The 127,984-nt window shown below is 37.9% G+C and overlaps 3 protein-coding genes across 3 annotated transcripts; 2 read left to right on the forward strand and 1 right to left on the reverse strand.

Moving 5' to 3' along the window:
- The first annotated feature begins 13,226 nt into the window (after positions 1-13,226).
- LOC140240227 (sulfotransferase 1C2-like) lies at positions 13,227-25,177 on the forward strand. The gene is made up of 8 exons (XM_072320019.1): positions 13,227-13,233; positions 14,558-14,719; positions 15,488-15,639; positions 16,574-16,693; positions 19,338-19,464; positions 20,884-20,978; positions 21,812-21,995; positions 25,065-25,177. The coding sequence occupies exons 1-8, from the start codon at positions 13,227-13,229 to the stop codon at positions 25,175-25,177; spliced, it is 960 nt and encodes a 319-aa protein (XP_072176120.1).
- A 2,806-nt stretch (positions 25,178-27,983) lies between these two features.
- On the reverse strand, positions 27,984-66,489 carry LOC140240124 (dolichyl-diphosphooligosaccharide--protein glycosyltransferase subunit STT3A-like). The gene is made up of 16 exons (XM_072319935.1): positions 66,361-66,489; positions 62,053-62,202; positions 61,207-61,389; positions 60,164-60,309; positions 58,749-58,946; positions 55,244-55,435; positions 53,515-53,671; positions 52,192-52,344; positions 44,896-44,978; positions 43,091-43,261; positions 41,419-41,607; positions 40,419-40,535; positions 39,501-39,603; positions 38,322-38,387; positions 36,649-36,771; positions 27,984-30,370 (listed from the first exon to the last, which is right to left on the reverse strand). The coding sequence occupies exons 2-16, from the start codon at positions 62,159-62,161 to the stop codon at positions 30,225-30,227; spliced, it is 2,136 nt and encodes a 711-aa protein (XP_072176036.1). The 5' UTR covers positions 62,162-62,202; positions 66,361-66,489; the 3' UTR covers positions 27,984-30,224.
- Positions 66,490-72,817: 6,328 nt separating this feature from the next.
- LOC140240228 (solute carrier family 12 member 8-like) lies at positions 72,818-121,511 on the forward strand. Its single transcript, XM_072320021.1, has 11 exons — positions 72,818-72,934; positions 74,165-74,423; positions 90,712-90,864; positions 102,054-102,245; positions 104,932-105,163; positions 105,753-106,042; positions 106,752-106,898; positions 107,660-108,137; positions 109,410-109,498; positions 110,199-110,374; positions 121,340-121,511. The coding sequence occupies exons 2-11, from the start codon at positions 74,178-74,180 to the stop codon at positions 121,509-121,511; spliced, it is 2,175 nt and encodes a 724-aa protein (XP_072176122.1). The 5' UTR covers positions 72,818-72,934; positions 74,165-74,177.
- Positions 121,512-127,984: the final 6,473 nt, after the last annotated feature.

Here is a 127,984-nt window from a genome sequence, read left to right on the forward strand (position 1 = left end):
TCGAAATCGCTTAGAACCATAAATTGTTTTGAACTTCTCACCATTTAGAAGGAAATACATAGGAATTTCTGGGTAATTTGGCTGCCATTTTGGCGGCCATCTTGAATATCTCAATATCATCAAGGATGCAAGAGTCGCATCAGCCAGATTCGGATTCAGCACCCTCGAAATAGCTTAGAGCCATAAATTGTTTTCAATTTCTCACCATTTAGAAGGAAATACATAGGAATTTCCGGTTTGGGTGGCCATTTTGGCCGCCATCTTGAATATCTCAAAATCCTCAAGGATGCAAGAGTTGCATCATCCAGATTTGGATTCAGCACCCTCGAAATAGGGTAAAACCATGAATTGTTTTCAATTTCTCACCATTTAGAAGGAAAAACATGGGTATATCCGGTTTGGGCGGCCATTTTTGCGGCCATCTTGAATATCTCAAAACCCTCAAGGATGCAAGAGTTGCATCATGCAGATTCGGACTCAGCACCCCCGAAATAGGGTAAAACCATCAAAAAACATTGGGTGGACGGTAAAACAAGGTTCAGCCTTTGGCACCCAGACTACTAGGGAATTTGTGTGTTTCGGATTATCGAACCTACCGGAAAAAACGAACCTTCATAATAACGAACCTTCGGAATAACGAACAGCACCCGGTGGTTTCATAGTTTGTCAACCATAAAAAAAAAAAACCACTATAACAAAGAAAGCAATAATGTTTAAGATTCTACACAATATACAATATAATACAATAAATTACAATACAAAAATTTACAATGCAAGTACATTATACCGAGTAAGGATGTATCATTGCGCTTCACAGAATTATCATTTCAGACGAATATTGGGGAGTTGAGGGAAAAAAAGGATAGATGAGGACAAAAAGAAATACAAAATATACATGAATAACCAATCAGTTATTGAAAAGGAACGTTTTCAAAAATGTGTGGGACACTGATAAAGATGGCGATTCCCTGACACTGTAAGGGAGCTGATTCCAGGGGCGTAGGGCAGTTGCTATCGAGATGGATTTGTCTCCTGTCCGTGTCCGGGAGAGAGTCCTGTAACATTGTATAAACTTTCTTCTCACTTCTACCAGATGACTTCACCTACATCAAGAGGGACATTGAGAGTAGATGTTTTGTCCAAGGAAATGATGACTTGCCAGGATGTCTTCAGTATTAACTTAGTTCTTTTTTTATTTTAACCAAACGCAGATTTGGTTTGATTTTGATTTAATTCAGATTTATTTCCACTTTGTGTTCACAGATGGAGGAAGAGAAAAACTGGTTGTTTCCATTTCTCCGTGTGATTGTTCATTTTACTCATTCACCGTCATAATGTATACAGTAAGTCAAGGAGGGATAATCTTTCACCTCAAGGTCAATGCCATATTTTTACTCGAATTCAAAGGCCTCCTCATCTGTGGACAGGTATACTTATTCACCATCACGTAAAGATACCATAATTATCTCCTCTACCTTTGATCTTTGTTCGTAAATCGTATCATTATTCCTGTGATGATGTTCGAGATGTTTTGATGGTGTTATTTGCTATGTTATTGTAGTCCCATTTTAAACACTTTATCGTTTTATCAAGTTCCTTGTAAAAGAGGTTGACATTGTTCCTTATACAAGTTTCATTTGCGTGTTTGTTTTTATTTGCCAAGCAATAAAGAACTTTGGTCTTGTTATGATTCCATCTGAAATTTGATGGCAAAGACCTTTGAGCCATAATCAGAATTTACAGGATTTAGGTCATTGTCACTCAAATCTTACTTAATGTTGTGTTCTCTGCTTTCTTTGCTATGTGCGTGAGGAAGAGCCGTGGCGGTAAGCCTAAACACTTCTCAGATTGGAACACTTAAGAAAAGTGTACTTTACACATCAAGATAAGAATTTATTCATGCCATGTTTGCCAAATTCGCTTGTGCATTCTGTGAGTGATCTTAGCTTTCATGTTTTTTTTTTTTATATATGCACATAAATCTGCTGTATGGCCTTCATTAAACTTTGATATCCCTTTCGGATTGTAAACAAGGTAAAATACTAATTAATTCCATTCCAATTTATTAGACACAAACAAACAATTGTTCGTTTGATAGGCAAATAGTTAGTTCAACTGTTTGCTGTTTGGGATGATGTTCATTATAATCAGACGGTTCGTTATTCTGTAAGTTCCTCATTCCCAACACAAAAATTCCCTTTACCTACAAGTTTGTTTGTCTGACTACGAAAAAACAAATAAATCGTTAATCCGGACATTATTGTGGAGTTATTTCACTGGTTCGCTAATCCAACTCAAATGAAATAAGTTTCGTTACTCCGAAGGTTCGTTAATAAAAAAAAAAAATGAAATAAGGTTCATTTCCCGAAGGTTCGTTAGTCCGAAAATGTAATGACAGTGAGTGCATTATACGTACCTCGAAATAGCTAACCTTATTTTTCATTTTCGGATTAACGAGCCTTCGGAATAACAAACTCTAACCATGCAGTGTTTATTGTGACTGTGTCACAGTGACTGTGTCACAATGTTGGACAATTTTCTTATGATCTTACGACTTTCCCCGAACTAGCCGCTACATTTTCTTAAAGGATTCTTTTTTTTTCTTTTTTTTTTTTTTTGGTTCCACAATATTCTTTCTGTACTCGCAACGTGATTCAAGCACTTTGGCTTGGAAAAATTATTTGTCATCCACAACAATTGTGACATCGTAAAACAACAACAACAACAACAACTGTAATGATTAAAAGTATACATGCTTATACATGTTTTCCAAGTATATCGAAAGCATATTCCCGCTCTTTTGCCTGACTGACATAGACGCCAGAGCTTATTACGGGAAAAAAACACAGAAGAGAGTATTTACTCATTTCAATGTCCAACACCCCAAGCAAAGAGCGCGGTTGCTGTATGATTTGATATTTACGCATCTTAGATTTTCATATTAAAGTGTAGATGTGCATTGTCCGGGGGGGGGGGGGGAGGGGGAGGGGTGAAAAATTAACACCAGGTGCATCGTCTGTTGGACAAAGAGCTGGCCTGAATGTTGAGAACTGCAGGCGCGTTGATCACCTAAGCCATTCCGTGGTTTACTATTCAATGCATGGTTTTTGTCCCCGAAGGTGGCTCGCAGCTGAATCCTCTGTTGCTCCGAGGTCCATCCAAAATCGTTCACACAATGACCAACAAAGGTTAGCTGTTTAGTTTGCTATACACAGGTTGGGAATCCCCCATTTGTCTGGACTGTACAGTGCCCCCTATCTGCAAACCAATCAGTTTTGGGTTTTTTTTAAGTTACTATTGCCAGTATCATCAACTACACCACCTACACCAACTATACCACCTGGTCAACAAACACCCTAAACAATGAGTTCACGGCCATAACTGAAGTAATATTCACCTCATCACACTGATACACAAAATAACACTCAACGTACAAACCAAGATTCATCCCAACACAATGCACACCGCACTGCACCGCACGCCCTTCGCACAATTACTTCCCACTCAGTGAGTGGCAAGATTTTCTTTATGTATCTCTTCGTTGTGCCCTTTGCACAATTACCCCCCACTCAGTGAGTGGCAAGATTTTCTTTATGTATCTCTTTACCTGGGGCCATCTTCCTCGTCAAGCTTAGCTTATGATGATGGTCCCCTGCATTTCATTTTTATTATTTCCTATTGCTTCCTTTCATATATGATATTCGTTCTTTAAAAAAAAAAAAAATGTATGTAAGATCCAAACGTTACGAATATTAGCTGTGTAAATGACTATGTAAGTATTTTGTTGATTTGTGGATTTGTATTGATTTTGAAATGCAGAAATAAAAACTGAACTGAACTGAACTGAACTGAACACTCAAAATACATTTCCAATACAACTATATACTACTAAAGAAAAAAAAAATCTTTGATGCATGGTAAAAAAAAAACAAACCCTCAAAAACACACACAAAAGAAACTGTTTTCTTGAATCTCAATTGTGGTTGATCGCAAACAGAGATCATATTTGTTGTTGATTTTTGTTTGGTAACCCTAACTTGTGCATCAAATACTGTTACACTTCCTTACGTATCGGGCTGTTCATGGTCATATGATGTAAACAGATTTGTGATAACTCCGCTCAAACTTAAGCTTACTAATTCAACGTTAAAAACTACTAAGTTTCTGAAGGACTATATATCGAAGTCAGATTTTCAAAAGATGTGGAGATCAAAAAAAAAACAACGAAAAAAATGTAAACGCTTCCAAATATGCATAAAAACATAGTATGTAACTGGCAGGGTATTATCATTTGCTTTTTATCGAATTACCATTGTTTTCCCCCATTTATACCGACATGTATTATACTTGCAATAGTAATCAGGTCAAACATCATGATAAGGAATGCATACAATCAAACCTAAGGAACCAGTAATCCAAACTAAGACATAACAAGGCCAAACTGATCGGGGAATGATCTGGGAAATGGAGCATTGTATACTTTAACTCATAAGCGTGTAAATAAACTTGTAAGTTAATGCATAAATGCATTCGAGAATTAAGATGGGACAATATTCCTCACCTTATAAACCTTTTTGGATTAGAGATTTCCTCTCGGCGTCTTGAATCCGAGAAAGGAAGTGTGCGAGATGTGAGAATTAGCTCGTCTTCTCAACCTGTAAGGTTCCGCGAAGACGAGAAAAAGAGATACAGGATCTTGTCTTTTTGACTTCGTTTGATTTGTTTGTTTTGTTTGATTTATTTTCTCCCAACACATTTTCATACATAAATCAAGATTCTTTTCAGTAATATAACATGAAATATCAGCATAAAGTTACAATTTACATGATTCAAAGAAGGAATATTAATGTGTTAATGAATTCCGTTTAACAAAATATGTATCGTATTACCAAATTTCTAAATAATTACATGAGAAATTATGCGGTAAAAGGACTGCCACTATGATAAAAGCAAAAGCTTGAACACGTGATAGCTCAGGTACCTATTTTCATAATACATATATTACATTTAGCTCAATGGGGAAATACTACTGAAAATAATACACTGTAAATGCATCATTACTATATTCTAGTGCGTAAATACAAATAGAAATAAACTGAATTATGATGATGATGATGATGATGATGACAAGAAAATGATGAGAAAAAATGTGACAATGAAGATGAAAGTGAACGTGGCTTTGGGGTTCTGAGAAGACGAAACGACGAGATTTCACAGTCATTTCTTGTTTTTCATCTTTTCTATTGAAAAGAAAAAGTGTAGGGCCTGATTTAGATAGTTTCATTTTTTTTTTTGATAATATCAAACTCCACCAAAATAAATAGATAACTAAAGAAATGAACAATGGGTATAGATTATTGCCCCACATTATAAAGATATTGAACGAGTTTTAATGTTTCGATCAAATTTTCGCCTAAACACTTATTGACCGTCTAAACAGAAGTCCCTAATAAGATATCATGTAACCGAACTTAACCACTTTGACTGTCACCTCTGTGATAACATGGAGACACTAAGCCCGAGCTATAGGATTGTCGAGATTGCTTGTTGGTTTTTTTTTTTTCGTCTTTTTTTTTTTGCGTTTTTGGTGGTACTCTATAATAATTGTTATCTATTTGTAAGTAGGCCTATCACTGACAACAGTATAATCGTATAGAGTGTAGAGTACTCAGTATAGAGTATAGAGTACTCAGTATATGGGACATGGAATGTAATGGGAACTGTAACCTGTCATGTATTCTTTTTTTTTTTTCAAAACTATAGTGCTTTGACAATGATTTAACCACATAATACGGAAATAAGACGTGGGCATGCTATTGACATGGTGGAGACACTATATCTAGCCGGTAACCACCTTTGTACCGATACTGTTGAATAGTAGATTCGCGCGCAGTGCAAGGTAAACAGGCAGCGCACTCCCCATTGGATGGTGCAAATTCGATATGCAAATCGGACGTCACCTGTGGGGCTCTCCTGACAGACTGTAGTCAATATAAACATGGTAGAAAAGATCAATAAGGTGCGAGAAATTGTGCAGTGGTTGGGTAAAACGATGGCAGTTGAGTTCGTTAATCACGCCCATAGGTCAAGTGGCAAAAAATATGATCTTCACCATCATTTCATGGCAAGTCTCCACCATAGGCTACTTAGTATGTTACAAGCATCTATGGTCATGGCCTTCAAATCTTACCGATTCCATTTCTGTACCTAAATTTCACCTCCTTTATGATGATGATGATGATGTAGATGATGATGATGATGATCCACAGCATTTGTATAGCGCCTTATCTGTTATATATACAAATGTATGTGTCCTCTCTCTCTCTCTCTCCATCTCTCCCTCTCTATCTCTCTCTCTCTCCCTCTCTCTCTCTCTCTCTGTCAGTATGTGTTGTGTTGTGTTGTGTTGTGTTGTGTTGTGTTGTGTTTGAGAGTAGGCCTATGTATATGTCCCCATCTATTTAGTTGTCAAGATTTCGTCATTTTCCATAATGGAGGGCACAGGACTGGTAATCCGTTCATTTCACATGCGTAAGAAAATACAAATAAGAATATCAAGGGGCATTACCTTCATAGGCATTACAGGGCTGGGGTTCCGCTTTTTATATGCATCATGCAGTATGAAAACAGGTATTATTACGCAGATCAGTTTTCCTGTTTATGGGCTCCTGAAATGGGGGATTCCCCCGCGAGTTACCTAGGAGAGTTCGCAGGTCGCGTCAGACATCAAAACAACTTTTCATTATACATTCTATCGTTATAGTTTCGTCATACTGTCTTCCCAGGGTTTGTCTCACCTCCCTGGTCTTTCGAATTCCCCCTTTTTTCCTCCACCGACGCACACGTACGCACACACTATCGATACACAAATAAATCCTTATTCTTAATCCGCCATGTTTGTCTTCCACCATCTTTTCTTCTCTCTCTCTCTCTCCTTCTCTCTTTCTGTCTTTGTCTCTTTCTGTCACGTTTTGAATGTCAATCACTTTGCCCCCTTTTGGCAACAGGTGATTTTTTTTTCCAAGTTTCATTTTGTGAGGACATGTTAAGACGGATTGAACACGAATCTCCGCGTTGGTTGCAATCGTATTAGAATACAATGCAAGTTGTTATAGCTTCACGCTTTCATGATCAATAGTGAGAAGAACCACTGTAAGGAAGGGAAATGTGTCCTTTTTGTCTTTTCTTCTTTCCATTCTCTGTTATGATTGGGATTTTTTTTTCCTCTCCCGTAGCAGCGATGGTCTTCTTTCCTGTTGTCTCGATGACCTTTATACTTGTTATCTTCTTTTATAAAGGGGGAATCTGATTGCTTTGAAGACTTGTCCTTACAGTGACCTTTGCATAAAGATAGCAACAATGCTGCTAACTCCACGATGAACGCGAGCTAATCATCAAAGATTGAAACTTCCAGCTAATCTGAAAGGTTAGGTGTTATGTGATTGTAACTTACTACTGGTTTACCTCCTTTGGATAACCGAAACTAACATCGCACAAAATACGAGAGGGTAAATTACATTCATATTAGACATGATTTTTTTTTAGATCAGCATAGTTATACAGTGCACTCCAATTGTAACGAATACGGTTATAACAGAATTCCGATACAACGAAGTAAAAATTCAGGCCGCAAAATTATCCACACTATGTCTTTTATTATTGTTTTTTTCAACGAAATTTCGATATAACAAAAGAAAACTGCCGGTCCCGAGGACTTCGTTATAACGGGCGTCCACTGTAGTCGGATATTGATCTTGTCACCATCGCCTCTTGACCTGTATATCACCGTATATCGTGTCAAGTTTGATAGAGAAGATTTCGAAGAAGTTACAATGATTGCACCATAGCCAGCTCAGTAACGAAACGAAAGAAGTTAGAACGATGTTACAAACAAGTTCCCCTACCAACAGATTTCACTGATTTCAAAATGAAAGTACATGACGTGCTCTCATCTAAACTTGTGGGATTCCCCAGTCACGCCAGTGCAGAAAAACATCTCTGCGAAGCTTTGTGCAATTTCTTCCAAGGAAACATTTCAAAGGATTGAATGTCTCCCTTGAGTGAAGCAGTTTACCGTCTCGGGTCATATAAAGTTCATACTGGTTTCGTTTCGTTTCGTTTATCTCATTTCCAACACTATGATCACGACACTATAGGCCTAATGAAAATAGACATAATAATAAATGATACAGCAATGCAATGAGAAATAGACACCGTGATATAGTGCAATTCAACACGCTTGTTTTCCCATTCATACTGTGTTACGTGTTTATGAGAATCTTAATCAAAGCTTTAGTTCGCAAGTCTAATATTCCATAACGAACAAGAACATTCACTTAACACGTACAACTTCATGCATGAAAATAAACACACTTTATGCTAATCTTCAACCTAAACACACGACGTCTCTTCATTTTCCGCCATGAATGCCCACAGAAAGTATAAAAAGTCGTGTTAGTATCTGGACTTGAAATCCGCCACTGGTGGACCAGTGGTGGTGCTGGTGGGTCGGTAATCGATCTACACAATTTTATCGTATGAGGAGGGATCATTTCTCTTCAAGCAAATAGTTCAGTTAGTTCAATTGAAGAACGAGGATGGGGTAATGTAATGATGGCTAATGATACCATGGTTTAAAGGAAACCGCCGGGATAAAACATAAAAAAACTTATAATTATCTTTTGCTGTTGTTTCTTTCTTTCTTTCTCTCTCTCTCTCTCTCTCTCTCTCTCTTGCATTTAAGGACTTTACGAAATACAAAAGTTCCGTGCACACATTTGTGCGTTTTAATGATACCTGTAAGTTCAATGCTAATCATATTTATTGCTTCTATAAACATGGGAGTCCACATATCATTACTGTAAAGGGGACTTTCGCTTCTGATATTAAACCTATATGTCTCATCTCCTGTAGAGCTTTCGCACCATGTAACGACAGAGGCAAATCGAGCCGGCGGGGAAGGTAAGTTTTCTCGAAAGCATTCTGATACTTCCCATTGCACGCATCACTAAACTGATGTGATAAAGTATTCTCCTTTTCTAAATTCCTTAAATTAGTCCTTGGTGACGATACAACAATATTTTCACATGATTATTTCTAGGAATCTTGTTTAATCGTTTTAAGTGATAATAATGTCAGTTATTCCTACTGTCGTGCACTTCATAATCATTGACTGTACAATACAACATCGACTCCTCCTGGTGTTTCTCAGCACAACAGAAGATACTAGAATACTGACGTATACCCAGTGTCTGACCAGCAGATGAATGTAACTTAACCCCAGAGATGATCAGCAAAGAAGTCAAGTAAATTATAATCTAGACGTCTTGGACAATATTACTACGATACCCCATCACTTCCCAGTGGCGGATCCAGAGGGGGGCGCAAGCGGCGCACGCCCCCTTTAATTTTTGTTAAAAACAAAGAAAATAAAAAGAAAAAATGAAATGAAACCCGGAAGTGGCACCAAAAAATATTAGTCACGCCCCCCTTTACAGAATTCCTGGATCCGCCCCTGCTTCCGGTAATGAACTTCTTTTCTTCAATACAGAACGAGGAAACTGATGTCGAACATGCACTACACTTCGTTATTCCGAATTCAAGGTTCTTTATACAAAATGTGTCAGATGAAAGTGATAATGAATTCTGAAACAGTTCCGGTTCGTTATGAAGTGCTCCTGGTGACAATCTTGTTCATGGATGATTGAAATCATAAAAAAAAAGAAGAATTAAAACGCATCAATGTAAAAAATATTACGTCCCTACCGTTTCACTCCTTAGCATGTCTACCCTCATCTACGTTATTGCATGTTTGCGATATAGGAGATAGCAGTGAAACGAAAAATACTGGTAGTATGGCATCTTGAGAAGACATACAGTTTACGACAGCGTTTATTAAAAAAAAAAAAACCGGTCTGTCTCTTGAACTTTATATCTACAGACATAAAATGTAATGTAGGACACACGGCCACGTATTTATGACCTTGGATCCTCTGTAGTTTCATTACCAACATCAGATTTTACCGGCAATTTTTAACATGTTAAATCAAATTACATGAAAGTCATAGCAAAACATAGACGCAAGGTGAAATCACATTTTCCTTGGTTTATTTCTTTTTGACCGAAGACGAACTTTCCTAACATTGTATTTCCGACTACGTATTATGACATCACTTAATAAAGTTTTAACATAACAGGAATGTTGATGTAGTCTACGGTCATGGTCAACACACAGTCAATGAAGTGCTTTTAACAAACAACACTGGAAGCCATTCTTATTAGAATTAAGCATCAAAAAGTTTGGCAATGCTCCCTGAATAAAACGTTCTTTAGTAAGATCCTAAGTCTCGATGTAGCAAGAGTCAACCAATGTTCGTATAAAGGACCGTGTTCAAAAACGCGCCATCAGAAATATCAACCATGTTGGATATTTGTCCCACACGAATGATTTATTTTTCAAAAATAAGATACTGAAAACATCAGATTTATTTAGTTACAATGTCGGCATATTTATGTATAAATTCTCTGCCAAGGAGTTACCGGATGTTTTCACTCGCATGTTCAGGAAAAACTATTTAATTCATAATTATCCTACCCGCCAAAGTGACGCATTTCACCTTCCACGTACTCGAACAATTTTCGCTAAAAAAACGATAATGTATACGGGCCCTAGATATTGGAATGACCTCTCCCCCGAAATAACAAGCTGCTTGTCTTTATATTCCTTTAAACGCAAATTAAAAGAGTCTTTATTGAGTGCATATCCTGCAGAAACGGAATAATTGTAATTTCTTATGTAATATTGTGGTATGTTATTGTCCGATCAAACATTCTTGTCAACACGCTGCAGATTCCATTTTAAGGTCTTGCTGTCAGGCTCTCCGAATTCATCATTATCAATTCCACATTCTACTTCGCTTCCCTCTCCTCCTCTTTCCCTCTTTCTCTCTCTAGCTTTCTGTACAGAGCTTGACGGCGGACACCAAATGGCTTGATAGCTGCACATCAAGTTCACTTCTTGTGTCTTACTCATGATAGCATTAATGCAACAACAGTTTATAGTGTACATTATGTATATACCTAAAATAGGCTTTATGATTATGCAAATCATGTTGTCCTCCTGAAACCAATGATATCTCGGTCACAGTAATAGTTCAAATTTTAGTTTTGTTTCTTTTTTTTTTTTCTTATTTGCCACTCTTACATCATCTGGTCTTATCTACTATCCGTTCTCCGTCTCTTTTTCACAAACACTGATTACTCGGGGCTTACAGCCAAACAAGCTTGCTTTCATGTAGGTCCCGCCATACTTTTCTTTGATCAACCCCATCTCGATTTCGAATTTGACCAGTTATTACATATAATTACTGTGTTATCACCATGTATATTGTTGTGTTTTGCACATTGTTTACAAGGTGAAAGAACTTGTTTGATTTCTGTTATAATGTCCACAAATGAGAAGTATGGAAATAAAATGAATTGAATTGAAATTGAAATATATATCATATCATGCTATATTATATGTATATATATATATATATATATATATATATATATATATATATATATATATATGAAGAGTTTGTTTGCAAAAACCGATAAGTCCATTTTTGAAGATTTTGAATTACGGTCTCTGTCATAAAGTACAAAATAATACCTTTTAAATGATATATTGGTCAGACATATAACGGTACATTTTTGAAGTTATGGTCAAAAGAAGCAAACATTTCTTATTATTCTCTTTATTTTTCTTGACCTTTAATCGCAAATATCTCCATTTGGCAAATATGGACTTATCGGTTTTTGCGAACAAACTCTTCATATAGTATCCTTTGTCGGGAGGCGTTGACGTCAGCACTATAGTAAACCTACATACAAATAATCAAACACATAATGTTAACACGTTCAAACCTAAAGAATTGAACACACAAACACCACACACACAAACACAAATATAGATACATCTTTCTCTCTTTCTCATTCTATCTCTATCTCTCTCTATATATGTAAGTAAAAATATATATATAGTTTATATACATATATACAAAGAGCTACATCGCAAAACGAGCAAACTCCATTCTTCTATATAGTTGAGATATTTGCAATTAAAACTGCCCCCTCCCAAAAAAAAAAATAAAAAAATAAGGGGAATTGTATAAAAATACGGGAAATTTTTAACCATAACTCTTTAGAATATTCCTTGCTACTAGTAAATTGCAAGTAAGCTCTGCAGGTATCACTGGAAAGGTTGTATTTTGCTGATGGTTTTGCACTCTACATATACATAAAAATCATATATGCAACATGATTCTATCGTTTTAGGTAAACTGACGAGTGGAAGAGTTACAAGTCTGCTGCTATATTATATTGCAATAAGAATTAACTCGCGTTTGCAAAAAAGCAGGATGGTACAGTATTGGTGGAGATGAGAATTGGGCTTTTAACTTTTGCGAGATACCAAGAAAACACTTATGATATAGTACAGAGCATACCATTCAAAGAGGAATACAAAGTTTATTTGATCAAAATCGGGTTTGGAATGACTGAAACGTCCAAAAACAAAGTAAAACAAAGCGATCGTAATAAAGTGTGGGTCCCACACTTTATTTGAATCGCTCTTCTTTGGATATCTCAGCCATTTCAAAACCAATCAAATAAACGTTGAATTCCTCAAAGAATTAAATGCTCTTTCATACTTCATAAGAGGTTTCTCATTATCTCATCAAAAAATGCTAGAAACCTGAAATTAGGTCTCAACCAAAACTGTACGATCCCTTTAAGGTATACCTTACAGCGGGAAGAGGTCTGAAATCCCCCCTCTCTCTCTCTCTCTCTCTCTCTCTCTCTCCATCTCTCTAACTTCTTCCTTTGCTGGTCGAGCGCATGTCTTGAAGTAAACTGTGCTGGTATGTTTACTGCTGTATACTAAAATCGTGAAGTTAAATGAGATCATTTCTTTGGTTTTAGTTTTCTTTTTTCTTTCTCTCGTTTATGTCCGTATCATTTTCCTCGTTGCGTTTGATTACCGCTCGATGAGTAGTGAGCACGTGTATATAAAAAGATCCACCATTTGTCACGACACATATTATACCTTCTGAAGACACACAGGCAGTTAGGGATAGCGAGATACGGATTTTTTTTACAAGCTGTGATACTAACTCCGTTTTCCTGTTTGTCAAATTGCGGTGACCTGTCTACAAGGAGCACACTGGTCAATTTCGCCCACTATGGAAGGTAAGTGTTGTATATAATTACTTAATAGATTAATAATTAGGCTCGAAAACAAAGAGATCTTGACAATGTATACTCTTATTGGACATTGCTTCAGCTTTCCTGTACAGGCTGTACTGCACTGGTCCATTATGATGGTGATAATAATAATACTAATACAATACATTTATCAGGAGTTTAATACAGATGTTCTAAACGTGTCATTAGATCTTGTTGTTTCCTTTTCAGTAATGCGTTTTTGTGAAATGTTATCATTTTTTTTTTCGGATGGTAATCTGTAATTGACACTCTCTTGTAATGACTAGAGCAATGGCTCGGTTGTAATTTCAACATAATTCTAGTCCTGGTCAACAATGCTTATTAGTGAAATATATATTTACTCATTCATTTTGACTGAACGAGCAATCTTCTTATTGTATCTGAATATAGAAACAGAAGTTATGTTAACAGAACTTAAAGTATTTTGTGAAGTACTAGATGATGTAGAGTAAGTGATAATATTGATCAAGTAGGACGTCGTTAAACTGAGATATCCAATGCATACAGCTGTATAATTATATATTAATACAATATATAGCCTATACAAGAAAGTAGAAATAGAAAATAGATCAACGGTGTAAAATATTTGGAAAAAGCACAGATAGTGGAATGATTTCTTAGTAGTATATAGTGAAAAGTGAAATATTCTGGTTAGGAGAATTAAAAAAAAATGAACGAATTATGAGATGGTAGAAAATTGGTGTCGCTTTTAGATGACATCATAATATCAAAAGTAGCTGCTGTAACTGCTTGATTCCCTCTGCTACTGATAGTAGTATTAATAATAATAATAATCAGAAATATATAAAAAAAGAAAGATAAAAAAAGAAGATTTGAAGCATAGGCACACATGCACACAATATGTCATACTCGCATAGAAATATATATATATATATATATATATATATATATATAATACATATAGGGCCTATATATTGTGTGCAGTGTGTTTGTTTGTTTGTTCGTGTTTTTATGTGTGAGTGTGTGCGTGTATTTCGGCTACCGATTTCTTTCATCTCGATATACATAATACATTTTTTTTCCACATATCAATTTGCTCTATACTATGCTTTCACATGTCTTGAGGGTGAGCGTGAGTGCCTGTTACACACAGTATGTACAGCATATGGAATATCAAATTATGGAATAAATTGTGAACAGATCTTCTCATATATTATATATACTATTACATATTATACTATTACTATTACTATTACTATTACTATTGCTATTACTATTACTATCAAACATATTATATACTATATTATGTCATAATCCAAACGGACAGGAGGTTCCCGTTTCGATCTTTTGCCCGACTTTGCCAAGGAGCACTGCTATGAGCACGACGGCGTCATCATAGGCAAGGCCGTTCCGAAGTGCTCTCTCGAGGAAATGAAAGACTTCGAAGTCAGGCCCGACGACGTCTTCATAATCGTCTATCCCAAGTCAGGTGATTGATCTTTATTAGTAAAGAGAAAGAAACAGAAAGAGAGAGAGAGAGAGGGGGGGGGGGGGGAGAGAGATTGACTTCCCGGGACAGCAGAGGCAGACTAACACACCGGGAGATTGGTCATTATAGCAAAGTTTTACAGAGACATACAACGAACCTTCGGAATAACGACCCATACCTACCAAGATGACCTAATTTCTAGAATAACGAACGTCGGAATAATGAATCTTATTTCATTTTCGAATTGACAGACCTTCTGAATAATAAATCCTTGTTTCATTTCCGAATCAGCGAACCTTGTTAGTAACGAACCTTATTTCATTTTTGGATGCACAAACCGTCGGAATAGCGAACCATGTTTCATTTTCGGAAGGACAAACCCTGTTTAATTTTTTTTTTTGACAAAGGAACCTTGGAAACAAACTTTTATTTCATTTTCGGATTAACGAACCTTCGGAATAACGCCATAAATGTTCGTATTAACCAACCCCTTTTTATCATTTTCGAATTAACAAACATCAATAATTATACATTGGGAATTTTTGTGTTTCAAAATAAACGAACCTTCTGAAAAACGAAAATAATGCACCCCGTACAAAATACGCCGATTTATAAAGTACTAATGTCCGCGCTGACCCTTATTTTTCATCAATAATTAATGAAATAAGTAGTGAAAGTTTGAAATTACATTGCTGACGTTGAATCGAATTTGTAAGATTTAATTTGAGTTCAGTTGATTTGACGTTGCTATGTTCGTTCCGCTCCCAGGAACCACGTGGATGCAGCAGATCGTGACGATGGTCCAAGCCGGTGGCGAAGTGGAGGCAGTGAGCAAGAAACACGTCCTAGCTCGGATGCCCTTTCTGGAGATGTCGAGTAAACTGGACTTCGACAAGATGACCAGAAAGAGTGACCAAGAAGTGAGGATTAGGCTCAGATTTCAGTTGAAATATCTGACAACCGCGTCAGTAATCTTATAAATTGCTATTGTCTTCCTGTTCTCTGACTCTGAATAATAATCATAATAATATATATTAATAATAGTAATAATGATAATAATAATAAGAAGAAGAAGAAGAGGAAGAAGAAGAGGAGGAAGAAGAAGAAGAAGAAGAAGGAGAAAAAAGAAAAAGAAAAAGAAGAATTAGAATAGTATTGACAATTATGATGATAATAATAATAATGATAATAATTCATTCTGCCTATAGCGCATGGCAGGATAAAGTCTCTATAGCTTTACAATGATAATACCAATAATCACAGCACAGTTAGAAATTACATGTACTTCAAAATTGATACAAAAAAACATTACATATAACTGCAAAAGTATACTCTTTTTTCAGATAGATGCGTTTTGAGTAAATTCCTTTCTTTGTTTCTGAGAGTGACATTTTTATGATGTACATGGGTGCTATATTTGCGATCGTGTTTCTTGTCATTATCTGGATTCTTAAGATATTCTCTGACCGTAATCATACACTTTCAAATCAAGATGAAACATAAATATTGGAGTTCGTAAGGTAATCTTATAGTTCGTTCAAGCAATCTTTTTTTTTTTTGTAGATCTTTAAGACAATTTTCCCAGTTGTACCATCTTTTCCACAAAGAGGAAACAAGAAGAAGAAAGCGTGTACATAAAACACCATGTAACTAAATTTTCATTTTTTTTTTTCAACGAGGTAGGGTAATACTAATTATATCATTCACATATCGGCGGATATACTAAATTCACCAAATTTTATAGGGCTCCCGTAAATGATACATTTCCCCATTTCCTTATGTACTCAAATGTCTCTGTAAAGTCAAGCTACTATGACGTCACTTCCGTGTCATTCTTTATCGGTCTTTAACAAGGAGACATGGAGACCACGTGCAATGTATGAAGTGGCAAACAAGATGGCGTCTCCCCGTGTCATGAAAACCCAGCTCCTTCCAAAGTTTCTTCCAAAGCAGCTTCAAGAAAAGAATGCAAAGGCAAAGGTGAACTGTCCACTATTTTTACCTTTCCTATCACTTGTCCATCTTTTCCTGTTTACTCTCTAAAAAAATCGAGTGAAAATATTCACTCTTGAAAGAGTGAATGCAAAAAAAGAGTGAATTTAGAGTGAAATTGGAGTGAATTTTGAGTGTAAATGTTCATTTTCACTCATTTTGGAGTGACCTCAGGGATCGCTCGAAGATTTTGGAGTGATCCCTGAGGTCACTCTAAAACGAGTGAAAATGAACATTTTCACTCAAAATTCACTCCAATTTCACTCTAAATTCACTCTTTTTTGTATTCACTCTTTCAAGAGTGAATATTTTCACTCGATTTTTTTTTAGAGAGTACCTTTGGGAGCAGTGATTTGAAAAATGTTCAAGATATCACCTTATGATGCATATGTCTAGGTCTGTTGTATCACAAAACATCCTACCATTTAAAATTTTTGATATAAAGCGTAAAATATAAGGAGATATCAGTATTTTTCTCAATAAATCATAACTGTAGGCGATGGTAGACGGTTTAGTCTGGAAGCATTTTTATTATGACTATTGTCCACATTTTGTGTAGTTAACAATACTTAATATCGATTATACAGATTCAAATCTCTACAGTGGTTGTTTCTATCCCTAACTCACAATTTAGAAGTACTTTAAAGCATTAATGCTGGGTTTTTGTTTCATCTGCAAATGGTAAATTATGTTTTTAACATAATTATAGATCGGCATTTTGGAATAGGTAAGCATAACAGTATTGATAATACAGAAAACTGATATAGAGGCCCTAATAGAAATTTATGGAGAGCCATAGTTCAACAACTCAAACGTACTGGCCGAAGCCCAAGAAGCATAATATTGTGCAGAAGAAGAGGTATACAATTCAACGTGATTGTCCCCCACAAAATTTACAATCGGACTTTCCGCAACAACAACTTTAAAAATGATTAATCAATTTAAATGCAATTTCAAGGTATGAAAATATAACTTATTACCCGCATCTTACAGAAAAGCCCATCTGATTCATGGGTAAGTGCATGTACAGCTATAACGATTTACAAAATATGCAACTTAGAACACCTTACACGACCTTGATTGTTTCTTTTATTGGATATGACGGGAAATGGCAGGGTTAATGTTAATAACATATCTTGTTCATCGGATCCTATTGGTGCGGGGACCTGTGTAACCATTGAATTCTTTGAAGAATTCGTAAATATAATACATGTATACGCCGATGTTACTGGTAGTCGCATTTGTAACTACGCTATGACCCTGGCCTAAGCGTGTCTGAATATCACAGGGCGGTACATGCTTTAAAGGATAAGTTCACCTTCATAGACTTATGAATTAAGAGAATGCAGCAATCTAGAACACATCAGTGAGAGTTTAAGGAAAATCGGACAATCCGTTCACAAGATGTAATTCTATTTTTGAAGTTTCTGCTCAGTCACTGCTAGATGACAAAACTACTACAGCTTGTCACGTCGCATGTGTACAACAATATACAGAATACAGGAAAATTCAAGATATTATTTTCACTTTTTTTCGCACAACTTTAATGTTCACTTGACTTGCCTCTTTCAGAAAGCAGGGGGAGTAATATTAGCCGTAACATACGTCAGTGACAAGTCAAGGAAATAAGCACTTTTTTCTTTCAGAAAGTGAAATTTTGTGAAATTCTCTTTATATTTTCATTATATCGTTCTACGCGCGTGACATCATGCACTATAGTAGTCTTCTCACCCAGCAGTGACTGCGCAGAGATACTTTACAATCCATAACTTTTGAACGGAATTTCCGATTTTCCCCAAACTTTCACCGATGTGTTCTATTAATGCTGCTGCATTCACTCACTCCACATGCATGAAGGTGGACTTGTCCTTTAAGTAATTCAATTTTCTAACTCCAACTTTGAAGCCACGTTTCATCTTCATGTTGTTAACCTCTGAAGTTTGAAATGCAGTTTTAGTCCTCTGATTTCATGCATATTCATCTTTGAGTTTACACATGTAAATGAGAATACGTTCTCACATTTCCCTTTTCCAAAAAAAAAATGAAATTAATAAATATTATTTTGGTGTTTTTTTTTTGTTTTTGTTTTTTTTGGAGGGGGTCTATCACAGAATTCAATTACACTTTCCTGCCATCTCGTGCCAAAACAAAATACCTAATCTATTGCAAGCGATTAGATACACACTGAAAATAACATAACGAAATGACGACCAAGCTTCAGATGTCATTAACAGAAAATGACAAGACATGAACTGTTGTAGAAAAAGAGAAATCATTTGCATAATCATGCTTTTCTTAATGCTTTGATAATTTTACATAATATAATCTTTTCCAGCCCCCTCCAATACTTAATTCAATTAAACTTTCATTTGTTTTAATCTAGCAAAACATGATGATAGATAATACAAAGTACGCATTTAACAAACCTTACAGTTTGTAAGAATTTATACAAGTCATGCAAGTATGATGCAAAGTATATACGAGCAAGTATGCACTGCAGTTACCCTAGTAGACACCGCTGTCAACAACAACCAATCAACCGAACAACCCAAAAAAAAAATGTAACTTTTGCTGTTTAACTGACATCCATGGCGTTATTAACTGGTCGACTTATATCCCTCGTCAGGTAATCTGCGTGGCTAGAAACCCAAAGGACGTGGCGGTTTCTTACTTCCACTTCTGCCATTACTCCCCGGGTTTGCCGCCATACCCAACATGGGACCAATTCTTCAAGGACTTCTGCGCTAACTTGCGTGAGTCACTAATTGGTTTGACCTTTTATTTCATTTCTTCGCATTGTTTTTTTTTTTCAGACTGGATGTTTATGAATATCACACTGTTACATATTTGGAAAAGATCAATTCCTAAATCAAACGCAATAGCCGCTCTCACTCACCAAACCCCTTTATACCAGCAAAATTAAACTAACTGCAAGGACAAAGCTGTAATAGATAGAAATTGATTATCATTGCAGTTAAGAAATGTAGGCACGCAAATTTCATTCTCAATAAAACGTTACTACGAATATTGCGATTTAACTATTTAAAATCCTCCACCAGTCTGACGGGTCACATTGAATTGTTGTTTAATCACGCAACGTTCATGGCTCCTTCTTAGCACTCATGTTTCATAAACTCTTGAATAGCTTCGAAGTCCAGGGATTTTGTGTTAATTTGATTGAAGGTTTTGCCCTTTAAGAGGAGAATAATGCAATATGTATACATCATGTCATTTTTGTAATAGTCAGGGAGTGTTGAAATGTTTGTCTGGTGAAATAAGAGAATTTTTTTTTTTCATTTGATAAGTTTTTTAAAGATATTTGATGATAAACATTAATTCATCTATTCATTCATTCTATTCCAATTCAGAGTATATTCCTTGATTACATTGTTGGATCGATTTTGTGTCATTATGTGTATTGAAGTGTTTTATAGCAATTGTATTCTTGTTGCAATGAAATAAACCTCATGAAAATGAAATGAAACTTGTATGTTTGACAGGAGTTCAACAACATTTTCAAAAATTCTGAAATTCTGAACACATGCTGAAAGGGTGAAAATGGCAGTGTAATCTTACTCAATCTTATTGTTGTTCTGAAGGTGGAAAGATGTAAAAAATATCAATCCATATATATATATATATATATATATATATATATACATCTGATCGACTATTAAGAAGGCTTTAGACACGGACAATTACTATAGTAAGTGAATATCAAGATGCATATGATTATGTTTAGTTAATCAAGTCACTCGTTCAACATGGATTCTTAATCTGCACCTGCCTCAAATGCCAAAGATTGTTGTTGTTTTCTTTTGCTTTCTTTGTTTTGATCAATATTCATCTTTTCAAAGTGTGATGATGTGCACTTTCTTCCTATGTTTTATACTCGGTCTGTTACTCTCTTTGTAAACTTCTTTCTTATACTTTTTGTTATATCACAAATATTCTTTAAAATCTTCAAAATACATTTCTTCGAAGATTTAAAAAGAAAAAAATCTTCAAACTTGAATTGTTATTCTTCTTTACTAAAACAGTTATCATCATTATTCACTGGTCCCGATTTCTCACTGATTTAGTATTTTTGTTCTGTCTCTTTTTACATAATGATTTCAAACTTGAACCAAAGCGTGATAAATTTGTCGTTATTCTCTGTATTTCTTCGATAGTTCCCAAGGGATCTTGGTTCGATCATGTTCTGTACTGGTGGAATCGGCGACGTCAGCCAAATGTTTTCTTCATTACATACGAAGAAATGAAAAGAGTGCGTATTCAATCCTTTATATCATTATTATAAATGTTAGTTTAACCTCAATCCGTTGTCAGTTCACACATACACACGGAAGAAAAAAAAAAGAAGTTATAACTTTCAAAACATCATGATGCCAAATGACTCAGTCAAAGTATCATTTTTATAGTCTAAGTCGTTCTGAGATAGATGTGTGCTGTGTTGCCTTGCTGTGCTATTCCATACGGTAATTACATATTATCTTCATGAAGGCTATGAATAGGAAAGTGTAAACGAGAAAGTGGTCAAAGTATCATCAATATCGGGCGTCAGAGACTTCCGTCAGAGTTCCTGACGTCATGCGTGGACAACAATATAAAGAAAATATAAAGGGAATTAAAAAAGAATAGTTATTATGAAAATGAAACATCCATATAAATTTGATACTGATAATATTAAGGGTAGTAATTATTTCCCCTGCTTTCTGAAAGCGGTTAGTCAAGTGCTCTTCATTATGTTAGAAAAGTGAAATCATGTTTAATTTTCTTTATATTCTCTTTATAATAATGCTTGTTGTCCACACATGTTGTCATAAACTCAAGTAGTCTCCTTATCCAGTGGTTCCAATACCAAAACTTTAGAAAATTCATACCTTTTGCATCGATTGTCTGATTTTCCTCAAGCTTTCACTGATGTGTTCTACTAATGTTGCTGCTATCAATCAATCCACATTTCTCTTTGGGTTTAGGTTTCCTCTAAAGGGAGAAAAGAAAAATAGGGAGAGAGAGAGAGAGAGAGAGAGAGACAGAAAAAACAACTACTTCCTCTCGTTTCATTCGCATGCCATCACTTTCTTTTGGACCATGCAGGATCTACGAGGTGCTGTTGTCAGAATCAGCGATTTTCTGGGCAAGAATCTTTCTGATGACGTCATAGACAAAATCACCAAACACTGCACTTTTGACGCCATGAAAAAGGACCCGAAGGCAAATCCAGACTCCGTCCCAGTCTTCGCCAAGGCCGTCTCGAAGAAGAAGTCCTTTATGAGGAAGGGTGGGTACTTGGAGGAGGTGCACGTCACGAGACCGACACCCACGAGTCATACAACCCACGAGTCATAGAGTTCGTGAGTCATACAGCCCATGAGTTATACAGCTCACGAGTCATACAGCCCATGAGTTCGACACTAAGCACCAAGACCCGTGAAACCGACATATCAAGCCCCGTGTTGTGTCTGTCGAACTCGTGGGCTGTTTTTACCTAGTGTCAAACTCATGGCCTTTATAATATGCCTATCATATAGTGTCGAACTCAAGAGCTGCATGACTCGTGAGCTGTATGACTCATGGACCTCTTTTCAATTTCGAACTCGTGGGCTGTAGGATTCGTGAGTGTCGGTCTCGTAACGTGCACCCCTTGAAGTATGCTTGTTAATGTAATATTATTGTCCAATGCTTATACATAATGTAGATAGGCCTATAATGAACTTTCCTTATAACAAACTCTTTGCGGAACTGCACTTTAACTGTTCTTTATCAATAGGCAATATCGGTTACAGCTCGTTATTCCGAAGGTTCGTTATTCCGAAGGCTCTTTATTCCTAAGATTCGTTATTCCGAAGGTTCATTGTTCCGAATTTCATTTTCGGATTAACCGATCTTCGGAATAACGAACCTTCGGAATAACACCACAAATTTTCGGATTAACGAACCCCTTTTCATTTTCGGATTAACGAACCTCGTTAATAGGTATAGGGAATTTGCGTGTTTCGGATTAACGACCCTTCGGAACAACGAACCTTCGGAATAGCGAACCTTCGGAATAACGAACAGCACCGGCAATATCAGCGCTGAAAATAATTAATACATCTCACAGATACTGTGGTGAACACTTTCAGTATCAACCTTTTGACAAGGCCCTCTCGCTATATGATGGCTATAATGAGTGAGTGAAGTTTTAGCCCATCGAGTGCTGTCACGCTCGGCTGGGCTCGCTTCGCTCGCCATCATACAGCGAGAAGGCCGTGGCAAAAGGCTATTTCAGTATAGGAGCTTTATATTTGTTTAACATATATTTTTATATTTTATTTATTTTTTTTCTAATGAACACATACTATAATCACCGTTCCTGGCAACGATAGTCCATGCGGTAGGAAGGTACTGTGTAGGACTGGTCTTAATGAAGTGATCCTGAGGCAGAAAGATGCACCCAGTCGCAACTGGCTTGTCTTGTTGGCCAGTGTGTGTCATGGATACGTTGGACCCAATCGATTATTGAGAAGCTGTAAAAATAAACACACGTGTATGTCATTACCCCCCCCCCCCGCAAAAAAAATAAAAAAAATACATAAATAAAAAAAAAACATTTAATAGATAAATAGATAAATAAAAGAATAAAAACTTTGTAAATATCTCGTACAGAACTTCGATGTGTTATGTAAATACTATAAACGCCATTGTTTTAATTTCTTTTTACAATTTATAGTCATACTGTTATTTTTCATATCAATGTGTTTTCTGTTCGCGAAAGCTGAAACCGGTAACCAAAAAAGTTGATGGATGACTGAAAAATCCAATTCTTAATACACAAATAGTAGACGGTAATAAATATTTGGCTAATATCGGGAAGCTTTAATCAAAACGCGGCAAATCTCAGCAAAAATATGGTCTTTTTTTCATGTTTTTCTTAATTCTGTTTATGTATATTCTTTCGTTCGTTTTTATCACGTAAATAGGGTTGTAGATAACGCAAGTCATATTCAATTCAAACCAAATAGGCCACTATCAAACATCCAGAAAATTGTAATGGGGATTTTTTTTTTTTTGCTCTATTTAAAAGAAATAAAAAGCAAACAAACAAAATACTCGGAAATCGTTTTCTTTATGAAAAGAAAAAAGATAAAGTCTTGTAGTCCTTTTTTCAGTAGCAAATCACTCATACAACGGTTGTACACTGTCATACATGAAAGCTTCATATGCAGCGAGTGTATTGTGACTTTGTCTAAGTGTCTAATGCTCAGGCGCCTTCTATAAGTCAAGAAGGCGTGATGGCGACTTCTGAAAATTCGAGTGTATTCTGGCGGGACTCGCAACTCAGAATACTTAATTGCTTATAATAGTATACCGACTGCATGTACATTTACCACCAAAATAACGAAACACTCAGTCTTATCTGCCGGTAGTCGGTAGTCTCTTCCATTAAGTGCTACCTCTGCTTTTCCAGAAGGTCCTATATACTATTATCAGTATAGCATTATAGGCAGGTGCTCGTTCACATACCTACGTCATGGGGTACACAAATACTTGTAGTAATCTCTTTAGAAATACAAGTGGGATTCCCAAGATTTCTAATTCTTTAAAAAGTTCCAGACTTATCCACCGAACCATGAAGCACGCACTACATGTATTGACAATGTTGGAATGTTGGGGTGAAATGTGTTAATGAATTATAATGGAATGTACTGGAACATAATTTAATGTGTGCGTTTTTGTAAATGGCGAAATAATCTTTCGATTTTCTATAGGATTAATTCGTAAATTATGTTCTGCGTGCATGTCCAGTGTTGAAAAATTCATGTTCGACAAGACGAGAAACAACATGACCATTATTAAAGGTCCTGTTTACTTTTGGGAGCCGTGTTTAAAAAAAAAAAAAACTCAAGATATCACTTTTGATGCATATGTGTAAGTCAGTTGTATCACAAAACATCCTGTAAGTACCACATAAAATGTTTGCAATAAAGCCTAAAATATAAGGCCATATCACGATTTTTCTCATTAACCATTTTTACTGTAGACGGTTTAGTCTGGAAACATTTTTATTATAACTATGGTTCACATTTTGTGTATTTAACAATATCTAACATCAATTATACAGATTCAAATTTTTACAGTTGCTGTTTTTATCCCTAACTCACATTTAAGAACTATTTTGAAGCACTAATGCTGGGTTTTTGTTTCATCTGCAAATGGTAAATTATGCCTTGAACCGATGACAAGGCATTTCAGAATTTATAGTGATTGTTATTGTCAGACATCACTTTTGACTTTGATTGATTTTCTAATGTACTTCTCTTCTCAACCATTATCGTTCATGTTTTCTGCTTCCATTATCATTTCGAAGGTGAAATCGGCGACTGGAAGAACCACTTCACCGTGGCACAGAATGAGGAATTTGACGAACTGTGTCGGACTAAATTGTCTGCTACCGGACTCAAATTCATCTATGAACTTTAGATGCGGGCTGGGACTAGCACTCGAGATCTAATGCAACATGTCTCAGTTTTATGAGTGGATAGTTAACGGTGTAATTAGTAATCATAAATATCCTATTCAGGTATACTGAATATATATACTGTGTAAGTATACTTCCGACAGAGCGATTTGTTTTGTACCTCTGAAATACGTTTCTTCGCTTGTATAATTTTTTATTTCTTTATAATTTTCATTTGTTGGAGACATGTAAAAGACATACAGTGTACATAATGTCAAAACATCGTACTATCTATCAACGCAAGAAACGCTTGAATGTATCTTGCCGCATATCAACGTTTACCTGTACATTAATGTCTATTTTATATACCTGTACACTGTTACTGTATTGACGCTCTCTCAATGAGGGGTAAATGTAAAATGGTTAGTTTATCATCTGTTTAATTTCTCGCTCTGGCTAGTAGTGGGATTAGTCATGCCAGAATGCACGTGTTTACGGACAAATTCACATGATGGAAGTTCCCTCATTCATTCGATTCGTCAACCAGGAGCTCACTCATCCCGGATAGTTTCAGAAATATGATAGACTCAATTTCAGGTTAATCTGATTTATGGCTCTCTGCCTGGTTGCATGACTATTACCGTGATCTATATGCCGTGGAGCATACCTTTCTCGCAAAGAGGAGGAAATTCAAAAGAATGAATAATTAATCCTTTACAAATCTGAATTCACGTAGCTAGGCCTTCGAAAAAGCGCTAAAGATGGTATCTTTCAACTTTGTATGCACGCCATACTCTCTACATCTCAGAGAGATAACAGACTCAATTTCAGCTTAATTAAGCTGATGATTTGGGCATATACTTAGTTGCACGAATATTGTTGTCATCCAACACGTTCAACAGGCCGTGAAACATACTTTTCTCATAAAGAGGACATTCACAGATGAAATATTAACCCTTTACAAATTTGAATCCACGCTGGAATGCCTTCGAGGAAAAAAGAAAGAACCTGCTGAGGATGGTACCTTTCAACTCTGTTAGCACGCTAGTCTCAGAATCACAATTCCAGGATGAGCTGATATATCTTCTTTTTTTTCAGTGCCTCGTTGCATGGGTATTATTGTGATCCAACAGGCCGTGGAGAATACGAGGAAGATCTTCCCTCGAAAAAGCGCCAAGGATGATACCTCTCAAGTCTATTAGCACGCTCTAATATTGTGTATGTACACTGAAATTTAACTTTACGCTCATCAACACAAGCTTAATTAGTTGCGTCTGCTCGCCTTCTCAATACAACACTGTACAAAGTTTGAGTTTTTACGAATGTGAAGTTTACGTACGCAATGAACTTTGTTATCTTTGACAAACGGTTAAATATCTTATGTGACTGCTCTTTCGCATTCACGTGAAACTAATTGGAGATGTTTGTGGCAACCTCTGTTCTGTGAAAGACCCTTTTCTGAACTTCCACACAATGTTAGTTTTTTTTTTCTCTCTCTCTCTCTCCTCTCACTTTCTTCATTTTTCACATCTTGAACAACTTCAGCTGCAATGACAACCAGGCTCCTCTTCTACTTACTCTCTTCTCTGTCTTTGAAATCTCAACGGTTCTCAAGGCTAACTTGTTTTGCTCAAATGTATATCCTTCTTACGTTTTCACATGACTGGACTTTGTACTGTTTGCACGCACCCAATCAGAACATTATTCAACCATGAAATTAAATGCACCCGTCAATTGTGATTGACACAAAATGCATCATACCACAACATCCTTTCATTGAACAATCATCAAACGTTCTTCACCGTCTATGAAACACTTTAGAAAAACATGGTTTCTATTAATTGATATACAAAATGATTGAACATGACCCAAGTGGAATCAAAACAGACCTGAGAAAATCTCTAAAACTTGCATGAATCTCAACGTGGAGGTACCGGTGTGGGTGAGATTGAATGTGTGTAAGTGTTTGTGTGTGCATTTTAAAATATGTAAATCTAATACATTCATTTTGATATAATACAGTAGAAACTCAGTATAACAAAATCCTTGGGGCCAAGACAAGTTATTCTTTATATCAGATATTTTGTGAGAAGTATACATACACAAACTAGATATTTTTTATTTGATGTTCTTTATATCATTAGTCACATAAGTAACAAAGGAAATAACTTCGATTGGGACCGAAGAAATTAGTTTTTTACATCAGGTATTTTGGTACGTCAGATCTATTATATCGAGTTTCCACTGTGTATACATATATATACATATATATATATATATATATATATATAGAGAGAGAGAGAGAGAGAGAGAGAGAGAGAGAGGGGGGGGGGGATCCAGCGTTTGAGAGACACATGACCTTAAAGAGAAAGTTGGTGTCTCCTGAATGTTTTAATCTGTATTACATCCCATTCTTAAATTGCATATCTTACTGCTGACATTGCTTATCTACACAATGTCTCCCTATAGCTGGATCCAAAGTTATAAGCGATATATTGATATATTATGCATACATCTATGGTTATGTGGTATATGTTGTTTATATGTATTCACCTAAAATAAAAATAAAATTCATGCAAATCATCATTCAAATAAAATCCACACTAAAATACAATGTATAACAAAATGAAATGACTTCAGAAATGAAGAGAAATGGGGGGGGGGGGGTCGGGTAGCTTACAGCATGAACATAACATCAATCTATACATGTATTTGAGGTGTTTGTTAGGGCCAACCTTTACAGATCAGAGTGCATGGAATGCACAGAAGTGAACTAAAACAAAAACAAATGAAGCAAAATCAGTTTTGCGGGTAAACAATTGGGGGAAGTTTACTTGCTAAATATGTACAGAAGTTTGCGGGGGGAAAAGGTATTGTCTCAGTTTCAATGAAGCAAGAACCTCCTCAACATCATATAGAGACTATTTGGCAGCCTTGGCAATCAAACTGTATAACATAAATGGTATGAAAAAGAACAAACATCTTCACAAATGGAAAATTTTTCAACACGACAAAAAGGACACGGGTTGTTTTGTTTATTGTCAAGAGTTCACTTTATTGACAATCTATACTTGACCTGTTTGGGTTTACAAAAAAAAAAAAAAAATGAAAATTGCCCCTCAGTCCAATTAATAAACAGTAGACATGTAATGATGCTTAACAAATAACATATTTCCATCAAGATATCATCCCAAATCAAGTTTTCCTAATGATTGCATTTGTACATATGTTTGTCCCTATTAATTCCCCACTGTTTTGTTGTTCTTCTTCTTTTTCTTGTTACTCCACATCTGTAGAGAGAGTACTACTCAACAGAGATCACTCTTGTATCTTTCTCTTTCTTCCAGATGTGTCATGTTACAAAAGCAGTACATTAAGATCCAATTTCCAGGCATACATGTAAAAACACTTGTGGGAGAATTTTCCTCTTAGAACTCTAGAATGATGGGACTGCAATAAAATCTCACTAATGGTTTCATAATTTGTTCATTTCAATAAAGTAATGGTCTCATTGTGGGGCGATTGTGGGTCAAATATTGTATCAACAAACTTTCATACCAGCAGATTCCATCACTTAACTCTTATTCTTCTCTGCAGTGAGTTAAAATCCTTTTTAAGGCACAAGAGTTCAAGCTTTACAACAGACATTCAAAGCTATATTTTAGTAGCAGGGTACCTAACATTTGCTGACCTTTTAGCTACCAATCCATTTCTTGACATAGTAACACATGAGTGCATATTATACACAATATCTTACAGTGATGATATAAGAGAAGCCTGTGTATCTTTTTTTTTTTTTCCTCGCAAGGTTTTCATGATAAAGATTGAGACTAAAAAGTACACGACTAGCATTATTCATGAAAGTGATTTTCAAGTACATCTGCAAACACCAACTGCAATTAGTTGGGGAAGTTTCACGATATTATAATTTACTATCCATCCTGCTTGCCATACAAACTTTGAATGAATGCAAATGTTATTCAATGGTATCTACAGCTTCTGTTTAACAGGAGCCTTCTACAGAGTCAAAGCAAATTTTACAAAAGAAATTCATGACATCAGAGGTAAAAAATCACACATGATATACATTGTACAAAGAAGAACCTTCATCCAATGCCACAAGGCATGACTGACATTTTGATAGCAAACTATATAGTATGACTCATTGGAGGATTTTCAGCTGCAGTAACAACTGTTATCCTTATGGAATCACCCTGACACAATGACATGTTCAAAAGTGCAGCAAGTTTATAGCATTGTCTGCTGAAAACTGATGTACATTGTATATCGATACAAAGATGTCCAAAAGACTATTTTAAGAAATCAATGTGATATGCCCTGCCAATCTTCACACACCTGACATTTGACAGAGCAGGATTTACAGAGTAGCGATACTTGGCAAACACTTTGGCGCTCTGCATCATTTCCCACCTTACATTCAGAGACAGCTACAGCTCCATACACATTTTTTATCAGGCAGACTGGGGTAGGATATCTGTAGTTTGAACTTGCTCGACCTTCTTGCTCAAACAGGTGCAAAGTCAATAGGATACTAGCCCCTTTTTCTCAGCTACGATTGTGATCGCTGTCATATCATCATTATTATGCAGGTGCTGCTGAGAAATATTAAAATCTTAGAAGTATGAGTCATATCACAGCTGAATGTGAATGAAGGTTACGCTAAATGTTATAGTGAACTGCAATACTGGTCATGAGATCACAATCAATCAATCATTTTCCAGGGGATAATAATGTGTTGAACAATCTTCAAATTAATAACAGCTCTGTACAGTTACAATCTTTATGTGTAGTTCCAAAATCATGACTAAAGAAATACCGTTGCTTATGAACCAGTTCGCTTATTTAGGAGCAGTTTTGTTTCATACACAGGCCTTTTGGATGGAAAAAAGAAAAGAAAAAAAGGAAAACAGAAAATAGTACAGATCTGCAGATTTAGAACTGAAAAGAAATGGATGAAGAAAGAACCCACCACTACCAATATGAGAAGAACTGGAATGCTCTAAAATTCTGCATTACTCTTGAAAACTACTAAAAGAATTTATGCTAAGACTACAGGCCCCTGTTGTCTAAATCTTTCACCTTGTAGATTCGAACAAGCCAGTGCTCTGTGGTATAGGCTTCTTCCAAGACGTCCAGCTCAAAATCTTTGTTGCCAATTTCAGCATCTCTCACACGGTCGTAGCCAGTAGGTTTGCCTGGAAAAAAAGAAAAAAAAATTAACATTACTTCAGTTACATCCTTATTGTTATCTTCTTTCATACTTGGTAACCACATGAATACAGACTGTGGTTAGGAAAAAAAAAAAAAAAAAAAAGAGCCCCAGGAACCTAAAGATAATAAAACTTTAGTTATCCCACTCTAATGCCCTTAACAATAGTAGAAAAGTTCCATTGGAAAAATGATTAAAGTAGAGGTGGGCTATAGAGGGTGACATTTTCAGAACATGCTCATCACACCTTAGTTTGATGACTTTGTGCCTACTGACACCATTTTTGAAAAAAAGAACGAAAAAAATGCGAAATCCAGGGTGCCCCGGCCAAAATCGTTAAAAATCCAAGATGGCCGCCGTTTCGGCTTAAAAAAGACATTTTTTGCTATAACTGGGCTATTTTTTGGTCAATTGTGATGGTTTTGGTATCTAAACCCATGTTTTAGGGGTCAAGGAAGTGGATTATGATAATAATTTTAGTATAAAACCAGATATTCCACATGATACTAACCTTTTTCCCATATTTAAGGTTAGATTTTCCTTGTCCTTTACCCCTACCCCAACCGCCATTTTTGCACTTTTTTCTGTATTTTTTTAAAGTCATGTTATCTACCATACTCTTAATAGCAAGTTCTAGCTATCGATCTCGTATTTTCTACCAACGATACAACAAGAAATATACAAATAACTTACGTTTTAGTAGTTATCCCACTCTAATGCCCTTAACAATAGTAGAAAAGTTCCATTGGAAAAATGATTAAAGTCCATTCTTGACAATTTGAGATATTTGCGATTAAAGCTCGGACTGATAAACAAGGAAAACAATAAGAAAATATGACACTTTCTTGTAATCATAACTTGAAGAATTTTCATTGGTATGTCACAAGTACAGATTCACTGGAAGGGTTTAACACATTGAGGACGAGTCCCGAGTATACTCAGCCAGGTGTCTATGGGAAGTGCGTGTTGTAGCAAATCAGCCTGTCCTGAACAGGTTAAGTTTGCTCTATTTGATTATGGCCCCACCTATAAATGTCTAAAAATGGCACTTAAAACCCATTTTGCAATCAAATTCTTAATTTCTTCAGCTACATAGTGTGCTACACGTACAAATTGTACATCGCTGGGAGGCATTACATACGCAAACAGTCATTCTACTGATGAGGGTACTTACACATTGTGGACAAAGTTATATGAGTATCACAATGCTACAGCTGAACAGAAAGAAGACCGACGTCAAACCAAGTTCATGTATGCTGGTCACGAGGAAGCCTGTCTATAAATAAGGTCCCCATGGGAATCATGACTACAGTAGGCTTTTTAAACACTCTGCAATCAGTTCTCATGCGTCTTGATGCCTCTGGCAATTTTAATACAATCTGATCATGCACACTGAAGACGATGATGTGGTTTCTTTTCTTTTCTATCAAATCCCGTTAGAGGGGCTAATAGAGCTACTTTATTACAGCTGCCATCTTAATAGGTATCTGCATACAATGCCCAAATATGAAACCACCTCCCCCCCCCCCCCCCCTCCAATATCCTTAGGAAATATGGCAATTATCAGATCTGTCCCTAACAAACCCTTTGGTAAGGACAGGAGGCTGCTCCTGTGTCAGAGTTCTACCAAGCTGGAGAGACATTATTTCTTCAGCTGAGATTAAGGGATAAATTTGCCACTACAACCAGTGTTCGAGGCACCTAAAATCTCCTTCTCATTCTCAGCCAACGATTTGATAATTTATCAGACTCTTGGACACAGTCCCATACACACGTGACAACACATGTGTACAGTCAGACCAAAGTCGTAGAGCCCTGCATTGATGTAGCGAGATGAAAAAAGGCAAAGGTCCAGTGGAGAGGACATAGCCAGAGTGTTACTCGCAAGAAATGGGCTACTCAGTAACAACTTGATTTCTCAAAACACGTTTCTCTCCATATGATTTCTGTACATCAAGGTGATAACACACAAAATTATCAGGCTCGAGTGCACTACTGACATGCAAAGTCTACAAATTTTATGTCAATGATGTACAATTCAAGGTCATTGATAGAAGAGATAAAGCTTATAGCACTGTTAATAGATATCAGGCAACTGTCATGTCACACTGATCAACACTGGCTCGTGTCAAAACAATAAAAGGTGTACCGTACCTTGTACCAAATCAAATGTATCATCTAGTGTACATGAACTTTTCACAGATTTGGCTAACACGCAAGGACTCCTATCAACAAAAGCAGTGTGACAAAAGAAAAAAAAGTACTCAAATATGCACAGGGCATGCTTCATTTATCTTAATTCCTGTACTCCCAGAATAGACTGCACCTATCACAATCATACTGAAGGCAAAACACACTATACAGGAGATGGAACCTGGGGGGAACCTATTGTATGGGGGGACAATAATCACACTTCAATGCACTTTTCAAAGTGGAAGAATAGACAACCCTCGACTTTTATGATGAAACTTAAAAACATGCTGAAAATAAGCATGGTATAAGCACTGAAAATGTTTGAAAGCAATTCATCCCTCATGAGTATTATAAAAACTACATACAAAACACGCAGTCTGTCTCGGCGGCATCATAAATGAAAGCCACACAGTGTATGTGGTTAGCACCATGGTATTGTGGAGAAGACCAAAGGTTTGAAACAAGTAAACAGAATGCCTGGGGTTCAAATCCAGCCCAGACTGCTCCTCCGTGAACACAATGTGTTACTCCTAAAAATGGCTCTCATGACCTACAGGTGTGATGTTATAAAATGGATACTGGGTATACATGGCAATACTGGGGTGATAACGGCAGGGCACTCGGAGAGAACAGTGTTAAAGAGATAGTATAGTAGGCTACTGGTTGAGGTGAGGATTCAGCTTTTAACTTTTGTGAGATACTTAGAAACTACTCTATAAAATGTTAAAGGGCATATAATTTGCAGAGGAATTCAAAGTTTATTTGATGCAGATCAGTTTATCAAATAGCCGATATCCAAAAACAAAGTAACCCTAATAAAAGGTGGGTCCCACCTTTAATGAGGGTCGCTTTGCTTCAGATATCTCAGCCATTTTAAAATCAATATTCATCAACTTTGAATTCCTCTTAGAATGATATCCTCTTTCATATTTCAGAAAGTGGTTTCTCTTTATCCCACAAAAAAAAAGAGAGAGAAAAAAGTTGGAAACCTGAAGACCCATCTCAACTTAAACTACACCAACCCTTTAATACAGGAGAGGCTATCCTGTGCAAATATGCTTGTAACTTCATGTCAACAAACCCTGAACAGCAAACAATTGCTAGAGGATTCTCTTGCTTAAAACCACTCGCCCACCTGCCCATATAACTTGAACAGTCACTGCTAGGCACAGACGACTGGGCACTTTTCAATTATAACATAAGCTAAATAAGACTCTTGCAGAGAACCCATTTGTATGATTTTGATAAAACATTTTATTTTTCCATAATGCTCTGCTGAGTCTCATGAAGTCATGGGTCTGAATGTCTCCAAAGCTTCTATTGGGTTGTAATGACAGGTGATTCTTTCCCCAGCAATCTCTTTGACAATACTCCCTCAATAAATGTCACAACAGGTCGAGGGTATTCCAAATCCTTACCAACTAAGACCTTTCTGACTCATCTTCTTGTTGTTGTTGTCCCCCCCCCCCCCCTTCTTCCTTTGCTTTGGTGTGTGTGTGTGTGTGTGTGTGTCTTGCACTTTAATACCCAAGGTGGAAAACGAGGACATGCACACAAACTTTACATTTAAACCAAGGACAGTCAGTGAACAGAGGACGTCCTTGTTTCGCAGACCATTCCAGACGGTCTGCTTTTGCATTTAGGGGTAGGCCCTACATGTTTGTAGGTCGTCAATCAACATTACTGTAAAAAGTCCTCGGTTGTATAGTAATATATGAATGAGTCCTCAGTTGACCAGATTCCTACTAACACACAGGTCCTCAGCTATGTGGTAAAATTTTTGTGGGTAAAACATGTCGGCAATTTCCACCACAGACAGGTAAATGTGTGTGTGTGTGTGTGTGTGTGTGTGTGTGTTGGGGGGAGGTATCACAGACATCTTGATATCAAGGGGATATTACTCTAGCATCTGAGGGTGTCTTGGAGAGTCAAACTTTACTCTAGGAAGAAATATATTGCACGCAGGTGTCGTGATCAAGCTATGGACAATCATTTTGGACACAGGAGGTCCTTGTAACACAAAATAATTGCATCTTGGTTTCTAGAGATTTTGTTGATGTTGTTGTTGTTCTTAACTCATTGAGGACGATTCCCAAGTATACTTAGGCAGGGGTCTATGGGAAATTCGTGTTGTAGCAAAATCAGCACGTCCTCAACAGGTAAATTGCTTTTCCATATCAATTTGTGAAATGTTTCATAGTTATCAGTGCTTTTTAAAATTATTATTCCTGTTCAGATTAAATTTGAAGCAGGATGCAAGATAGTCCAAAGGTTCTACAGAACAAAAATACAATCTTTTTGTCAAAATGATGCACAGGCAAATAATGGCACAGGTTAATTGCCCCAAATGTCTTAAAGTCTCAAATCTGAAGATAGCATGCATCAATTTGTTACTAAATCAAAAAAGGTAAAATGTAGTACTCATCCATTATAAACTGTGTATCAGTCTGTACAGTGCGGTCACAGACTAGACGCTTCTTTGAAAGAGTCATTGTGACTGTAATAATGTAGGTAGCTTTAAATCAGACTTTGAACACTGTTTACACTTTTCAATTCACAATTTATAACTTTTGGAAGAGCAATTTAAAGTATCTATCAATTTACACAAGACTGAATATGTCCATTCTTATCAGTCACAGCACTCATCAAGCGTTCTATATCATGTTTATGACTTGACTGCTGAGTTTAACGACCCCAATAGATACTTTATATGCAGCATTGTCCGTAGGATACAATACCACGAATGCCAAATTAGTGATATAATGACACAAAAATAGAGCTGCCCTCTATTATCAACTTCTATTCTACCTCCATCCCCACAGGGAGCCGAAGACTTTGATATCAGTACTGTCTGTCTATCCATTCATCTATCCATCCATATCATGTCTAAACTACAGCAAAAATCAAAGGTATTGTTTACCACTGGGAGGAGTGATTTCAAAACTGAAGTTCACATTTGATGCATACTTACTATGTGTCGGTCAGTTGTATCACAAAACATCCTACCATATAAAGATTTTGCAATAAAGCCTAAAATTTGAGATATCACTTTTTTCTCGATAAACCATAACTGTAGATGGTTTATCATAGAAACAATTCTATTATAACTATTGTTCACATTTTGTATAACAATACTTAACATTGATTATACTGATTAACATTTTTACATTGGTTGTTTATATCCCCAACTCACATTTTGAAACTATTTTATTCACTAAAGCTGAGTTTTTGTTTCATCCTCAAATGCTTAATAATGCCTCTGATAAGAAAATCTTCCTGGCACAGTTTAAAGTCCAACAGGAATGTAAATTTGATGGGAGGAATAACAACAAATGGGGGAAAATGTTCCACCATGCAACGTGGCTTGAAGGTCACAATCTTCAATGCCAAAGGTTAAGAGGAGTTAACATCAACATGTAACAGGGGTGTGAGAGTACTTGCAGGAAAAAAGAAAAAAAATCTGAAAAAAAAATGAAACATCTGAAAAAAAAAGTCTATTGTGCATCAAACTGAATATTTCAATCCAGTGGAATCACTAAAAAGTTTACATAATAGGTTTGGGGCAGACTAAAAAAAAAGAAATCTGAAATCAGATTAAACTCTGAACTCTCTCATTCCTGATGTAATGATGGTCCATACTCTGAGGGGATATACATGTTGGAGAGGGTAGAGGCATCCCAGTCTACTATTGGACAATTGGCTAGACTCTAAAATTTTGTTTCTTTTCTGATCAAATAACTAATCAAATCAGATCACAACTGTTCATAAGAAGTTGATAATGAGGAACATCATCATGGACACTTGGCTCTTCACAAGAAACTACCTTGAAATAACGACAGCACCACACACTCATACCTGTGATGGCAGAGTAAGTATTTCACATTCTTCAGAAACTTGTGCGAAATTTCATTTCATCCACCAAATCCATAGTTTTTAACATGGTTATTACTGAATATCAATCCTTCTACACTAAAACCTAACCAGTCCCTTTGTGAATGAAGTTCTGCCGGGCTGAGATGTAGTTATGGCCACTATCAAGACAGTGGGAAGGGAAAGAGACTAAAGACTGACCTGCTTCGGTGTAGACCCTGCCAAAGCGGTAGTAGCACATCTTGTACATGAGGCAGTTGAGTAGGGTAGGAGAGCCATCCCTGTCAATGCGGAACTCTCCGTGTGGCGTATAGTAATCCCACTCTGTAACAAAGTAACAAGGAAGTCCAAATAATAAGGGTGTACTTCAGTTTTATTTCATATACAGTCAAACTTGTCTATAGTGGTTACCCAAGGGAGACGGGGAAAAAAATGGCCGTTATAGACTAGTGGCCACTCCAGATAGGGTCGTTAACATGGCTTTTCTCTTTGGGGGAATTGTGTTTAGTGGTCACATACGGCAGGTGGTCGCTACAGACAGGTTTGACAGTATCTTCTCTGGGTGACAAGACCTCGTACAGCAAAAATCTTGAATTTCTCAGCAAGGCATTCTGATTTTTGCAACTTTTTTGCAAAATGACATTAATATTCACATCAATAACTTAGAATCACTGTTTTGGATTACATAAATAACTGTCATGTTTTCAAACTAAAATCAGTATTTTTTATATTCAAAATTGAGTTAGGTGAATGATTTATGTGCCAACTGAGATATGACGTCTTAACCCTAAAAAGACTGGGCTATTTTGGTAGCTCGAAAGACTGGGGGGGGGGGCCTAAAGGGCCCCCCCTTAAGATCTCGGTCGTGGATCGCGCGATCGCCGCGGAAATTTGCACAATGGTAGTGTGCGATGTAATCTACAAGATCGTATATTTAAATTTTCCAAAATAGTCTTCTTTTATTTTATTTTGATTAATTATGCTAATTAATGCGAGAAATCAGACTTTTTTTATCTAAATCAGTAAATAAAGTTCCAAAAGTGCTCATTTTTGGTCTAGATAATCTTTGTAGCATTCTTAGCAAATGTACTTGAAAAAAAAATTCGGTATCAAAATTAATTCCTAATTTATTTTATTGTTTTATGAATTTCTTATGTATTTCTTTGTTTTTTCGACCTTTTGTTTTTGTTGTTTTTTTCCGCAAAATTTGTGGCAGACCCTTTTTGAAGCATGATACTACTAAAACAAATTGATTTTAGCCATTGAGAGTAAAAATAAGCATATTTATATGAACCATATGATAAAACTCAATTTGTATTGACTTTGTACACAAAATCGCATTTTTGAGCCATTTTCGGTCTCACGTGCATGTACAAAATGTTATGTAACTTCAGAACCGTACCCCCGGGCGTCACAAATTTGGTGTCAAAATGTGCGGGAAACTCGAAAGAAAAAAGTCACAGAGCATCGCGGCGAGAGCATTGCGTGTTGCTGAGTAATCGCGCGAAATGTCGAGGGGGGGCCTTTTAGGCCCCCCCCCCCCAGTCTTTTTAGGGTTAACATCCAGGGATCATTTAATTTATGTCAAAGAGATTTATTACAATCATAACTCTGCTAGCCTTTAACTTCAGGTACACTTTCCTGGAAGTGAAAAGGGACCTTCCAGACATACACACAGATTAAATGTTTGCAGAATTAAACCAAATTTACATCCTAATCTGAAGGACAAATTGTCAAAAGCAAATCCATGTGAGTCAATTTAATATGCCAAAGGGGGATAATGCAACATTTTGTTTACACTTTGCCAGCATAACAACTTCTGATATCACATTGTATGCAAACAGAAATGAGTAGGTAGGACAAAGTTCATTTACCTTTAATGTGTTTTCCAGTATCTGTACTACCGCCAATCCTAACCATCCACAGGAATTTGTTGATATCTGAAAAACGAGACAACGATCCCACAAGAGTAAGAGAGAACAATGTCAAATATTGTCAACAGTCTGTTCCAATAGCTACCAGGAACAGGGCTGCAATAATACAATATCAAAACCACGTAGGTTGAAAACAGCGACAACAACAACAACAACAACAAAACAATTTATAGGGAGACAGATGTGTGTTATGTGCATTTCATAGGTGAAAACAATCCCCTTATCATGGAGGCTTTCACATCTTTCTTTTTTTTTAACCTGAAGACATATATATAAGTCTTTAGAGAACACCCCACATAATTAAGTAAATTTAGCATGTCTGTGTTTACATAATACATCTACTAAATATCCCAATCAAATGTACAACACACTTTTTCAAATTTTTAGCTGTTAACATTTTACAACCATCGATTAGCCAAATTACGCAGATACACTGTGTAGCTGAAATAAACCAACAACAAATAATGATTCCTCATTCAAGTACTGTAAAAGTGGATATTTTTGCCCGACTAATTTTTCGCGCTCGGCCCAGTAAGAAGAGGTTCGCTTTCTTTCAATTCCGCAGAATCAAGACAGTAAGTACTGGAACAAATGGCATGCAAAAATATTCATGTGCTTTTATTTTCGCGCCAGTTTCTGGTTACACGAAATGCGCGAAAAATTTCCACTTTTACAGTATATCAGAGTTGAATCCAAGGGGACCATAGAAAATCCTAATACTTAAGTGACGCTGACTGTACATATGAAGAGTTTGTTTGCAAAAACCGATAAGTCCATATTTGCCAAATGGAGATATTTGCGATTAAGTGTCAAGAAAAATAAAGAAAATAATAAGAAATGTTTTCCTTCTTTTGACAATAACTTAAAGAATATACCTTTATATGTAGTGACCACTATATCATTTCAAAGGTATTATTTTGTACTTTATGACAGAGATCGTACTTCAAAATCTTCAAAAATGGACTTATCGGTTTTTGCAAACAAACCCTTCATATAGACCTCCGACATGATTTTATCAGTCCAGGATAGAATTTTTCTTCAACTTCACCAATATTTTTGACTTGTGCAAGGTTGACTTAGGCGGGGGGTGACCATACATTCATGCATCCCATTACTTACCGTCCGACGAGTAGCCAATGAGTCCTCCAAAAATGACCAGAACGTAGTCTACGTCCAGCTCTCTCATGATCTCGTATGCCTTGTCTTCAGGGGATGCCATTGCCTGTGGAGAGAGCAGTGTCATTGGTTGTTACACAGGAAACATACACCTACTGGGAAACTTGGTTGTAACTCTTGATAAAACGTGGGAAATAAAATTCCCTCCAAGATTGAGAATGTCAGGTCATACTCGTGCCATTCCTTACATACTTGATTTTAAAGTATAAACTTTGAAGTATAAAATGTATAAACTCTATGGACAATTACAGAGTTTGGCAGGAAAATGATTCAAACGATTTATTCTTTGGTGCTTAAATAAAATTTGATCGAAAACAAACTACTGACTACAGGCATTCATACAGCAGAAAGAAGCCTTGGGCCTGTTAAATCAGTCTTTTTACCTGAAAAAAAAAAAAACTCTGGAAAGAACTGAGAACTCAGATCAGCATGATTTTTATTCATGACTGGCTGTAACATTGAAACAAGCTCTGTTGAAAATAATCCAAGTTTTCTCAGGTTTTTATGCAACAGGCCCCTGGAAGATCAGATGAAGAAAGAAATTTGTAAAAAGGCAGCAAGAGAGAGAGAAAGGGAGAGAGAAAAAGAGAAAACAAGAGATAAAAAAAAGCAAGAGAGAGAAAGAGAGCAAAGTGAGGAAGAAAACAAAGATGAAAATAAACCAAAAGATACACAACACAAAGACCCTCTGTTTCTTACCTTTCTATGTAAGGTATACACTTATCTCTTTATAGTATTACATGTTGATACACCCAAAGAACTACACTACAAAAGCTGTATTGTAACACTAGAGCATAATGCAAATATTTACAATGTAGTATTCATCAGCTATAGAAATGATGTGGTTGTTTGAGTTCTCACCTGCCCAACACGAGAAATATGTGTATTATTCCATGTGTTGTTGTCCACTAATATCGTCCGATTCGCCATGGCTGTTATCTGATAACCGTAATCCCACCACGACATCACCTTTGCATCCTGTCAAATTTGATGGAGAAGAAATCAACTACAAAAATGTAAAACTTAGGATATAAAGTAACAAGGACAACTATTCTTGATAGGTGACACACATACACACACATATTTTCCAGAATTCATGACATATTAACAGTAAATCAGGTCAAAAGGAGGTTGAAAACACACAAAAGCTCATGTTTGTTTGTTTTTTAAACACACAAAAGTCAATGTTTTTAACGACAATTCATGTCTATGATACTTCACTTGTACCATGGTATCTTAATTTTCATTGAAATACGTACACTATCTATCAATCTCTGGTATCGATGTCAACAAGCATGACTGGTCTCTAAGGAAAACACAAACATTAATGGAATATTCCACATAGCACATGAAATTCATGACATCTCTTGTGACATCATGCCAAATAAAAGTTAGTGTTTTGGCAATCAAGTCTAAACAAACAAACAAGACAAAATGGAAAGCTTTTTTTCAACTCCCATGCCTGTCAACAAATGACTATTTTTTCAGGCTTTTTATTCTATCGACATTCACTTAATTTTGGGGGGAGTGGGACAACTACATAAATTTAAGAGCAGAAAGTTTACAAGAACTACATATTGTAGCTGGGGTGACAAGACCTTGAATCTCAAATTTTGGTAATAAATTATTATTATTATATATTTTTAATCAATTGTCAGATAATCGATTAAGTGATGTCCTGGGCAAATCCTAGCTATCTAACCCTAAATACAGAGTCACCACAGCATGCCAAAGGAAAAGTGATCCCATTTGTTACGGTGCTTTGGTCGTCATGTTTGTTCACTTTCCTGAACATCTGACATTTTTGAGATACAAGGTTTTGTCGCCCCCAACAGCAATATGTGTGATGTAAGGCTCGTACCTCACGAGTGTTCTGCCTCAACCAGTAGTATGCCTCACGGAAGTCGTCAAAGATGATGCGGCCCCCGTCTCCGGCCCGGGCCGAGAGGACGATGGATGGGGAGGAGTAAGCCTCGGAGGTGACCCAGGTGCAGTGGAAGGTGTAGGTGATGAGGAAGAAAGTGACGAGGAGCACGATGGCCGAGGCAACCTACAAAGGATGGTAAGATAGTAAAGATGGAAGTATTTAATAACCATCATCATCATCATCATCATCATCATCATCATCATCGTCATCATCATCGACATCATCGTCGTCGTCATCATAATATAGTGATAACCTCTCCCTCCCCACAAACACATACACACACAATACAAACAAACCAACAAACATATTGTAAATTACAAAATCTCCCAACCAGTAGTTTGACTCGGTGTGATAACACCTCTTTAACCCTAAAAAGACTGGGCTATTTTGGTAGCTCGAAAGACTGGGGGGGGGCCTAAAGGGCCCCCCCTTCAGATGTCGGCCTTGGATCGCGCGATCGCCGCGAAAATTTGCACAATGGTAGTGTGCGATGTAATCTACAAGATCGTATATTTAAATTTTCCAAAATAGTCTTCTTTTATTTTATTTTGATTAATTATGCTAATTTATGCAAGAAATCAGACTTTTTGATCTAAATCAGTAAATAAAGCTCCAAAAGTGTTCATTTTTGGTCTAGATATTCTTTGTGGCATTCTTAGCAAATGCACTTGAAAAAAAATTCGATATCAAAATTAATTTCTTATTTATTTTATTGTTTTATGAATTTCTTATGTATTTCTTTGTTTTTACGACGTTTTGTTTTTGTTGTTTTTTTCAGCAAAATTTGTGGCAGACCCTTTTTGAAGCATAATACTACTAAAACAAATTGATTTTAGCCATTGACAGTAAAAATAAGCATATTTATATGAACCATGTGATAAAACTCAATTTGTATTGACTTTGTACACAAAATCACATTTTTGAGCCATTTTCGGTCTCACGTGCATGTACAAAAAGTTATGTAACTTCAGAACCGTACCCCCGGGCGTCACAAATTTGGTGTCAAAATGTGCGGGAAACTCGAAAGAAAAAAGTCATAGAGCATCGCGGCGAGAGCATTGCGTGTTGCTGAGTAATCGCGCGAAATGTCGAGGGGGGGGCCTTTTAGGCCCCCCCCAGTCTTTTTAGGGTTAAGGTGCCCTCCCCCGCCTTCCCTCCTTAAAAAAAAAAAAATATATATAAAAAAATGGAGTAAACTTGATAAATAATCAGTTAAAAAACAAATCAAATCAAGTCAATAAATAAATTAATCAGACAAATAAACAATTGTGCCAAATACAGATCAGGAATAAAGGTATTCTCATTAACTAAGATTTCATTTTTTGACTTTATTGTCCAAAAGATGACTTGCAGATCTGCTAAGAGGTAAATAGAGCTCAACAAAGGGTCAAAGGTCCACGCAAACCAGAGAATTCATTCAACCATAAGTATGAGGGTGAAATGGTTGACCTTAATATAAATATTTTGGTTAGCTCTAGCATCAAGACGCTACAAATTCTTGGCGCACACTAAGATTTTCCAAGCAAAAATTCAATTTCTTTTCATTTTCTTTCATTTCTATAATTCCCCCCCCCCCCCCTTTGGATAGCAAGGACCTCACTCATACCTCGTTCTTGATGGGGTACGCGTTGTCGCCATACTCCTTCTTGGTGGACTTTTTCTCTGCCTTGACGATGTCCAGGTTCTTCATGTAGTTATTGAGGACGGAGGAGATGCCGATTCCAGACAGGATGCACATGACTGGGGCCAGGACCAGCATGAGACGCACCATCACGCCCTGAGGAATTAGTGGGGGAGACCGATTTTAGTTGGCTTGGAGTCGAGGAGGGAAAGCTTGCCAAGTTTGCAAGTTTGCACTAGTACTAGAGAAAGAAGTGTGTCGGCTTGGTAGAAAAAAATAGAAGCTGTCAAGCTACTCTAATAATGGTCTTGACCGATGGACACCAAACGACCCATGTATGAAATAATATTTTTCTTTGCACATAGTATCACCTTTTCACAAAATATGACTCTACTCATTCACATGCACTTTTCACTGATGCTGCTCCTGTTGCATGTTGTTGTTGTTGTTGTTGTTGTTGTTGTTGTTGTTGTTGTCATTGTTGTTGTTGTTGTTGTTTTTGTCATTGTTGTTGTTGTTGTTTAGCTCTTTCGGTTCGGTTAAGAGTTTGATGTCCAGTTATGCTTTATTCATGTGACATATTTGGTAAAATAACATACATGTGTAACTACTGGTGTTTTGCCCCACCCCCCCCCCCCCCTCATTCAATAAATCAAAGTGAAATTCGAGAAGTGCACAGAGAATTCCCACCAAATTTGCTTAACACTTATTTTAAAAAACCCATCTGTGGTTTGACCTTCACACACCATTCATGAATAACCTTGGGGGATTTTCTGACTAGTAACAAATGATAATCATAATAATAAATCAGTGACCTTTTTCTTTTTTTCTTCCTGTCTCTTGATTGTTCTCATACACTGTATTTGCGGTTATAGAGAGTAGTTACAAGATCTGTTTTGGGGAAGCACAGGGGCAATTGTCCCTTGAGTAACAAATAATGTTTACATTGATACATTCATAGACAAGGTAATATTGCCAAAGGGTGATATCCTAGTAACTACAGCTGTACAGACGCATCTGATTATATCTTGTCTGCTGTATTGATGCCACAGTAGACAATGTGGACATCTCTGGTTGGGGTGAATTCATTAGAGACATTAATATGTGTCTTTAAAATTCATTTGTATGTATTCATTAAAGCAATCGGTAATATGATACTCATATGGCAGATCCCCAACCAAATATAACAGTGTATCACCTCCTACATGCAGCATTTCTCACCAAAGTTTTGACAGTTTCATGAACTGTCTTCTTTGTCTGAGAAAAACACTACTGCCTGGAATGATGTCTATGGAAGCCACATCAAGCATAAACTTCTATTTCCTTAAGTCAATAGTCTGAACACAATTATGTGGAGCAGACTCAAGCGAACAGACATGACAAACACTCCTTTTTGTATCTTTATTTGTACTTCTTTCATTTGTCGCCTCTTTCCATCTTGGCCTTGGTCTTGGTTGGTCTAGTGGGCTCTCCCCCTCTTAAACACACACACCCACACCCACACACACACACACACACAGACACACACACAGACAAGTTTTTTTTTCTTTCTCTCTCTCTCTCTCTCTCTTGCTTTCTCTTTTGTATTCTATTTTCTACCACCACATTCTCTGTTTGCACTATCCAGGGACATTCTATTATTCAGGTTTGTGTAAACAGAAGAAGGGGCTTTCACAAACACCGGGTGAAGAAAATCTGGCACTCTCCATGCACAACATTACAGACTTCTTTGTATGCATTATCTGTGCTGAGTGTGTAAAGATTGCTGCAGCAGAGCCCTGCATACTCACCGAGAAGTAGAGACTGGTGATACCATACAGGATGATGAAGATGTTTGCATCGGTCAGCTTGGTGAAGCAGTAGTACATGCCCACTACAAAGAAATAAAACATACAAGGACAGGGGGAACCAAATGTCAATTTGAATATCTCAATTCATCTACATTGTTTCAGCAGAGTAAAAATAAAGCAACATACAGATGACTGAGCTTATGATGAGGGAGAAACCAAGTCACCATCTGTATTCAGTTGCATCTAAATCTGTCTCCCCTACATTACGATCATACACAGAATGCACCATATCCGCAAACATCTACCATATTCACACACATTTAAAAAGAGAGAATGGGATAAAACACACAAAAAATATTGCCTCCATTTCGACAGAGAAAATATGTTGTTTCCAAGGAGGGGAAATTGTTAACTTTGCTCTTCAAAAACAGAGCACACTTATTTTTCATTCCCATGTTGAGGTTCTTTACTGCTAAGTCAACCCCTCCCTATCAAAGTGAGTAAAACAATCACGCTCAGCTAATGTAGCTTTATAACGTCACACACAATAGCAATGATACCCAAAAGCTTAACCCTATTCTAACTGGGGGGGGGGGGTCAAATTGACCCCCCCTCGACGTTTCGCGCCACGATTTTGCAACGCGGAAAGATTTTGCCGCGTCGTTTCACGACTTTTTTCATTGAAGTCTCCCGCATATTTTGAGACCAAATTTGCGACGTCTGGGGGCACCGTTTTGAAGTTACATGTTTTGCATATGCATGTCAACCAAAAAACAGCTCAAATTCATGATATCATGTGCAAATCCAATGCAAATTGTGTTTTTTGGTTAAACTGATATAAATTAGATTATTTCAACTTTCAACCATCAAAATTAATCAATTCTAGAGTAGATAAGCCTGAAAAAGTGCCTGCAACAAATTTTGGCAAAAAAAACAATAGAAAACAAAAGGTCGAAAAAACAATAAAACACATAAGAAATTAACAAAACAATAAAAAAACAAAAAAAATTGATTTCGATTGTGCTATTTTTTTACACAAAAATTGTTTGATGTGTCTTGAGGAATTCTGACACAAAAATTTAGCAATCCTCCAGTCTTTTTAATGGAGTTATAGGTGAAAATATGATTTCATGCACAAATTTGCATAATTAATTTATTAAAAATAGAAAGGCAATATTTTTCTATTGTATGACCATGTAATCTTGTAGTTGACATCCAGCTCTATCTTCAGGCAAAATTTTGCGGCGATCGCGCGATCAGCGGCCAAGATCTGAAGGGGGGGGGGGTCAAATTGACCCCCCCTCAGTAAAAACTTGGTCTCAAATACTGTAAAAGTGGATATTTTCGCGAGACTAATTTTTCGCGCTTGGCCGGGTCGGAAGAGTTCCGCGTGTTTTTAATTCCCCGGAATCAAGACATCACGTACAGGCACATATGGCAAGCAAAAATATTCGCGTGCTTTTATTTTCGCGCTAGTTTCTGGTTGCGCGAAATGCGCGAAAATTTGAACACCGCGAAAATTTCCACTTTTACAGTAGCCCAGTTAGAATAGGGTTAAAGGGGCATTCCAGACGATTTTCATAATTTCACATCATGTAGTACATAAATCGACAACTCCATGTATAGATTTGTGGAATTTATTGTGGTTCTTGAGCAGAGAAACAATACTTTGAAAAACCTTAAACAAATTACACTGAACAAGGATGATGACATAGGAGGTTCACATATTCCAGAAATGTAGCAGTGTAATTCCATTACAATACCACATGCTTGCGAGTTCACCTGTGTATGATTTATGCATGCCTTCTTCTTTTGTTCTGCTTTCTAAAGCCCCAACTCATGCATTCTTATGGTGACTCTGCCATGTCATCATCCTTGTTCATCGCAATTTTTTCTAAATCTTAAAAAATTATTCCTATTCTTCATAAAAATTATCACAAATTCTGAAACTCTGTCCTCAGTATAACTAACTTAGAGTTGTTCAAATGTAAAAATCTAAAAATCATCCTGAGTTCTCCTTTAATGGAAAAATGTTGATTCCCAATGGGCATTTTGTTGAGACTTTGAAAAAAAAAAAAATGCCAAGCAGTAGGGAGAAGCAAGCCAACATACGACCCAATCTACAATTACAAAGACAGAATAATAGTCAACCAGACAATATAGTAAGTGTAAACATTGCCCTGTCCCCTATATGAAAATCTAAAAAGAGGAAAATGAAAACTAGACTTGGAATTTGTCAAGACTGACAAATTAGGTGATCCGATTTTTTTTTAATCAATGATTCGAGTCCTGATCGCAATAGGCATGACCATATAGGTTTCATCTGTGTTTAGAGACATTGGACGTGTGATATTTGGATTCTCATTTAGAAAAGAGAGTCAGGTCTGCTATCTTTGTTACCAAATTCGGTATACACTATATAACGAAGATACAGAATGAAGTATATTTGACCATTGACCCAACTCTGCACAGCAAAGATGGCATCTGAGCAAAAAGTGGTTATTTTGTGAAATGATTCTTGTAACATGGCCTTTGCGTGTGCAAAATATGGGAAAGATAGGACATGTATTCACCAAGATACAGGTTAAAACATTTATGACCTTTGACCCTAATTTACATACCCAAGATGGTGTCTGATCAAGTAGTTGTTATTTTATGAAATAATGTACGTGACATAAATTAAACATGTGCAAAATATGGGGATGATAGGGGCTGTTTTTCTTGAGTTATTGCAAAGAAAGTTGCAGAGAGAAAGAAATATCTCAATACATCGAAGATAAGTTTGATGTCAACCAAGTTTTTTGACGTGATCTCGGCGTCGTATGAAAAAATGGAGAATCACTGATGATAGCCCAAAGTCTCAGCTACAACATATTAAAATCTGGGAGAAATTTACAGAAGAGTAAGTGAGGTAGTGCTCGATAAAGACCGTCATGTCAATTTTCATTTCCAGAAAAATTCCCTCCCATAGAGATAACACGTAAACTGGTTAAATTTGACAAGGTTACATTATATCCATTTTCAAGTGGTGAAGACATCATCCGATTAAAACTTTGATTAACAAAACTTAAAGAGTATTACATTGGCTACAACATACTAAAATCTGGAAGAAATTCACCGAAGGGTAATTGAGCTAGTCGTCGATAAAGACAATCATGTCAATTTTCACATCTAGAAAAATTCCCTCCCATAGAGATAACACGTCATAATGAAGATAAAGAAAGAAGTACATATGACCTTTGACCCTACTTTGCACAGACAAGATGGCGTCTGAGCAAAAAGTGGTTATTTTGTGAAATGATTCTTGTAACATGGTCTTTACGTATGCAAAAGATGGGAAAGATAAGACATGTATTCACCAAGATACAGGATGAAACATTTTTGACCTTTGACCCTAATTTACATACCCAAGAAGGTGCCCGATCAAGTAGTTGTTATTTTATGAAATAATGTACGTGACATAAACTAAACATGTGCAAAATATAGGGCTGATAGAGCTTGTTTTTCTTGAGTTATTGCAAAGAAAGTTGCAGAAAGAAAGGAATATGAAAATACATGGAAGATAAGCTTTAATTTCAACCAAGTTTTTGGGCATGATGCCGACTCCGTATGAAAAAACGAAGGGCACACTTACGATAGCCCAAAGTCTCAGCTACAACATACTAAAATATGGGAGAAATTCACCGAAGCATAAGTGAGCTAGTGCTCGATAAAGATAGTCATGTCAGTTTTCATTTCCAGAAAAACTGCACTCCCATAGAGATAACACGTAAACTGGTCAAATTTAACAATGTTACTGTTAATCCCTTTTTACGAGGTGATGCCGTCATCCAATCAAATTGTTGTTATTATATGTCTGAAAGAACATTTAATAAGCTACAACATATTGAAATTTGGACGAAAATCAACTAAGAATAAGTGAGATATACTTGAATGAACTTGAAATTTGATGACGTCATTTTGAAAATTTATTTTTTTAACTTTATTAAGAAATTTGATATATTTTAATCATTTTTCCAGCATTGCCAACCCATGAAATGACTTGTACAACTCATCAGCTTTCAGAATATGTAAAGAAAATGGGGGGTCACCGTCCATCCTGACGAGTAAAATCGGATTCAAAATTGGCGTTTTTTTGGCATCGTTGCACTGTATATCGCCATTGACGCGCGCGCGGAATTTCAACTTTGACGGGCCCGTATGACGTCATATTGAGTCGGATTGACTTAAAACTTGGTAGAAATATTCCTTGACATTTTAGGCATACGATAAGTGTGAAAAAACGGGAAATTTCCATTGCATATGAGCTGTGTGTGCGAATATGTGCGCGCGCGTACGCGTCCGTCCAATTTTTTCAATTTTTCAAAAAATGCTCCAAATGGTCTGAAACGTGTGCAAAAAAAATTTGAGCTCGATTTGAGCATACAAATTTTTCAACGCGCGCGTACGCGCACGTTTTAAGAGAAAATATGAATTTTGAGAATATGAGTAGAATCCGCATAACTTGAAATAAATGTGACGTAAATTTCATTGAAAAATTCCATTCCATTGATGAGATATGATTGAGAATGTGTTTTCATATAATGACGTCATAGTGACGTCACGGTCGACTGATCACAATGATTTTATTAGACCCGTCGTCTTTGGGACATGATACATATATGGTATAATTTTGACATTGATAGGAAGAATACTTTCTGAGCTAATCGATACACAAAATTTGTCCAGAAATAAAGAAAGAAGAAGAAGAAGAAGAAGAACCACCAACAAAGAATCCGTACAGATACAGAAGGTGATCCGAGAGGATACTCGGATCACCTAAATATGTTACATACATGTAACCCAGCATCACAAAACCAACAAAAAGTCACCAGACATGGATTTCTAGTTAAGAGCAGCATCTGAAAAAGCACATTTTAAGCTTTAAAACAATGTGTAACTCAATTTAAATGGACTCTCCTAACCATCTAAACGTTTGAAAGAAAGCACAAACTCTGGAAAAGTAAGAACTGAGAAAAGAGGCTCTGAAGTATATGGGGTCTATTCAAGCAGTTAACCCTAAAAGGGCCGGGGGGCGCCCCCCCCCCCCCCTTGACGTTTCGCGCTATAATTCTGTAACGCGAGTAGGCCTCGTCACGAGGCTTCTTGACTTTCTTCGTTCAAGTCTCGCGCAACTTTTGAGGCCAAATTTGCAACGTCCGCGCATACTTTTGCGAAGCCACGCCCATTTTTGTAACGGAATGTTGCCCCAAAACAGGCACAATTTTGTGATTTTGTGTACATTTCCTATGGAAAACAGTGTTCTGTCATGAAAGTCATAAAAACCTGATTATTTTTACAATTAATCACTTTCATTGATTAATTTTGTGCTAATTATGGTAGAAAAGTGGTCAGTGACAATTTCCAATGAAAAAACAAAGAAAAAAAAAACAAAAGTTGAAAAACAAAGAAATACATAAGAAATTCTGAAAACAATAGAATACATAAGAATTGAAATGAGTTTTGGAAGTTTTTGTGATATACAATTGTTGAATATGCTAAAACAGATTTACAGATCAAAATTTAGACTCTCAATGCTTTTAATTAGGCTAAAATATCATCTAGAGCTTAATTTGCATAATTAATTAAAATTAGAAATTGATTGTTTCAAAAAATCTTATGACACAATCTTGTAGATTACGACACGGGTCTCACGCATGCAAAATTTCATCGCAATCGCACCATCGATGGCCGAGATCTCAGGGGGCGGCGGAATCCATCTCCCCCCCCCCCCCCCCCCCCCCTCCGGTCGCCAAAAAAGCCCGGCCCCTTTACCTGGTTAAGCTGACCATTAGCTGCCTCCAGTGAATAGGACAAAAAAAGGAGGATGTAAAACTTTGTAACAACAACAATTAATTATCAGATTAAGCTGAAGGGATTATCAGATTAAGCTGAAATTGAGCATACGCTATATTACACATTCTGTACATATATACCTAATACAAACTTTCAAAACAGTACCATCATCCGTTGAAAAGTTATTAGAGTTGAAAGTGAAGAGTGTGTAAAGGGTTTTTTAGACATGAAGAGGTGACTCTCTAACAAATCCAATCACACTATTCTATAAAAAGTGTTGTAGAAAAACTGTTAAATACACAATTTTCTTTGTGCTTTATCACCCCAAAACCCAAACCAAAAACTCAAGACTGACTGGGTTGACCACTTTCAACTATTTTGAGTCCTCACACAAAATCAGTGCATGCGACTTTTTGTTGGTTTTGTGATGCACGGTCACACATATAAGTATGGTCATACACATGTATTTGAGCACAATAACACTCTTTCATAAATTTGTGCACATTTAATATCCCAATACTTTCTTTCTCTACTCCAACATTAAAGAAACATTCACTGCTAAATGTTATTGAATTTCAAGTCTATTAATGAAAATCCAATAAAAGGGGATGGCTAGTAACTAATCAGTGGGAATCAGTGGGAATGCTGGGGGATGACTGTTCCAATCCTTGTGGGATTCATTTTAAGAGTACATTATATTGTTGTGTGAAAATTATTTGCTTCGGAATGGTCTCATATTCAAGTAATGTGCAGTTTAATGTTTCCAGGTTAGCATGCCTGTACAGTGACGGGGCATTAAACTGCACACTACTTGAATATGAGACCGTTCTGAAGCAAGTAATTTTCGCACAACAATAGATACATAGTGTACTCTTAAATGAATCCCACAAGGATTGGAACAATCATCCCCTAGCATTCCCACTGATTCTCACTGATCAGTTACTAGCCATCCCCTTTAAAGGTGCATGGTCCCGGTGTTTTAGTCAAATGTGTACGCGGGCGCACGGCGCAAGTTTCCTATAGAGACCTACGCTATCGACTTCTCTTTGGCGCTTACGCTTTGGCCCACTTTCCCCGAGTCCGAAGAAGTCCGATTCACTGTAGTCAGTGGTCCGATCACAGTTCGGCTCATGATTCGGCTGAGGAGGATGACAGCTTAAGCAAACTTCTTTTGTGATGTCATAATAACAAGCACATATGCACGCACCCTGGCATTACTACAGACTGCGCGATGCGCAAAGAAGACAACAGAGGCAACGTTACTTAGCAACACCTATGCACTTTACTCTTGATGACAGCTCAACTTCGGTAACCTTCGTATCAATGCTGACGGTGATCGGCAGTATCATGAACAGCGCCATCTATACTACCGGGACTATGCCCCTTTAAATCAATTCAAATCGGCATGTATTTACACTAACATGGATTTACTCAAGCATGGTTTGACTCTGAACGGCTCACCTGGAAACATGAAGACATGCATCTGCAAGTCAAAGTAGAAGGAGCTCCACGTAGTCGGCTGATGTTCAGAGACGGAGGCGATGATGGGGATGTTGTTCTTGGCGTAGGAGGGGTCCAGCAGGGAGTAGAAACGCCCAGTCCAGGGGGAGATTTCTAATCACCACCTTCGCTCAGGAAAAACTTATTGAATTCTTTTAAAACAATAACATTCTCGTAAAGACTGGAAAACAGCAACAACTAGTTCTGAGCATTACAACTGCAATTTTACATTACAAATCCGGAGGTTACAAGGGTTTTTTTGACAGGTTCATGTTATCATTTGACATTATGAAAGTAGCAAGTGCACTAAAATTCTTTGGAAATGTGAATATTGACCTATCTCATGTGAAAAGATTTCTCTGAAATAACCATTAATACTTCTTTACCTAATCAATGACATCCTGACAAAAAAAAAAATAACACAATAATCATTTAAATAGCTTTATTGAGAAAGAGTAAGCACAAAATCTGTCAAGGGGGGAGTTTCTGACCACCACTTTCATGCAGGAAAAAACTAAAGAGGAGAAATACTTCAGACTAATTTCTACTCAGCTGCATTACATCAGGGACATTTGGCACCCCACCCCCCCCCCCATACATGCATAGGATGTTTACATGATCTATATGCGAAAAGGGTTCTACACACCAAAAGAAAATTTCATATCCATCCTCCATTGTTTCTTCATTTAAAGTACAATGCCAGTTTCATGCTTATAAATTCCTTCGATTTTGGTTCCTATGTTAGTTGTGGATATGTCATATAAGTCAATCAGTCATTTAAATTCAACACTTTTCAGATGCTGTTACAAAACTTACACAGCAGCATCACAGTAAATTGGTGGTAATTACATTAGGAACACAACTTTGCACAAGCCTGTCTTTTCGGCACAAATATTTACTTAAATTCAAAATTCATGAGTTTTCAGAAAGAAGATGGAAGATACTGATTCTTCATTCAATTCATGAGTTTTCAGAAAGAAGATGGAAGATACTGATTCTTCATTCAATTAATGATTTTAAACATTTCTTAACTCTGGTTGTGCTCATAAAATCAATTTATTGATATTAACCCATTGAGGACGAGTCCGGAGTATACTAGGGCAGGGGTCTATGGGAAATGCATGTTGTAGCAAAATCAGCCCATCCTCAACGGGTTAAAAGATTAAAAGCTCCAATTTTGGGAGGGCTTTACATCATTTTGCCAGGAGAAGAGATTTCTAACTTCTCAAGGAATGTCTTGCACAGTCATGTGACAGTTAAACAGCTTTGCATGATAAAGGATACTGCCAGTAGCTGAGAGGTAGGCCCCAGCAGCCGTGATGGCTATCCCAAAGAGAAGCACAGCACTGCGGGCCAGCACCATGAAATACTGGGAGCTGAGACGTGAGCGAAGGTACTCCACAAACGTGTAGACCTGGCAGAGTCCAAACACACCCAGGGCCTGTAGGGACAGAAAGGACAGAGAAACATGTACTGTAACAAACTGTTAGTTAGACCGACATGCTCCTCGTACACTTTTATGGGTCTAGGGCAATTATCCCCTGGGCAATTACCCCAGACCCTTCCCCTGGCCCCAATCCTAATCCTAATCGTAAACCTATAAGACTAACCCTAGCCCAAACTTTAACACTGAACCTAACCCTAGTCCTAATCCTAATCATCACCCTAACCCAAACTCCTAACCCTAAACCAAACCCTAACCCTAATCTTTACTCTAACCTTACCACTAACCAGTATTTAGCCGGGGGGTAATTTCCATCTGGGGGGTAATTGCCCAGATACAACTTTTATAGAAGACCATCAATACAGCTACAAAACTGTTGAAAATATCCATGTTCTACCACAAATTTTATGTAAATATTCATATGGAATAAAAAGCCTGGACTAGAGTATCAATCTATAGCGTGCCCATGTGCAATGTCCACAGCGCATAGTTTCAATTTTTAATCACAATGCCACACCTGACCATCGCCGCATTTATTCAAAATAACGGTTTTAAAATGAATGGCCAGTGTTCCGTAATATGCGCAGCATGTGTGTCGAAAGTGTTGGACAAACCTTCCGCACATACTACAGTGCGCAGGGCGGCCATTTACGATGACCCTTCCAATGGCACAATAAGTGATTACCATGTGGAGAAATGTGATCTACAGTGTGCAGATGAAGCATATTATCTTTGTTTTGGGTAAGATGTAAATTGTGTGTGTGTCAATATTGATAACACCAATCAGAAGCTTAATTGATTAAGATCATCATAGTGCATAATGGGTCTGAGGTACAAAACATGTGACGAATTCAATATCAGTCAGTGTCATCATTCTGAGTCAGCTGGTTTTTCACACTCAGTCTGTATAGCAATGTTGCGACTTCTGTACAGCGACAGGGCTGTGTGTACTTAACTGTTCTTGTATGTTAATTATTACGGGCTTTTATTTTTGTTTTTATTAACAAGGCCAGGATAATGTTACAGACTAGTTTTCTTCTACAAAATAGTTCTAGAGAGATTTATCTTTCAATTTACTACCTTTGGCAATGAAGTGTTTGGCTGGTGTTTCGTGTATATTTGTCTGGTGGCAACATAACCTGGGCAGATATGATTGGACTGTGATGTTATTTTCAGGATAGGTCCATTATTTTGTGGCAAAAGGAGCAGGTCATCAGTTTTCAGTGGTGATTCAGATCTTCATGAAATTTTCAGGACACGTAAAAAGTGGCAATACGAACTGGGGCCCGTTTCATAAAACTTGTCATCAGTGACAAGTTGTCATAGATGTGACAAGCTACTGAAATCCTTGCATCTGATTGGCTGAGAGCAAATTTGTCATAGAAATGTGGCAGTTGTCACTGATGGCAAGTTTTATGAAACGGGCCCCTGGTCATCAGTTTTTGGTGGTGATCCAGATCATGATGTGTTCTAATAAAATTGCTGCATTCACTCAATCCTCGCTCATAATTGGGGTATCATTCCATTTCAATACTTTCTCGCCATCCACGTCTATCGTTGTGCTCTCACCGCCATGTGTTCACTGGACTGGACCGGCTGGAATCCAACGAAGGGGATCTGCATGGAGAGGATGGTGCCCAGGCAGTAGACGGTGCAGTAGACCACATAGATGCGGTGGGTGAAGCGCCCTGTGGCCATCAGGGCCAGCGTGTGCATCGGGATCAGATTGATGAGGAAGACGTAACCTCCCCATGAGGAAACCTGTTGAATGGAAACCGAAGATAAAATGGTCGTATGTGTCCATGCATCACAAAACCAACAAAAAATCACATGCCTTGATTGTATGCGATGACTCAAAATAGGTGAAACGGATCAATCTTGAGGTTTCGTGTTTTCTGAAGGGGCAATTCTTCCTCTCCAATATTTTCAAAGTCTAATATCATAAAACTAATGGAAGTTGTATTTTCAGCACTTTCTCTAGTTCAACACATTTTAGGTTCTGATTAGGTATGTATGTCAAAGAGGCCCCTATTCATTTCTTAACCCATTGAGGACAGGCGGAGTTTGCTACAATGCACATTTCCAATAGACATTTACCCAAGTATACATCATGTATAAATTGGGAATCGTCCTCAATGGGTTCAAAATCCTTTGCACACTCTCCTCTATCAACTCTTAATACCTTTGAAAGGGTGATGGTTTTAATACATGTAGCTTTGAAAGATGGCATTGGTCATGGATAGAATGTGTCAATAGGGCATGCTCAATTTCAGCTTAATCTGATAATCCCTTCATTGTTGTTGCTACTATGGTTTACATCCTGCTTTTTGTCCCATTCATTGCTCATAACACAGCCAGCATGGCTTGGTAAGATTAAGTCCTTGAATAGATGCTACACTTCAAAGCCTCTTTTCTTACTACACAGTTTTCCAGAGTGTGGCTTTGTTTTGAATACTTAGATAGGTCATGTGAGATCAGTTGAATTATAAAGTTACACATCATTTTGAAGCTTCAAGTCTGCGCTTTCAGGATCTGCCCTTAAATTACAATCCATGTCTGGCAACTTTTGGTTTACATTTGAGAACAATGCCTCTGGCACCCTTCATGCGGAGGCATAAAAAGTAGCAACAGGACTGTTTTCAAGTCCCTTCCCACTGTCTCTGCATTGGGGACGCAGTGCCTTGCCTGAGAGTACAACCACTGCAGCCACAAGACTTAACCACGGACCTCAAGATAGATAATCTTTACTGTCCGACCTCTCCTATCCGGACTGGCGCTCATCCGGGCGGGGGATTTGGCCTGATATGGGAGACTCAATGGTTTATCCACGCAGTTGCCTACCAATGGAAGCTATACATGCACATTGTACATGTACGTGTAATGTACTGAATGTAGCATACACAGAAACTCTCCTTTCTTTTTTTTTTTGTTGGAGCCAAAAGGGGCCTGAGCTTTCGATCCTAGCAGAATCTTTGTCAGAGGCAAAATGACAAACAGGCAGGGACAGCAATCACATAATAATGACTACACACAAGAAGAACAGTCAGGGGAGGGCTAGGGACACAGAACAAAGAAAACAAAAGGGGAGGGTAGGAGTTCATGGGCAAGGAGCCCAACAGGTATAAAGGGAGGGGGATTACAGGAGGGTGGACAGACAAAAGGCAGAGGAGGGTCGGTAGTGATCCGGAGACCATAGGGGCAACCTTTGAAGGATCAGGATGAATAGGGAGGCAACATCAAACAAGATGAGGAACAACAGAGGGATAAATGAAGAAAAGAAAAGAAATGAGTGAAAGGGGGGGGGGGTGGAGCAAGCAGCAAGCCCTTACCTGGTGTACCAAGAGGCAACAAAATGAAAGTAAGTCAACCGACAAATACAAGTTATCAAAAGCATCAAAGTGTATATGTGACCGTGCATCACAAAACGAACAAAAAGTCGCACACACGGATTTTGTGTGAGGACTGGAAATAGGTGAAATGGGTCAACAGAGTCGATCGTGACTTTTTCATATTTTCTGAAAGAGCAAGTCTTCTTCGACATTATGCTAAAATTTGGGATCATAAAATGGGCAGGAAAGTGTGTGGGTTTTTTTTTAGCAGTTTATCTTGAGCATTCTTTTGGCAGAAAAGTGTGAATAAGTGTTTATTTAGAGTCCCCTTTTCATTTCTTAAAAACCTCGTACTCACTTTTCACTTTCAACTCCTATAACTTTTGAAAGGATGATGCTATTACTTTGAAAGTTGGCATTAATTAAGGACAGAATGTGTTAATAAGGCATGCCTAATTTCAGTTCAATCTGATGATCTCTTCATTGTTGTTACCCTGGTGGTTTACATCCTGTTTTTTCTCCCATTCATCGCACAACCAGCATGGCTTGGTAAAGATTAAGCGCTTGAATAGACACTGTGCTTCAGAGCCTCTTTTCTCAGTTCACACTATTCCTGAGTGTGTGCTTTATTTCCAATATTTAGATAGATTAGGAGAGTCCATTTGATTTGAGTAATACATCATTTTAAAGCTTAAAGTCTGCTCTTTCAGAATATGCTCTTAACTAGAATTTCATGTCTGGCGACTTTTTGTGTGTTTTGTGGTGCAGGGTCACATATAAAATAATATAATGTAATAATGATGACGATGATAATAATGACGATAATAATAACAATAAAGATAATATTGATAAAAGTAATAGTAAATATAATGATAATAATAAAAATGAAAAATTTGTCCCTGCCTGTTTGTCATTTTGCCTCAGACAAAAATTCTGCTAGGATCGAAAGCTCAGGCCCCTTTGGACTCTATTTCACTCTATTGGCTCGCCACTATTGGATAAGCAGTTTTCAGCAGCTTTTTTTTTTTGCTACACTTTTTTTTTTTTGTTATTCGCACATGATTTTAATCAATCTGTTTGGAATAATATGTTATTCATTTCAGTTTACGCAGGAAGTTTGTTTGGGTTTGAAAATTGCCATTTTCCCCGTAATTATTACATTGGGGAAAAAAAAAAATCACCCCAAGATCGTATCAGGATAAAAGAGAGATCCAGATAAAGGGAGGCTGGATAGGAGAGGTCGGACTGTAAATTCTACTATCCAATGAGCCACAGCAGCTCCCCATTGTTAGTGTACAAATGTTTCTTACAGATGGCTATCTATAATTACAGCAGCATCTTCAAAGATGGTTTCACTTCATTTTCTATCATTTGTTTTTCTTCTTGGTGACATCAACTAAACCAGGTATTATTATCAACCATACTCGGCAAAAATATCACTCACAAATACCAGCTTAACATGCCTCGATGTAAGTTCTTTTCGCAAGAGTTCAAATTTAGTAGCTCATTTAATCCAATATTGCAAGTCCCCACACGATTAAACGGTAGATTACGGGACAGAGTAAAATCAATACCTGGGTACCACATCCAAAGACACTTTTGTACGAGGCAAAAGAGATCTGGTACCCTTATAGATGGAGGCACAGAAAACAAAATACCAATGCTATACTCAAACTATACAAGATCATCCAGTATCTTCAAAAGCTTTTCATCTTTCAGGAAACTCAAACTGCAGCCATTCTCACCATGTAGAAGTAGGCCAAGGAGCAGAGAGCTGCCCAGAAGATGGAGCCCGTCTTGACCGACTTGATCCACAGGGCGTAGGTCAGCAGCATGCAGAAGATGGCGATACCCTCGTTGTCATAGGAACCGGCCACCGAACGGGAGATGTAGCCAGGGACGATGGAGATCATGGCTGCAGCCACGAGACCAGCTCCAGTGTCCTGAACAGTTAAGAAAAGATGTTCTGGTTCATGCAGAAGCCTCACACAATGCTTGGCTGGCAGTGCATATTCAAACAACTATTAAGGCTAGGGTGGTACAGTTAGATAAAAATGTTTTGATAGTACGTAAGTTTAATTCATATCTCACTTGCCCAGAAGGGCCCATTACTTCCAACAGGGAAGCACCCATTCACACACTTTTGTGCATTTTAATTGCCTTTGGCTAGCTAACAATTGGTAAAGAGTACCCTGCATTATACCTATACCCATTACCAAGCACTTTAATTATTAAACCAACGTTATCATTATACGCAGACTACGATCTTATGCCTTACTCAACTCGTTGAGGACGAGTCCCAAGTATACTCAGGTTAGTGTCTATGGGAAATGCATGTTGTAGCAAAATCAGCCCATCCTCAACGGTTTAAAGTTCTGGGGGGCGTTTCATCAACGAGTTCGTCGGAGATTTCACCGACAAATTTGCTGTCAGCCAATCAGACCAAGGATTTCATTAGCTTTTAACAGTTGTCAGTGTAAATCCTTGCGTCTGATTGGCTGATAGCAAATTCGTCGGTGAAAACCTCCGACGAACTCGTTGATGAAACGCCCCCCTGGTATTGGCTGTCACTGGAAATTGTTACTCTGTTGAAGCTCACCGACTGTTCATACTCAAACTGGCATCCCTCTGTTTTATTCACACGAAGAAGGCTCAGTCAATCAAATGAAGGAGGCTACCTTTCTGCACACATAATATCAAGTGCAACACAAAAGCACAGATCATGCCAGCAAAATCCATTTACATAGGAGGGTTTTACAGAACTTCTCATTTCCTTGAAACATAACTCCTCCAAGAGAGCAGTATAAGGCTGTACTTTGTGATCATCACAAGATGGAAACGTTATTGCTTGTGTATAATAGATATGAACAAAAGTCCAAGTATACATATTTCCCTTCCTTGAAAGTGCAAGTCCTTCATCTTGGGTACATAAAGACTGAGGGAACATCTTGGTCTATCTACTGATCAAAATGCCTGCTAAAAAGCCACGGTCCCACAATTCAAATGTAAATGTAGCTGGACAGTTTCCTACAATTCTCAGATCCTCAACATGCAAGGACATTGGTTTTCTCCCCCACAACAATCATGACTGGAGATTGAAAATACACAAAATAAACAAATCGATGAGTGAAAAAAAAAGGAACGTATAATAGCCGCAAACCTTGAGCTCCTTGGTGAGGTGGTACGTCACGATGGTGGTCAGGGAGGAGAACAGCGGGGCCAGGAACACGCACACGTTCCTGACATCAATGGAGATGTGCAGGAAGTTCATGACATGGTAGATGACGGCGGATGTCAACATCAGACCTGTGTAACATGGGTAGCAGAAAAGATGTGGTCATTATGTGTAGTATGTAAGTGCCCTCGATACATCCCTCTCATGCTCATATTGGTATGCTCATGGTTAAACTTTTAATGCACCAGGGTGAGTGAGTCTCACATGTGAGAACTGTACATAGTATACCATTTCAGTAATATATTGTAATTTATGGATGTTTCTTCTCCTACAGCCGATTATCAAGGCGTTTCATTCACCTGCTCCCTACCATGAAATTCCATAGGTGAAAATTCACTTACTTGTTGCTAGGTAGGGCAAGCCTCTGGCCAGTTTCGTGGTTGTTAAGGGTAACTTTTTGGACATGGCATGCATAAAGTCTGAATACATTACAGTTGCAACACCACTGTTCATTCCTTGTACTTTCCCTGGTGCGAATTGATTCTGTTTGACTGGAGATGACGAAGAAGTCCACAAATTCTTATTATGAAATGATGTAAACGTGCACAATTTTTCTTGTAGTCAAGAACAAGTTCATTCAACAGTAAATGTGGGGGTTTTCTCCTATATGATTTGTTATGGTAGATGTTTGACATGAATAAAAAAATACCTGTTACATGATCTTTATATATTTTACTAACATCGGTGTCTCTCAAAAACAAGGACATGAACTGGAAAACATCTGGATAAAAGCTTGTTTCTTACAACTCACAAACTGTGAAAGTGCTTCAAAGTTAACATGTGTGATAAAATGTATAGTGGTCACACAAAATCACATCCATGAAATTCAATCAGTAGTCCTGCATAGGCCATTGTTCATCGAACACAGCTTCATCTGCAACTGAAAACATTTGATAGTACACATTGCAAAGAATATGAACTCCTCTTTGATCAATGCTGTTATTTCAAGAAGGAGAGGCACTACTCACCTGGATAGATCGTTCCACCAATGATACGGCCTAGTGGGTACCACGCCCTGTCATCAAACCAGTTGTGGAAGCGGTAGAAGCCCTCTTCCGCCAGGAAGCGGGTGGTGCGGTAGTTGAAGTAGGGATCAAACTCGTGAATGACGCTCTCAAAGCGCAGGACAGAGAACAGACGTGTCGAGAAGGCTGTTTAGAAGTAAATCGTTACAAAAAACTCAATGCAACTAGTTCTTGTATCAACATTATCATCATGAAGAAAAACGGCGGTACATACTTAACAATTCCATGTGGCATCAATATTACCAGCTACAATGCAATTGCTGCACTTCATTTCTTATTCCTCCCAGACTATGTTGTCAAGATTTGTGAAATAAAATTGATCAAAATTTTTCATTTGACAATAACGAATCTGTAAAAGAAAATGATATGGGAAAGGATGTTCAAAACTTCCCTGAACTTAACACACTGATATAAGTCCATTATCACAGTGGACACACATAGTAAATGACCAGGTCACCTATACTAAATCCTTGTACTCAAGTACTCAATATGAGTCATCAGTAGGATCAATGGTATGGCATCAGTATGACATGCTTCACTGCAATCTCAAAGGAATACATTTCAAACAGTCAAGCATGGAAAATACACACTTCCAACAGACAAAATCATATGTAGTTGCTGCGTAGCTTCCTATTTATAGCTTCAGTAAAGTCCATCACTTTTAGGATGAGCCTTTTAGTAATACACACCAATCAATAATTATATCAACTTACACTTTAGTAGTGTATACCTGAGGATATTGTTAGTGTAAGAAAAGATATCAAGAAATGAAGTTGATCCAAGGCTTACACAGAATCATGCAGAAGACCAGGATGAATAGTTTCAGGAGTGTTTCCTGCTTCTCATACGACATCCTGCCCAAGAACTGGGGGACGTAGGATGAAGACCCGGTCTTCATGGTGGCTGTGGAACCTGAGTTTCTTGGCTACGCTGGAAAACCTGCAAATAGCGAGAAACAAATTATCAATGTGTTAGACTCACTCCAACATCATGAGGCTCAACGATAGGGCAAGCACCACAATCTGGACATTGCTTGCACTCACAACCCTGTCATGTACATGATTCTTTGCCATCTCAATTCTCACTATTGCATACAACATGAAGAGCTCATGTGGCAGAGGCACTACTGTAAAACGAGGAATGTCTGCATGCATTTTAATTTCGCGAATTTTCGCTAGCGCCAAGTTTCGTAAAATTAAAAAGCATGTGGAAGTTTGTCTACAGAAGGGTCCATATGCATTGAATGCCAGTGGTAATTCACGCAAATTTCATGCCACGAAAGAGGCTGTCAGCTCTAATTCGCACAAATTTCATGCCGCGAATATCATGTTTTACAGTATTTAATTTCTGTAACGATGTCTTGACAATGGTATGCCAGTGCACTTCATGATGGCTCAATTGACTGTATATGAAAAGTCCAAAACTGTACAAAGAAAAACAAACATGGTGCACTATCTCTGAGCTGTATACACTGCCTACTTTGATGAAGGTTCCTACATTTATACGTCCCTCAAGTAAAAGTACGGTGGCCAGTACATGACTGCCCTAACAGCAGAATTGTCTACTAACACTAGCCTAGAGCCAGGCTAGATACACAAGTTTGTTGTTGACTGCAGTGTAGTTTGAGAGCTAATCACAGTACATGGAGGGATTCGAGACAAAAAAAAAAAGGATGTACAAAATTGCATTAGACTTCACAGAACTACGCCTACAAGCCCTAGACAGAGCCTAGATATAGACTTCACTTCTGTTGTTATAAGTTTAAGTTATTCCATTTGTTACAGAAATTTTGCAAAAAATAGTCTTGCTGGGGAGCATATTGTTCTAAGTTTCAGTCTACAATTCAAGCCACATGTAATAGGGCAGTTCAGTTCAAAGCCAGGGGATTCAAGCGTCCGTACACTGAGCCTACATCAACCTGGTTTTGTTGGAATGTTCTTTTGTCAACTTCGATTACAAGTATGACTCGACCATGTATGGCCAGCAGAAGCAGATTAGAGCAGTGCCAGTGGCGTATGTGCAGCACTGCACTGCTTTGCTGCTGTCAGCATGACCAGCATTAATAATAGCAACGAGTCAAGAAAAATAAGAAAAAAAGAAGAAATTTTAGAGTATTAAGTCAACCTGAGCTGAAGCTGAGCCTGAGCCAATGAAGGACTGTTGAACCAACAAATGTAGAAATGCCCACAAACATGACAACTGTAGAAACTCTCATAATGTAGAACATCAATCACCAACACTGAAATTTTAAAACAGCGCCCACAAATGTAGAAACTCCCACTATCCACTAGACGTCTACTCGTAATATAATGCAGTTAAAGATAATATAAAGTTTTGGTATTACCTCAAAAGTTTCCCTGAATTTCCTTGTCTTAGTTTGTGTTTCAGGTTAAAGTACCTTTCATATAACTAACACCGTGAGACTTACTCGCCCCAAAGTGCTCTCATGTCTCAGTAATCATGCAATAATGGTTTCGTACCAGAGCCGCCGCCGTACGGCGGCGGCGAGGTAGTACACGTATTGTGCGAATATCACTGCGACCAGCAGCGTGCAGCCCCATACGCATACTGTGTAGCTAACTGCGACCAGGAGCCCCATACGCATAGCTCAATGGGGCTTCGCATTGTAGCTTACAGGATCATGACAGATTTAGTATCGCGGGTAAATATCAACTTAAAATCCAAAAATTTCTTCAATTTACAGACTTACCAGTTAAGTTGAAGTATTGAAAACAGGCTTTGGGCAACGTTTGGTTTTGCCAATAGTCCCTTTCTGTTCGAATTGATGACTGAATGTGACTCGGTCGAGAGGACCTTGGGAGAGCTACGTACACTGAATTGACGGGCAGCGCATGCGCACACAAACATCTTATCCGTTCATGGATTTGAAATTTGTTCGCATGTGATGTGTGCGTATGCGCTGGCCGTAGTAATCAGTGTATGTAGCTCTCCCACGGTCCTCTCAACAGAGTCACATTCAGTCATCAATTCGAACAGAAAGGGACTATTGGCAGAACCAAACGTTGCCCGAAGCCTGTTTTCAAGACTTCAACTTAATTGGTAAGTCTTCAAATTGAAGAATTTTGTGGATTTTAAGTTGATATTTGCCCGAGATACTAAATCTGTCATGATCCTGGATGCTACAATGCGAAGCCCCATTACGCTATGCGTATGGGGCTGCTGGTCGCAGTTAATTGCATGATTACTAAGAAATGAGAGCACTTTGGGGCGAGTAAGTCTCACAGTGTTAGTTATATGATAGATACTTTAACCTGAAACACAGAAATTCAGGGAAACTTTTGACGTACCAAAACTTTTTATTATCTTTAATGCAGCAGCATGCATCAACCACGCCACAAATGGCGACTACAAACTTTATAGACCCCAGGATCTGGTCTCTAATTTAGGTGGTTTATAGCGCCTTGGTCTAGTTCCTCTTTCATCTAACAAAAGGAGTCTGGAAACTCCTAACGTTTTAATACTTAGAATTCTATATAAAGTTATTATTATATAAAGCCCAGCCCTGGCCCCACTGGCAAGCTGTGCTTTTTTTTTCAGTTTTATCTATTCCTACTTATCTACATGAGAAAGTACCGGATATTGACTCCTGCCGATCATTGCAAGAGGACCCGACTGGTGTAGAAAAATGGTCATTAACCTGGCAACTCCCTCTTAACTCTCAGAAATGTGAAACCCTTCACATTGGGTATAACAACATACACTGTTCCTACTCAATTGAGAATGTTACATTTGATGATGCCAGCTGTGAAAAGGACCTGGGTGTTTTGATTGATAGTGAGCTCAACTTTCGCCAACACATCTCCTCATCTATCCAGAAGGCTAACCAAATGTTAGGCCTTATTAAACGTGCTTTCGTTAACGTCAGACCTGATATTTTCCTGCCACTGTACAAGGCTTTGGTCCGACCGCATTTGGAATATTGCAGTGTCCTATGGAAACCCAGGTTTATGACAGATGACAGGAGGATCGAAGCTGTTCAGCGCAGAACAACCAAACTGTTTCCTAGACTCAGCACCCTTTCTTACAGAGAGAGACTTGTGAAGCTTAATCTTTATTCGTTGCATTACCGGAGGGAAAGAGGGGATGGACATGATCCAGGTCTTCAAAATATTACATGGTATAGACATCTAGACAGAATCAACCCACAGTCCTTCTTTGTACAATCACAGTAGAAATCTAGACGCTCTATCGTGGAACGAGAGGCCATCCTTTTAAATTATTTGCCACCCATTGTCATTTGAACACCAGCAGCAACTGTTTTAGCAAAAGAGTCATCCAGACATGGACCACTTTGCCTACATCATCACTTGTGATATCCACTAGCTTCTTGCAAACACCGTTTAGACACGTTCTGGTCAGACAAACATTTTGAAATTGTCCAACAACATCCACGCCCACGCTTGATATCATTACAGACTGTTGTGTACTTGTGCTACCAAGCGCCGACGACCGGGAGACTTGACAGGACCTACCTACACTCCCGTACAGATTAGATGATGATGATCATGATCATGGTATGATTACTTACTTAGCACGCTTAGTACCGCCGCACTGAATGCCACACAGACCACAGTCAGTGCACTGTGCCTGTGTGAGGCTGAATTCACGAGTTGTAATAGTATACTCAACAGCAGAGCTGCTGTAGTATTAATAGTACAGACATTCGTGGGATAACCAAGGAGGTGGGAAGAGACTATATTTCCTATACCTCTCTGCATCTATCTCGGGTTTAGCAAGGACCTCGTCACCACACCGCAGCTCACGCACGCATACACGCCTCACATACAGGCAAAGGCCATCGGCCATGGCCACAACACACCACCATACGTCCTACTGCCTACGTGGCCCTCTGCCCTGGCCGCGAAGTTGTCGCGGTCGGTCGAATGAAAGTTTCATAACTTGGTACGAATTTGTACGTAAATATAACATAACACAGACAGTTAGTTGCATAATGAACGATCTGATTATGCTTCCGTGCTATTCCCTGCACTACAACTTTATTCAATTATTCATGAAACCGCAAATAGGAGAAAAACTAACGAAAATTCATGATTTACATTGACAGGAGTTACATACCTTCCGCAGGGACCGTGGAAAGAGAATCCTATCAGTTGCGTTGCCGATATACATGGAACTATTCAGATTGATTTGGAAAATATTTTGCAGGTAGCGAAGCAATAAAGGAATAGTTAAATGTAAAAAAAATAACTAGATCAAAATTTATTTTTAAATGCTAATATTTTAATTTTCTATTCATAAATATGACACCTAAATCAAATTTCGAACATAATGACATTGAGGATCACTCAACCAATGATACAACAATGGCTTCAACACACAGAACTATGCATGTGGGTCTATGGTTGCGCGTACATCTACTTCCAATCCCCTCAGTGCTAGTGACCAGACGCCGTGTTTTTTTTTTTTTTTAGCGACTAGGCTGTGTAGTTACATTGCTATGATGTAGACTTCCGTGGGCGCTGTGCATGAGGAACGGTTTCTTGTACAGTCGTCTCTGCTTTAATCGGGTAGTGTCGATCAGCGCTTCTCTTATCCGATTAAAAGGCGGATTAGGGCCTAGGGCCTATGGCCTCTCCCCGATTGACCGGATCGAGGATACCTTTCTTTACTGCATGTCACATAATAATAACAATAATTATATTAGTGAGACTCTTATAAAGCGCACATTTCTACCTAAAAAAGATACTCAAGGCGCTATAGAACAGAGTACAATTATTGTGTCACGTTACAACAGTATCACAGAAAATAATAAGACAATAAACCAACAAACAATAGGCCTATATACGTACACATACTATACAAACAGGTATACAATATTGTCAATTTAAATTGAAAATATATGTCTTGAGATTCTTTTTGAAACCATCAATGGAAGATGTTTCTCTAAGAGATTTTGGTAGGCCATTCCATTGTTTTGGGCCCATATATGAAAAAGCCCGAACCCCCCAATTAGGCTATATGCTTGATTCGAGGTACAAACGTGTACCTGTAATTTTAGCGAGTTTGATGAACGGAGATTACGTGGTGGTTGGTGAAGATGAAGAGTATTTTGAAGGTAGACAGGGGCAAATTTGTGCAATGTACGGTAAACAAGAAGAAGAATCTTGAAGTTAATACGTTTTTCTACAGGAAGCCAGTGTAGGGACCGAAGTATTGGGGTAGTATGCACAGTTTTCTTCTTGAAAGTAAGTAATCTAGCGGCACAATTCTGAAGACGTTGCAGTTTACTGAGTTCTTTTTGTGGAAGGCTGCAAAACAGAGAATTGCAGAAATCTAGACGAGACGAAATAAGAGTATGCATCAGCTTTCCTGCTGCTGATCTAGTTAAATATCTCCGAATTGAGCCCAGGTTATACGCATACACTACAAACTAATTAAGCACCTATTTGAATCACATACACACCATTATCACCATGGTATTGTCACTTTCGAGAGCCACAGCTCGTCTACAGTCGCACTTATAACAGAATTTCGCTTTCGTATTATCAAGGGTGTTCCAGAACCTCGGGCCAGTGAAAACAAATGTATTTTGGGCGAGAATTGTACATAGTAATAGTAACCATATTCACTGGAACGTCGAGTATAGGATATTGTGTGCCGCATCATTGCGTCGAGAGATTTGATCAAATATATGTGGTAAACTTTTGTTATTATATTTCAGCATAAATTGACCCAACTGAAATAAATATAAATCATTTAATATCTTTGATAATTTATCATCACACAACAAATTATCAGTATGAGTACGCGGATTAAGTTAGAGATTACTCGCAACGACTTTTTTTTTTTTCGCAATAATAATTTTGTTTTTCCAAAAGGAATAGATGCGTGTTGCCCCACACTAAAATTCCATAATTCACATACGGTAAAAAGAAAACTGGGGTAAAGCATAGTTAATGTGGAAGATGGAAAAATATTTAAGTCTATTTATCATACCTATATTTCGTGAAATTGTTTTACAGAGAACATTGACATATGATCTCTCCATGTAAGTTTATATTGTCAACACAAATGCCAAGAAATTTTATACTATTGACTTGTTCAAGAAGAATATTATCGATAAATATGTCCCCAGGCAGTATTTCTATTGAACTACTGAAAATTATAAATTTGGATTTGAATAGCAACATTAAGCGAAAGTTTATTAGCCTTAATCCAGTGGCGAAACTTCTATCAATTCTGAATTCAGGGTATGTAGAAGAGTACAGTATATGAGGATTAGGATGGGCGGAAAAAAAAAAAAGATTAGAATCATCTGCAAGCAGGATAAACGATAATATTTTCGAAGATCTGTGAAAATCATTAATATGAATTATAAAGAGCAGTTGGCCTAATAAACTACCTTGTGGAACACCGCAATTAATAGCTATATAACATCTGACAGTTTCTGCTGTTAAAAGTCACAAATTGTTTTCTGTTAGATACACTCTTAAATCATCAGGGTCAAAACTTACCCGGAAAGGGTCCTTTGGGGTCACACCCCGTTCCAGGTCAGAAATGACAAATACTCATTAAACTGAGTTTCAGCTATATCAATTGACTTCTCACTGATAACATTACCCCATCTTATTTTTGAAACTTTAGAAGTATTTCCAGATATATTCATAATAACTTTCCATGTATTTCTCATATCATTAGCATGCTTGAATAAATCAAGCTGATTTGTATGATATTTCCTTTTTTGTATTCGAAGAACATGTAAGAATATTTGTGTAATACATGACACCGTGAATCGGAGAATTATTGCACCAAGACAACAATGTATCCAATAATAATTTCATTTTTATTGGATTTGTCTTGCTGCAATCATTATAATAGGTCCCTCTGAAAAAAAAAAAACACACACACACACATGACGCGAAATAATGTAATGATTTCTTATTCCCGTTTTGACTTGCTTAATTGTGTACATGTGATTGTAGTTTTTATAATATTTAGTATAGTATAATGTGCAGTTTAATGTTTCCAGGCTAGCATGCCTGTATACAGTTATGGGGTAAACTGCACATTACTTGAATATGAGACCGTTCTGAAGCAAAACATTTTCACACAACAGTAGATATAATAATGTACTCTTAAATGAATCCACAAGAATCGGAACAGTCATCCCCCAGCATTCCCACTGATTCCCACTGATCAGTTACTAGTCATCCCCTTTGGGAGTCCTGTATTCGGGTGGTTTGCTGTCAGTCACATTAACTTACCATCTTTAGACGGGCTTTTCAAACTATTAATAAAGAATGCGATGGCCCTTGCAGTAATGGTTTCTAAGCTGGGCACTATGATAGCCAATAAGTAGCGTTCTGTGCCACCATTTATTTCGAAAAATATCACAATTATTAGCGTAAACCGAAGCACAATACAAACGTGCACTTCTTTAGTAGCAATGATGCACTTATGATTTGTGTTTTATTAGCTGTGACACGTTGTCTGCTGCTGTTAGATTGGTCCATTATGATGACGTCTGTAAAACCTTCGCCGAATCATCCACAATTTTCAAGACTTAGACATCCGAAGTGCTTGCTTTGCCGCAAGCAGCGTATGGAATTTCTTTTTGCTTTTGTTGCATTCCTCGTTGTGGAATGAGCAAAATTCTCACATTTTGTCCTTTCCAAGATTCTAATATGAACAAAGCCTATGAATTTGTGTGAAATTGCAAGTTTATTTGAAAGTTCACGCTAAGACGGAACCGCGAAAAAAGTAAAATAGCGCCCCCATAATAATGATCACTGCAGAGTAGCCCTCTTTATAGGGCTCACACCCATAAATATTTCCCCATAGGGATGTGTGTTAAAATCAAATTTCAAAAATTTCTGTAAAATAGCTGGGAGAAAATGAGATGTTTCAGCTTCACTAACCTGGATAAGTGAGATATACCCTTCCATCCATCAAATTTTCAGGGTGGATTCTTCAGTCCAAATTCTGTCCAGGGGTCCGCAAAGCCAGACTACGAGTTCTTGTCACTCAAAAAATCACCCATTTTCCGTACACGTACCCAATGAAATATAGCCCTCTCAAATTCCACCAGAAAAGCTTTCATCTTCCATCCAAAATGCAATTTGTAGAGGAATTCATACTCAATATCTACAGCTATTCAGTTTTTTGCCAAACTACATCATTGATTTTTAATTATTTTTTTTTCTTCATTTATTTTGGTATCTTTGGTACCAAATTGTGAAGCGGTCTGGGATATTCCATTGTATTTACGGGTGTGAGCCCTCTACATCGTGAATAATAGGATGGAGCTGACGCAAGTAGCCAAGAACCGACCATGTGAACTCAGACGACAGATTGATCAATCGCGCGCGTCAATTTTGAGCAAGTTTGCACATGCGCAGAACAGTTTTCCCCTCTGACAATCCCTTCAAGAAGTTATGAATGCTTTCAAAGATTCGGTGACACTATCCTTTGCTGGATAAGAAGACTAGAGAGAGAGAGAAAAAAAGTCCACTTCCACTTCCGTGTTTCTTCAGCTGAAAAGCAAAAAAAAAAAAAAAAAAAAAAAAAGGGGGGGGGGGCGCAAAAACATAACTTTACCGCGCTCACGAGATCTCTATCTATTTCTTTTTAGTGCCACTTACGTACTTACTATCGGGTTCAAAAAAGTAGGGGGCCCAAAGTCATTACACCTTATGTATTCCTTTGTTATGGTGCACAAAAAGTGTGTGTGTGGGGGGGGGGGAAAGGAGGGATAGCCCCCCTGCCCCCCCCCTCCCCCTCCCCCCCCCCTCCCGTTCCGCCGGCCATGATGCAGCAACAGCAACATTCTAATTCAACAAATCTATTTTCCGTGAAACTCACTGCTCCATCGGCCTTGTTACTGACATTATGTGGCAATACCATTCCCCCGAAGAGGACTTAAAGGCGCTCGTTCATGAAGCTTGAAAAGTGAATAATGTTGAATTGTCTTTATTCTTTATTGTAGGATTAGTAATCAGCGATATCAGCACTGCAACTCTAAAAATTCGTAACTTTTCAATCGCTAACCGGACCAATCTTCCTTAAACTTTTATTGATCACGGAGTTCTTCTAACATTGTTACTTTCACTCAATCAACATTATCATTTGGGTCTTTTCTTTCATTGCAGCCACATGCGTCCTCCTGCAACTATGACTGGGATTCTTTAAAGCTGCATTCACACGTGCAAAATAGCGGGTTATTTAGCGAGTGCGCTCCAAACTCGACTTTTTTAAAAAATAATTTGCAACCGTTCACAATCAACAGAAATATGGCCGCTATGTTGGCGATCAACAAATCTATTGCTCTTGTGCCTCACAGCAGTGGCGGATGGGGGAGGGGGGGGGGGGAGGGTTGGCGTTCCGTGAATGCGCTCCCTCCCTTTATTTTTTCTTTAAACAAAAGAAATAAAAAGAAAAGAATGAACAGGGATGCTTGCGCCCCCCACGTTAATTCTCGATTGTTGTTGCGCCAGAAAATTGCGTTAAAGCCTTTTTTTTTTTTTTTTTGTTGCTTGCTTGCTTGTGTATGTAAGAGATGACACCCTGAGAAGAAACGGCACAGGAGCCCCTCCCCCTTTTTTTTTCTTGTCAGCTGATCAGACCCGCTAACTGGTGGCACAAGAAATATTTTTGCTTGCGCCCCCCCCCCTCCCTTTACGGAATTCTTGGTTCCACCCTTGTACTGTGGTGGAGCGCGTGATTACTTAAACTTCAATCTGTAAGCGCCCTTGTTCTAAGCACCCTCGCAGTTTCTTCGGAATTGAAATTAGAACGTCTAGGCGGATATTTTTATACATCCTTTTCACAGACTTTCTGTGGAAAATTATGAGAATAGAAAAGATGTATCTGGAGATTTCGTTCCGTTTTGCCGAAATGCCTTTACCCATAATGATCCAACTTTACCCGGCTATAAAACTTACACGCATCGGAGCTGTTTATTCAAGTTTACAAGTCGGTCCTGGCTTGTACGTCAAGAATTGAACGAACTACCCGATTATCAGTGGTCTCCGATTATGCGGGGACTACTGTATCACAGCCCGTCCCCTTTGGGTAAGCACTATTAATTGGGCACCCGTCCCGCTTCATCATGAATATTCATCATCAACATGTATCCGTAATACGATGGAATTTCTCGGCAGCGTTTTTACATTTCCCGGCAAAACTGAACATTTTTCCATCTCCCGGCGAGACGTTTTAACATCTCCCGTTGATGTAATTTTTCGAGATTTTTATATTTCCCGGCAATACGTTTTACATTCTATGGCGCGTATACGCGTATCCAGCGGTTCTTACTGCCTGATGAATATTCATGATGAAGCGGGACAGTCTAGCACAGTATCTTACTGCCTGATGAATATTCATGATGAAGCGGGACGGGTGCCCAAATAGTGCTTACCTCTTCTTCTTTGGGCAAAGATTGATTGATTCCTCGTACTCTGCATCTTTTTAGCTACGAAAACTCACTGCATGTGTTTGTATGACGTACCCACGTCGTACGTATACTGTATGCGCGCTCGCTACGCATAAGCATCGAAGAATAATATTGGATGCGGACTTCTCGACCCGGGCCAGAATGACAAGGGGTCGGTGAAACTGTTAATTACAGTCTGTATGCCGCAGTAAATTCAACTTCAAATAGATGATTATGCGGCCAGTCTGTATATGAAAGGTAAGACATAAATTTCAGGTCTTTCAGTTCATCCTGGTATGAATGAATTCGTGTCATCTGTTTTGTGTTGATGATATCGCCATCATCCATTATAGTATGGCAGTGTGGAATGGGATCCCATGAGATGGAGTAGGTGATGCGCTCTGCCAATACCCTGCTTGATATCGGTGTCACCGGCACCGCGCGCTCGCGCTGTCCGTCCATAGACATGTACGTCTGCTACTGCCCTATTTATGCATATTATAACAGTGTTTATTATTAAAATGATGATGGTACAATAGCATTGCATTGTAATAATTTGTACACAAGTTCACGACATTTGCAGTCTACAGCTGTAGAAACCCTATCACTGGGTGTATATTTATCACTTTTTACAGTACTCAGTAGGTCTGAATCATACTCGAAATCACCTGTTTTGTACAGCTTGCGCTTGTGAAGTTGTGGTCGTGGTGGTTGTGTTCTATTAGTACGTTTATAGGATGTAGTTTCTCATTTACCCCAATCATTCATCATCATGCAATAATGATTGACTCATTGTCATTGAGATCAAGATTCTTTTTTTTTTATTCCTTTAATGTTAGGCTTTTAATAAGCATAAAGGCTTTGGCTTTGGATCTATCAATCCAAAATGTTAGTTACATCAAATTATCAATTAAAACATGTAGGCCTACATGATTAATGTGTGTTTGTTTCTGCATGGGTACCGTTTTATGAATGTTGTCAGCGCTGAAAACTTGTCAGTCGCTGACAATTACCATGGTAACAGTCAGTGACAAGAGCGTCTCAACCAATCAAAACCAAGGATTTTACTGAAATTGTCAGCGCTGACAACTTGTCAGCACTGACTAATAGAAACACCCCCATGTTCTGTTGCTATAGTTAGCAATGATGTCAGATGACTTTATGGGAGATATTGTTGATAAAGTACTTGATTTTCTGGATATGAATGTGTATTGCAGTATATTGTAATGTTGCAAATTTTATTATGTAGGCTGAGTGTCTACACTTCATCGGCCTTTTTTTTGGGGGGGGGCACATTGCAATGTATGAAAGCGAAATAATATCACTAGGGATCTATTCATTTAGAACAAAAAAAAAAATGAAGCTGCACAATCTATGTATTTCAGATTTTAATAAAAACTTCTTCGTCCATCCTGATTTTACTTTAAACATTTCTGAAGGTTAACTTAAACTTTTGAACTTTTTGTTTTTGCTGTCTTGTATCTTCAGTATTTGAGACACAATGGCTGATGACTACAATGGCGGAACTGGAGGGGAAGGATCGGAGAAACTGATTGGCGACCCCAGCCCCACAACGGACAACAAAGCTGGAGGGAAGAAGGAGATTGACTGGGGCCGCTTTGGCCTAAGCGAAGAAAGCCATGCCAAAAACTATTCGGATAACACTCTGACGGGGTACGGCGGTGAGAGCGGTTACCAGCAAGGGGAGAGTGGGCAGAAGATTCAGGAGTTATTTGATGAACAGCAGGTGAGTCTTACAGTGTACTGTAGAACGGGGAATGTTTGCATACAGCTTAATTTCGCGAGAGCCAAGATTTGTGAAATTAAAATGCATGTGAAAGTCCTTGTCTACACTACATGCATTGAATGTTACAGGCAACTCGTGAAAATTTCATGCTGCGAAAATATTGTGTTTTACTGTATACCACTATTTTTGCTCATACAGTGTGGATTGACACTATGCCTTAAAATCTAATGGAGGTGGACCCTAGTTCTTTTTCATACATTATGTTCGGAAGTCCTTGAATCTCCCTAAATTTGTAATCCTACACTTTGCATTTCTATACCTTGGACTATTGTTTCTTTGACAAGACATCATTCAGTCAAAATGGGAGAACACTGAATGGAAAAAAAAAAAGTTTAAAGACTGGCTTTCCTTCAGCCTATACACATCACTGTTCTTTTATACATTATAGATGATGACTGGTGGGGAAGGGAACATACCGAATGTTCCACCCGAAGGGTTTGAAATGCTATTGAGGGAGGTTATAAGTCCCGAGACGAAGTCAAGGGACTTATAGCCTCCTGAAATAGCATTTCAAATGCTGAGGGTCGAACGTTTGGTATGTTCCCGACAACAAAAGTCATCATCTGTTATTGATATGGGTTAGTCAAATACCATCATTATCAATTGATTTCACACTCTGAAAGTGGCGCATCAAACCGTACATTATACACCGTACCTTATTGATATCATGGTACGCTTAGCGTAAAGGTCCAGCACGCGCACAACGCACTCGATTGCGCTAGCTCGCGCAGAGCCAAATTCACTGTGCGCGTGGTTATTTGTTATGTGAAAATGTTTTCCCATGGGAGAACAAGAATAACAAGAATGTTCGCCCATAGGCGAACATAACAAATCTACCTCCATGACGTGACTGTGTTTCGCCAATCACCAACCGGTATTTGACTAACCCTTTTAATATTGTACCTTGTATAGTTGATTTCCCTGAATACCTCTATGATGGAGCGTCTGGAGCTGCATACGTGTACATTTTTCCTTTACCCTACATGTACCATTTAAAATTTATACTCACCAGCCAGAGAGGAACAAGAGTTTTTACGTACATACAAGTGTACAGTCTGTAGTTTAAATTCCTGCCACAGTCGCTGATGATTTTGAGTTCTCACTTAGAATTTACCGGTATTACTACATGTACTTGATGCAATTAAAGACTGACAAATTCTCACTTTAGTGTGAAGGCAATGAGTTGTTTAATTTTCAGTCACTTGTCCCATAATCTGATGTCACTGTGAGGCAGCTTTTACAATCTCTTATGCACTTGTCAATGTAATGACGCACCCCACTACCCCCGGACATGGGTGCGTCATGGTCATTTTTTGACTGACCACACGGGGTTTTTGACGGACACTACAGTCACTTTTTTGACGGACAAAACGCTGCAAGTGACGAACACCACAGTCACTTTTTTGACGGACAACACGTTGAAAGTGACGAACACCACAGTCACTTTTTTGACGGACATCCTCGGTACATTTGACGCACCCCCGAAAATACTGAAACGATTTTTGCATACGTTTTATTCAAGCAATTCCATTTTCTTTTGGTTCGTAAACATAATTTGTCAAAGTTTCGGCAAGTTTCCCTTACCCTGGCCCTGTAAGCACCGTACCGTCATTCACCGTACATCACGCTGCTGCATGCTACGATACTAAGCGGGTATTCCGTACATTTGTAGTGTGTATTCTGTGCATGCAATCCATACATGACAATCACATGTGTGCAGATGCGCTGTGTGTGCGCGGCCATTGCTAGTCCGGTGGATGCATACTGCAGCGCAGTGTCGCGCGTCTCGTCGGGCTAATCCCGCGAGCAGAAAATGGAATGCGGCAGGCAGTTTCTTCTGCTGCCGCTTCTTTTACTGTCAAAAATTCGTCTTTGTCACCACAGAATATTATTTAGAAAATGTGAGGAGAAAGGGTGGCTTTTAAATTATTTGTTTGCCAGATTCTGGCAAGCATTTTCCCCTCTTATTCCAAAACGCTCCCCGACTTTCACTTGCCGCGGGAAAACGCTCACTGTAATTTCACTCGCGGTACGTGTATACGGTACTGGTAGCGTGCAAAAATGCGTGCAGTTTTCCATAGCAAGTGACGCACCCCTCGGTTCAGAATAATGCGTGTTATTTTCCATAGCCAAGTGACGTACCATGACGCACCCCTCGGTCAAAAATTTGACCGACAATGATGGGGTTTTGACGCACCCCTCGGTCAAAAATTTGACGGACAAAGCTGGTAAAATGACAAACACCTGGGTCACAAATTTGACGGACCAAACGAGGAAATGACGCACCCATGTCCGGGGGTAGTGGGGTGAGTCATTACATTGACAAGTGCATTAGTGTGTCTACCAATACTTTGCAGTGTGCATCATCATGAACAATTATAATGTCCCTCATAATTCTCATCCTAGACAATTTGTTATTATTTAAATGATTTGATGGGAATCATTGCTTGATGCACAAGTGATTACCGGTATTACCTGAACAACTTTAGAGGATTTATTGTTGTAAGCCATCCTTCGTAAATGTAGCTACATTTCAAATACTTAGCCGTTGAAGACTAGTTCTGCCTTATACGGCTAACACTCAAGCAGATGTCTGTGAAATGTGTATAAAATTTAACCAAAATCAGCTTGGGTCAAGAATTTGTATAGTGTACGGTTTGTATAATCAGCATTCATTTCAATCAATACACACAATTATATAATGTACAGAATGCATACATGTGGTATACTCTATAGGAGTTATGTTTTCAGACTAAAATGTCTGCAATGTAATTTGCTGCAAAAACATTTGGAAGGAATTTGGTGATATTTCATTAAACCCGTTTAAGACTAGTCCTGTGTATATTCTGGCAGGTGTCTACCTAATGCGTGTTGAATAGCAAAATCACCTCGTCCTCAACAGGTGAATTATACCAGGTGTACTTCATGTAGGAAACTAGAAAATCTCAACTTTTAGTTTACACAGCATTTCAAAACAAACAGTACCTATTGGAGGCATATGTGCAGGTACAATGTATACACTATTACAGTCAGGCATACTCCACATGTGAAGATTGCGTGAAGCTTCTTCTTGGTTGCCGAGGACCACTTTGCAACTTCATCATTTTTCACATCCCTCCAATTTGTACTCATTCAGTAATAGCAAAGTTGTGTTGTGTGCTTTTGAAGATAAAGAAGTAAAAATGAAAAAATAAGGTACACAATGCCTTAAAGGGTGTGTACAGTTCTGGTCGAGGTGAGGATTTAGCTTTTAACTTTTTGCGAGATATTCAGAAACCACTCTATGAAATGTCAAAGAGCTTGCAATTCTAAGGGGTATCAAAAGTTTATTTGATGAAATTCGGTTTTGATATGGCTGAGATATCCAAAAACAAGGTGAAACAAAGAGATCCTAATAAAAGCGTGGCCTGTCGCCTTTTATTATTATCACTTTTTTGGATATCTCAGCCATTTGAAAGCCGATTTTCATCAAATAAACATTGTTCAAAGCCTTCTTAAAATTGCATGCTCCTTCATATTTCATGAGAGGTTTCTCATTATCTCACTTAGGAATGTTCAAAACATGAATCCCCACCTCAACCAGTACTGTACAGTCCCTTTAAGCTGGTAATCTAGTATGGCTCAAAGTAATCATCATACAGTGCTGATCTCGAACCCTTTTCTCTTTGTTTCCTTAATGTATCAGACTGTGTACCTTTCTCGTGTGTTTAGTAATGGTTTTGTTTTGTTTTTTAATAGTTTCACGTATGTCATATTGAAACATTGAATCTTCGTAGCCATTGCTGAGACTTGTTTTCCCGGGGGGGGGGGGGGGGTTCCTTTTTCTTTCTCCTTTAATACTTTGGAGTTCAGTCTCGATTTCAGGTTGCAAATTTTAGAGATTTGCTTGCATTTGAGTTTCATTTAATCTATCAGTCATGTGGGTGATTCATTTGGAGTGAGAACCAAGTGTAAAAAGCTTTGACAGTTTGCTTTGCTGTGAATACAAATAATTCTATGCACTGTATGTGTGTGCATAACTCAAGATACATTTTATTCTGAACAGTAAGGAGTGATATTTCATTTTGATGCATACAATGTATTAAAGTAACAGAGCTGGTTTTGCTCATTCATTCATTTTACATTTGTACATTAAATATGCATCTTGCTTAATTATTGTATGCAATGTACAATGTACAAGTGCAGCATTACACTTTGACATGCCATGTAGATAATTTCCTATAAAAGTGGCTACCTGTTCTGCCATGACCCTACTAGATATTATCTCCTTAGCACAGTGCTGTGCATGGTTGCTGTGCAACTTTAATCACCAATTTTGATAAGAAGAGTACATAGTATACATGTACAACACTGTACATCCGTATCATGTACACCCTGTATGCAGTAGACAGTACCTCGGCTGACCAACCACGTTTGTTTAGAATACCGTAGTGTGTTCAGATTGTTGTACAGTGTATACAGCAGTTATACAGTACAATGTATGTATACAGTTGTACATGACCAGTACAAATTGTATGTGAAAGTATTCAAAACACAAAATGGAGTGAAAAGGTGAACAACATTCAGATGATTTTTCTTTTCTTTATTGTTGGTAGCAATGAGAAAACCCGTATTTCATTTATAAACAAATTGTCAGTGAGTTACATGTGCTTCATGGCATGGATACATTGTGCCCATGCAAATGCAATAAATTCTCCTTGGTGTCCATTATCACACTGAGAAATACATAGTACTTTACGTTCTGTATGAAGAACATGTTCACTCAATGAATTATTATAGATATGATTTAACCTGTTGAGGACGGACTGATTTTGCTATAACATGCATTTCCCATAGACACCTGCCCGAGTATACTTGGGACTCGTCCTCAACGGGTTAAACAGATTGTGATATTGTAACAACTACAGTGTATATTGTAACAACTACAGTGTATAACAATAACAGTCAAATCAATTACTGTACTATCGTAAAGATGGTAACAAACATTTGTAGTGTTGATAACCATGTAAAAAGGTACTGTACCAGAGAAGTGGTAAATGTATGATATCACTAGCATGATTATTGTGCCTTTCTTTGCACCCCCTGAAATATTTCCATGGAGCCATAAATTCTGTTTATGTGTGAAATATGAATTTTACCCCATATTCTGTTCAAAGGTTACATTGAATCGGCTTGCTTGCATGTGTGCCAAAATGTCAGAGGTTACCTCTGTGCATTGGACGATTATTTCTGGCCTGATCTCAAGTGTAATGCTAACATCGAGGGCAGATGGTTGAATGGCCATATTTTTTTTTGAGAGAGAGACAGAGAGAATCAAGCCTGCAGTGTCAATGCCTCTAATTATTATTATTTTTTGATATGATAGACATGATGCATTTAGCTTTCAAAATCACTTTTAGGAGCCACTACAGGTGTAAATGTTTTGAGGGAGAAAGGTTTGCAGTAGCACCATGTGTACTAGTCCCTGTAGGGATCGCGGCTTGACGAAAGAAGAGTCTACCACTGTACATAATTCTCGCTATCGCAAATGACATAAAAAGTGCCCGGATGTTGATTTAAGCGTCATTTACGGTGCATTATGGGATAGTCCGGTAGCAAAGTCACTTTCGTTTGTATGCGCGTGGTATGTGACTATTTAAATGCTAATTACACACAAAACCGACTGTATTCTACGTGTACTTCAACGAGTTTGTCGGAGATTTCACCGACGAATTTGCTATCAGCCAATCAGACCAAGGATTTCATTAGCTTTTAACAGTTGTCCGTGTAAATCCTTGCGTCTGATTGGCTGATAGCAAATTCGTCGGTGAAAACCTCCGACGAACTCGTTGATGAAACGCCCCCCCCTTTTCTCGACTTGAATTACAGCTTTGATATGATTTGAAATTTCTCCATTCTTTTAAAGAAATTGCTGTTAATACGACTATGGGTTGTTACTGCGAAGCTGCCATGTGTTGTTCACACGACAATAAATGACAAAATTCTGCAGAAATAGGACCCTTACTGGCATGCGAGACGTGACATGGCCGCGTGGGTGAAGTTTGCGGGTGACTCCACAGCGCAGTACGTGCACGCACGACTTACTAGTAGTGGTAGTATAGGCCTAGTGCCTACGTACTTTCATACTTGGAAGAAGTTGCTTCGAAGACAGGATAAGTTCGAGATCACGGTTCGTTCCCGATTGTGTTCGCGACATTTCGATAGAGAACAAATAAAAAAAAAAAAAAAGATGGGCATTCCATGACGATATCAGGTGGGTGAATATTTTCCAGCATATTTTCAGCGTAAATGCAGAGATGACTGATCTGTGATGTGCACATCGATCGCATGATCAAGCAGTACGCTGTACCGGTATATGTGTATGTATTAGCTTATAAAATGCGTGCAGTGGTGTGTAAAATGCAATGGTGCATGCTAATGCAAGGCCGGCCGCTGGCCTAGGGCAATGCATGCGGGGACTACAGTGTACGAGTATGACAGGCCTGGCCACTCGCTGGCTCGGGCGGTACAGCCGCCTATACTGTACTACTGTATCTGTGGTCGGCGCGGCGCTATAGGTAAGGTACACGTACGCGCACGCTAGCGCTGTGCAAATTATGCCCCGCGCCGGAAGTGCCCTTGCTACGAAGTGCACTAAATCTTGACGAAAAAGCCACATCCGGTTACTTTTTACTTCATTGGCGATAGCGAGAATTGTACATAATATGTAGAAAGAGGAGAGTTGAGGAGGCAAGCGATATAATTATGTGGAGAATGTACATTGTAACTACAATGTGTACATGTATACATGTTTTTCCGTTCATCAGTTTGTACAGCTTCCTTTCTTTTGTTTGTTCATTTCCATCTGTGAAGATGGCGGATAGCCCATATTCAGCTAAGCTGGTCTTCCATGGGGTCCAGTTGGATGTGAGGTGGGACCACTTACCGGGTTATTAAACACCCTGCTCTTTGCGATGAATGAATGAAGCGGGTTCTTTTACGTGCATGAGTTGTTACTCTCTCATACACGGACCTCCATTTTATGTCCTATCCGAGGGACAGAGTGTTTTGCCTCTTGCTAGAGGGGGCGGTATGCTTACACACAACATTGCTCAGTCCAGACTCGGGTTCGAACCCGGGCCGCGTGATCGTGAGGCAGACGTGCTACCGACTGAACCAACTTCACATTGTACAGTGTACACGTACATGGAAAGAACTTAAGGACACATGTTGTACAGTGTATGAGCAATTGCATATTTTTTGCATGTTTTAATTTTTGCGAATAAATTGAGATTCAAGACTCCAACCCCACTGGAGATTCTCCCATCTGAAACCCCTAGCAAATGGGAGACTCCAACTTAATGTGCGCGTGAAACGCGAAATTCTTTGCGGCCGGAGTCCAGCTCTAAGGTTCTAGATGCTCTTTCTTGCTACTAAGGCTTATATTTTAACATACGCTGAAATTAAGTAAGAAATCCTTTCCAACGGGAGACACACAGCCAAAGCGGGAGCGGGAGAGTTGGAGTCTCTGCAGATTACACATAATGTACACATTTTTGTATACATACAGCTGTAGCTCGCAAACATATTCTCTTTTTGAATACACACATAATTTTTGCATCGTATGATCCTACACTGACTGTATCACAGTACATATCTTTTTTTTTTCATGAGAAATTTTGTGAATTGTATCTTTATAAAGACACCTTGTACTTTGTGTAACCTCTCTTCATGATGTGATGTGTATCTCTTTGCTTCTCAATGTGATTATTATGATTACAGTGTAGCACTGTACTCGTGTGTACAGCAAGGCATTTGTAGGGGTCCTGCTATTACTAAAAAAGACTTTTAATCCAATGTTTTGTTTTTCTTTTTAATCAGAACATCTAGAATATTAGTATTATTCAATACTACAATCTGTGCAGCAGTGCTAAATTACAGAAAGTAGTAAATTCTGTTTGATACAGACGACTCTGCATGATGTACTGATTTCAACACCATTCATTGTACAAGTTGCCACATTCAAATGTCAAAGAAATCCACTGTCTGTAGCCACATGTTTGGCATGCCACTGTGTGAGTGGTTTACAAAATGTAGCATTATTCAACTTTGGAAGTGTCCACTGTACTGTAGAACATATGGTACACTGCATTTTCACAGGCTATGGCCACTAGCACAAAATGAGATTTCACCTGTGTTCCTGAACATACATTTTTACCTGAAGCAAGTCTGATGATGGTGTAGATCTGTCTGAGCTAGATTATAAAGTAGTTCTACCAGCAGTCTACATGTACCATCCAGATACACACCGAATTGTATGTGGTGTTCAGGGTAATATTTGCACATTCTTGGGAGTCGAAGTGTATGATAAACAGTCGTATTATCATAGGAAACACCGTTGCCTAGCTGTTGTTAAGCCACACACTACAGTATGCCATTCTCTCCTCGGCAGGTTTCTCCCACACAGAATAGTTGTACCATACAGCACTGTGGAGCCACATCCCATATGTTCATTAGCCTCTCTCCTCCTCTCACACTGACCCGCATGCACTGTGCCGAATGACGTCAAACTGTGAGCAATACAACGTATGGTAGGAGTGCATTCATTTTACCGGCGTAGCATCCCTCGAACAAGAGAGAATGGATGATGAGAGAGGATGTGTGCTATACTAGGGGGCTGTCTGATAAAAGGTGCAGTCTTTAAATGGCTGCAGTAAGAATGGAACATATTTATAACACGTTTTTAGGCTAAAATGAATGACTTGTCAGCGTTGATATAATAGGCTTTCTGCACCTGCAGTTTCGTCTTTCCACTACCAACTTTTTTGGTGCATACATCATGAATGTCTTGGCTTCTTGTTACCATTAAAAAAGTACACTCTTTTTTATACTTTCAAGACTCTTTTTTTTTTTCCACTCAGATTACTTTCATTACCTACTCATTGTGTCATCATATTCATGTAGCTATTCAGAATAGACTCTCAGTTGTTGACTGATATTAATATCTGTCAAGTATTCAGTCTATTATTTATAGATGATGCATCTCTATTTGTGACCCGCTACAACAAAATGATCCTAAAGTCGGGCGAGGTCGATTATTTGAAAATTGCATGACACAATTCCCTAATCTTTCTGCTTTAAATTGATATATAACATGCTTTATAGAAATAATCGGCTGCGGCCTAAAAGTTCTCCTTGCGACGCAATCACAATCAAGAGACACGCAAGTCAGTATTCACCTCCGGACAATAGAAGTTAAGCCCTAGCAACCCCCGAAATGCTCATTCAAACGCAGTGTCGGCGGTCTCCTCACCGACGAATCAGTGACAAGGATGTCAGGAGAAGCAGCTAGGCATAGCGCACCCCGCCCGCATGCACCAGTCGACTGGGCAGTGTGCGAGCTTCACGCTTCGGTTAGCGGCAAGCAGCAAACTGACCAATGAGATCACTCTGGTCGTTGTTAGGGGCGGAGCCTATGTGTGGCGCTCAATCCAAATGTTCGAATCAGTTTCTGCTTCGGTGAAACGCCAAAAAAACATGGCCCAGAAAAACGCTATTTTTTGGTCTTTCCTTTCATCATTTTGCTTCAAAATTTCGACAGATGATAGAAGACATGTTAGACTCTAATAATATGTCAAATTCAGAAAATCGTAAGTTTCGACCAATTTTGATGCTCTAACTTCAAACTCGACTTTCACGGCTTCGACCTTGCGCGACTTTAGGACCATTTTGTTGTAGCGGGTCACATTTGATAGATTGCACTTTACCAAGGTATACGGTACATCGTACAAGTTGTACAATTTGTATTACTTTGTGATGGCAAAAAAAAAAATAAATATAATAATTACATACTTAGTGTATTTCAGCATTTCAGTTAAAATCTAGACAATTAAATTTTGATGTTCAAAATAATGTTGGCTTTCATTCATGACATTGTATGCTACTCAAATCAGACTCTTGGTATTTGAAGAGTGGTGTGCACTGTATGACAATTTTTTTCCAGGCTACGATATGTGCCGCCAGAGCTTTTGTCGCAGAGCCACGCTTCTTGAGGCCTGAATCGAGGATCAGATCAATGCTCGGGCAGATGCAATTTCCTGCCGTAAAAATCTGCAAGGTGCTCTTTCTACTCCACTTGTCTGTAATGGTGTTGTCGCTTGATGCAATCCAGGACAGCTTTGAGGCATCTCATTTGGAGAACTCCACACGTATGCATGCTTTTATCCAGTTCACTGTCTAGCCTTTGAGGGTGAGACAAATTTGTGTGGTTTCTCATTTGGGATGGGAGGGGAAAGGGGAGGGGGTGGGGAATCCATGCTTTTCTTATTTCAGACTTGCTGAGCAGCTTTCATTACAAATGATTAACAAATTGCCCTACATCGACGTAAACAACCACTGAATTGATCAGTGTTTTAGTAGTAGCGATGATAAAAAATTGTGGGCGTACATACTCGAGCAGGATTCGAACCTACATGTACAATTGTACGATCTCCCAGACAGGTGTCATCTCCACTAGACCACCGAGCTTCTGCCCGACAGCAAGTGTCGGTTCTAATCCTTGTAAATAGCATGCAGCGGGTACTGCGTAATTATTCAAAATTCATGAAATTCTTCCGTCGAGATGTTTTCATTGCAACTGATTAACAAATTGCCCTACATGGACGTAAATAACCACTGAATTAATCAGTGTTTTAGTAGTAGACATGATAAAAAATCATGGGCGTACATACTCGGCTTTCATTGGTTGACCGTTCCTTCTCTGTCGTTCCATAGTCTCCTTCACACTCTTGATAGTTATCATCACAGCCCTCATCAACACCCCTCCTTCTAATTCGCACAATGTAGCTGTCTCCCCCCCCCCCTCTCTTTCTCTCTCATTTTACCCCTATTTTCAATTCACTTGCCTTTTTAGCTCTCATTAACCTGCTTTGTTCTGGAGGCTGTCAATCTTTCTCATGTCCTTGTCACATGTCTGCAAGCAGGCAGAATTTATTAGGTAATGAAGCATAAAAGCCATGTGGTAAACTCACACAAAATGTGTTCTGCATAGTTTATCATGCAATGTGCAAATTATGCTTACTGGGTTTAAGGCAGATGTGTGTACATTTGTTTCAATTTGTATTTAAATGCAAAAGTTCCGTAACACTCTGTCTGTATCATACAAATGTGAAGCCATCCAAATCTAACCTGTGACTGACGAACATAATTTTCCCCTAATGATAGATCTTGACAGACATTATTTTCTCATACATACACACTTGAGTGCAAATAATTGTAAACTTTAGGCAAATCATTTTATGTCATTTGCAAAGTGGAGTTGTTTGTACACAGTATCACACATTAAAAGCTAATACAGGGTACCGTAGTGTGTTTAATTTTGTAATGCCCATGAGTAAACAGTGTACCCTGTGTACAACCTTTGTGTAGATGCTTTGATTAGAGTGAGGTGATATCACCTTCACACTGTCCATGCAATATGGAACAGCTGTCACCGTCCTGGCTCTACGCTGTACTGTCAAAGTTTTAAATATGTGGAGTGTACACATGTATACAGTGTACTGTGCAGTACAATACTGTAAAAGTGGATATTTTTTAGCGCGACTAATTTTTCGCGCAGGGTGGGGTAAGAAGAGTTTCACATGTCTTTAATTCCGCGGAACCGATACTTAATCAATTACTGGAACATGTGGCAAGCAAAAATATTCGTGTGCTTTTTTAATATTTTCGCGCTACAGCTGTAGTTTCGGGTTGCACGAAATGCACGAAAATTTCAATACCGAGAAAATTTCCTCTTTTACAGTACTAGTGATATGTGATTACTCACAGAGCAGGAAAGAACAAAAGTTAAGTGTTACCAGAGATTTTCCCTCTACCCGAAAAGGGCACACATGTATTCTTATTATGCGCTGTGAACATACACTGTATAAAATACAAATATTGTGTATAAATACACAAGTCAGTGTACATGTAGTTTTTTACAATATCGAAATATGGGGCTGCATTTCTAGTGCCAGGCAAATGTCCAGCAGTTGCATAAAATATTCATTCTGACCACATACCGGTACACACTGTAGGCCCCTTAACTGTACATGCACAGCTACTGTGTAGAATAATTTGTGCCCCACAGTTTCATACTGTAAATGTGGATATTTTCGTGCGACTAATTTTTCCTGCTTGGCAGGGTAAGAAGAGTTTCGCGTGTTTTTGATTCCACGGAATCAAGACATCACTCATGGGATCATATGGCAAGCAAAAATATTTGCGTGCTTTTATTTTCTCGCTAGTTTCTGGTTGCGCGAAATGCAGAGCTGCCAACTAGTACTGATTTTCAGTAATTTTACTGAAATTGGACAAGAATACTGAAGGTTACAAGCAAATTACTGATTTTAGAAATCATTGTCTGTGATAAATTCTATAACACTGTTAAGGATTACTGATTTTCACTCAAAAAAGGTGCAAATTACTGATTTTCAGCCATCATAGTACTGAAAGGCTTTTACAAAAGTTGGCAGCTCTGGAAATGCGCAAAAATTTCAACACCGCGAAAATTTCCACTTTTACAGTACTTAGTTAAAAATTGTACCCTGTAGGCAAGTACACCGGTTACAGCTCGTCATTCCGAAGGTTCGTTATTCTGAAGGCTCTTCTGTCCGAAGATTCTATATTCCGAAGGTTCGTTTTTCCGAATTTCATTCTCGGATGAACCTTCAGAATAACGCCACAAATGTTCGGATTAACGAACCCTTTTTCATTTTCGGATTAATGAACCTCTAGGTATAGGGAATTTGCGTGTTTCAGATTAACGAACCTTCGGAATAACGAACCTTCGAAATATCGAACCTTGGGATAACGAACAGCACCCAGTACACCACACATATGTATGGTGTGTACAATGTGTGCAGGGTGTACGTATGTATTTCAATAGTGGATGCTGTACCAACCTATATTGTCCATGCTGCAGTAGCTAGCACATCCCAGAATTCTGGTGGTGTTGTTGTGCTCTTCACAGAGTACAGCATGGTACAAATATTGTATAAAATGGACATCATACTAGTACTCCTTTCCACTAGGTCCTATGGCATGTACAGTGTACAACATAATAAATGCAAATTTGTAGCTTGATTGACAGACTTCATAAAATAAATGTTCTTGTATGGTATGCACTATCAATATATGTTTTTTTATGTTGAAAAAAATAGTGAGGGTCATTTCCTTTTTATTATTCTGCAGCACCTCATCAAACCTCATAGAGCTAATATTGTACAGCACTACCGGTACATTTATTATAATAGTACAACTTATGTAGAGTCAGCGTTTGGATGTGATGTGATTGGTATGGGTATAAACTTGTGTAGAAGGTGTAACTTTGACACAACCTACAGCTGTATTCAAACGTGACTGTAAAAGGTTTTGGAAATGCCATGTTGGATCTTTACACAATGCAGTGTATAATGTACAACATTGACAGTGTACTGGACAGTACCCTTATCCATATACAGTGTATATTACTGTACACATATTGCATAATACACTGTACAGCTGTGGTTGTACATAAAATGTGTATTTATCATTTAATTTACAATGCATCCAAAAGCATACAACGTGTACACATACACCTGTAAAGTAGTTTATACATAAAATACAAACTGTACACTGTATGTGTAGTTACGGGTAGGACAATTTTGATAAAATACAATTTAGTACTGTATCCGTACAATATAACTCTGTCCGCTGTTGGACAGCAGTGGTTTTGACAATGTAAAGTGGAGAAGTACGCACATAAATAGTTGTATACACTGTGTACATCAGCGACCTACAAAGTGAGGCTTTGTGCAGTGTTGAGTAGCAGCCTACATGCCCTACAATGCTACAGATTGATTTCATTGATCCCGTGCAGATTACCTCCAGGCCGGCGTGAATATTTCCTACACTCTCATTTACTGTGTTGTGCACATTGTACAAAAGGTGTGCATTATAACCTGTAAAACTAGTTCTGTCGTAAACGTTTGACAGACTCAATAGTGGACACAATTTTACTGTACAATTGTACTGGTCATTGAAGTACAAATTGTATGGTAGATTTTTAAAGAGAATGCTAGTATGTGAATTTCTGTGTGCAATGTATGCTGCATGGGTTGTTATTATTATTACTTTTTTTTGGGGGGGGGATGTATTTCAAATGTTGACTTTTATGTTTCGTGACAATTAGTGCAAAGCTCCATACAATGTATCTTGGAATGAATAAACATACTGTACAATATACACCATGAATAGTAAGTATATGTATTTTTTTTTTTGTGAGTTGGGCCTTCATGACGATTTGGCGATTGGTTAAATTTTCACTTGTGTAGTACAGCTTTATACTGAATGGAGAAAATGTATGCATGCATGTCACTTTCATATCAGGATCAGAGATAATATTTTTGTGTGTTTCTAAAAAAGTTTGACAAATAGCACCAGACCTCGCGAAATATTCAGGTTTTACAGTACTTGAATTCATCCCTCAGCCAAATATACAGACAAGCAAGTAACTGTCTACTTTACAAGTTCTATTTGATCCACTTTGTAATGTGCATCCCCAAAAGTATTTTGCATCAATTTGTTTTGAAACAGAAATGAAAGTTGAATGTGTTATAAAAATTTCTGATTTTAAAGCATAGTGTGAATAGTTCCAGGGTCTGATTTTAGGAACCAGGAATCACCATTCTATGAGATTTAAACATTTGGAAAACTGTCTTTCCCATACAAAACCAAACTACTAAGTACCTGCAACTGCAGTTGTGTGTAGAATCAAAGTTCCTGATCTGATAGAAAAGGCTATGAAATACATACCATGCACAAAATGGAGCCCAAGCCATTATAACCTGCAAATTAATGCACATTTTGCATGATGTTGTATGCTGTGTATTGTTCGGGCTGTAGGCATTACCTTTAAAAATATCAGCAAGTGCACTCATAGCAAATCCCTGTTTTTTGGACATTGGGAACAGCATGAGCTGTACACATAGCAAAGTTTAGCAGGTTTTTATGGTGTCCAAATATCAATCTGTTGAGGATGAGCTAATTTTGCTGTAGTTAGGCATTTTCCATGTGTATGTAGACACTTGCCCAAGTACGATTGTGTATTAATATCCCGTATGTACATACTTGGGAATTCCATCCTACTTTTCACTGGAAATGCTTTCTGCTTTGGACTTTGCTATTAAACAGCCGAGGAATAATTCGTACATTGCCAAATCTGGAAGCACTCAAAGTGCAGGAATAGCCTTTTTATACCATCCACTTCACTGTTGATTGTGCCAAGCATTCTGTGATCTCTACACTGTCTAGGAGCTGTGTTGTTCATGGTAGCAGATAATACAGACCTGATAAGCATTTTTAATACAATGTAAACTGTACCTCTGTCTCTCTGGTACATGTATAGTTTGCTGTCATTGTGTCTAGTTTTGCTAAACACAGCAAAACAACAACAACAACACAGCAGCACCTTTCGATTTCGTTTTAGTACAAATGTACATGGTACCTTGTACAATGGATTTAATGCAGAAGATTGATCAGAGCTTTACTAAAATCAGTGTAGTGCAATGCACAGAGTACACCTGTACAAGGTACACGTATAACGTAAAAACATGATCTAAAGTATCACATCTTGTTTTTCTGAAAACATGTATTTCAGAAAAATATCAAAAGTGCACTTGGACTATGCATCAATAATTTACATTTAATAGACTGCACTCTTCAGGTTGTACCTTTCTACAATTCGATCCCACCTGTGTGTTTAATAATTTGTGACGTAATAAAGGAATTATTTATTCTTTCAGGTTTCAGAATAGGACTATTATGCCTGATTATCTCTCTATTTTCATTATGTGGTCAACCATCACAAGCATGTTATTGTAATCAGTAAAAAAAAATAAAAAAATGCTGCAAAGCTATCTAGTCATATTAAGATTTGCCAAATCCATTCAATGATGTGATAAAAGTCAATTCATGTTTTCAGTACCCATCTTTAAAGCCTAAAACTCAAATTATTTTGTTTTAGATGTAATGGCTTTGATGACTGAAGTTTTGCCTTTTGTCAGTAAATATTCTTTTATTTTTTATGTTACTTATGTTTGTCCTTGTTTCACATCTACTGCTGATTTCTATTGTAACACAGTAAAGGTATGTACACCAAATGATAAATCTCATCAAGATCTGTATTTAATCATTTCTTTTCTTGTTTTTTTTTTTTTCTCCTCATTTTTAGGCAGGGCAAAGCAGTCATAGCCAGACGCCATGGTGGAAAGCCAACTTCTTTGTGAGGGAACCGGTCCTCTTTGGTACCTGGGATGGCGTCTTCACCTCATGCATGATCAACATCTTTGGTGTAGTCATATTTCTCCGAACCGGATGGATGGTGGTAAGGATGCAAGAATCATTAAAGGCATAATTTACCATTTGCAGATGAAACAAAAACCCAGCATTAGTGCTTTAAAATAGTTCTTCTCAAATGTGAGTTAGGGATAGAGACAACCACTGTAAAAATTTAAATCGCTTAAATCGATGTTAGGTATTGTTAGATATACAAATTATGAACGTTTTTCAAAATGAAAATGCTTCCAGACTAAACCATCTGCAGTTACGGTTTATTGAGAAAAGTACAGAATTTCCTTATATTTTAGGCTGTGTCGCGAAAATTTTATATGGTAGGATGTTTTGTGGTAATACAGACTTACACATATGCAATAGATATCATATCTTGAAATTTTTTTGAATCACTGTTCCCAATGGTAAACAGGACCTTTGATATCAAAAGGGTGGCTTTGTCAAAAACAAAGAAAGAAACAGAACAAAACAAAGAAAAGAATAGGAGGGGGAAATAAATTCATTTAAGGAAAATACATGGTAGGACATGACACATGATTATTGGTAGCAACCAGAGTGATGATTTTACAAGAATAGGCTATTTAAGTGACAGAATGCCCTAAAGCTTGGTATAATTATCTGTCAATTTGTCTGTTTCCTGGTGAGAATAGTGCAACCTGTCATGGAAAATCTTCCCAGACTGGCTGAGTATTAAACAGAGTGATGCTATCCACTACATTCATACATTGCACCAAGTTTTGTGTGCATCCTACAGAGGTATCAAAGATGCTATGCATCATCATGTATTCCAATACCATTACCTGCATATAAGTACACATCAAACTTCCATTCCTGGTTTATTTTGTTTTGTTTTCTTTTTATTTCTACTGTATACGCTGTTATTTTCGCTTACAGATATTTTCGCGAATGAGGAGGTCATAGACATTTTCGCGAGATGTTGTTTTCGCTGCAAAAGTAAATGCACTATCACCTGAGTGCATCGAGACATTTTCGTGTGTTGTTAAATTCGCGATTCAACTGTGATTCGCAAAATTTGTGAAAATTACCGTACGAGCTGAAATTTTCGCGGTGGTTTTATTTTTGCAAATTTCGCGAATCGCCTTCAAACCGCGAAAATAACAACACGCGAAAATAACAACGTATGATTAACTAAGTTCAGTTAGACCCTCGTAACCGCGAAATAAACAACACGCGAAAATGTCCTCCAAGTAGCAATTCGCGAAAATATCTGTTCGCGAAAATTTCAGCTCGTACAGTAAACCCTTGCGAAAAAAATAGCGAGAGTATCTGAAGAACACTCAGATCATGATATTTGACTTCAGAATGCAACAGAGTGAAAATGACAGACTGATTGAACCATCTCAACATACTGTATTATCATTCTCAACATACTGTGTTATCATTCTCAACATACTGTGTTATCATTCTCAACATATCTATCTGTTTTGTGCATGAGCAATGACACGCAGGAATAAAATCTTGACCCTGTAAAATATACAGAAACCTTTCTAATATTTCAGTGTTGCATCACGTTGCAACAAACGTCATGATATCTCAGTCTGAACACCTCAGATTTGCACAAGGGTAGTGGAATGAAATGACAAAACCTTTATAGTTAGTCGGTATTCTATCATGTAATTGAGGAAAGTTTGGTGTAATTGATTGTGAATGGCATAATGGCAAAAATTGCCTGAATTATGCTAGCTGGAGATTTTGATAGATAAATTGACCGACAGTTTTCGTGTACATTTATGTGTGTTGTTTTTATGCCTCCGCCACGAAGTGGTGCCGGAGGCATTATGTTTTCGGGTTGTCCGTCCGTCCGTCCGTCCTTCCGTCCGTCCGTCCGTCCGTCCTTCCGTCCGTCCGTCCGTCCGTCCTTCCGTCCGTCCGTAATGAATTTTGTGGACAAGGTAACTATCGAAACTTGTTGAGGTATTCTAATGAAACTTGGCATGTATGTGTATTAGGGGGTGAAGTTGTGCCTATCAACTTTTGGGTGCACATGCTCAAGGTCAAAGGTCAAAAGGTCAAGGTCAAATACATAAAATTTCACTATTTCCACCATATCTATTGAATGCCTGAAGATATTTTCTTGAAACTTAGTGTATACATGTATTACCCAATTAAGATTCTCTGGTGAAAGTTTGGGTCATGAGGTCAAAGGTCAAAGGTCAAAAGGTCAGGGTCAAATACATAAAATTTCACTATTTCCACCATATCTATTGAATGCCTGAAGAGATTTTCTTGAAACTTAGTGTATACATGTATTACCCAATTACAATTCTCTGGTGAAAGTTTGGGTCATGAGGTCAAAGGTCAAAGGTCAAAAGGTCAAGTAAAAAACTTTTTCTGTGTACCTTGGAAAATTGTTCAAGGTATCTTCATGGAACATAGTATATACATGTACTGACTGGAAGTGAATGTAGGGTTCATGGGGTCAAAGGTCAGGGGTCAAAGGTCAAGTGCAAGACTTCAAAATTTTACTATTACCCTCATATTTATGCAATGCCAGCAGGGTTATTTTTTTACATTTGGTGTATGTGTGTGTAACCTAATAGAAATTCTCTGGAAGGTTTTTTTCTTTTCTTTTTTTGCCTCAAAGGTCAAAAGGTCAAAGATCAAGTGAAAGTGCTGAACTAACTTTTTCCTCCATATCTCGGAAGTGGCTCAAGTTACCTTGAAACTTTGAGTACATATTATGCATGTTCTACCTGAAAGTAATTATCTTATGAATTTTAGGGTCAAGGGCCAGATAAAAATGGTAACAATTTACTATTCAATTCAGAAATTGCACTTTTTCTCCACACCTGTACCTTGAAAATTACTCAATGCCTAAATGTATGAATGGGTCAAAGTCAAGTTAAAGTCCTTAAATCCCTAGATACATGCTCTCCTATTCATCTAATTAAACCTAGGTCAAGGAAGGTGAACATTCAACACATTTGTGACAAACTTGTCATTTCAATATTTTGCCAATTTTGTGAAAATATAATCACACAGTGTCCACATGTACTATCTAGACCTATTGGGAAAATCATGCATTATGGCGGAGGCATACCAGTCGCCAAAGCGACATTTCTAGTTTGTTTTTTTTGTGCAGTTGGTTCCCTAAATGTCATGTATTAATGAAATGACATCGCAATGTGGATTTCCGATACTCAAACAAAACTGCCGCTCCATTGAAGAAATTTATTTCATTGCACGCGATGCATCACTTGACTATCCTTCACACAGATGAATTTGCAATTGAGATTCGAATTGGTTGCGAGAGACAGTAATTAGTTGCCATCAGACGAACGTACAGAGAACGGTCCATGGTATGTATCGAGATTGCAGCCAGCATGCCAGAAGATGTCCAGTCCTGAGTATTATATACTGTAGCAAAAAGCCTCATGCTATTTAATGTTTTCGCTTGCTTCCCACATCATGCTTTTGGCAAGCTATTCGCCTAACCCTGAATCCTCAATTGGATAACAACTGAAATCAATGCTTTAAGTAAATGCAGGTGTTTGGAATGGTAGACTACACGATTTTCATAATCGCATGACTTATAGGGTGTGGTATAAAAATTATTTGTATAGCAATTGGAGCACTAACAAACACTAACATGAGCTAACACACCTTCATCACTGAGTAAAGTTGTACATGGTTATAAAAAAAGACAGATGTTGCATTTAGTGTCTTCAGAACTTGAACGCAGGATAATTTTTTATTTTCTTGTTGCCCAGCGATGAATCATCCAATAATTTTATTATCCAAATTTATTTAATGCACTTTCTAAAAACCAAAGTATCTAGTGAGCTACATTGACTGCCCACTCACATCTTTTGTACAATTAATGTAGATATAGCATGTGATATCCAGCATTTATCATTTTAATGTTCTTATGAGGAGACTTTGAACAGGTCTGTTTAGAACACATGGTCACCAAGAAATGCTAGTCTCAATTACATTAATTCATACTGTGGATCTGTTGTAAATGCTGGACCCCAACAACTGAAGATAACAGAGAAAAAACATAATTTTTGTACAAACCTTCTGTACTGGTCTGAAACAGAGGTATTGCACGTTTTTGTATTGCTCCGATGCATTGTTTTAAGTGAAAAAAAAAAATGAAAATCTGAGCATTTTTTAATCTCATGGTCAGATGCCCTATGAGTATGATTTTCTTTCAAATTCAAGTAAATGACTGTTCAGAAAAATGTATGACATTTGTTTAGCCCTCTTGAGAGAACATTTTCTTGGTCACCTCGCCTCTCAAGTGCTTTAGAGTTGTTTTATTCCTATTTTCTGTGTGTGTTTCAAAAATACAACATTCCTCATTCATAGAGGAGTTCAGGTAATCATCAAGTATACTGTATCAGTTACCAAAGTTATTGTATCCCAACTGTCTATGGAAGATATGAAATTATAATGTTTAATGTAAGTCCCTTTTTTCCAGGGCAAATTTAACTGATTTCTTTTCCTGATCACAATGAAGGTTGGACAATAACAACTGAACTTAAATGATGGGGAAATAACCCAAAAGCCCGACAACAATAGTTTAATCCCTTTTAAATGTATCCATGTGATATGTTATTATCACATCCACTATTATAGAGTATTCAATGCCAGAGGTTGTTTGGTGTACTAATAAAGCATGGGAAACTTGAGGCGGAACATACATCAAAACTTAGTTGTCTCATTTTAAAATACATGTACACTATACTGGATACACCGTACAACATGCATGCTGCCTAATTCATCTTTTGTAATATTGTGTTAACTAAAATAATTTCATATGGATTGGACATGTTACATGGCTGATCAAAATCTGAGAGTCACAGTGGTGTACATACTACTGCATAAATCACTACTCTTGTAATTATTGCACCCTTGCCATTCAAGCATATCAATTGTATAAGAGTTTTAAAAACACGCACAGGTTTTGAGGTATGTGAGGATATTAAAGTTGCAGGACAGTGTGTATTTTTTTTTGTGTTAATGTGATACAGTGGATTGGATGCACTGTATGTGTTGGAGATCCATCACATGCTGTATAGTGTCATTCTTGATGTTTGCTAGTTATTGAGAAAAAAAAAATCCATATAAGCATATGCTATGGCAATCAAGTATTACTACATTCGTAAAATTGTAAGGTGATCAATAGTCGCATGGAAAAAGAAAGAAAGAAATGTTCTGAATTGATTTCCTCGTGAAACAAAGTACCATAGAAACTACTATGACAATAGCCATTATTGGGCTACATATTTCATATCAGTAGTTTTAATATTGATAGTAAACACTTCAGTTTGTTTGTTTTTTCTTTCCCACTTTCATTAATAGTGAACACTGTAAAAGCAGTTCTTGGTAGTAAAATATTGATGATTTACAAATAGGACATCATGTGCCATTGCCTACAAATATAGGTTGAGGTACAATTTTATATTAAATGATTCTGCTGTTACAGATGCATTCAAATGCAATTACCGACACAGGAATCTACTACTAGTATTAGTACCCTTGTGCACTGCAGATGTACAAGGAAGACTTGTGTGTAGAAAAAGCGACAGCTGGGGCAGAATTCACACCCACATTTGTTTATATATTGAAAGGTGTCTCGGATTATACAAACTTGCATGTGTCAAAGGATTGAGTTAAATGCTGTCGTAAATGGCTGAGCAAATGTTGCAAGGTACTGTGTATTTAGTCTACTGTAAAGGATTGGCACAGTCACAGTGAAATTTTGGTAGTATGAAAATGCAGAGAATGGTGTGTGATATCATTCTATTAGAATTTTATCATGCAATTTTAACTCCTGTATGTGAATAATGCTCCTCAACTGCATTCAATTTATTTTTATGCCTCCGCCACGAAGTGGTGCCGGAGGCATTATGTTTTCGGGTTGTCCGTCCGTCCGTCCGTCCGTCCTTCCGTCCGTCCGTAATGAATTTTGTGGACAAGGTAACTATCAAAACCCGTTGAGGTATCCTAATGAAACTTGGCATGTATGTGTATTAGGGGGTGAAGTTGTGCCTATCAACTTTTGGGTGCACATACTCAAGGTCAAAGGTCAAAAGGTCAAGGTCAAATACATAAAATTTCACTATTTCCACCATATCTATTGAATGCCTGAAGATATTTTCTTGAAACTTAGTGTATACATGTATTACCCAATTAAGATTCTCTGGTGAAAGTTTGGGTCATGAGGTCAAAGGTCAAAGGTCAAAAGGTCAGGGTCAAATACATAAAATTTCACTATTTCCACCATATCTATTGAATGCCTGAAGATATTTTCTTGAAACTTAGTGTATACATGTATTACCCAATTAAGATTCTCTGGTGAAAGTTTGGGTCATGAGGTCAAAGGTCAAAGGTCAAAAGGTCAAGTAAAAATATTAAAACTTTTTTTTTTTCCATACCTTGGAAAATTGTTCAAGGTATCTTCATGGAACATAGTATATACATATACTGACTGGAAGTGATTATCTAGAGAATGTAGGGTTCATGGGGTCAAAGGTCAGGGGTCAAAGGTCAAGTGCAACACTTCAAAATTTTACTATTTCCCTCCTATCATGCAATGCCAGCAGGGTTATTTTTTTACACTTGGTGTGTGCATACATGTGTAACCTAATAGAAATTCTCTGGAAAGTTTTTTTTTTCTTCTTTTTTTGCCTCAAAGGTCAAAAGGTCAAAGATCAAGTGAAAGTGCTGAACTAACTTTTTCCTCCATATCTCGGAAGTGGCTCAAGTTATCTTGAAACTTAGTACATATTATGCATGTTCTACCTGAAAGTGATCATCTTATGAATTTTAGGGTCAAGGGCCAGATGAAAATGGTAACAATTTACTATTCAATTCAGAAATTGCACTTTTTCTCCACACCTGTACCTTGAAAATTACTCAATGCCTAAATGTATGAATGGGTCAAAGTCGAGTTAAAGTCTTTAAATCCCTAGATACATGCTCTCCTATTCATCCAATTAAACCTAGGTCAAGGAAGGTGAACATTCAACACATTTGTGACAAACTTGTCATTTCAATATTTTGCCAATTTTGTGAAAATGTAATCACACATTGTCCACATGTACTATCTAGACCTATTGGGAAAATCATGCATTATGGCGGAGGCATACCATTCGCCAAAGCGACATTTCTAGTTTCTTCTGTATTTGGCAAAAATCTAGACACATACATTTATACCTACAACTGTACATATTTGGAAATAATTCATCAAAGAAGAACTAAAACCTCTCAGATTCTAAATTGCAGAATTGGTGACATCAAAAGCACCTTCATTAGGCCATGAAGACGGTTCCGGACTCTTTGCCACTAATTTGACTGTTATCACTCAAGGGTGACATGAATGCTATCATCTCTACTAAATTCAGCCCAGAAGATTGACTCTCCACTCCCCTCCCCTCCCCTCCCCTCCCCTCCCCTCCCCTCCCCTCCCCTCCCCTCCCCTCCCCTCCCCTCCCCTCCCCTCCCCTCCCCTCCCCTCCCCTCCCCTCCCCTCCCCTCCCCTCCCCTCCCCTCCCCCTTCCCTTTCCCCTCTCCCCATCCTCATCTCCCAACACCCCCCCCCCATTAAATTATGAAAAGACACACAATTAAACAGCTGCCAATATCACACTGATATTTGTATCATGGTGACTCACTCAGAAAAACCTTGTGGTCATATAAAAGGGAATGAGGTCAAGAATGGAGACAGGTCAGTGAGTGACCCCTAACCATCTGCTGGCACTTGATAAAACAGGCCGACTGTACAGTTCATACTCATAAAGATACAATGTAAAACTATGCAGATCTTTCAAAGTAAAGGAATTTATGTCAATTGAAATATCACATTTTCCTTTCTTTTTTTTAATCAACCAACTGTTATTCATACTTAAAACGAGAACATTATCATTTTTATTGTAACATCAATTGTATTTTCTTTTTGACCAAGGTAACCATATTTTTCAGGTGTATAATACATGGAGTAATTTATCCCTTTCCTACTTGGGATTATTTTAAAGTCCTTTCCACTTTGCACATCACCCATGAGTATTAAAACAATGCATCATCTTGTTTCATAAATTACCTTGCATTCTGTTTGTTGTGTATACAAGATTAAACATTAAAAATCCTTTCATCATTCGCATCAATTATTCAACAATAATAATACGTCTGGGACATTTCCAACATGTGAAATAACCACCTGGGGCAGTATTTCATTGTTGACAGCCCTGACAAGTTGTCAGTCTCTAATACCATAGTAACAGTCAGCAACCAGAGCTTCACAGGACAATCAAAACCAAGGATTTTCCTGAAATTGTCAGAGACTGACAACTTGTCAGGGCTGATTCAACTTTCATGAAATGGTGCCCAGATATTTGCATGTCTTGTAGTTTGTGCATTGATACATCTTCAGTGTGTGCATTTCTTTTTTCTTTTTTAATGAGGAACCAGCCTTACAGTGATTTTTTAAGTTCAGCAAAGGTACATCCATGTACATTTTCCTATCAGATGTTTTGTTTTATGATAAAGAGAACACATAAAATCACTGCATGCCAGCAAGTCTGTGTAGAGTGTGGGATTGGGGATTTTGTTTCCAAGTGTGTGAAAGGTAAAACCACCTGTTTTTGAGCCTGGATGAATCTACTGCATCAGAAATCATGCCAAGCCACTTGAACCGAGAACGATGAAATAACATACTGGTACCATTGGTACTTTAGTGTAGATTTGCTTGTGCAAGGTTCTGTGTGGGAGTTGCAGTTAGCACACAGAAAGGTGCACACACTGCTGGAAAGAAACTAGAATGACGTACATTGTACAACTACATTATTGTATTGGATGTGCCCTACGTTGTACACCCTCTGGGAATGAATGAAGTACTTGAATACTCTCCACCAAGTAGTTCATGGCCAAAGTATTGGTGAGACAGTAGATTGTATGAGTCAGAGTGGGCATGGGCTGATGGCTGTGAATTTAATCTGACCTCGATTATCTGACCATCTATTATCCGGATTTCTCCACCATACAGATAGTTTAAAATATAGTGAAGACAAAAACAAACAAACAGAAAATTACTTCAAACTCAGCTTAAAGTCAAGGGATAATTTTCCTCAAATAGTGTACTTTCTAAGTGAAAGAAAGAGGGGTGAAAGTTCAGGTGCGAGTTTCTTCACTTCGTCTCCCTCTACAAATTAAATTTGTTAAGATTGCAACTGCTGATCTGTAAATTAACAAACATGTCGGAAAAAAGGAACTAGTGGGACTCGAACTTGTCATCTACTGCTACATCTACGATCTTAACAAATTTAATTTGTAGAGGGAGACAAAGTGAAGAAACTCGCACCTGAATATACTTTCTAATCATGTACACTCACTTACAGTATTTCAAGCAATTGCATTCCACAAAAAAAAAAAAGAAATGCAAAATGACAGATATAACATTTTATGTAATGCCCTTAAAAATGAGTACAGGAACTATTATAATTGTTGTGGAATAAGAATACAAACGATGGTATATCAATTATCACTATTGTTAGTGTTATTTTTTTCCTTTCTATCAAACCATACACGTGCTTATTAAAGTAGAAAACATTGTTTAACATAACCAGACTATTGCAACTGATTGACAAATTGCCCTACATCGACGTAAATAAGCACTAAATTGATCAGTGTTTTAGTAGTAGCCATGACAAAAAATCATGGGCGTACATACTCGAGCAGGATTCGAACCTACGACCTCCTGATCACCGGACAGGCGTCATCTCCACTAGACCACCGAGCTTTCGCCCGAAAGCAAGTGTTGGTTCTAATCCTTATAGCATGCAGCGGGTACTGCTTTGTTATTCAAATTCATGATTTTCTTCCGTCGAGAAGAAAATCATGAATTTGAATAACCAGACTAATTCGATATATGCTCTTTGAAAGCCAAATGCATTGTAGATCATGGATGACTAACATACAATCCATATACAGTTGAACCTCTATTATCCGGCCTCCCTTTATCCGGATCTCTCTATTATCCGGACGCAATTTTTTTGAAATAATTACGGGAAGAAATGGGGATTCCCAACTCCTTGAGAACTCCTACCCAAACACACATGAATTACATATTACTTCCAATATGATTAACATACATTGCATCAAATTTCCTTCCAAATTGCTTACCTTCAGACATTTCAACATCCCGAAACATCCCCAAATGTAACAATGAAAAGGTTGCAGTATACACATTACTACATGTGGTACTACAATGGGCTACATCAGTACATGTGTATGTACATGTATAAAGCATTGAGTCTCCCGTATCCGGCCAAATCCCTTATCCAGATGAGCCCCGGTCCCGACTTGTCCGGATACGAGAGGTTCAACTGTACATGTATGTTGCTAGTATTTTACTATGCATGCATGCAATACAATGTAACAACATTGATTTTGTGTATGAATACTGTAGGTAGATGCCCTCCAAACAGACAGTGTACATTGTATCAATTTGATATGGATGATGGAAAAATGGATTTTGATAATTACCAGATTCATGTGTTATTCTGAAGCACTGTTCAGAGTCTATCATTTACATGGTGTATAGTCGTACACGGCATGAAATTCCTACGAATTGCCAATGGTGTGCCTTTGCGTTTACACTGTATTGTAGACAAAAACTTTCACTACAGGCGCATTATAATCTCACGACTCTAGGCTCCTTGCAAAATTCACGAAAATGATATGAACGCAAAAATTTCTGGTTTACATTATTCTTGACAAAATTAAATTCATGATATCCCTATTTATGGAAGCTTGAAGTACAGCAGTAACAGCATGATTAGTTGAGTGAGGAGAGCCTAGAAATGCCATGACATTTGCTGAAATAAGCTGGCAATGCAAGGATTTTAGTTGGTTTGTTTTAAATGCCGCACAGGAAAGTTCACACCTGTAGTGTGATACTGTGATTTGGTATGTTGTATACTGAATTTAGACTGTGATACGTAATGTTTGTTTCCATGGATACTGCTTTTAAGGCTAAGAGTAGTCCTAGACATTAGGTTTGAATACATTATGATGATACCATCACCCAAGTTGGAGGCTTGTATGGTCCTTTCATTGCATCCATGGCTGGGATTGTGGACTACCTTGTAGGTGGAATGGATGAGATGTTGACAAGGATTATTAAAAGCACTCAACTCTGTCCGGTAGTTATTGTTTCTCATCATGGATCTTTTAACACTTGTCATCATCTGTTGCCAGGGCAACGCCGGAGTGGGCCTCTCGGTTCTCATCATCCTCATGACGGTTACCGTGGCGCTGATCTCCTCCCTGGCGGCCATCGGTGTCTGCGAGCGATGTAAAATGGAGAGTGGGGGCATCTACTTCCTGCTGTCCCACGTACTGGGGGCCCGAATGGGGGCCACTTTGGGCATTCTGTATTCTTTTGGCCAGGTAAGAACAATGATCCTATACTGCTGCACATGCCATAAGCAACAATGCACACTGGCACTGGTCCAATGGTCCCTGACCATTAGAAATCACTGTCGGACCAGTAACTTTTTCAAGAATTTACCAGTAGAATATGGAAAAACTGGGTACCTTCTTGTCTGACAGACAGGTCAGACCAGTAGAAAAAATGGATGTGCAGCCCTGCCATTTATAACACTCTTTTTAGATATTTGTTTTTGGTGTAACACTTTTTGTACAAGCCTGTGAGAGAGATGTATTTAAGTTGCTGACCATGCTCTGTCTCATTTGCATAATTAAGTGCCAACATCACAGTTTTGGGTAAGCATGTGAAAGTAAGTGCGATTTGACTGGAATGAAAAGTCCTTTTTCACTTTAAGCCTTCGTTTTCAGGACATGAGGCATTCACTGTTTCATTTTTCTGTCCAGCGTACATTTACCATTCTCATTCTTTCACCACTTGCCACTGTTATTGCATTTCCGTCCAATGGGATGTAATCCAGCGCAACAATTACAGCTCTGTCTCCTAGCTGCTGGAGTAATTTTCCATGCTGCTCCATGGCTCAGACTTTGCTTCTGTGGGGATTTGTCTCGATATATGTGAACTCAGTTCTTCAAAAGGTCAGGCGTGACTGTGAACATCTTCTGAAATGACAGTATGTGCCTTGTCTTACCCTGCGGGTCTGGGAGATGGAACATCTGAATTGTTTGCAGTTACCCATATCAAATCACCTAGGTCTCATAAAAAATGTACATCTCTATATAGGCGGAGTCTAGCAGCACTCTCTGTTTTGTTTTGTTTTGTTTTGTTGTTGTTGTTTTATCTTCTTCTTCTTTTTCTTTTTATACCTACATATGATGTGTACTGTAATCTTGTCCAAGATACTGATTTCCAGCATGTTACACACATGAAAGCAAAATTGTGAAGGACCAGAGTAGCTGCAGTTCAAGCTTATGCCTATTCAGTTTTGAGCATATGCCCTGTACAAGTAGCTACCAGTGTCAATTCTTTGCTGTTTTCATTTTAGGTGCTTAAAATCTTATCACAGCCAGTTTCAAAGATATCGGTTCTGAGAATTTTCTCTTTCTTTCAATCCTTCTTTGTATGATATCAAAGAAGGAAATTTAGAGAAGAGCTGTATACCTATCATTTGGCAATTTGTTTGGTTTACAAATGTATCTCATTTGCTTTTTGATGATAATGACCAATATCACTCTGTTGTAAAACCACATAAAACAAAATCCTGTGACATCCATGTTCTGTCATATATAATCCATTTTGTTTGGATTTCCTCTATCAGTATAAATTTCATTCTTTGTTTTCTTGTTCTTCTTCTTTTCTTCTGTAATTTTTTTCCCCTATTCCAACAACAGAAAAAAAATCTATCGCTAGGTCATAAAGTGTTTCTGAAGTATACAGTTCATTCAATCAAGAAGAGCACACTTCCATGCACTATTATATAACCCACACTTTACTGTATTGAAATTACAATCTGCAAAATGAGCATGGCATAATACGTCATTCAGTGTGATGATGAAAGATCAGTTTTTGTCTAGATGGTAAACAAGAGAATGTCTAAAGAATTTAAAACAATAAAGGAAATCTTTTGAGTTTTATTTTTTACTTCATTGCAACACTTTCATACAGAGCAAAATTTTGCACATTTTGAATAAAATGTTATTATACCCCCGCCAAACGAAGTTTGAAGGGGGTATATAGGAATCAGCGGACGGTCGGGCTGTCGGTCGGGCGGTCGGTCGGGCGGTCGGGCGGTCGGGCGGGCGGGCGGTCGGTCGGTCGGGCGGTCGGTCCATTGCAAATCTTGCATCGCGAACTACTTCCTCAGTTTTCAACCGATTCCCATAAAACTTGGCACAGATGTGTGCCTTGGGTTGTAGATGTGCAAGACGTATTTTTTGACAGTACCCAAAAGTACGTTGCCATGGTAACGGCATATTATGGGCAAAAATGGGTACAAATCTTGCGTCGCGAACTCCTCCCACAGTTTTTGATCAATTTTTATGAAATTAGGTACAGATGTTCATCTGAATATGTTAATGTGCAAGACACATATTTCCGCAGTGGCAAAAAGTGCGTTGCCATGGTAACGGCATGTTATTGGTAAAATATAGGGCAAAATGCTTCATGGCAAAACTGCTTCATCAGTGTTCTTCCAATTCTCATGGAATTCATATTGAATGTTTGTCTTAGGATATAGGTCAGCATGACACATTTCTTGACAGTGACAAAAAGTATGTTGCCATGGTAACAGCTCACATATTATGAGCCAAAATGATGGAAAATTTTGTGCTGCAAACTACTTCCTCAGTTTTTGCCCAATTTCCATGAAACTTGGTACAGATGTGTGCCTTTGGTTGTAGATGTGCAAGACGCATTTTTCGACAGTACCCGAAAGTACGTTGCCATGGTAACGGCATATTAATGGCAGAAGATCAAGGAAAGATCTTGCGGATTTAACTACTTCCTCAGTTTTTTGACCAAAGCTTATGAAATGTTGTTTTGACCAAAGCTTATGAAATGTTGTTTTGCGGGGGTATAACCAGTCGCTGTAGCGACATTTCTAGTTTGTTTGTTAAAACTCATGGAAAATGAGAATATTTGTAGTGTTCATGCAGTTAACCCATCTGTTCTTATGGTTGCTCCCCTCAGACCGTGGCATGTGCTCTGTACTGCACCGGCTTTGGCGAGTCGGTGGCCGAGATGTTTCACTGGACCAACCCCTGGGCAGTGAGAGGTGTGGGCATAGCGGTCATCCTCCTTCTCTTGGCCATCAATATCGCTGGGGTCAAGTGGGTCATTAAGATGCAGCTCCTCCTCCTGGCCGTATTGGGTGTGGCCACGCTGGACTTCCTGGTGGGAACTGTGGCCCACACAGATAAAGGTTGGTGGTCTTGTAGGAGGGACATTCCCTGGTTCCTTTCAGATAGCTTAACCCGTTGAGGACAGACTGATTTTACTATAACACGCATTTCTCATACACCTGCCCAAGTATTCTCGGGACTCGTCTTCAATGAGTTAAAAAACCCAGTACCAGAAGGGTGGCCCGATTTAATCTATCTTTATTCTCTGCCCACCGGGGTACATTCAAAAACTACAACTAGCAGAGGCTTGCTAGGAAGAAATTGCCCATCTGTGAATACCTATGCTCATTGGTAAAGTTCGGCTCCAGCTGAGGTTCTTTGGCCGTGTGTGTACTTAACATACCTCAAAGATATACAATTGTACAGTGTACCTTTGTCGACAGTGATAAAGCTGTTTACAATTTGTTACGGGATTCCCAAATATATCTGAGACAGGCCAGCCTTACATTTACCTTACATTACATTTTAGCTATCCATAGAATATATTTCTAGCTCATGAGAAGTGTAGAGTGAGGAAGTTAGGAATAACCCAGTAATATGCAAGAAGGATAAAGTTGGCACAGAGTTCCTGAGTAACTTCCTTTCAATTCTCTTCACTCCACACCACAGACGACGGCTTCATGGGCTACAACCGGACGGTCTTCAAGAATAACTCGGCCGCTGACTACCTGCCTGGGGAAAACTTCTTCACCGTCTTTGGTGTCTTCTTCCCCACGGCCACTGGGGTGATGGCAGGCATCAACATGAGCGGCGACCTGCGGGACGCGCGCAAGAGCATTCCGGAGGGGACGTTGTCCGCCCTGGGAGTGACCACGGTCCTCTACCTTCTCTTTGCCATCTTGCTGGGGGCGACTTGTGACAGGTGGTACCTGCAGAACGACTACATGATAGCCGAGACGGTGAGTGCACCCATCCAATATGGGACACAGAAAGTGTCCAACCTGCAATGGGTGATGCTTTGTTCATAAGGGAGTTTGTTTACACTAGTGCAGATCTCTATATTGAATTGGGAAGCTGTAGGTCTGTGTCTATCCATATAATTATGAAATCTAAGGTGAAGCATTTGTGGCACAATTTGCTGCCAAAAGTCATTTAAGAGAGACATCTTATTTGTTATCTTAAAACCAGGTTAATGAGGCAACTTTAACAACTTTCATAAAGTTTCTTTCCCATTCAGTTACAAAAAAAGAAGTCTCTTCAACAGTATGTGTGTGTGAGTTTTTTTTATTTGTTTTGTTTAAATGTACCTCTAATATGGATACAGTATCTTTTCTTAATGATACATTTGTGTTAATTTATATTACGATTGAATTCTTAAAATTTGAATTTCAATCAAACCCAATGGAACTATTAGAATGCAAGTATGCATATTTTCAAAGTTCACACAAACCTGTAGTGTTATCATACAGTGTCTGTCAGCTCATCACTTGTAAATAATGAAAGAGTTAAAGTTATGACTGTAACATTAAAACTTGAAATCTTACCAATAGTGATAGCTTGAACAAAATTCTTAATGTCATGCATGGAATTTCAGCCAAGCAGAAAGCAGTATTACCCTAGTCACAGATCCAGATCCTACGTTTGACCTTTGACCTTCTCTTTTTCCAGGTTTCCCTGACAGGCTTCTTGTGGCTCCTCGGTCTTTACATCTCATCCCTGTCATCCTGTTTAGGGGGTCTCTACGGCGCCCCCAGGATCCTACAGTGTATAGCCAATGAGAATGTTATTCCTATCATAAGATTTCTAGGCCATGGGGTTAGTCTCTTTCCAGTATTTTTCATTTTTTATGTGTGGTTTTTTTTTTTTTGTGTGTGTGTATGTGTTATTAGCACTCAACCTGTGTCCAAAGTTATGCTATTGACACATTTCATTTTTCGTTTCATTTAGATTTTCATTTTCATTCTCAACGAAAAAGTATAAATGTACAAAACATATCATGCTTTAAAAAAGAATCAATGTTCTTATTCTAAATCAAAATGTAAAGTGTGATCACACAAAAGGTAATCACACATATGAATAAAGATAATAAGTCATATTGATTTCTAAAATGTAAGCATATTTTTTCATTCACACCAAGTGTAAAATTAAGAATAGATTTTTTTTCTTCTTGACAATGTCCTGTATTTTAGGAGAGTTTGAAATCAGTATCTCGTTTACACCACAAACAAACTGGTAAGTCTTGAAATGATAACGTTTCATCACATCATGTGAGCAAATGTACTTCTTCAACAAGTATATAAATGTTGCATGTAGAAAATGTAGTTGCTCGAATCTAGATATGATCTGCAGTGAGCTGTTGAAGTTGATGTTAAAGACATACAAGGGCTTTCCAAGCTGTCCTGTATGGTTGGTCTTGTTGATAGCAAGGGTAAAAAAAGAAATCATAACCTTAGCCTTTTGAAGACTAGTCCTTGGACAGGTGTCCATGGGAAATGTGTCCATGGGAAATGTATGTTACAGCAAAATCAAATCATTCTTCATGGTTTGAGATGTTCTTGTGACGGTTGTCCCCACAGAAGGGACCCAACAAGGAGCCGGTCATCGCTCAACTCCTCGTCTGCTTCATCGCCATCCTCTTCATCTTCATCGGCCAGGTCAACTACCTCGGCCCCATCGTCACCATGCCCTTCCTGCTCTCGTACGCCGGCATTGACTACGCCTACTTCTCCCTGGCCATGAGCTTCGACCGGGTGGGCGGCGACCCTAGCCGCAAGGAGAAGGACAGCCTCCTCTCCCATGTCATCGACAAGAACCGCGAGGACGGCGGCATGTCTTACGGCGCCCTCGTCAATGAGCCGGATGAGCGGCGCGACTCCCTGGACGAGTTCAAGAAGGACATCGAGAAGGCCGAGAAGGCGTTTGGCGTGTCGCCCGCCGCCAGGAAAGAGGGCGACAACGAGAAGAACGCATCACTGGAGAATGGTGGGAACCAGTACGGAGGAGTGGTAGGCGTCAGCGACAAGGAGTCACTTATTAGCAACCAAGACGAGAAGGGTGAGTCACTATAAACGTGTATGCAAGGTTTACAAAAGATGACTGGTAATGGGTTTCATAATTGGCAAAGATTGTCTAAACATTGCATTCTTAAAGCTTGTGTCTGTGACTGTGATAATGCTTTTGATGGTCTCAAAAATATTTAATCTTTGAATTTGAATAGTTTTATTGAAGAAATCTGGAATTATAGTTTATGTCTGGTAAAAAGATCTCCTGTACTCAGTGTAACAGTGTTTTCTCAATCTTTAGTACACTAAATCTGTATCTCAGTAGACTTCTTTCTATCTAGCTTACAGTCACAGTGTATCATCTCTGCTGACTAAATAATTTTGAACAAAACTCTGGTAAAATTGTGACAGAAAGATCATTCCTTGATTCCATGACTTCCCAAATTGATGTACATTGAATTAGATCTGTTTACATTTTTGCATTTATGTAATGTTCTTATGAGGCCACACCTTCCATTTCATGATATTTGGGTAGACTTCTCTGTGATGTGTTGCATATGAAACAGAAGTGGGTATGGTATCTTAAATTCGTTCAAGTCACTGTAATAGTGAATATTTCAAAGTTTCAAAGTTTTCTTGAACACATCACACTTATCAACAACCAGTCGATATGTGGGGGCGCTGTGGCATAGTGGATAAAACTCCTGACTCCCGATCGGAGGACCTGAGTTTGAATCCCACCCAGTGCTTACGTCCTTGGACAAGATGTTTTTACCCACTATGTCCCTCTCAACCCAGGTGCATAAATGGGTACCTGGCAACGCTAGGGTAATAATAATGGCAGGGCCCTCTGGTAGAGCAGTGGCAACACTGAAGACATTGTGGGGTCGCACTTAACTTTTTTTTTTAACTAGCCAGGCGGACTACTTAGAATCAATTTTGACACTGAATCAATATTTTGGCTAGCCAGATGGACTAGTAACTTCAGCATTTTTCGATTTTTAGCTAGTCCGACGTGATTTTGGGTGGCCAATGGCCAGCGGACCATCGCCAATTCTATAAGGGGTCGCACTTAACTTTTTTTTTTTAACTAGCCAGGCGGACTACTTAGAATCAATTTTGACACTGAAGCAAAATTTTGGCTAGCCAGATGGACTAGTAACTTAAGAATTTTACGATTTTTATCTAGCCCGAAGTGATTTCGGGTGGCCAATGGCCAGCGGACCATCGCCAATTTCAAACCTGAAGAGGCTACCCTGGATAAATAAGACATTATTATCATATCGACAACCGGTCACAATTATGGTTTCATTCTGATTTGCAGAGATGAAAGGACCATTCAGTCACGAGATAACTCGAATGCCCCCGTCATGGTACTCAAGATTCTGTAACAGATGGGTCTCCCTCATAGGGGTAAGTTGCGCAGGTTACATATCACATTTTCCAACATCAACATTAGTATTGTGTACATGTATATGCCATGTAATTTGTAAGTATACTATTTCACAAATTAGGACTTGTAAAGACAATTTCTAAAATGATGAAATTTACGTGAAGACCCAGAGTGATGGAACAAAAGTTCAATCATTATCCTTTTTCTGGAAAAAAATGTAGTGATTTCCCATGTTGAGTTATGATATATTTATGATATATCGGTTATCTTCTTTTATCATGGATAAAAACAAAAGAATGTATTAAAAAGGAATGGGACCTGCAAAATGACCATGTTGTGTCAGGTACACATATCTGGCTATACCATAAAACACAATATTTTCGCGGCATGAAATTTTCGTGAATTGGAGCCGACGGCCTTTTTTTGCGGCATGAAACTTTCGCGAGTTGCCTCTAACATTCAATGTGTATTGTGTAGCCAAGAACTTCAATGTGCATTTTAATTTCATGAATCTTGGCTCTTGCAAAATTTGGGAAATTAAATGCGAACATTCCTCATTTTACCTTACTATTTTATACTACCTCGTAATATCCAGGCTCCACTGGATTTTAATTTTGCTGAGTTATAAACCAAATTGAAATTCTTGTTTGTGTGGTCATATAAGGAAATGTTGAATGATTTTCTTTTCTCTTCCTCTGTCTGCTGTCATTCTCCCTTCAGGCCGTGGTTTCTGTTGCAATCATGTTTGCCATCCAGTGGGGCTACGCTCTTGCCAACGTCTGTGTCTATCTCATCGTCTACATCTACATCGGGCAGGCCAACCCGGGCGTCAAACCGGGCATCGCAGACTTCCAGTTCTTTCGGTGGATAAAATCGCTCTGCCAGAGGCTCTTCAGGTACGAAGGCGCTCCAGTGACATGTCACTCAGATCATTATCATTTTTTCTTTGCCCTTATGTTTAATTCATGATCATCTATCTCTTTGCAAATTGCATGCATGTGCAAATCATATCTGGGGGACCACTGTAAAACAAGTGTGTCTAGTTGGAGAGATTAACATTTACACTTTTTCAACCTTTTCTCTTGTTCATGCATGCAAAACAAACAAAGTATTTATATATCAGGGGACTTCTCTATACTACTGATGTGTGTAGCTGGAAAGATATACACAGTGGCGGATTCAGGGGGGGGGGGGCGCACCGGGTGCATGCACCCCCCCCCCCCCTTTTTGTTTTCGATAGAACAAAAGAAATAAATGGAAAAAAGTGAGGGAAGGGGTACGTGCGCCCCCTTTTAATTTTGTAAAGGCACCCTCTCTTTATGGAATTCCTGGATCCGCCCCTGATACATCTGCACTTGTTCAAGCTTTTCACATATTAAAGCATGCAAAACAATGAAGCAAATTTATATCAGCAAAATGTCATGGATATGCAGTGTGAGATGTTGTGAGGTGAGAGTGACAAAAACAACAACAAAGCACTGTTGCTGGCAAGACCCACTCTCCAGAGGATGATGAAAACAAAACACTAAAAGTAATGATATTAACTCTATTTATGCCATGGCATATCAAACCTTCCTGTGTGTCACATTATTCTGAGATAGCAGCGTATTCACGAGCACTTTTGGAAAACATTCTGTTTTTCAAACCATGTATACGTTTTTGTACAGCAAATTTTATGCCAGACATGCCATGAGCATGAGTTTTTGGGCAGTGGGTTTGAAATGAACTTGAATGGGGTATTTGTATTGCTAGCAAGTGTTGTGTTATTTGAGCATCGTGAGGTTGTTGGGAATCAGCTTACGAGGCAGTGAAAGGTTATGATGTCGCACTTTGTCATATTTTGTTACACTATGAATGTAGCAACTAATTGACAGATTGCCCTACATCGACGTAAGTAAGCACTGAATTGATAAACACTAATCAATTCAGTGCTTATTTACGTCGATGTAGGGCAGTTTGTCAATCAGTTGCAAGGAAAACATCTCAACAGAAGAATTCCTGAATTTGAATTACTATAAATGTAGTATACATTGTAATATCAGCGCCCAGGTTAAAGAGATAGAAAAGAGTTATAAATTGAGGTCTGTAGTAACAATGCATGATGTGGGGGGGGGGGGGTGAGAAGGAGAGAGAAGTACTTGGAGCTGATATTGTATGGAAATAGAGAGAATGGAATGTTTGATGTGAAATGGCAAATGTTAAAGTGAAAACATAGTTCTGGTAAGGGCTTGAGAACCCATCTTGCACCATTTCATATTTGCTTGCAATATATCGAAGGAGGCTACCAAGAAACTTTATACATGGCTGACGCGATTTGCTTGGATGATGAGTTGTTTCAGAGTATTTTGAGATCAAAAGTAAAAGTCAGTATACTGACTTTTATCCCAGAATCACAGAGACAACGCGGCCCTATTTCAGGCAATTTGTACGCAGTTCGTGATCGCCATATTCTATACCAAAGACGCTTAACTGAATATAGATAGGCGCATGTTCTTTTTGATGCGCATGTGGTATCAACACGGCCCATCACTGTGACCAGCCAGACACAGTTGAACACGAAGCGTTCCCATAGTATAACACTGTACAATCAAGAAACACAACTCGGCCCCGCCATCAAAGTGAGGTCGAGTTGTCGTAGAGTTAGCCTGACCCCAATCGGGTATGTTCTGAGATGCAAACATTTTTGGTTAATATTTCGCATTTTCGTCGTTACCCAATGAATATCTTGTTATTACAGCGTTATTCCACAGATTTCTCAGGCATACTTGTACATTTGGGAACAAACTTTGACAATTTTTGCAGCGTACCAGAACTATGTTTTGGCTTTAAAATGCTTCATAGAAATTGTTTTGTGTCATGGTAGCATCCTATACAAGGCTGAGGTTTATTGCCTTTTAACATTGCATGTGGTTCATTTACATGTATGCATGCGCTAATGGTGATGGTGATGGTGATGGTGATGGTGAATTTCATGTATCCTCTTTTCGAAATAAATGTCACAGGTAGCAAATCATTAATTTTTCATCATTGATTTTGTATGCAAGACAAGTGTACTAATGCATCACAGTTCTGATACCTCTTGAGGAAAAATGACTTGACACATAAAACAGAACTAAGCCTTGACTTATTGCTTCAGTCAAACCTCAGATGAATGTGGGAACACTAATATTGGAGCAAAAGAGGCAACTATTTAACTTTAATAGCTACACTGTATAGGGACTTCATGAATTACTCTTTCTAATTAAGAGTGACGAAAACATGATCACAGAAGAACTTCTCCATCAGTGTATTAGCTACCATTGCCTTCCGTCATTGCAAATGTTGTATGATGATAACTCAATACCCTCTGGATATTACTATATACAATAACCTACACAGATCATGACATCCGCCTTGAGTACAGCACTAGTATAGCGTTGAGCAAGAGCTTGCTAAAATTTGAACCATGCTGCGATTTCAATGCTTGCGGAGCGCGCTACTTTGGTGATGGGTTTCCTCGCTGAGGTCCTGAGGCTTTCAAACTCTTTCGTTGCCAGTTTCGGTATTTCTGACAAGTACCCAGATGTAAGTACATTAACTTCTTGACTTTTATTTTCCATTTGCCTATAAAATTTCTTCTTTTTTGGATTTTCCCGTTGCATAGGACTGTAGCCGCCATGTAGTTCTAGTTTAGTTTTTCAACTTCTATAAAGCTGTTCATGCAATATCTTCCTTGCAACACCAGTCTTTATTTCATGACCACCTGTTACTCCAGCTACCATAATTATTTTTCTGAATTGGAAGGGTTTGTGTAGATTCTTCATTTCTTTTTATTTTATTTCATTTGTAAAAGAATAGATAAATTTATTTTCAGTAACCTCTCACGATATAGGATTTGTAGCTACAAGAGTGTTGTGCCAAAGAGAAATTCTGAAAGACTTGTCTAACAAACAAGTTTTATACTGAACATTCTCTAAGCTTGAATAAATTTAAGTAGAGAGAGGTTCATAAAGATAGAGACATTGGTTTCTACATTATATGCATAGACATTGAGGGAGTTAAAGGTGTATAAATTCTATATCAAACTAAGAGAAATGTGTTTCTCAATTCACATAATATACTCAATTGTGTTATTTGTAGATGACTCACTAACATTCAAATGTATTAGTTTTGGTTCTGAGCTTCATTTTTTATTTCCATTTTTAAAAGTAATTTAGTCGATTTGATATTATAAGGACTGTATACGTATGATCAATCCAGTCATTAGATAACATGTTGCTGTTTGCATCCGGACTGGAAGACTTCCGTGGGATATTTGCAGCAATTCTATGTTGATATTTCTAGTCAAGATGTACCAATTATAGTAAGCAATTCAGCATATTATGCCAAGAATCAACAAAAAAAAAACAAAAACAAATATATATATATATATATATTATAATGTTGATTTTGTTCCAAGGTGTTACCCCTTGGTTTGAGTGCCTATTGGCACAGAAAACCTCATGTAGCATTGTACACACTGTCCAGACAGACAAGCACCCTTTTTGAAGTCACAACCACCAGTGTCTTTACCAATGTCTTCTCTACAGGGCCACGCCACCTCCAGCGCAGATGGTCCTAACTCCAATCGTAGACAATTTGGGAATGAGAGAGACGAGCATCAACCAGGACAATGAGGATTTTGCCGACCGCCACCGCTTCCACCACTCATCCGTCGTCAACGGCAACAGCTTTGTGGAGGACCAACCTTTGTCTGCCATTCACGCCCCAGACAGCGAGTCGGAAGAGGAAATATTCACAGGGGGCGACGTTAAACGTTCAGAAAGGAATAATCAGAAAGAGAAGGGACTTGTCAACGGGGAAATTGAGCCTTTACTTCAAGACAGAGGTGTGACACAAGTCCCAGATATTTGACGATTGTGTCTGTGTCACAACGGCCACTTTTACCTCACATGACCTTTTCCTCCTTTTTAGCATTTTATTATGATTTATGGTGAGAATTCTGTTGGAACAAAGAAGAAGGAACGCAGTGCAGATGTGTTTAATTGACATTTTATTCAGAGATATGATTGATCTTTGTTTTCAAGATTGCTGTAACATTTGGCAACAGCAATGTTGTATGCTGCATTGTATGTGTTTTAAAGGTTTAATGTATGATTGGTGATGTCATCATGAAGAAGGCTGCATTTCTAAGATTTCTGAACTTAAGATTAAAGAGAAGCTACTTATATATAATTTTTCTATTATCAAAGGTGTATAGATTTTTCTTTTGTGCAATACGTATATAGTAGTTGTGACCTCCCTGGTAAAACTATTCCAGCAAGAGGATAAAAGTCTCATGACAATTGGACATAAAATGAGAAAGTTATGGAACCTTAAAAGGAAAATGTACTTCCCAGATGGACTCCAGACTCATCTTCCGCCATTTGGAATTTGCATGCAATATATCAAAACGGTCTACCAAGAAACCTGTCCAGTTGATGCGATTTTGCCCGGATAATCAGTTATTTTGGAGTATTTTGAGATCAAAAGTTTTAAATAGTTTTGATCGTAGTACATGGCTTTTAGGTAAAATTGAATAATCTAGTGGCCTCCCCATTCAGTAGTGGTCAGGTAGAACGTTACGTGATAATTAATCATGCCCTAGCAGTAGTATTTGCTAACAACCAAAGGTTATTCACCCCTTTGCAGAAGATAGATGGAAACTGCCAAAGCCTGATTTGTAATTGATTATAAGACATGTTGCAACCATGATTTGAACATGTTTGAGCGGTTTGAACATGGTCTGGAATTGTACTTCAAAAGTAAATGTTTGAGATTCTAAATTGAGGCAGTGATTTTCACAAGAAAGCTGCATGTAGTAAAAAAAAAAAAAAAAAAAAAAGTTTGCACTGTGAGGGATTGTTTTAGCATGCTGTCATAGAAAAATACCAATTTCTGATGCTCACCACTTTACTGACACCAAAATGTAAATGTTTGAACTTTCTACAAATGAATCTGACATGTTCAGACGTTGTACTACTGAATCTGCAACTTATGAATCTGTGGTATGTGAGCAAATCCAAAAATGCAGCTGCTAAAACATTGCACTTATTGTGATGACTTGGAACATACCACAAGATAGTATTCATTCAATTTATGCTGCTGATGCTTCATGATAAAGTAATTTTTCACCCTCGGTCACATCAAAATGAAATTCACCAATATCCAGTGGTAACAGTGAAACAATATAATTCAGCTAGACACTGTCATTATGCCTCCGCCACGAAGTGGTGCCGGAGGCATTATGTTTTCGGGTTGTCCGTCCGTCCGTACGTACGTCCGTACGTCCGTACGTCCGTACGTCTGTACGTCCGTACGTCCGTACGTCTGTACGTCCGTACGTCCGTACGTCCGTCCGCTTTCGTTTACGCGATAACTTGAGTAATATTTACTGGAATTTTACCAAACTTGGTCCAAGTATGAAGTATGATGGGGCAACGATTTGATAAGATTTTGGGTGAAATCGACTAAAGGTCAAAGGTCAAGGTCAAATCATGAAATTGTATCCGTTTACGCGATAACTCAAGACTGTATGGAGCAAATTTCACCAAATTTTTTTGGAGGATGATGTATGATGGGACAATTACTTGATAAGTTTTTCAGTGAAATCGGACAGAGGTCAAAGGTCAAAGATCAAGGTCAAATCCTAAAATTTATCTGTTTATGTGATAACTCAAAACTGGATGAAGCAGCTTTCACCAAACTTGGTCCAAGGATGATGTATGATGGGACAATTAGTTGAGTAGATTCTAGTGACATTGACAAGAGGTCAAAGGTCAAAAGGTCAAGGTCAAATGCTAAAAATGTTGCTATTTCCCCCATATCTATGCAATGCCCGCAGTTATTTTCTTGAAACTTAGTGTAGACATGTACTACTGCGTAAGGATTCTCCAGAGAGAGTTTCATGTCATAAGGTCAAAGGTCAAAAGGTCAAAGGTTAGGTGAAAATGTTGCAATATCACTTTTCTCGCAAATGGTTCAATGTATCTTCATGGAACATGGTACATATGCATGTACTGACTGGCAGGGATTATCTAGGGAATTTAGGGGTCATGGGTCAATAGTCAGGGGTTCAAAGGTCAAGGTCAACTCCTCAAAATGTTACTACTGTATTTCCCTCATACTAGTATATGCAATGATTGCATTATTAGTTTTAAAAGTGTTTATGTACATGTATTACTTGATGGAGATTCTCTTGGAAATTTCCAGCCAGAAGGTCAAAGGTCGAAGGTTAAGGGTCAAAGGTCAGGTTTAAATGAAAAAAAAATATTTTGTACTGTAATTACACTCTTTCTTCATACCTTGAAAATTATACTCAATGCATAAATTTATAATAAGGTCGGTCAGAAGTCAAGTAAAAATTTTCAATTCCCCAAATATGTGTACCTGCACTCTTTAATAGACAATTATAGCAAACCCAGTTCGTGGAAAGTGAACATTCAAGATATTTCTGACAAACCTGTTATTTCGATATTTTGCCAGTTATGTGAAACTGTCATCACACATTGTCAAGACATTGTACTATACACCTATTGGGAGAATCATGCATTATGGCGGAGGCATCAGTCGCCGTAGCGACATTTCTAGTTTGATATTGCAGTTGGGCATGTTCATTTTTTCTACCTTTTCTGTCTTTAAAGGCAAATTATATAATATTTATGTTTTGCACATTACTTACAAAGATCAAATCCTGGATCTAAAGTACTGCATGTATGTGTGGATTAGCTGTGATTATGGTATGTGTGTAACAAATCTGCTGTTGGAAACGCTTGATATCCATGCAGACATTATCACCATAAATCTATGCTTGATTCTGTAAGTATTCCTTTTTTGCTAAGTAAGATAATGAAACTAATTCTACATTTAAAGTTTGTTTTCATGCACTTCACAGATGTCATCTCATATTGCATTTACACTAAAATTTCCAGAAAATCACAGAAAATAAATTGATTGTGGTATCTTTGAAATTCTCCAAACCCTACACTCTCCAATCATATTACATATTTATGTCACTGTTTACCATTGGATGCAGTAATTAAAAAATGTTCAATTTTTCACATTGGATGCATATGTATAGTTCAGTTGTATCACAAAACATCCTACCATATAAATATTTTAAAATAAAGCCCCAAATATAAGGAGATACCACTAAATTTCTCAATAAACCATAACTGTAAGCATCTTATTCTAGAAACAATTTCAATGAAACTATTATTCACATTTTCTATATTCAACAATACTTAACATTGATTATACTGATTAACATTTTTACATTGGTTGTTTCTATCCCTAACTTTAATACAGTTTAGAACTATTTTGAAGCACTAAAGCTTTTTTTTTTCATCTGCAAATGGTAAGTAGTGGCTTTAAACTTGTTTTACTTCACTTCGAGTAACTGGCCACACAACAAGAAAGAAAACCTATGACCATACAGTCATAGGCTTGAGAAGTTAAGTTTTGTCCAGAAATCGTCAATGCCATGTTTAATGACTTCTCTGAAGACATCTCAATATAAACACACAGTGTACATTTTTTGTTGTTATTTTCTGCTAGTAATTACGGATCTAAAATGAGAATGTTCTGTCAAGATGTTACATAGCTTTCTGTTGTAAACTGCAGTACCAATTTTATCAATATTTATAACTTAGTAGAGGAACTTTTTACATAACTAAGTCCTTGTGTTAGTCAATGAAGATAAATTTTGCATATATTTTATATGGCGTAATGTCATGTTAATCGTAAATGCATATGTAACTCAATGCAAGCAAAATACAAAATTAATTTGCATTTTGTTAATTTTGCAAATTTGTGAAAAAGTATCACCCTACCCTGGGAAATATTTTCATGTTTATGTAATATCATCTTTACTTAAAAACACTGAGGTCACACAAAGGAATTTCACAAAATTTCACAACAGAATTATCTATGCTGGGACACTTGCTACGGTGGGAGTACATACAACTGTACGTACAGTGGTAGATGATTGCCATGAGAGATTGCATAATTTCCATGTAATTGTCAAAATTCCTGTGTATGCAACTCACATAAATGTATTCACTTTCTATGTGGTAAATTTTAAATTTATGATTGTCTCCAACACAAGTGGATCAATCTGGTTTCATAGCAAATGGCTTATAAGTGTCTATGTCTTGGAATACTTTGCAGATGCTTCGCATTCATACTTAAAAAATAAACAATGTCTCACTGAAATTAAAAGTCACCATGATAGCTGAAATACCATGTACATGGTACATTGTATAGTTTAGAGATTTTGACTGCCAAAGAACCAATGTACCATACATATTTATAATGCACTTGCTATTACAGGATTAAGGCAACATTTCTAATGTGCAAATTATATTCTGTACCATAGATAAAAATATTTCTATTATTTTGTTAGTAGGAAGGAGCACTTTCTACCTGCTACAGCTAGTTACAAATCTCGTTTACTTCTTGTGCAATGGATGTAGCTTACACATGTGTAATAAAGATTTATATCGATTACTTTGCCTTGTTGTCTTCACTCGTGTGCATTTTTCTAATTACTACTTAAACTTAAACTTTCAGATTCATTCATACATTGCTGAGAGGCACACATCATACTAAAGGACAAGTTCTCCTTCATATACATAGTAGAGTGGATTGAGATAATGCAGCAATATAACTAGAACACATCGGTGAAAGTTGAGGAAAATTGGATAATCCTTTCAGAAGTTCTGATTTTTAAAAGTTTCTGTGCAGTCACCGCTGGATGAGACGACTGACTACTAAAGTTGATGATGTCACATGCGTAAAACGATATAATGAAAATGTAGAGAGAATTCCCCCAAATTTGATTATTTGAAAAAAGTACACTTCCATTCAACTTGTGACTGATCATGTTAAGTGTATTATTATTCACCCTGCCTTTTGAAAGAGGCAAGTCATGGGCTGTTTTATTTTGCAAGAAAATTGAAAATCTGGTGAATTTTCTTTATACTTTCTTTATATCGTACACATAGACATCACAGGTTGTAGTAGTCTTCACATCCAGCGATCACAGAAATGAGACTTTAAAAAGTCATAAGTTTTGAACGGTTTGTCCAATTTTACTCAAACTTTCACTATAAATCTGTTCTACTAATATTGCTGCATTCTCTTAATCCAAATGTTAATGAAGGTGAACTTGTCCTTTAAACAGTTTTTTTTTTTTTTTTGGTTATATCAGGTTTCTCTCTAAATCAGGGTACAAAATCAAACATGTATCAAGGGTTGGAACCTGCAGAATCATCTTGTTCCAAGATTGTTTTGTTTTTAGCAAATCCAACTTCCTTATAAAGGATTTTACTCTATAAATCATCAAATTTGATGCCATAATAGTACACAGCTTGAAATATAATGGAATGTCACAAATCTACATTATTATTATGAATACACATTTCCTTCACTTGCTCTTGATGTAGGATGCATCAAAAAGTTAGACAATAGAATAAAACTGCAAACAACTTTTACACAAAAATCAGAGACACTTGGAAGATTTCTTTGTTTATGTGAACATTAAGAAGAAAATACAATGTCACAATCTCCATTTCTTTAACCCGAACTAGGCGGGGGGGGGGGGGGGGGGGCCCTCCGAGGCCCCCCCCCCCTCGACGTTCCGCGCAATGTATCGCTAACGCGAAAAGCTATCGCCGCGACGTTTCATGACTTTTTTCTTTCGAGTCTCCCACATCTTTTGACACCAAATTTGCGATGCCCGGGCGCGCGGTTCCGAAGTTGTGCATAAATATGTACGTGCATGTCAGACCAAAAATTGCTCAAAAACGTGAATTCGTGTACAATTTCAATGCAAACTGTGTTTACAGGCAAATTTCATAAAAGCATGATTATTTGGGGGTTTCATTGATTAAAATCAATTAATAACATATTTTCTTGTTCGGAACAATGTCGCAGACAAGTTTCATCGAAAAAACAATGAAAAACATAAAGTCGAAAAAACAAAGAAATTCAAAAAACAATAAAATACTTAAGAAAGTTTTTCTAATGGCGCAATTTTTTTCTCTTATATTTGCTCAGGACACTAATAAGAATATTTACACAAAAAATGTGCCCATTTTGAGCTTTATGTAGTGATTTATACCAAATTGTCTGATGTCATCCATCATTATGCGTAAATTAGCATAATGTACGATAAATGAAAATTTTTTTAAAAATTTAATTTCATGGTACTTTAGATTACGTCACAGGCAATGTGTGTGCCAATTTTTATCGCTATCGCGCGGTCGACGGCCGAGATCTGGAGGGGGGGCCTGGGAGGCCCCCCCCGGCTCTATGATCTACCTAAATAGCCCGGCCTAGTTAGGGTTAAAAAAGAATGCATGCTCCTTCACATATTTAGTACTAAGATATGTCAAGACAACAATTTTTCGCAGCTTGTCAAGTTTAATATGCAGATGCTCAGTGGATCTCCATTTCCTTTGAATTTGCATCCATTGCTATCCATACAGCCAAAAAGACTTGTCCTTGTACTGTGAATGTCTTTCAAAGTTACAAAGTTTTACAATCATTCTGATACTGTCTTTATTATTTGCTCATTTATAAAACATGAGGAAATAAGTGTGATTATTTGTTTGTATTCTATGTTTGCTTGTATTTTATGATAAATTGCCATATAAATGAATGAATAAATAAATAGATTAATTGATTAATGATAATGAAGAATAAAGAAGAATGATGATAAAATATTAAGTGGAACATGACTGGTCAGAAAATATGAATTTTTTCACCAAACACTTCCCTTCTGATGTACTTGTTTCATTCCCATCTGCACTGGTTCTTTGTTTTTGTTTCTTCCTTCACAGGCGCACACCGCCCTCAACGGAGCACATGGTTGTCCCGTCTCAGAACTTTGCCCCCAAGATCACAACAGAACAACTGACAGAGGATAACCAAGATTTTGCTTCTAGAGGGCGCTATCATCAATCGATGACCAATCAGACAAATTTTGAAGATTATGAATATGTAAACAATTGAGGAGAACAGGGCTGCTTGCTTTCCTCATACCATAAAATAATTATAGAGCACATGTTTTGAACTTGTGGATAGTGAGCTTTGATATCTTTATTAGACATATATATATGAATTTCATAGTCTCAGTCTTGAAAAGTGTATCAGAAGAAACTGTGTCACAAACACTGCAGCAGTACCTCACTCAATTCCAAATACAAGCACTCTCTTACATAATAATGTATCTATGTATGGAATGTGTGTGTGTGCAATTGTAAAACATTCCCATGGATGATCTCATAAATGATCACACTTATCAATCTTCTTTAAGATACATCCACATATTGATTTGAATGATATTGCTGAAAACATGATAGCTACATTTGTACCTGTCCTAGTTGTACGTAAAATATTATAGTATTAGTGTCATCTTTTTATTTATCAATCAAGGTCACAATTGCATCTCGGCACATATTCTTAGCCCATTCTGTGTTGGGGACTTTGGGCAGTGTGTAAAAACACTAAGGGGGTTCCTGTGCCAATCCGTACTCTAGCACACAGACGGTTAAGCCACTACTATTTGCTAGGAGTACTAGTCACCAATGCAATCTGACTAACTTTCGTCTTGGATGGATGCAATATTTATGAAATAATCTTATGGCATCAATTTTTTAAGGGCAGCAGGCCAAAATTACTATTATTTACTTGAGTTTTTCAAATACAGGAAGTACACTGTAGATTATATTCTGGTATTCTACATGTATGTAGCTTCCGGTACAATACTGCCCCCCCCCCCCCCCCCCCTACGGAAGAAAGCAGTAACTGCATAGCTGCTGAGCTGAGATAAATGCGATTTTGTGTTTTTTGCAGATTCTTTAAAAACACAGAAACATTCAAAAATAATTTTGTGGTATGATTATGCACCATACCTAGTTGTCTAACAATACCTAGGAAAAAATTATGTTTCCGTTATTTTTTAAATATTATTTAGAAAAATGCAGTTACTGCAGTGGCTCACCCTTGATTCTGGGTAGTTTCCCCACGGAAAAAAGCAGTAACTGCAGATGGCCAGGAGTCTGCTGTTTTCCCCATGGAAAAAAGCAGTAACTGCACATGTCACATGACCATAGGAGGAGAATTGTTACCACCACCAGGTTATAAAGTTCTTCTACTTTCTGGTTAGTCTAGATCTATAAGATCTAGGACCTAACGCTAGACCTAGACTAGGTCTTGTCGATTGAATGGCATTCTGTGTAAAAATAAGGTACATGTAGGCCTAGGCCTACCCTAATTGAACTTTGAAGTGCCCGGCCTTGCCCCTGACACATGACCCTGGACTAGACAATAAAGTCAAGTCTCTTCGTCTTCACTCTTAGATCCTAGTCGAACTCTGACGTTACACTTAAGCTAGACTACAGATCTATGCCCAATGTTAGTGCTAGACCTAGATCTATTACGTTAGATTAGGCCTAGGGCCTACTGACATTTTGTCTAACACTAAACAGTTAACAATAGATTAGACTCTAGATCTAACGTTACTCTATAACGTTAGATCTGGTAGACTTAACTTTAGGGCCTACATCTAACGTTAGTGTATTAATACTAGTGCTCATAATTTCAATATTCAATATATTTTCAGCTCACCTAGATTTTCTGGTTCTGGCCAAAGCCATGGCTACCATGACTTTTCCTCTGCAATTCATGATAGATTTACAGGCATGCCTGGACCGCAGAAACTGTGTGACAGCATGGTTAGCACTGGCATGATCACTCAGACTGTACCAGACCTGCAATACTGTGCAAGTGATGACTGTGATGTGCAATGTTTAGCTAGTGCATGTACTGTATGCTGCAGAATTTATGCGCATGCAGCTAGCTGCACGCGTATTCTGCACTCTGAGCGCGCTGAGTCTGTCAGGTTTGCTAGTCTCCAGAAAGAAGCTTTTTCTACAACTTTTCATATGATTCCATGCGGGCAGAGTCAAGTTACTGGTGAAACAATCTTTTTATATCTACTCCCCTAAATTATGGAAGAAACTGCTGTTTACATTGTTTAAAAAAAAATAGTAGAAAAAAATAAATGGTATTAGGGAAAAAAATATACAGGAAGGACTATACAGAGTCTGAATGATTAGACTAAATTGTCAGTTACTGCTTTCTTCCGTGGGCTTTGTTAGTTACTGCTTTCTTCCGTGGGGAAACTTGCAAAATTGAATCAACTGGATGCAGTTACTGCTTTTTGCAAAAGTGAAAAATTGCATTTTTGGTCACTTTCATTTTTTTTTTGTTTTTTTTTGCAAAGCTGACCTATTAACATTGGAGAGCATTGGGTAAACTATTCATTTTTGCAAAAAAGTAAACATTCATAAAAATGTCAGTTACTGCTTTTTTCCGTGGGGGGGCAGTGGACCAAGTTCCAGTATGAATATGTGCAGTATGTTTCTATTCCTGTGGTCATCCCCTTTGAGTAGCATGTCTATCAATGCTGTCACATAGTATATAGGCCAGTGTATTTTCTCTGGGAAGCAGGAAACTTTCAAACCTGATTTTTATTCTTTTTAGGTCTTTGGATGTCCTTTGACATGTTGCTTGATATTTGTTTTAGCCACAGTAGTGTTTAAACAAAATTAAAGTAAAACTGGTAACACGTTAATCTTATTTATTTAGTGGACTGCACAAATTTCCTCGGTGCTCTAGATGCTGTAATTGAAATACTATGATTAACAATGTGCTGAAGTATGGTGAGTACAAACACAGATACTAGTTAAAATGGAGTTACTCTTTAAATATCTTCCGGTTCTGGTTCCAAGATACATTTCTCGTGTGATGTTTCATTCCGTCTTATGATTGTGAAAACAGAATTTAGAGTTTCCCGATATTCTTCTTTTATTATTTCACCAAGTTATTTCTGTACTTTGTCGTAGCTGTCGGTTCGGACATTTCATTTTCTTTTGTTATATTTGTGTCCTTAACATTATACACTGCACTGCACAGAGAGGCTGTAGAGTAGTAGCTGGAGAGTGATGCAGCCACTTTTATTTCACAACCTGTGATGTCCTAACTCTTTAGAGGGCGTGCTCCACTTTGTCGGTTGCTCCCACTGATCTCTATAGAGAGTATTATTATGGACATCTCATTGGCCCATTCACGCTATACAGACAATTAAAGTTGCCATGCCTCCATGTTTACTCTATTAGGTCATGCTCACATTTTCCTACAGAAATTGTCACCAAGGTCAAATAATATTTTGAGCTCAGTACACAAGTTTATGGGCTATATATGTGGTAAGATGGCGACACGCACGTTTCAAAGCAAGTGGCCAATGACATATCTAGATACTATCTATAGAGATCAGTGGTTGCTCCATAGGTCAAAGAGGGAGACTATTTTCAACAAATGATTGATATGGAGAGAAATGATAGTGATAACATCATATTTGTACATAATGAATTATATAGTGGTTTATCACATTGTGACATCACAATGGGGACAAAATTACGTGGTAAAATTGTGCAACGCATATCTACATTGTACACTGACTGCCGCTTTCAGATATTTTTGTGCAGAACAAGATTGATGTCACTTTCATGTAACACAAAATATGTGCTCTTGGAGATTATTAGTGTAGATTGTATGCATCTGCCCTGCCTATGAGAATACCAAAAAACTTATTTCTGTTCTATTGTTGGTGTGGATGTTGTGCAAGAAACAAGCCCTACCATCAGTGTATGCAGTGTTCAATTTAGGACAAGTTCTGCAGACTGGCATTGTAGCTGCAAGCAAATGCCAAATATTGTTATGAAATTTAAGAGTACAACAGGAGTACTGCTCTGCATATAGTAAGTGGGACTTTGGTTATATAAGCAAACATCTTCTGTGAAATTCTGATTTACTGTCTTCTTGCCATGTTATGTAGTCCTCTATGATGTTTTCAGCATTCTGCTTTTAGTTTGTTCAGTTGAGAGTGGTTTTAAAGCTTAAAGGGAGGATACAGTTTTGGTTGAGACCTAATTTCAGGTTTCTATTATTTTTTGGTGCATGAGATAATGAGAAACCTCCTATGAAATATGAAAGAGCATTTAATTCTATGAGGAATTTAACGTTTATATGATGAGAATCGGTTTTGAAATGGCTGAGATATCAAAAAATGAACTATTCTGATAAAGTGTGGGACCCACACTTTATTACGATCGTTTTGTTTTACTTTGTTTTTGGATGTTTCAGTCATTCCAAACCCGATTTTCATCAAGTAAACTTTGGCTCTGTACTATATCATAAGTGCTTTCTTGGTATCTCGCAAAAAATTAAAAGCCCAATTCTCATCTCCACCAATACCGTACCATCCCTTTAAAGGAAAGTTTGCTGTCATATCAATGTTTGCTACAGGCAGTTAGCACTTTTTTATGCCTCTGCCGGAGGCATTATTCCTAGTTGAAATCCTTTGTGAAGGACAATCATTCCATTATCTGGTCTCCATCTATAAACAGTCTTGAATGAGAGTTATAATATTCCTATCAGAACATCAAGGTAATTTACTCTCAAGTGCAAGGTGTTGCTTTTTTAATGTTAGATTTGTATTTTATTTCTGAATCTTGTGCTTTTTTGTGTGCAAGGCAGTTGTGTGCTTCAACTTAAGTAGACAGTGTATTCATTAGCATTGTGGTGCATATTTGCTATTTAGTGGTAAACAATCAATTTTTCTTAATGTGCATAGTGTGATAAATAAGTTTGTGGTTGTGTTGTGGTACTGAAATGGCAATGTATTCGTTTATCTTGAAATAATTGTGTATTCCATCCCAGTAATTCAGTACTTAGTGTAGTGAATATAATATTCTATATGTATTTTGAAGACTCACAGCATCTGCCAATGTTCATGTAGCATGATAGTTGCAGCTGATGAAGAAAAATTATCATGATATTATTCACTGCATCAATGGAAAATTTTCAAAGAAGTTCTGTATGAGCATTTTACTACGAACCCATTCCATCTTTATGATTGTATCTTCAGGACATTACACAGATTGAGTTTTGACAGATATTTCTCTCATATTCAACTGTACATACAGTTTATTTTTCTTGTAGACATCTATTCTCTTATGCAATCTAACTCTGACTGTCATTGATAAGATACCAGGGTGGTCCAGGGGTCCATTTCATGAAGTCAGCATACAAAAGTCTTTATATAAATCTCAGAATGGCCAAAGTCAGTTGTATGCAGCTATGTAGAAATGTAAAATCCATTTCACAAATGCATGTCAACCTTCATTCAACTGCAAGATCTTGCAGGATCATCTGTGGTTCAGAAATTGTTAGTCCAGGGAGAGAAAAAAAATGTTAATGTAGCAGTGTGAGGTCCTAATTTGATCTCTGTCTTATTGTGAAGAAAATAGTTATCCAAGCCTAGATTTGAGAGGAAACTGTCTGAGTTACTGCACCAGGTAAATTAAAGAAGAAGAAAAAAAGAAAAACAAACAAGCTCAAGATGGGGCAAAGTCAAATTTAAGCAGAGTTAACTGCATTGTGCCATACACAATATGCATTTTCTTTCGTCTTTTCTGATAGAATTCTTGATCTTTCTTCACCAAAATCATAATTCGCTTGCAGTGTTCTGCTCTGTGAGCATCACGTCTGTGTGTACACAACAATTTGATATGAAGTCGGTGCTCCATCTTTCCCTTTGCAGTGGATTCCTGTTGTTAGATTAAACATGTAAAAACAAGGACATCAGCAGGTGCTACAAATGTACTACCAAAATGGTGCAATATGTGTTACCAGTAGCACAGTAATACATGTACTGCCACTGCTCAATTTTTTTTTAGCATGGACATTGCATCACAGTAACAACAACAGCAAAAGAAATGTGTAAGAAGCAAAATTGGCAAGCTGTTAATGAGAGAAATATTTTCTGGAATTCAGTGATTCACGATTAAGCAAAAATTTGACTTGAATTGTCGAAAACTTCAATAAGTTTATGAAAAACCATCGCCAAGTGAACAGAAGATGTTACTTGGTATGCAGTATGTGTTCATTATTAAACTGCCCAGCTTTGTTAGGAATGCACGTTGCATGCTGCGTTTAACTTTGATCTGAAGAAGACTACCGCTTTATCTGGATTTAACCACATTAGCTCTTCAGTGCATCTTTGCAATTATCAGCTTGTTGTGCAAGTTCATAGATTGTTCTTAGCCAGAGTTTAAACAAGAAGACGCAGTACATTTCATTTTATTCTGCCTGAATAGAGCATCACAGTTGTATATCCTCTTCATATTATTTCAGGTTTTTATCACATTAGTAGTTTCATACTACATGTATGTCATATTCTGGTAGTGCATTATTGTTGTTGTTTGTTTGCTTGTTGTGTTTTTTTTTCCTCACGAGACATTCTGTTACTGCAGCAAGTGTTGGTAGCATTGTAATGAATCAAATTGCATTACATTAATTAGCATTAATAGAGGCTGACAGAACATTCACTATGTCTTAAATCTCTATGACATTATTTG

The sequence above is a fragment of the Diadema setosum genome, chromosome 16, assembly GCF_964275005.1.
Source record: "Diadema setosum chromosome 16, eeDiaSeto1, whole genome shotgun sequence".
In the NCBI taxonomy this organism is placed as follows: domain Eukaryota; kingdom Metazoa; phylum Echinodermata; class Echinoidea; order Diadematoida; family Diadematidae; genus Diadema; species Diadema setosum.

Coding starts and splice junctions, on each gene's coding strand:
- LOC140240227 (XM_072320019.1), top strand. Junction 16,694..19,337: donor TTCAAGAAAAGAATGCAAAG/GCAAAGGTGAAC, acceptor ATCCCTCGTCAG/GTAATCTGCGTGGCTAGAAA. Junction 20,979..21,811: donor CATACGAAGAAATGAAAAGA/GTGCGTATTCAA, acceptor TGGACCATGCAG/GATCTACGAGGTGCTGTTGT.
- LOC140240124 (XM_072319935.1), bottom strand. CDS start 62,161: ATGAAGACCGGGTCTTCATCCTACGTCCCCCAGTTCTTGGGCAGGATG. Junction 44,979..52,191: donor GCATGTCTTCATGTTTCCAG/GTGAGCCGTTCA, acceptor ATTTCTTTGTAG/TGGGCATGTACTACTGCTTC. Junction 38,388..39,500: donor CATTGGCTACTCGTCGGACG/GTAAGTAATGGG, acceptor CTCGTTTTTCAG/ATATCAACAAATTCCTGTGG.
- LOC140240228 (XM_072320021.1), top strand. CDS start 74,178: ATGGCTGATGACTACAATGGCGGAACTGGAGGGGAAGGATCGGAGAAA. Junction 102,246..104,931: donor TTCTGTATTCTTTTGGCCAG/GTAAGAACAATG, acceptor TGCTCCCCTCAG/ACCGTGGCATGTGCTCTGTA. Junction 106,899..107,659: donor TAAGATTTCTAGGCCATGGG/GTTAGTCTCTTT, acceptor TTGTCCCCACAG/AAGGGACCCAACAAGGAGCC.